Source organism: Thermobia domestica, chromosome 13 (genome assembly GCF_964235325.1).
Source record: "Thermobia domestica chromosome 13, izTheDome1.hap1.1, whole genome shotgun sequence".
Lineage (NCBI taxonomy): Eukaryota > Metazoa > Arthropoda > Insecta > Zygentoma > Lepismatidae > Thermobia > Thermobia domestica.
In genome coordinates this window covers 141,405,940-141,536,077 of record NC_137466.1, presented here as the reverse complement: position 1 = coordinate 141,536,077, position 130,138 = coordinate 141,405,940, and the positions used below count along the sequence as shown (strand labels likewise).

Genomic DNA, 130,138 nt, shown 5'->3' with positions numbered 1-130,138 from the left:
TCTCCACTCTAATATCCTTACTAAATTTGAAAGTGGTAGAAATCTGCTAACGCTTGCGGTGTCAATATTAATTGCGAAAATACACGGTAATACTTTAGAAACTATTTTCGAATTTTTGCTTTGATGAAATTTTTACTTTCGTAATAGTCATTAATTTTGAAATTATATATTCATTTTGGAAATAATAACACAATTATATAATCTGCCATCCGATTTGTTTTAATTTTACAAATATAACACAAACAACAATGTTACAAAATAGTCACATAAAAGAAAAAAACTTAAATTTTAAAATTACTACCAACACTTCAAAATCCAACACCAAGCAGAAAAGAGATTTCTGCATATTCCGTGTCTATATCATAAACTAAATGTTAACTTTCTTGGTTAGTATATGTATAGTCATGTGCATTTAACGCTAATGCTTTTACGTACATGATTTTAGGTTCAGTTTCAAGAGATGGCACAAAATGTTTGGATTTTACTCTGTATTTGTAATTCAATTGAAAAACTACGTAAATCAATAAAGTAACAAATTTCGCTCTTAAAGAAAGAAAATTGTGTTTCCCAGGAGGCGAGAAGTGCGTTTACAAATTCAAGTCGAGACATGAAACATAACAATTTTTGTTTCGTTTTTGAGACGAGAAATTTCTAGAGCTTTGTGGGCAAAACTAGTTTACCTGAAACACTGTATTAGTATTTCATGACGCATAGTAAACGAAGAAAAGATAACTTTAAATTGATAAAGTGACTACGCGAACACAATCCGGAGTATTTATCAACGTTCAAAGATACGTAAAGTCATTATACATTTTAATCTCCAATTATACGTGGTTTAAATGTTTTTATTTCACACCTTTCGTGCACCTCTCGTGACATGGACGGATTCTAGTAACTTCAAGACGAAATTAAGAAGAAAATCAGGGCAAACGTTTTCTACATAAATTTACAATATCTTATTTTCCTGCCAAACATTAGTAAAAAAACAAGACAATAATTATCTATGATTTGACCACACATTCCAAATCAAGTTCGCTTATTTGATCATGTTCTTCAATGAATACAATTGTAGGGAGATATTATTATTTGTAATAATAATAATAATAATAATAATAATAATAATAATAATAATAATAATAATAATATAACTGTTATAGTAGTATTTACAATATACCTTATCTAATAATGATATTTTTAGGTTAGATAAATATATCTACTTACAAGCACTTATTATTTTGAAAAACAAAAAACAAACATAATTAATTTCTTTCTCGATTTCGCTTTCCGTGTCCTTTCGTGTATATTGAAAGAACATTATGTATATATATATAGGGTGAATTTTGTAAGAGTGGCACTCTTAATTAAATCTAAAACTTTATAATGTCTTGTGTAACATAACACATAGTAATTAGCTTGTCAGTATTTCCAACTCAACAGAAAATTATATACAGAACTAACAGAAAACAGTCAAATAACTCGAAAAAGTCTCTTATGTCAACCTTTTCATAGATCATGTCATGAAGATCATTTTCTAATTTGTTCGAAGTCGATATCTCAAGTAGTTTCCGAGATACAGAAAAATGTCGGAAGAGTTGGCAATACTGCTTTCCTTCAGTTGTTAGCATCATCACGTATCATGCGTTCGTGGAAGTTCCTTTTTGTTTGCACTGTGTTCGTTTGGAAGGCAATAAGGACATTATCTGAACCCACAGGATAAGTAAATGAAGCTATTGTCTTTTACACTAACGTGTCGATACCCAACCACCATTTCAAATATGCCTCCATTCACTATACTCTTACAAAATTTATCCACCTCCTGCCCCGCCCTCCCCTACCCACCCCCTCTATTAATGGCAATGTTGCATTTTCATTTAACGTTGAGCGCATTAAGAGTGTACAGCCCAAACGGCTCGTCTGATTTAAAAAATTCCTACCCTTTAGATTGGAAACATCATATTTAGAAAATGGTTTCCTCTCTTACATTTTCTTGTAATTCTGATAATAACAGAGTTACCCTATGTTAGGGGACTTTAGAGACACCCTGTATATAACAAAAGGTGACTGGGTGCAACCTTGTGTTAGCAGAGTACCGTATGGATCCATATCTCCACCGTACTTGACCAGCAATACGCACATACATAGCACCTTTTACGTTTATTTCATATTCGACATATGCGATTTTTTATCCGAGAAAGTACCCGGTGGGTTATAATGCCACACGGAGACCCCTAACTTGCGTACAAGTGTCCACTCGAACTAAAATCGTTCTTAATACATATATCTTCAAATAAAAAGAAAGTATAAAACTTTTACATGAAGTTGAAATTAAACATGTATTCCTTATGAAGCCTGTCCCCCACTAATATGGCTGGCTACAAAATATCTTACTGATAGGCTGTTATAAATTGAAACTGCCAAATCACTGAAGTAATTGTCTATATTTTGGCAATGACGTCCTCAATGGTTTGCAAGTTTCTTATTTGTTTGTGATAGTCTATTCATAGAATAGTTGGTGGCCAGCCGTATGTATTAACTACATCTGATATCGTCAGTGTTGCCATATTACGACAAAGTAATTGAAAACAAGTCTTTTTTTCTTTTGCGGTACGCCACTATCATCGATGTGGGATGTCTGCATTTCGTGTCAATGTGTCGTTCTTATTTCAAAATGACACATTCTCATGCAGTTTCCGTATTAACATTCCTATTGATCCACAAACAGTGCCACATCTGCACCAAATTCGTAATTTTACATGTTTCGTTAATTAAAGAAAAAAAACACTTTTGTACGTTTCTGGCATTCTATTCGTGTAGACAAATTTCGAATTCCTTCAGTAAGGGGGGCGCGGTGGCTCAGTGGTGGAGCGTTCACCTCCGGTGCTTGAGGCCCCTGGTTCGATCCCAGCGTGTGAACTTTGTGGTGGACAAAGACCGTGCTCGTGGGTTTTCTCGGGGTTCTCCCGTTTCCACTCACTTTCTTTATTCCACCATTTCACTTATCTCTCATCATCACTATCTCTTTTAGCCTAACCGGCAAAACCGTGGGACGTAAAGCTCAAAGCTTTCATTTTATGTTTTCCTTCAGTAAGGTTTATATCAGAGAAATATCTACAAAGGTCTTCCTTAGGTGGTAGTTTCATTTCATTTACACTAATGATTCAGAAGTTCTGATGCCTCAAAGTTTGGGTTGTATGACTTTCCTGACACTCTGTATAACAAACGATGAAGACGAGTTCTAGTCCTGGAACCTGCTTTTTAAGGACGCTTATGGTTTTCTTCAATGTTTCTACGGAAGAAGTTGAAGTAATGGTTGTCATCAACACCCACAATAAAAACGAAGGAGAAATTGCGAAATATGGAAAAAAAAACAAATGAAATGAAGTAACTTGAACTTGTGTAATTCACCTGTATCACATCATTACACAAGGGATATTACACTACAAACAAACGCACAATAAATAAATAAATAAATAAATAAATAAACTGCACAATGAAAATGCTCATTTCCCTGTGAACTTTTCATGTTGATGTCTTAATTTTCATTTTATTGTCATGTATTTTTAAATGTCACCTCCGCACTTTTATATGGCATCACTTATGTAATCCAGAATCAAGCTCTGACCTTCAAAATTCTATTATACGTATTTTTTCTGTCCTTTTTTCTTTTCTTCCTTTTTTTTATCCTGTGAATGAGAAACGGAATAGAAAGTACTGTGGAAGGTAGAAGAGGAATGCAGCAAGACAGGCACGTATACAGAACCTAATTTCGGAAAAAGGTCCAAGACTTTTGAAGATCCAAATTCAATATATAGATAAATTATATTAAAATTTGTAAATCACTTCTAAAATTAGACTAAATTTACAGAAAAGTTGTTTTTTGGGGGTGCCCAAACCTCCATGACCTACCCCCTTGCGTACGTCCCTGACTTTTGAAGGGAAATTTGAATTAAGTTGCTACAAATTAAGGAAAGAAAGCTTCATAAACCTTCAAAAAGTTGTAAACAAGTATTTAGGTGAGGCTGTCCCCTTATTCTGCGCGATAAATTTATTTTTTTTTTTTTTTACCGATGAATTCAATAGCGTCATTTCAGATTTTTCTTGGGTGTGTGTGGAGAGGGGGGCGTAAGGGTTTTACGATTTTAATTAGTATACAATTTAAGGTATGTTCCGGAAACATTGTAGTATGCATATGGAAAGAACTGAAACGAAAAATAGTAAATGAAAGCCAAAATAAATATTTCCTAACATTAGAATTATCCTTTAAGAATAGGATAACTATTTTAGTGGACTATAAACGCCTTCTTTTCCCACTTTCAGAAGTTTATTACATCCACCATAAGAGTCTTGCCATTCTGCTGAACCACTTTCTTGGAGATTCACGTCCAAATATTCTTGAAGGAAGTTAGAGGTTTTGCTGCTTCTGGTCTTTTCCTGTACTCAGTTTTGCAGAGGGCCCAATATTTTTTCGAATCGGGCTCGTTTGGGGAACGTTAGGAGCGTTGTCTTTCTTTTCTTTTCTTTCTTTTTTTTTTTCAACGAAGCCAATGTTTTTTGCTTTCAGGTAGTCGGCGACTTTAGTAGCATAATGACATGTTGCCATGTCAGGCCAGAAAAGGACCTTGCCACCGTTGATAAAAGAAAGCAATCTCTTCTTAATACATTCATTAAGGTAAATGTTTGCGGTCATTGTGATCGTAGAAATGTAAGGTACCGAAACCATTCCCTCAGCGTCCCTTCCTTGCCATATCAGGTATTGCTTGGAAAAATTGGCCTTGACCTTGAATTTGAATTTGTCGCTAACTTGTGTTTTATCTCGACATGAACAGTACTTACGTACCGTAACATCATTAGGGTCGACAGGACAGTACGTCTCGTCATTAATCACCAGGATTTTCAATGACGCTGAATCCAATTTTTTTCAATAATTTTGCGACAGTTTCTTTGTGCATGTATCTTTTGTTCTTCCATATTCTTTGCAGCCACTTTTGCTTTGTACGTTTTGAAGCCCAATTTATCTTGTTTGATTCTGTGTATGGTAGAGGCAGTAGATTCAATTTTCGGGCCAATTCGTGGCTGGGCACACTGGGTCTCTTCCAAAGTTTCAATATTTGTTGGTTCATCATCCGCGCCAGACTACCTGATGGCTTCTTATATTCGGCACTGCCGGTGTCCTTAAACCTTCGTAGAATACAGTAAATAGTATTTCGGGCAATCCCTTCACTGATGAAATGGCTATACGCCACTTGCCGATCTCTCTTACCCACATTTTGAAAGAAATGGCAGATTCTTTCTGCGTCCTTCTACTTACTTCGCTTACCTATTCCCACACCTTAAGCACTACACAAATACGACTTCATTCTCTGCAAACGAGATTTAACTAGGGATGGGCAAAACCGGTTTTTATAAAACCGAAAACCGGTTTCTATAAAAACCGAAACCCGAAAAACCGACATTTCGGTTTTCTCCAAAACCGGTTTGATTTTTCACCGAAACCGGTTTCGGTTTTCTCCAAAACCGGTTCGGTTTTCACCGAAACTGGTTTCGGTGAAAACTTTTCGAAAACACATAGAACTATTTCTGTGGAAATGGATTCGGTTTCCGGAGAACAACGAAACACCATTCTGGCCAGAAATAGAACAAATTTTGAAAAAAAACGGAATTGGTTTTGAAGAAAACCGAAACCGGATCAGCTAAAGTACTGAACCGGTTTTGAAGAAAAGCGAAACCGGTTTTGAAGAAAAGCGAAACCGGTTTTGAAGAAAACCGAAACCGGTTTTGAAGAAAACCGAAACCGGTTTCGGTGAAAAACCGAAACCGGTTTTTCAAAATTTTGAAAAACCAGTTTCGGTTTTTCTAAAAACCGAAAACCGAAAAACGGGTTTTTGTGCCCACCACTAGATTTAACCTACCATCCATTTGCACATTCAAACTGGTTTCACTTCGCTTTATCACATGTCACGCGCTGAGTCCAATCATGCTACAATGTTTCCGGAACAGATCTTATATTTAAAAAAATGTGTTTCTCAAACTCAGTTAATAAAAAGAATGTGTTGCTGAATTATTCTCCTCATATGATTCCAATGTGTGTCTTCCCTGAAGAGCTGCCACGATGATAAATGGTCTTCTTCTAAGTCTTCTTTCCAAATTAACATGGGTCGTCTTTTCGAATCACTGTCATCCACCTGTTTCTACCTTGTGTCATATCCACTGTGACACCACACTGTACCATATCGATCGCAAATGGCAGTTATCAAACAGTTCCAGTTCTAATGTTAATCATTATAAGTTCAAAACAGTAACTGATAGCGAGAAGCGATTTCTTGAAATCAGTTGAGGGACTAAACAATATGCTCCATCTGAATTATAATATTTTAACTATTGTATTGATGTGACGGGGACAAATAGCCTCAGTACTGACGTCCTCATTAAACCTCAATCAATCAATCAATCCATTCTAATATCTGTATTAAAACTGAAAGTGGCAGGAATGGGCCACTTCCGGTTTTAACGGTTATCACCATAGAACAAAACCTTTGATAGATAATGAGAAGCGGTTTTCTATAACCGATTCTGGGGCAGAGAAGTAAAGTAGTATAAATCATAAAATATTAATTTTGATAGGAGAAGCGAAAAAGTGTTTTCAAGACCATATTTTGTAGAATTGCGTCAATTGTTTATTGACGGAAAAAATCTTCACTTTCTGCGTTCCAGTTGTTCACATCTCAAAACTTTCCTATTGTCCCTATGTACAAATGTAAGAAAAAATATGGTAACACGATTTCGGCCAAAAAGTGACTTGGCATAGTTTATCTCTCAGCCCCAGAATTAAGCGTCCCAAAAATATATGACAATTACACTTGTTTCTCTGCACTAAAGCTGGATGTGGTAGAAATCGAGCCTTCCAGTTTTAATTTCTAACATTATAGATTTAATTTGATTTAATTTTGAGTGTGGCGTCCTGTTCAGCAACGAGGCTATATGAGTCGTGGACTTACAGTTTAACGTAGGATTCGAGGCACATGAGCTCCAGCTGGGAATCGAACTCGAGTCTCCCATGCCGATGGCGTGTATACTAACCGTTTAGCCACGAGAGAGTTCTCGATCATAATAGAGTGAAAGAGGTAACAGAGAACGAGAAGTAGTTTCGTGCAATCGATTAAGCGTCTGAAGAATAAACTCCACCTCCACTCTAATCTCACTATTAATACCACAAGTGGAAGAAATCGACTATTTCTGGTTTTAACTTTGGTCGCAACATTGTATAATCTGTATCAGATAGAGAAAAGAAGATTCTTGCAATCGATTAAGCGTCCCAAGAATACATTTCATTTCTACCCTTAAGCCTTTACTAAAAACAGAAATGGTAGAAATCCATTTCGACTTCCGGTTTCGATTTTGATCTACATACTGATTATAACAGACTTCAACCAAAGGAGGAAGTTTTTAATTTGTCTGCGGTGTATGTACCCACGCATAACTTCGAACAGAAGTGCATCGATTTTGATTGTTCTCTCTTTGTTTGAACGAGTGTACTTCCTATGTCAATTTTGTAAGGATCTGATTATAGCCTTTATAACTAAAACATGAAACACCTCAACGGATGCAGTATTAACACCGTAACGAACGGAACGTGGCATGTTCGCGCATAACTTCGACAGAGAAGAACCGATTTTAGTAGTGTTTCTTTCTCTGAAACAGTATATTTCCATGCAGATTCCAGATAAATTTCATCAGGATCTCACTAGAGTATTTGGAGCTCCTCAGTGGCTGATAGTATTAATATCGTAATTGTGTATATATTCATGCATACTTCGGTAAAGCATAGGTGGCTTTCTTTTAAAAAAATATTTGTTCATACATGTTTCATTGGTTAACCAATCTCATACAAAGTTAGTGTCTTACCTCTGGTTGAATTGAAGTTTAGCGTTCTTTTAAGTACTAAGGCTATATGAGGAGTGGACCTTCACCGTAACGTGGGATCCGAATCACATGAGCATCCGCGAGGTTTTCTGCGTTGAAGACTCGTTATCCTACCTTTAGTTTACGTATCTATTTATATCAGTGGTTCTCAGTATTTTTTTGACTGACGGCATACTTTACTGAACTGAACGTCCGGGACTTCGCGACACAACGCGGCAATAATAATAATAATTATATATATATATATATATATATATATATATATATATATATATATATATATATATATATATATATATATATATATATATATATGGTCCAGCGGGGTAATTTGAATAATTTCAGACATTTTCTCATATATCTCGGAAACTGTAATTGGTATTCAAATATAAAATTGTGAACAAAAACTTTGAACCTTACTATTACTTAACAATTTTTCTTAAGATAGTATCTAAGATACATCATTATTAAATTTGGGTATTCAATTTCCCCGCCGAAATTTCGAAAAACGTAAATGCGAGGGGCAATTTGAATAACGAGTGGGGTAATATGAATAACAAAAAAATAAGCAAGCCATATAGAAATAATGTATATTGTACTTAATTGTTATATTGCAAAATCTACGGTAGTTGAAATATGCTAATTTTGAATGAAAAGAAGTACATAAATTGTAAATATGCGTCGCCTGTAGCTATGTTTTTGAATGTAGGCCTACACTAAAGAAATTTGTTAGGAACACTACCTAAGGCAAAGATCCGTAATAGGTTATTCATCTTCCATCGTTCTTATTTAACGACAACGACAACAGGTAAACTGTTTTAGACCTTCTTCACCGACACAGACTTCGTGCAACCATGTCTTACAACGCTGGCAACGAATCCAGTCTCCCTTTCTGCAGAACGTTCTGAATATGAATCAAGAAGGCAAAAACAGCAATTCCATGTTTGACTTTCATTGCCTGCAGCCATCTTTAGACTTAGGCCTACATCTTCGTCACTGGAAGTGGTAGAGAATATCAGTTTCTTTTAAGCTTTCACTTGTTTTTTTCTTGGCAGGTTCTGTATTAACACTCTTCTTTCTTGTAGTGTCCTTGGATTTTGTTGTGCCCGATGCTTGCGTCTTCCCTCGGAGTTGTTTTATTCTCATTATCCGAATATTTGGAGAAATTGAGTGGCATGGTTTTCCTGTGACATGACGTCTCTTCTGAACACAAACTTTTTCTGGGCTGGGAAGCACTTGTTGCATGGGTTCATCTATAGGCTTCGTTGGAACAAAGTTTTGAGGGCCATGACCGGAAGAAGAAGGCACGTTGTTAAGATCTTCCCGAGAAGACTGCTCCTCAAAATGTGTAACAAGGCCATATGTTTCCGAAGGGGCGAATCGAAATTCTTCAATAGCTTGTGGACTAAAGGGGTATATACCGGTATATGAAAACCTATTAACTGCCAGTCCAACAGAAGCTGTCCGCTTCCAGGCTTCAATGAACAAAATGCAGAACTGAGATTTACTAATCACTGAGCTCGAGTTTTGGTGAATCCAGATAGTTGCCTCTTGATGGTAATTAGCTTTAAGCGCCTTAAATCAGAGCGATAGAGTGGTTGTAATACGTGCGTTGTGTGTCGAGGAAGGTAAAGCATTTCGATGTCATGACTTTGGCAGAACTTTAAGGACAGAAGTTGTGAGTGAGATTTTGGGTTTTAAAGTCCGGATTTTGGCGTACGCCTTTGAATATTACTACAAGACGTATAAAGGACCCTTTGGCATTGCAGCATGTTATCACCGTTACATTTTCCACGCCTATAGTTTTAATTCCACTGGTATTCAAATTGCCCCGGTTTGAATTATCCAAATTGCCCCGCAGTCGACGAATATACCATTTACAACCTGGTATGAAAACTGCTCATTAGTTGACGCCAGCGTACAGTATATCAATGCCCCACAGGCTACTGATACGATTATAATCCAGAGTGGTTTTATTTTATCCAGTTAATAATAAGGAAAGCTTAAGGAAACAGCGTTGAAAATTATAACGACCTAAACATAGACATATTTGTATTTACCTTGCAGCAAGCAAAAAATCGTGTTAAGCCTTCATAACCACATGAATAGTTTGTATTTCTGAGAGCGACTTCTGCAAACCACCCCCTACAAATCCACTACAGGTTCACTAACATGGCGAGCTGCGTTTCCACTCCAGCTAGCAAAATGCTTAACATTATTCAAATTCCCCGCCTATTCGAATTACCCCGCTGTACCCTATATATATATATATATATATATATATATATATATATATATATATATATATATATATATATATATATATATATATAATGAAACCAATTAGTTTTTATAATGACTATAGCACTGAGTATTATTGCAATTGCTGGAAGTGTTGACTGGTACAGTCTGTCTCGATTTTAACTAATTGTTATTAAATTCTTCATGTCATCACACATCGGTTGAAAACAACTGATCTCTACTACTGGGGTAACGAAAAAGTGAAGATATTAAAGAATCTTAAAAGAAAAATAACTGACTTCAAAAATGCAATAAAAAGGATAAAATAAAAACCTTTTTTAAAATATTAACTGATTTAAAAAAAAATATGTAAAACTCCGAAATAATTCATGATTTTTATTATCATTTAAAAAATTTTGAAGTAGGTTGTAAGCAAAGCAATTAATGCTTCATGAAACTTCAATTAAAACTATGTTTCATACTAGAGTTTGCTTTGTTTGCTTCGGTACCGACTTCATTTTTTAAAGAGAATAATAATGATGTTTTTTGTTTAATGTTTTATCGATAATTAAATGAGGGAATTAAAAGGGGATGAGGGAAAGTCTCAAAAACTGATAGTATCAGGTTAAAAAGGACAATCTTGTAGTTCTAGCCTATGCTTTATTGAATTTTCACGATAATGCGATTACAAGATATGATTGGAAAAGTAAATTGCCTATCGCACGATTGATATTGAATATGCAAAGCCGCCACCACGTTGTAACTTACATCTTTGAAAGATGTTGCTTACAATACTTCAAATTATAAGTGGAATGCGCGTTACTAAATATGTTTTAACTGACGGAGACAAAATGTACGACTTATCCAAGCACTGAACATCATAGTCTAAATTATCAAGAAGTTTCTGCACTCTTTATGTATATTTTAGTGCAAAATCCCTGCAAGATATATCATGTATTTAGTTGCTGTTATAGAGTGTTAAGAAATCATAGTTATTCATTCTCATAATTAAATATAACGAAAGAAATCTTAACAGACTAAAGAGTGGCCTAAACCACGGACATGAGGAAGATTTGTTATCCCATTATTGTTAAGAGGGAGATAACTTCACTCTTACTAAAAGCAGTATTAGTGATGCGATATTTCAAGGTAGTTTGTTATGTATACTTGGAGATCCTATACGGGTATTTCTAAACAATAAAACCGGAGACATCATCTAAAAATTTACAGTATATTCATAAGTATGCACTTTGATCTTGCTGGAATGTTAAAGTTAAATAAAAGTCAACGCTCACCAATGGTAAGTGACAGAGAGTAAATTATTTCTTTAGTTTAGTGCCGATAACTTATAAACCATATTTCTTTCAAATATCACACGAATGGTATACTCAACTTCTACTGCATTCAAATATATTTGAGTAACGCAACAAGCAGAGGAAATGAAATAGCATATTATCTTATGTTTTAGAGGTAGATGGGAATATTTGAAACCCCAAACAAGTCTTGAGGGACAGATGAAGTAAATCTGGAAAAGTTCCGGCTAAACCGGAAGATCTAGGAGCCTTATGAATGTAGCATGCAATTAAAAATATGGAATACTTACCGTGTAAATATAGTATGCTTGACAGTGCTTTTGGAACTGTACATACTTCACACAAATTATGTAATACTTAGAATGGAAGTAATGTCATCAACGGTATTTCCCCAGTGACGTAAAGATAGTTCCCATGGGTACTATTTTTTACAATATATTCCTGTGAATCTTTTCACGCGATTACAAAGGAAATACTTGTCTAAGTCTTAAAGTTCTGAAAATTTACGCAAGAATATATATATATATATATATATATATATATATATATATATATATATATATATATATATATATATATATATATATATATATATATATATATATATAAAATTAATTATGTAGCTAAACAGTTTTATGATGTATTCGATCATTATTACACTTTCGCTTTTTTCTAACTCACTTTTTGCTTCGTAGGCCCTAAATGTTTATAGAAATTACACAATCATATTCAATGAGAAACATGTATTTTGAAAATGACAAAACTTTTTTTTAGGAGTTGGTAAGGATGGCTACATCCACGTAATGATCATATATTACGTAAAACTCAGGTGTCAAACAAAGGATGTAGTTAGATAAAATTTAATATAACTTTCCTCTTACACAATTCACGGGTATCGTATTTTAAATATTTCCTTCCTCAATTTTAGGATATTACCAAATTTTAGATAACTTTTCTAGGTATCTCATGGATTCATATGTTTAAAATAGTTCAATTAGATTTTCAAAATAATCATCAAATTAGTATCAGAAGTAGAATTAAAAATGTATCTTTGGAAGCATGAGCACTTTTACTATTGACATTAAGCAACACTTCAAAGGTCCCAATATTGATGTCATTTTCTCCTGCCCAAATGAACGGATGCACTTTAAAATACATAGTTTCGTGCATTCAGTGCCTCAAAATAGTGTAAAAACTGCACTTGAACATTTATCCATGCCTATACATTTTACTTATTGGCATACGAGATGCTTCAAACATTAAAATTTTGAGGTAATTTTTCTTATGATCCCAGGAATGAATGCGTTTAAAAGGGGTTTCCTGGATTCAGAGCGAAATTAGAAATTTATCTCAGCATGGACAGTTTTTACTAGCGATTGTTTATTATTATTATTATTATTATTATTATTATTATTATTATTATTATTATTATTATTATTATTATTTAAGGAAAGATGTCCAAAAATCGTTTCTAAATTTTAGTAGTCAACATATATAGCATTAAGAATCTATAAAAGAGAGGATGGGCTGTAAGCAATACGCCTGTTTGCACCCCGAAATCACTCCACTCCTTCCCATTATTGGCCAAATCAGTGGGGGTTTCTGATTATGGTATATCGCTATAAGCATAGTTAAAAGATTATGGTTTATCGCTATAAGCTGTGGAAAGAAAGCTGTATATAAAAATTGCACCTCAGAAATATTCCTCAACTTAGCTTGTATTGATAAAGCTTTTTTTTCCTTTTTTTTTTTTTTTTTGCCTATGTGATTTCCCCAAAAGTCGTCATTGATTCAGATGAAAAATTGTATAATTGACAGGATTTGATAAACTAATTATAGACTTGTCTTATTATCTGTTTGCGTCTGTTTCTTTCATATACAAGTTTGAAGAAGAAATGGATGTAGACCTATATTACAATGGATTCCATGTCAGAAGGGCCCGGACAAAAGGGCGAGGACAGAAAGGCCCGAGTCAAAACGGCCCCGCGTCAAAAGGGCCCCGGTCAAAAGGGCCCTGCGTCAAAAGGGCCCCGGTCAAAACGGCCCCACGTCAAAAGGGCCCGAGTCAAAAGGGCCCCGCGTCAAAAGGGCCCGGGTCAAAAGGGCCCCGCGTCAAAAGGGCCCGAGTCAAAAGGGCCCCGCGTCAAAAGGGCCCGGGTCAAAAGGGCCCCACGTCAAAAGGGCCCCGGTCAAAAGGGCCCCGCGTCAAAAGGGCCCGAGTCAAAAGGGCCCCGCGTCAAATGGGCCCGGGTCAAAAGGGCCTCACGTCAAAAGGGCCCGGTCAAAAGAGCCCCGCGTCAAAAGGACCCGCGTCAAAAGGGCCCGGGTCAAAAGGGCCCCACGTCAAAAGGCCCCGGTCAAAAGGGCCCCGCGTCAAAAGGGCCCGAGTCAAATGGGCCCCGCGTCAAATAGGCCCGGGTCAAAAGGACTTCACGTCAAAAGGGCCCCGCGTCAAAAGGACCCCGGTCAAAAGGGCCCCGCGACAAAAGGGCCCGGGTCAAAAGGGCATGAGTCTAAAGGGCCTGAGTCTAAAAGGCCCTGCTTCAAAACGGCCCCGCGAGAAAAGGGCCCGAGTCAAAGGAGCCTCACATCAAAAGGGCCCCGCGAGAAAGGCCTTGAGTCGAAAGAGCCCGGGTAGAAATAGTCCCACGGCCAGAAAGCCTGAAATCAAAACAGAAGTGGAAATCAAAGGTGCACGAGGGGATAGTGCCACCTTAATAAGAAGAAGTGATTGTCCAATAGAAGAAAGAATATCAGTGGTTATTACAGACAAAAAGGAAACTTGAATGGTGTTCTTAATTTTATTTGGTTGCTGTTTGTTCTGCAACAATCCCTATTGCTTAAGTCGGTTCTCGATGAAAGTTTGCTTTCAACCGCGTCTCTCTGAGTTTGTAGACGTGGAAGACCCGTGTTCGATTCCCGGCGGGATCTCATGTGGTTCGAATTCCACGTAATCAGTAGGTCCACATCTCATAAGCCTCGCTGCTGAAAGGGATGCTAAAGTGAAAATCATATCATATCATATTGCTGAGTTTGTATTCTCGAGACCTAGCCTAATCAGACTATCTATTAATGACTGTTTCCTTAGTTCTAAAATTAAATTTCTGCCCCTGAATCAAAGTAGAAAAATACGTATTATATGAATAATATTATCTTGAAAACGTTTCTTTAATTTTGGTGTAAGAACATACATGTGGATCTCCATACAGGGTTAGTCAAAAGTATTGGGACAGAACAATCATAACGACACTCGTGGACGGAGGAAAATCAAATGTTGCAATTGGTGTTATTGCAAAAATTGCATTGGCTTAGAGTGTGGTTACCGTGGAAGCCATTTTGAATTACACTATATTGCGGATCGTACATTTTTAATGGAAAAGGATATGATCTTACACTTCAGTTTAGGCTTATATTTCCACAAATGTGAATGTGAACTCATTTTTGACACATTACCATTTGTTTATGAGACAGGGTGTTTGACATATGTATCTAATAGAAAAAAGTATCATGACAGGGCAGTAACAAAGAGACAAATGGACAAAGGAAAAGCAAATGTTACAGGTTGGTATTGGTGTTAAAATTGCGTTAAATGATCATGGCACCCAACTTGAATTCCGCATATTATATACCATAAAATATTTCCAAATAGACAGGGGTACTTGTGTCACATAAATTTAGGCTAGAATCTTGCTACAAACGATAATCTGAATTAGGGATGCGCACGAGACAAGATTTGAGGCTGTCTCGTCTCAAAAATGTACTGTAAATGTGATGTCTCGACTCGAAAAATGTGCATTTTTCTATTGGAAGAGCTGTGTCTCGACTCGGGTATTATCAGGAAAATTCTGTCTCGACTCGTCTCGTGCGCATCCCTTACTGAGTCGACTTTTGACCGATCTCTATTCATTTACGCGATAATGTGTGCTAAGTTTGACATTTGTTTCTAGTAGAAGAAAGTATTTAGACAGGTAACTAATAAATAGTACTTCATTGTGTTCTTAACGATTCTGTTCGTTTGCTTGCGTTTTTAAAATATTCAGAAGTTACCACATATGTATAACATATTTTAATAGTAAGTATATTTGTGATTAATTGTTACTTTACGACTATAAAGCAATAGAATGCTTTTAATGTGCAGTTTCGAATATTTGGCAGAGCTCAACAACGTCGTTCAAATAGTAGTGGATGATAACGATGTTTCTTCTGGTCAGTGTATTGTACCATGTAGAGTTAATACGGGAAGGATATAATGGTAGAATTGCTAGAAAGAAACCATGTATTACCCAAATTAAGAAATATAAGATACTTAAATTTTCTAGAGATTTTGAAAATAAACCCAAAAACTGGTGGGAATGTTTTTTATCGACGAATTTAAGTTAAACCTGCATGAATATGACGGTAGAATAATAGTGTTTCGACAAGTAAATACAGAAATAAATGTCAGGAACTTCCAGCCTATTTTAAAATACAGAAGAAATATATCTTAACGTTCTTAGAAGGATTTCTAATTTGATCAAGATATTGATCCCAAACCAAGTATATGTTGTAAAGAAAAGATTGCTTTAAAACTGCCCAAAATTGCGCTAAACTCCACCACACAGTACCGGCTTTAATCCCATTGAGAATCTTTGGAACGAATTGCAACGTAAGGTCAATATATATGAGTTATGGTGAAAGAAGGTTTGAGAAAAGCATTACGTACAGATTGGAACAATATTTCTCCACACTACACCAGGAAAATTGTAACAACGATGCCGAAATGCTTAAAGAAAGTTATAAATCGTTGTGTGTTTGCTATTAAATACTAACTGTATTAACTTGGAGGGATAAACTAATTTTGGAGGACATTTTATAGTAGTTTGTTTAATAATATCTGAATATTTATGTGATCAACAGTGCCCACATTCCCATTCAATGTAGTTTTTGCAACAACACACACTTGCAACATTTGCTTTTCCTCTGTCACATTATTATTTTATTGTCCTGATACTTTTGTCTACTACACACTAATGTCAAACATAGCACACTTTCCTCGTAAAAGGATGAGGATTGGTAAAGAATGAATCATATTCTCGTTTGTAGGAAAATTCAATCCTAAATTGATGTGCTAAACATACTCCTTTCCATTTAAAAATATTATGCAATATCCAATATGGCGGAATCTAGGATGGCTGTCATTATGTCCATTCGCTCACTCAGTGCAGTTTTCGCATCAACACACCTGCAACCTTTTACTTTTCTACGTCTACGTGTCTCTTTGCCTGTCCAGATACTTTGGTCTACTAGATACAAATGTCAAACGTAGCACCCTATCTCGCAAACGAATGAAGATAGATTTTTTTAAAAAAATGAGTTCTTCTTCTCATCTGTGGGAACATTCTAGCCTAAATTGATGTGTCAAACCAACTTCTTTCAATTCAAAACATATTGTGTGATATCAAGTATCGCAGAATCCATTATCTGCAATATTTACTTTACCTCCGTCTACGCGTATCGTTATTACTGCTCTGTCGTTACATTTTAACTAACTATATTTTTCCACATGTATGTTCTTTCAACACAAATAAACACGTATGTCCACGTAATATTTTTCATCTAATAAGTATTTTTATACTTTTGAAGTTTTGCAGGCTATATCTCAGATTTCTTGACGTGGGGCCTTTTTGTCAGGGGGCCCTTATGACTAAGGCCTTTCTGTCCTCGCCCTTTTGTTCGGGCCCTTCTGACGTGACACCGGTTATAGGATAAAAAGAGATCATATACAGAGGTACAACAGTTATTTAATGCTACATTTTCCGAACGTAACCCAATTTCGAAGTAAACTGCCTAAGAGACCATTGAATGGTTTGCAGAAAGGTACCGCATGCGATCACGAAGGCCGAAACAATGTAGCAATTTGGCAGTTTCTTTGAATTTACAATCTTTTGTGGAAATTCCGCATTCATTGATAACCAGTTGCTAACAAGCTAGGTGTTTCCCAGAGTTTAGCGCAATATATTTTTGTACGCTATGCTCTTTATGTAAAGTCATTCTGAAGTATGATTAGTACCATACTAAAGAGTTCGATTAACATATGTTAATTGCAGTAGTCAAACCTTTATTCACTAATTGTACGTCAATTATACGCTAATCTTAAATCAAAACGACTCTGCATAAGGCGGTATAAGTTTAAACCCTATGAGAATGCGTTTAGTGCATGAAATAACGGAAGACGACTTTGATCACCGCATTGAGTTTTGCGAAGTAATGATATGAAATATCGATGACAGCAATATTGTCGTAAATGACATGGTATTCTCTAGTAACTTTCAGACTGTCAGTTTAACGCCCCACATTATGCCGTTTAGGATGACGATGATTAAAGCAAGTGAATGATTATGAAAGAACGGGTGAAATCAAAAGGAAACGAGGGTACCCCGGGAAAACTCACGTATACAATATTGTGGAAGTACTCGATTTTCGAGGATAATAAGTTGTATATTTTGATTTTATTTTTATGTTTATGTCGCGGAATTGTTAATAAGGTTATGGGAATTTAATGTTGTAAATGTGAAGTAAATGCAAGCTGCACAGTCTGGTTAACGTTTGTGTCAGCAATTTATTGTAAACACTTGTGTATAAGAATGTCATCGTTAAGAGTCTGGCAATGTAGGAAGGAAATGTTGACAATGTGTCTTTCCTCACATTAGCCAGATTCTAGAAATTGTATAAACTGAATCTGTAGGATTTTATGAATTTCATGAGATTACGGATGTACGGAGAATTGCTTAGAACCGGGAAATCAGAGCGTGTCGAGGGTTGCAATTTTGAGTTTTGACACATGGAAGGAATTTGTCTCTCCATGTGAAAACGGTGTTACACGTGCCGCAGCAGACGAAAAAGCAGACGATGGTAGTTGGACCCCGCCAAACAAAACCGGAGGACGAGAAGGTTTTGGAATCAGTTCTTGACAGTTGACAGAGAGTTCTTGGATGAGTTCTTGGAGAGTTTGCCGAGTTACGACAGCGAATAATTCTTAGAAGTCCATGATCAATTTACCGTGATCATTCTTGGGTTCGATTTTGGAGAATCGAGTTTCATTTGAATATCAGCCAGATGATAAGAGAAGACAGTACGTTGTACTTCAACATATTCTAACGACGCAGAACTTAGGCAGAGATTTGCATTGAGAGGAGCCATTCCTCAATGCCCATTTTCGTCGTCCACCAACAAGGAATTTCAGCTTAAGGAGCAGAGTTCAACACCAGAACGACGAGGGAATACACCAGTTTAATCCAGGTATGTGTGGCACCGAGTCAGAATTCAAAGCTCAATACTTGATCGTTCTGTACCTGTCTGGCAAATGAATCCGAATATCCGTTATAGCTAACATTCATAGATCTTACAGTTCATTCATAAGATTACCGTAATACAGTGTTTTATTTTAAATGAAGTGGACGTATCTTTATTTGTCTAATCCCCACATGAGAAACCTCTCACAAGTTAATTTTATAGTTTGTCCCACTCATTCTAGATGGTGAGTGGTAGGCGCCTAGTAGCACTCAATTTGCATCCCCAATTAGGCACTGAGTGGCTAGGTTGTCATAGTGGAGATGCTGTGAGGCTTAGGCCATTTTGTAGCGTTCCCAGTAGACATACTAAGTCCCTAACTTCATGGTCGAGATGCTTTGGGTTTCAATCTCAGTAGTAATTTAGTCATGGTTGTAGATGCTGGTTTGCTTTTGCAATTGTAGCGTTCCCAGTAGATATGATTAGAATTTTTCTCATGATGGAGATACTGTTAGACGTAAAAGTCATGGTAGCGATTTCAGTGAATTATGCGCGTTAAGTAAATTTAAAACATTAGTAAATTTAAAAACCCTCCCTACCCACCCATTCATGGTAAAGTTTGTTAAATTAGTAACTTATATATTTGTGAATGAAACCCACCCATCCCACCCTCGCTTCGATTCAGCATGATAGTAAAACAAGTGCGACGACTGAGTTCGATTCTCGATGGAATAACAGAAATGTGCATTAGTGATATTTTTAAAGTAAATAACGGATTACGTTCATCAAACCTAGTAATTATATGGTAGTTTGTGTTAGAATATTAAGGTTAATAACAATAACACATAAAGTGATAATATTACAAGTTTACAATAAAAATAATAAGAGAAAAAAAGTGAAATAATTTTTGTTGTTGTTCTGGATACACAGAACGGATGCATGAATCAGGCAGGTTATGCTGAGTGGAAGACGATTGTCGCTCAAGCGTTTAAGCACGAGTGGAGCCGAGTAGACACGAAGGCACACGATTACGTCGAGAGCCGCACGAAAAATTTGCTCCGTATCGTAGTTACGAGTAGAGTAGGCGGAATAACAAAGACAGACCAGTTGTTATATAATACATTAAATATAACTTACATTAATCCTAGAAGTGAACTATTTAGTATTTATTTTGAAGTAAATAGTAATAAGTGTCACAATGTTGTCTCTAAAGAACAATCACAGGGTGCACTATCCTGTTCTTAAAGACAATGGAAAACCTGCGACGATGTTCAGTAAATCTAGGTACTATTCATTAGATTTAGGAGTTTTAAAATATTTTGCGGAATATTATCCGACATATGATGAAACAAAGGAACAGACGTTTAGAGATAACGTTCTGGGTCGCAGATACAAAAACTATTACATAATTGAATTCTCAGAGAAGAATTTCAGCGTTGATGATTTGGTAGAATTAGGATTCAGGAGACATTTCTTGTCTATAATTACTGGTATTTCAGAGACAAATACGTTAATACGCAACGCTATATTGTTCGCAATCAAAGAAGATCAACTAAAATACAAAGTATGTGCGTTATTCACTAGTGGTGCTAGTCAAGAACTAGTGAACCAATGGCTTGATCGTTTTAGGAATAGATTTGTCTGCACTCAGGCAGTAAAAATTTCAGAGTTTATTGGTACAGTAGCGTTATATGAGAAACAAGCAAAAATCGTAGTGGCAAGCGATAAATCGTTGCTAGATTTAGTAGCTTTTGCGTTGTTCTTTAAACAACGGACGCCTTGGTTATTAGCCTAGAGATGACCAAGAAAGTAGAAGAGTTTTGTGTATAGATATTAGTATTATTATTATTAGTTAGATATATGTATAGGATAAGGATATATTATTAGTAATTATTAATGTTTTAAATATTTAAGTAAGGATAATAACTTGATTATAAGATATTTTGTTTAGTAATAGAGGACATAAATATATGGGTAGTTATAGTAGTATTATTAATATTGGAAGAGGAAAATCTGACTATCAATTGGTTTTATTGCAGTATGTCTTTATGGCATATAATTTTAATGTAATTTTAATAGTGACGTAATAAAAAGAATAAAAGTAGGAAAAGACTATGGAGAAGAAAAGCGAAACTAAGAAAATGAAACATGAATGATTTTGTGATTAGTTTTGTATTAGGATCTTAGATGTAAGAGAAGGCAAGAAAGGAAAAAAAAAACAAAAATGAATGATGCAATTGAATTAGATTTAATCTAGACATAAGTTAAAATTAAGAAACCCTGATAATTAGGCCAAACCTTTCATTAGGGGAAACTCTAATCAGGAAGGAAATCCCATTCTCTTCGAGTTGAAGTGGGCGATTACCACACTTCGATGAGAATATTTTATTTATTATGCAACATAAGTCTTCCGTGATTGTTGAAAAGAGACACAGGAGTTGACTCGTACATCACGTGAAAGCCGTGCAAATTTTTTTTGGTGGAGATATCCTTCATTTTTAGCCAGTCCCTTAGCGTAAGATTAAAATTAAGATAGAAATAATTAGTTAGTAAATTATTCGACATTCTTGGGAATTCTAGGATAGTCAGAAGAGAGATAGATGTTAGTAGAGCATCTAAAATATAGTAGAAATAGAAGAGAGTTATATTCTTCTAGTATAATGAAAAATAGTCTAGATTAATCGATTCAGTCGTATTAGTTAGGAAGAAAGAGGAAAAGAGTTGGATTTAGGAATGTGAGTATTGAGAAGAAGGAAATTTTAGTAGAAGATAGAGTTAGAAAGTAAATAATTAAAGACGTAAGACGTAAAAGAAGTAACCATCAGTAGATTTATAACATAGGTTAAAATTAATAATAAAATGTGGATAGAGAGAAGAAGAGAGAAATAATAAATAATGAATAATATTTAATAAGTAAATAAGAGTAATAAGATAGAAGTAAATAATGAGTTTATAGATTTAAGCATGCATCGACGAATAGATATATAGATAAATATGTATGCATATATTAGCGCTAGGAGTACTCCATGAGAATATAAGAAGTAGTTATAAGATATAGATATATATATATGAATAAAGCGCAAGAAAAGAAGTAAATGGAGAAATGTTATCGGGGACATGCAGAGGATTTTTCCTGCAGAAGAGAAGCCCTGAACAGATATAGAACTTATTCGAGTTGGAAATATGAAGTAGTTTTAGACTTTCTTCGATAGTAGTCCTTCTCACACGCTATAGGCCCTGTCGGCAATTGTTAAAATAATGTAATAATTTAATAATTTAATGTAGAGATAAGTATAGTGTAATAACTTAATAAATATGATAAGAAGTTTAATAGTAATAAATAATAATATAAATTGTTGACTTAGTGAAATTGTTATGGAAAGGCCATCCTAGACAACGTAACTAGGCAAATAAGTAAATAATAATAAATAAATATAATAGTCTATGGTTATGATCTAAGAGAATAAATAGTCACGTCTTCGATATTGATGAAAAAAAAAAGAGATTCACGTCACGAAAGTTGATCAAAATTTACGTATGGAGAAGAATTAAGTTTTAAATTTTTGAAAACCCGTCAGATTTTGTAAAACCATGTATATAGATAGTTATAAATATGCTAACTGTAGCCAATTGTTGATTGAGATGATACGGCAAGTCAGGCTGCCGTATTTAACAACCAAAGCCTTCAGGATTTTTAGGAAATGGAAAATCCATCATTTCTCTGAATCACAATCAATTTTTGTATGCAGTTAACAAGTGTTAGGGATAATAATAATTATAGGTTAAAAACAAGTAAATAGTCATAGTATTTAAATAAATATATATATTCGCGTGTAAAAAAAATTTTTTTTGGTACTTACCCATATAGATAATCCAGTAAATAGTCCATTGTGTAATCCTGTGTAATGTCCATAAAGTAATTATATCCATTGAAGTATATATTACATATTAATTAATAACATTTTCACTTTTAAACATTTTATCACTTTATAATATTTTAATTTTAATATATCACATTTTGAATATTTTAATCACGAACGGATATGCCAGATTGGTAGAGTAATGGTCGAGTACTAGTATGAATTTTGGATATCGGTAACACTACTGAAGTGCAAGAGATCCCGCACGCAATCCCACGAATAGAGGTCACGAATTGGAACATTTTAGTGAATTCCAATAAACATTCGACGTAGATAAAAACATTCACGTACATCATGTGACATAGTGGTTTTGTAAAATAAAGTGTTTTAAAACTAATAATGTAATAAGTGCGACGGAATATTAGCACTCGATGTTATCCAGTCAACGGTGACGCGTGAATAGAAGGCAGGAAGTTGAATTAACCTTGACAAAGCTTGATTGAAAAACTGTTGAGCTTGCAGTAACTATGCTGGAGGTACATTCAGGATTTCCAATGCCCTGCGTTAGGATTTTCTTTCTGTTCAGATTAAAATCTCAGTGAATAAAATTTTCATGAAAATAAAACATTAATATGTTCAAGTTTTACAGTGCGGTTGTGAATATGTTAATTAACTATGTTCTAAAAACTATGTTACAAGTTTTTGTTCTAGATTTCCATTCACAGAGAGGTCTAAATAAATGAAGTTAAAACATTACTGATACGGCCAATAAATTTATTGGTTGGCACGTATGGACAGTCAGAGTAATGGAAGTTTTTGGTAATACGACACTATAAAAGCGTTGTCGCTAAGAGGAGATAACTCAAGAGTACTTGCAAACTAATATATATGTATTCATGCACAATCACTCTTGACAAAACGTGATGTGAAAGTATTTCAGCAAAAACTCGCTAGATGTCGCGAGGATATACTTTGCTACATTACATTTCAAATATTGTATTTTATAATTTTAGGAAGTAAGAAAAATTAAATTAAAAATTCAAAGATATATATATTATGAATACATGTTAGGTGAAGGAATATCGATTACTATTTATATAATTTATTTTGCATAATAATACATATTTTATTTCATTTCAAGTTTATATTTATCTTTAATATGGTGTTAGTATATATCATGTACAGGGTGTTTATAGAAAATCGCCCTCTTACGATGTCGAATTTGGTTTGCGGAGCAACCAAGTTTTTAAGGGGGGACATGTGGAAGTACTCGATTTTCGAGGATAATAAGTTGTATATTTTGATTTTATTTTTATGTTTATGTCGCGGAATTGTTAATAAGGTTATGGGAATTTAATGTTGTAAATGTGAAGTAAATGCAAGCTGCACAGTCTGGTTAACGTTTGTGTCAGCAATTTATTGTAAACACTTGTGTATAAGAATGTCATCGTTAAGAGTCTGGCAATGTAGGAAGGAAATGTTGACAATGTGTCTTTCCTCACATTAGCCAGATTCTAGAAATTGTATAAACTGAATCTGTAGGATTTTATGAATTTCATGAGATTACGGATGTACGGAGAATTGCTTAGAACCGGGAAATCAGAGCGTGTCGAGGGTTGCAATTTTGAGTTTTGACACATGGAAGGAATTTGTCTCTCCATGTGAAAACGGTGTTACACGTGCCGCAGCAGACGAAAAAGCAGACGATGGTAGTTGGACCCCGCCAAACAAAACCGGAGGACGAGAAGGTTTTGGAATCAGTTCTTGACAGTTGACAGAGAGTTCTTGGATGAGTTCTTGGAGAGTTTGCCGAGTTACGACAGCGAATAATTCTTAGAAGTCCATGATCAATTTACCGTGATCATTCTTGGGTTCGATTTTGGAGAATCGAGTTTCATTTGAATATCAGCCAGATGATAAGAGAAGACAGTACGTTGTACTTCAACATATTCTAACGACGCAGAACTTAGGCAGAGATTTGCATTGAGAGGAGCCATTCCTCAATGCCCATTTTCGTCGTCCACCAACAAGGAATTTCAGCTTAAGGAGCAGAGTTCAACACCAGAACGACGAGGGAATACACCAGTTTAATCCAGGTATGTGTGGCACCGAGTCAGAATTCAAAGCTCAATACTTGATCGTTCTGTACCTGTCTGGCAAATGAATCCGAATATCCGTTATAGCTAACATTCATAGATCTTACAGTTCATTCATAAGATTACCGTAATACAGTGTTTTATTTTAAATGAAGTGGACGTATCTTTATTTGTCTAATCCCCACATGAGAAACCTCTCACAAGTTAATTTTATAGTTTGTCCCACTCATTCTAGATGGTGAGTGGTAGGCGCCTAGTAGCACTCAATTTGCATCCCCAATTAGGCACTGAGTGGCTAGGTTGTCAATATTGTCCACCACAACCTTACTTGGCCGGGAATCGAACCAGTAGTCCTACACACCAGAGCTAAGCGTTCTAATACTGAACCACCGTGCCCCTCCCTCTGGTATTCTTTGATGAAGTGATATTTACCTTATATGGTCTGGTGAACCGAAAAAATTATCACTATTGGAGTGATGAAAACCCACATTGATGGGATGTTATTTCCAAGAACAAAAGTGCAGAAGCTACTGACAGAAATAAACTACATTCTTAATTAGAAATATTACAAATGATATAAGAGAGATCTTAAATTAAAAGTAGGAATGCAAAATATTTTTTGAATACGAACTGTGGTTTAATTAGGAATACACCTGGTAAATAATAATATTGGACTACAAAGAAAGGTATTCAGAAGTCTTGCTAGAGGAAATATAAATATATTGAGATTATTATTATTATTATTATTATTATTATTATTATTATTATTATTATCGAATTGAAAATTCAATGGTGCATCTGAAATCAGGTAAAAGATCAGAAAAAAGTACGTGTAGCCAACAAGCGGTAAGAAATGTGTGAAGTATTAAGGGCTTGCATTGAGGGTGCAGGTAAACATGATTGGGAGCCACTGATATACGATATTGCATTGAGGACAACCCCTTCGGTACACGTCGTTCTTTGTCCAGGCCTTACTGACATGGAATCAAATAAAAAATAATGAAACAAGAAGTATATTATAAACAAAAAATTCTTACTAAAAACTATTATATATATTTTCTTCACTAAATCTCATCAAATTATATATATAGATATATATAATATTAACAACTTGCCTTCGGTGAACATTACATTATTCTTGTTATATATTAACGGTGCTAACCTAACACGAAGCCTTATAATAAGGATTTAAAAACGCAGTCCCAAGTCGCAGATATATAAAGTATGTGAACTTACATTGAAAAATTCTGGCTACTTTAATCTGTTTTGAAATTCTTCCAACTTATATTGGAATAAGTTTATTATCATTTTTCCTTAACTTTACAAATGCCAAATACGATTGACATTTGTCTCAAACTGCTTACGTGGATTGCAAATTAAAATTGTGAGCCAAGCCACGAAGATACAAATGGTGATCAGAAAAATGGAAACACCTGAACGAAATTGCAACTTACCACATTTCGCCTTCAGAACAGCCTTGATGCGACGTGGGATGGAGGCATAGAGGTCGTGAATGGTAGCAAGTGGAATTTTACACCATTCCTCGTGCAGGGCAACGGCCAGTTCTGTGAGAGAGGATGGAGCTGGAAATCGTCACCGGAGTCGGGTTTCCAAGACGGACCACAGATGTTCAATTGTGTTGAGATCTGGGGATTGGGAAGGCCAAGGGAGGTGTTGAACTTCATCCCGATGTTCCTCAAACCACGCTGCAACAACGCCAGCTGTATGAATGGGTGTTTTATCATCCTGGAAGATGGTGTCATTGTCCGGGAACAACATCCGGACCATAGGATGCAAGTGGTCTCCTAAAATTGCGACAAAATCGTTGGCAGTGATTCGTCCGCTAAGTGTGACCACAGGACCCAATGAAAACCATGATATTGCGGCCCACAGCATCACCGAGCCGCCGCCATGTTTCACAGTTGGGCGGAGACACTGCAGATCATAAGCTTCTTTGGGCGTTCTCCACACATAAACACGGTCCGTGGTTGGGAATAGGGTGAAGGATGACTCACGACCATATCACACGTTTCCAGTCCTCAACGGTCCAAATTGCATGGTCGCGGCACCATTTGCGGCATGCGAAAGCGTTATGGTCCCTGATGACCGTTTTGGCCCGTGCAACACGACCCCGTAAGTTCATGTTATGTAACTCGCGGCGGACTGTGATTGTCGAAAAAGGGTGGGGGAGGTGATGATTGAGCTCCTCCGTCACTTACTCCGCAGTGGCACGATGGTTCTGCGTGCCAATGCGCTTTAATACCCGGCGTGACCTGTCACTCATGATTTTCTACCGCCCACTGTTCCGCTTCCCCGATGTGGTTTTCCCGTGTGTTGTGTAGGCCGTTATCACCTTCCACCTATCACCTCACACTGTCCCACGCGGCACACTTAACACAGTAGCCACTGCCGTCACACTCACTCCATATAACCGCGCACCAACAATTTGCCCTCTTTGAAAATCTGAGGGGTCTCCATTTTACACTACCTCCGTCTGCTGCAGTCACTGGACACTGCTATTCCACTGCGCCTGACGTAGTATGGAGACCGACCTAACACACCACTACCAGCGGTCCGGCTCTGCGGGCGCCACGACACCACTGCCAACCCATAGAACTGACGTGTTGCCAACTACAGGTGTTTCCATTTTTCTGATCACCATCTGTAGTTCTCTAAAGGTCTTTGAGCATATTCCTGTACAATAGTACGTACTCGACTTCCAGTTACTCTGTATTTTTTTCTGCCGGTGGCCAATACTTGTCTAGCAACTTCTATTAATTTGATCAACAGAGTGCTCGTTTAACCGTGTATATTCGACGATAACCGTTTGCGATAAGATAAAATTCGTTGCGCCATATAATTTTATGATAAAATTACGCGCATCTCTTTACTTTATTTCATAGTTCTACCATATTCACTTTTTAATATTCGGCGATAGTTGCCATCGAAATTCATACAGTTATACGCATAATAATAATAATAATAATAATAATAATAATAATAATAATAATAATAATAATAATAATAATAATAATAATAATAATCAATTACGTGAACAATACCTTCGAATAAAGAAAAAAATAACTGTCACGCTGGGATTCGAACCCGGGTCACTGAAATGGCAGTTCTCTGCTTTCACTTGATACAAAGATAAGAAAATAAACTAGTAGTTATGTTACATAAACATAGCACACACTATTTTTACACGTGTTGATGCAATTCAAAGAATGCGAAAATAATCTCTGCCGGCTTTTCTTCTTTAGAAATTAGAAGTTACGGTCAGGAAGAATTGCAATAATATAAATCGGGACCAGTTAAAAACAATGAGGTAGCCTCATCTTGAAGAACGCTTCGCGATATTTTCCTCATTGACGAAGGTCTATATCACTTGTTTTCGAGCTAAAGAAGAAAACCTCGAGTAAGTCATTGTGATACTCATAAGGAACGTCTCCTTATATGAGTTTTAGTACGAGTATTTTGTGTATCGTCTTACATGCAATGCTTTTAACTAGCTAATAGTTTAGGCGGAAGATGAAGTGACGAGGAGGGTAAGTGTTTAGCACATTGAACTTATATTCGGCGGACCCACGTTCAAATCACGGTTAGGTTCTAACTTTTTCAAATGTTTCAATTTCAATTTCAATACATACCCCCTTGGGGATCCTGGCTTTTTGCGCTATTTTTTAGACTTTCAGTCAAGCAGCTTCTGCATCGTCACTGTTTATCCTAGGATAATGGTTCATATCTCATTCTCTTCAGAATAGAGATGGCTTTCAAATGGTATCACTTGCATGCTCATACCATATATCAGAAGAGGGAAGTGATGTCAAAGGGAAAATTTCAGGGGGGAATTTTTCAAATTTTGGGCCCCTCTGGAGCGGCCCTGTGTGAACATAGAGATCTCAAAAAAATCTGATAAATAGTACTAGATAGACTAAATGGGTGTACCAAATTTCAAGTTTCTATCTTGAATAGTAAGGGAGGGAGAAATTTTATCAAGAATCCCCACAATGCTCCAAATTACCGCAAAACACCATGATCTCAGGGAAAAATTTCCTGAGACATCCCTAATTACCCAAGGGTAATAATTCGACCGTCATTCTCTTCAGAATAGAACTGCCTTTCGGACGGTATGACTCACGTGTCTCCATCATGTATCTAAGGCGGGAAAATCACGAATTACGGAATTTTTTGGGTCTAAATTTCCCTTTTTTAAATTCTCCCCCCTGAATCCCCCGTTTTAACGCAGAAATCGGGGGGAAAATCTGGTAAATACTACTCGGTGGAGTGAATATTTGTGCAAAATTTCAATCATCTACGTGCAAAAATAAGCCCGCAAAAAATATACCGACAATACCCCATATTCCCCTATACAGAAGTATATTTTGATAAAAATTCCCTGAGACATCCCTAATTACCCTAGAATAATAATTCGACCGTCATTCTCTTCAAAATGGAACTGCCTTTCAGACGGTATGACTCGCGTGTCTCCATCATGTATGTGAGGCGGGAAAATCACGAATTACGGGAAGTTTTTGGTCTAAATATCCCTTTTTTCAAGTTTTCCCCTCTGGACCCCCCTGTTTTAACGTAGAGATCTGAAAAAATCTGATAAATACTACTAGGTAGGCTGAATGTTTGTGCACAATTTCAATTTTCTAGGAACAAAAGTAAGCCCGCCAAAAATATATATACCGACAATGTACCATATTCCCGTATACAGAGGGATATTTTGTAAAAATTCCCTGAGACATCCCTAATTATCCTAGGATTATGGTTTGCACATCATTTTCTTCAGAATAGAACAGCCTTTCAGACGTTATGACTCACCTGTCTCCATCATGTATCTAAGACGGGAAAATGACGAAAAACGGGATTTTGGGAGTAAAAATATCCTTTTTTCAACACTTTGCCCCTCTGGATCCCCCCTGTTTTAACGCAGAAATCTGAGAAAAATCTGGTAAATACTACTCGGTAGATTGAATGTTTGTGCAAAATTTCAATCTTCTACGTTCAAAAATAAGCCCGCTAAAAAATAATGAACATAGGCTTCATAAGAGAAAATATATATTTCAAAATTATGACGTCATCACCTCCTACGTCTGGACGCAGGACGGTCTGAAACCGTACGTAATGTCTTCTACAATGCCTCTGGACTTGATAAAGAAAAAAAAACGGACGAAAAAGCTCAAATAGATGAGAAATAACGTAATGTACCATGAAACACCCGTATGGTACAAATTATACTATAAGGAGCCCAAAGGGATACTCAGTGTGACAAGCAACATTTTCTCTCCTCCAGAAAGAAAAAATGTTGGAATGAGGAGAATTGGAGAAGGTCTCTCAATGAAGGCAATCATTTACTAACTTATTTCCAGCAGTTGTTCTAGATTTGATATTTTCGTCTACTTTCAAGCATTTTCTGATTCATGTGTGATCAGTGTTTTTATTTCTTTGAATATACAGTATATAGTGAAATAATACATTACATACACAACAATATTGAGATGTTCATTGGAAAACACGCTCTGAACCAGAGAGGTTCATCTCAGAATGGACAAATGTTTCGTGCGTCATCTACTCACAATTTTACTTGCATAAAGACTGGATTCAGTGCTACCAACTGTTGTCAGTGCCGAGAAAAGTTACGTGTAAATTGGGTTGCATCTGTCCAGGCGTTCTCACAACTGCAAATTACCTGGACCCCAAGATATGGAATTAGAGTACTTAGGGGGGAGAGACTTTTGTGGTTGGGTGTACATAGATTTTCCTAACACGAGTAACACTATCTGCTATTGATCTAAAATATTCCAAGTAATTTTTCCTCTTTCTTTTTCTTTCCTTCTTTCCTTTTATTTCATACTCCCGAATTTTGCGCCACCTTACTTCGGCAGCCAGGCCCGTTGCCCCGCTCACCCGCACCATGACACGGCACTGATCAATACCTACCTGCAACACTTTTCTCTATTCACATGAATCGTAACTGGGCTGTCGTAATAACTTTGATTAACACTGTATACAGATATACATGTACGTTCTTTCAACACAAATCAGGTGGTGTCCACTGAATACTTTTAATCTAATAAGCATTTTTACATTTCTCATGCTTTTCAGGCTATATCTCAGGCTTTTTTGACGTGAGGCCCTTTCATCGCGGGGTCCTTTTCACTCGGGGCCCCTTTTGGCGCAGGGCCTTTTTGACTCACGCCCTTATGACCGGTGCCCTTTTGACGTGGGGCCCTTTTGATTCGGGCTTTTTGTCGCGGGGCCCTTATGACCGGCGCCCTTTTGACGCGGGCCCTTTTGCCGAGGGCCCTTTTGACCCGGCATCTTTTGACGCGGGGCCCATTTGACTCGGGCCCTTATGACCGGTGCCCTTTTGACGTGGGGCCCTTTTGATTCGGGCTTTTTGTCGCGGGGCCCTTATGACCGGCGCCCTTTTGACGCGGGCCTTTTTGTTGCAGGGCCCTTTTGACCCGGGCCCTTTTGACGCGGGGCCCTTTTGACGTGGGGCCCTTTTGACTCGGGCCCTTATGACCGGGGCCCTTTTGACGCGGGGCCCTTTTGACTCGGGCCTTTTTGTCGCGGGGCCCTTTTGACCCGGGCCCTTTTGACGCGGGGCCCTTTTGACGTGGGGCTCTTTTGACTGGGGCCCTTATGACCGGGGCCCTTTTGACGCGGGGCCCTTTTGACGTGGGGCCCTTTTGACTCGGGCCCTTATGACCGGGGCCCTTTTGACGCGGGGCCGTTTTGACTCGGGCCTTTTTGTCCTCGCCCTTTTGTCCGGGCCCTTCTGACGTGACACCATTACAATGTGCTGCTTCCTATTTAAATAATCTGTATTTTTATTCTTTTATGAAATACCGTGATGAAGAATAAAATCAAAAGCTCATTTTAGATTTGATGAATATTCAATCTAGTGCTGTACTTGAGGTTAACAAAGCAAGATCTCTCATTTACACGAATAATTAGATATATTAATTAAATGTTTTACGTGTGTGTGAGTGAGGTGAGGTGATTTTGAGTTTAACGTCTCGTTCGGCAGCGAGGCTATATGAGACGTGGACCTACTGATTAACGTGAAATCCGAACCACATGAGCTCCCGCCGGGAATCGAATCCGGGACTCCTGCGCCAAAGGCGCGTACGCTGACCGCTTAGCCACAAAGGAGCTCGTGTGTATGAGTGTGAGTGGTTGTAGGAATATGAAACTTCATTATACATTTTGTGATTATTTGGTGTATGTTGTGTTTACACAAGAAAGATACAGTAAATATAACGACTGAAAGTCCTAGAACGAATAAGACAAGTGGTTTAACATACAGAACTCAGTCACAGGAAATGACAAATAACGCAGAATGTTATTTCGAAGGCGAGAAAGGAAATAAAGACCTCCCTATAACAGGTGTTCAATGCACTTCGAATTTTTTGAAAGTCACTGAATAAACTATTATTCGCGTCATTGTAGAAAATTCGAAGACACTAACGATACTTTTTCAGTATCGCGGAAAATACCTGGTTAAAAAAAAGTTACGAACAAGTGCAAAATGAACCGTAGATGATTTCACGAAGGATTCGATTCAAACTCACATTTAAAGACAGTATCAAAAAGAAAAAAAAAAGTATCCAACTTTAAATTCTCCACTAGATTCGTTGTGGAAAGATAGTTTGTTCACGAGTGGGAACACAACTCTTTTCAAATTACTTTTAAAATGATAGAGTTTCGACATAAGAAAATTTTTGGACGGAAAATTTTACAAGAGAGGGAGAATATCGTTGTTATACAGTTTTTTTTTTTCTTTTTTTCTTTTTTTTTTTTTTTTTTTTGAGAAAATGGCCAATATTGAACGTGGCGTGGAAGGATATTATGGCATGACGAAGTATTGTAAATGTTAATCACTCAAATAGTAAATGCTAGACAAGTAAAACTACAAAACCTGTCTCAATTGATAAAAGATAGAGATTTTGTTACGTGCAGGCAGGTATGAGTATTTCCTATCTAATAATCTCTTGTTTTATGTCACGTAAGACTACAGAAATTACGAATTTTGTGTAAACTCAATGCAAAACCAATTTTGTTAATCTATTCTTTACATAATATATAATAATAATTTAGTAAACGTTTATTTTCCATAATATCGTACTGAAAGAAGGATAAATCCTGCACACCACTGTTCCTATTATTATTATTATTATTATTATTATTATTATTATTATTAGTAGTAGTAGTAGTAGTAGTAGTAGTAGTAGTAGTAGTAGTAGTAGTAGTAGTAGTGGTGGTGGTGGTAGTAGTAGTAGTAGTAGTAGTTGTAGTAGTAGTAGTAGTAGTAGTAGTAGTAGTAGTAGTAGTAGTTGTTGTTGTTGTTGTAGTAGTAGTAGTAGTAGTAGTAGTAGTAGTAGTATTTAAAATCATACCTTCCTGTCATACTCTTAGGCCTACCGCTCACTGGCGACAAAACAGTTGCGCAACTATCTCGTCGTTGTCGCCTGCAGTCAGCAACTTCACGGAGACAAAACAGTTTTGTTGCCATACCCTCGCTCACTGGCGACGGCAACAGAAAAGTTGCCGAGCATTTGATATCACAATTTACATAATCGGCAACCGGAACAGTTCACATAATCGCTGGTTTTGGACATAAAAAAAAAACTACCGCCCATTCCAATGGTTAAATAAATAAATTTAAATAAACTTTCGAAGGTAGCTCAACAGGGGCGTTATTTCAGACTTCACTTGAGGGGGGCAAGAGCACCACCGACATAAGACTTTCATGTTTTGTACTAGTATATTAGCAGACAATTGAGTAAAGTATATGTATTCCTCAAACTCTTGGGGAGCAATTGCACCTCCTGTCCCCCCTAAATGACGTCCCTGAACGTCAATGAGTGACACAAATAACAGCATTGTGTAAGCTAATACGAACGGAATCAATTATTCGAATCAAAAGATAACAAGAATAACGAAAATATAAAACGACTGGAAATAACTAACAGAAGGAGACTATCAAAAGCGGCAATCCGACAACACTGTACAGTAATTGTACTCTCAATGTTCTACGTATAGCCATAAAATAAAAATTGGCTTTCTTCATTCTTCCCGCGTATTCTTCACGTTTTAAAATCGGCTGTACAGTTTTTTCTTTTTTATATTTGAAATGGAAACAAACTTGAAAATGATAATTTTATCTGTATTTTTTTCTAGTTGTGGGAAATTAATGAAAGTAGTAGTGTATAGTATGACAGCGATATGTCATTATCGAAAAATGTACCTACCTGTTTTGTTTTTTCTTGGCTGAAAGCTCATTCTAGTTTCTTATGACAGCGAAACACACTTCCTTCCATAATTTCTTCTTTATATATATTTCTTCTTTAACGCTGAGCGTTTCTCTATATCCTCAATTAATTTTTCATAGTCTTTATCACTAAAAACATGCTAGTCACTAATCAAAGAATGTATTAGTTTCCATTGCGAACACTTCCTGTCACGCGCTACACACGGAACGAACTGTTACGTGAAAAAACTTGTAGAAAACATTTATTTTTTACCTTTCTATTTGGAGGTACCTCGGCAACTTTTCTGTCGCCGTCGCCTCAGTGAGAAGACTCCCACAAGACTCAATGCATTTTTAGATGTTGCGCAACTGTTCCGTCGCCGAGCTGTTGCCCTGCTGTCGCCCTTAGGCCTACCGCTCACTGGCAACATTTTGTCGGGCAACTATCTTGTTGTTCTGGCTAAATGCATTGAGTCTTATGGGAGTCCGCTCACTGAGGCGACGGCGACAAAAAAGTTGCCGAGATGTCGCCAAGCAGGGCGACAGCAGGGCAACAGCTCGGCGACGGAACAGTTGCGCAACATCTAAAAAAGCATTGAGTCTTATGGGAGTCCGCTCACTGAGGCGACGGCGACAGAAAAGTTGCCGAGATGTCGCCAAGCAGGGCGACAGCAGGGCAACAGCTCGGCGACGGAACAGTTGCGCAACATCTAAAAAAGCATTGAGTCTTATGGGAGTCCGCTCACTGAGGCGACGGCGACAGAAAAGTTGCCGAGGTACCGCCAAGTAGAAAGGTAAAAAAATAAATGTTTTCTACAAGTTTTTTCACGTGACAGTTCGTTCCGTGTGTAGCGCGTGAAAAAGAAGTGTTCGCAAAGGAAACTAACACATTCTTTGATTAGTAACTAGCATGTCTTTAATTAGTGATAAAGACTATGAAAAATTAATTGAGGAAATAGAGAAACGCCCAGCTTTAAAGAAGAAATATATATAAAGAAGAAATTGTTGAAGGAAGTGTGTTTTACTGTTGTGAGAAACTAGAATGGCCTCTCCAGCCAAGAAAAAACACAGGTAGGTACACTCATGTCCAAAAATTATTGTCGCATGTCTATAAATATGTTTTTTGTAGGAATATAATTTGATAACGAATTCGCCCGGTATTTCTTATAATGTTAGTATGTGTATAATCAGCAAAGACATATATGTGCAAAATTTCATGTGAAAAGAGTGAGAACAATAAAACGAAAATAAAACTTTCTTGTCCATTTAGCAGCCCTACTCATTCTAATTTTCGTATTTATTATTCCTTTCCTATGAAATTTACCACAAATATACATTTCCCGATTATACAAGTAGTATCAGTATTAAAAGTACCCTGCAAAATCATTATCAAATTATATTCTTACAAGAAGACAGTTATAGATATGCGACAATCATTTTCGACATGAGTGTACATTATTTGATAATGACATATCCCTGTCATTATCGTTACACACTACTACTTCCGTTAATTTCCCACACCTAGAAGAAATAAAGTTACCATTTCAAATATAAAAATGAAAAAAAAAACTGTATAGTATAAAAATGGCCGGTTTTAAAACGTGAAGAATACGCGGGAAGAACAAAGAAAGTAAATTTTTATTTTATGGCTATACGTAGAACATCTGAGAGTACAGTTACGGTACAGTGTTGTCGGATTGCCGCTTTTGTTAGTTTCGTTCTGTTAGTTATTTCCAGTCGTTTTATATTTTCTTTATTATTATTATATCTTTTGATTCGAATAATTGTTCCCGCTCGTATTAGCTTACATAATGCTGTTATTTTTGTCACTCATTGACGCTCAGGGATGTCATTTAGGGGGAAGGAGGGGGCAATTTCCCCCAAGAATTTTATATATATATATATATATATATATATATATATATATATATATATATATATATATATATATATATATATATACTCTAATCTATTGTCTATTAATATATTAGTACAAAACGTGAAAGTCTTATGTCGGTAGTACTCTTGTCCCCCTCAAGCGAAGTTTGAAATGACGCCCCTGTTGACGCTACCTTCCAAAATTTGATAGCATTGGTGTAATTAGGACAATTTGCTAGAGAGACATGGCCCCTTACTTCTAAACATTGCAAGAACATTTTAGAAGATCTTGTTATAATAATGTTATGTCGTCTGAGTCCATCCCCCGTCCTCATTGTTATTTGTTTCAAATTACTTAGTTCCGCATTGTTAGTTCTACTCATGACTTTTTTGAACTTATACACCTTTAACACGCCCGAAAACCTGTGCACGCTAATTCCGAGTGTGAATTGATTAGAAAAAAAAAAAAAAAAAAAAAAACTCATGTAAATGGTAAGGATGCCCACGATAGGGTACATGTCTAATAGACCTTTCGTACTAATTTAAGGACGCTCAATCCACCCAATTTTGAGATTATTTTTCTCGAGACCCCAGAGAGGGACATGTTAAGAATATAGTTCTATTGGATTGAACGTCTTGAAATTAGTAGAAAAGGAAGATTTTGAAATTTATCCAAGCAGGTCTTATTTCATTTGTTTAAATTTGTTTATTTAACCATTCTAATGGGCTGTAGTTTTTTTAAATGCTCAAAACCAGCGATTATATGAACTGTTCCAGTTGCCGATTATGTAAATTGTGATAGCAAATGCTCGGCAACTTTTCTGTTGCCGTCGCCAGTGAGCGAGGGTATGGCAACAAAACTGTTTTGTCTCCGTAAAGTTGCTCACTGCAGGCGACAGCGACGAGATAGTTGCGCAGCTGTTTTGTCGCCAGTGAGCGGTAGGCCTTATGATTATAGAGTACTGTAGAATTATCACTTGTTAAACGCCCTAAGTGTGTCGTGAGAGCTACTGCCTCTGAGATTGCAGAGCCTTTGGCAACAGCGCCATCACTACATCACGTGCTCTGTGGAACTGTGAGACGCCAGCTTTCGTTAACTGCGCTGTAACTCGTGCACGTTCATTTGTTCTAGGGTAAGTGGAAAAGCTATACTAGTGTAAGTTGAAAAGCAAAACACAGAAAAATTTAAAGCGAAAAAAAACACAGTACAGTCTTGTTCAAAATTATATCATAATAGTCCTGAAATTTCGAATATGGTTACTGATTAGGATTGCCAGACGTCCCGATTTTCCGGGACAGTTCCGGTTTTCAATAAAAGAATTAACTGTCCCGGAAAAGGCTTTCGGGACGCATTTTTGTCCCAGTTCAACCTGCAAGAACTAGTATGTCTCATCTAAACACAGAAAACATTCGGAAGATTTGTGTAGGTAATTAGTTTTACTAAACAAACAGGAAGATTGAAAATCTCATCCATTTTTCGTCCTATGGGTTGTTTAGCTTCCAGAGAGAAAAAAGGTGGGATTTAGAAAAATATTCAAGAGGAAATCCCCGTGTTATTTAAATGGGTGCTTTTTTGAGATACAAAATCTTATCTTTTAGATATTTGAAATAGGAAAAGAAACTTGAAATTGGGTAGAATTGTGGGTTTAAGAGATGCGAGGTCATAGACCGAGTAAACGTGATGGTCAGGAGGCGAAGAACCCAGCTGGGCCAAATTCAGAAGATGTAATTAAAGAGGAAATACACGAAATTCACTCTTGATACTAAGGCTAACCCTTTCAGTCACGAATTTTTGTTACATGGTAAAAAAAAATATAAGCTTGTTATATTAGGTTATTTGGACGTATTAAACATAAAATACACGAAAGTTTTAAATTTTACTTTGTAGTTTGCGAAATTCGGACCGTGCAATATATAGGACATCGTGACTACAATTACCTCGGGTAGTCCCATATATAGGACATCGTGACTAGTAGTAACAGTAAAATCTAATATTACAGAATGGTATCAAATGAGAATGAAGTTGATTTGTATCTCATATTATGCTTTTTTTATTCCGTAATGCGTTACAAATATATAATTAAACATAAACTAAAGCACAAAACTTTATATCATATTCATATTATGAATTAGAAATTCTCTTTATTCCATTACTTTGTATGGAAAGAACTGAAACAGTTTTTGCCTTTAGCTATGCACAGCGCTACTTTGCACTTGGAACACACAATGTATGTTTTACCTTTGCAACCCTCTCTTTTACATCTTGATTGGCTTTCCTGCTCAATGTACTCTGGAAAATGGTTGAAGCCATCAAAACGAACGTCTTCTACTGGACGAGTAGCGGGTACTCTCTTTGGGTACCCGATATGACTTCTTCGTGCGAAAGCCTACCCCTCTTCCTACAATCCTGTCTTTTAGATAGAATGAAAGCTTCTCCAACATACTGGTGAAAGTGAATGAGATCCATCAATCATCAATATTCGTGAAAAGAAAGTTCGCAACTTTTTTTGTACTGCGTACAAATTCGTTGCATAAACCATATTTTCAGGAAGATCTGCAGTGAAATATCTTTAAAAAATTTGGGTTGGATTTCGTAACTCCACGGTATCATCCGGTGTATTTACAAAAGATTCCATAGGCGTTGTCTCAAAGTTGGATCCTTGAATCCAAGTTATATCCTTTTTCGCGGTTAGTTCTTTGTCATAAAAATACTGTTTCTGAAATTCCTTTTCAGTTAGGCACGTATGGATGGTAACACTCTCGCTAACAGATTGGTTACTATTTACGTTCACACAAGCAAGGTAATTATTAGACTGCAAATAGAAACTCGGATCATTGTCTCGAACAGGATTTGATTCCAATTCTTCGAATAAAGGCGGCAACTCACTGTCGTCCAATAGCAATTCAGATCCTTCACCTGTAGAATCATCTCTAAAATCCTGGAGCTCGTCACTTTCTTCGTCACATAAATCTTCTAAATCTGATACATTGCCATTTTCGATCAAAGACAGAATCTCATCACAACTGAGTTTCTTTCTGTTTGCTCTAACTCCTGGTTTACCTTTTCCACAACACCTGATGTATTCTTCTTCCATTTTTAAACGAGCGAAGATAAAACGCGTCAAACGTGTAGCATCAAGCTTAGCAAACTGCGTACACAATGCTTTATTCACGTGTGAATCATTTTCTGATTCCGAACCGATCAGGGTAGTAACAGTCACATTGTCCTATATCTAGCACGATTTTTTAAAAGCACGTGGAATGAAACCTTTAGAGTATAAAGTTCTCAAAACTAATTAATTGATATATTTTGTATCTAATTTATCAGGAAAAAAATAAAATTTGCGAATTTTCTTTTGTTTTAAAGCTCTCGACCTGTTTTTAGGTGAGCACTTCTTCAACTTCGTTGTTTAATGAAACCCGCCTTCTAAATATTCATGACAAGAATTACAATTTTGTATAATTGTTGTCGGAACTTCTCGATACTAAAACAAAGACCTTTTAAATATACAACGGGATAAAAAATAGCATGTGAAACGAAAATATAAAAGAATAAAGCAGGTTTAAATCCACTGTCCTATTTATAGGACGAGGTGACTGAAAGGGTTAATATATGAGATACAAGGCCGTAGGCCGTGAAAACGCGGGGGCAAAGCTAGTTTTTATATACATATCTCCCCTTCCCCTCTCCTACGTTGAACCGTCAAAGTGAAATAATAATAATAATAATAATAATAATAAAAACTCATGTCCGGACCTCATCTATGTTGAAAGTTTGATCGAGATTCAACGGGTGGTTCAAAGGTTATGAAGTCACAAACATAGTCACTTTCATGTTTTGGTCCATTTATAATGATAATAATAAATATTTCAAAAATTGTAAAAGGGAGAGAAGCGAAATTTTGCACCAAGAACCTATAGGGAGGGGGACATCTTTGCATATATTAAACATAAACTCCCAAAGAACAGTGTTACCAATCCACTATAAAGTTATATATATATATATATATATATATATATTTAAATTGCACTGTGTGAGATTGTTACTTCAAATCAACATGTGAAATGAAAACTTAAAGTGTCATGTTTATTATTCAGTGTTGCAAACTAAGGATGTTATAGTATCATAAACATTCAAAGTTTGGAAGCCTCTAACAGACATACAGTACAATAGAGATGCATTGGACAATGTACATCGAAAGTACCTTAACACTGGATACTATGGTATGACTTGTTTCGAATGAATAGGAACCAAGTTACTAACCAGGGCTTTAAAAATTTGAATTTGTTTGAAATGCTTTATTTCGAAAAAAATTTGACATAAGTATTATATCTAGCTACCTGTATGGTTTGCAATGGATGTGTAAATTATCTTACCGGTTACAGCACTTCGGTGTCTCAAACCATTCCGGAGTTGTGACAAACATTGCTGAATTCTGCAGCACTGCTTTAATCATGTAATTTCGACTTGCTGTAATAACAGGTACACTGAGAAAAATCCGTTATCCGGACAGCGGTTTATTGTAAAAATATACGGTATCCTTATGTTTACTACAGAAATCAGTACGGAGCATACATTATCCATATGCTACATATGTACTGCCCTTAGATGTTACATCATGCCGTTGCCGTGGAAGACCAGGGTTCGATTCCCGGCCGGAGCTCATGTGGTTCGGATTCCACGTTAATCACTAGGTCCACGTTTCATATAGCCTCGCTGTTGAACGGGACGTTAAACTCAAAACCAACTCAACTCAATTACATCATGCCGTTGCAGGATGTCTGACGTCTAACAGTCTTCCGGATATTAAATACGTATAAGTATGTTTTATACGTCAGCTATATGTTACATACGTCCATCTGTATGTCAGATCGTATACAAATTTCTCCTTCTTACGGAAAGTACGCTTATTAGGAACACTTATAAGGAAAGTACGCAACTTTTTCAGTTATACATTTGCTGTACGTCAAGTCCAAAAACTACAGGATTTACACATGTAGCCTACGTTCTTACGAAAGGCACATACGATTGTTTCTCTGAGTGTACTAAAAGCCATTGCAATAATGCTATAACAGAAAAGGAAAAGAACAATCATTTAAAATATTTTTCATTTTCAGCCTCAAATACGGCATTTTCAGCCTCTAGTGGTTATAACTCATTGTTTTCAACCAAGTAAGTTATAAAATCCTATCTCGAGAGCCAAAAAGTCAAATTTCGCTTTTCAAATTTCCATGTTATATTAATTGCAAGATGATGATATTTGTAATAATAATACAGAAGTAAACTATGTAAATGAAACAATTTGATCTTCCACATATATAAAACAGTCTTTGAATAAGTATTTTCGTAATCGAAAACACGTATGTCCTTTTCAGATATGCAGAGTCTCCTGCCTGCAACCCGCCTTTGAGCCATTGTCACTTTGTTACAAAACTTCTTGCTGCACACATTTTCTGAAGAATGTTTTGGAATTTGTTTCTCGTTTGATATTTATTTTTCATTCATTCATTCATACCTTTTATCATTTTATTTTCTTCTTTCTTTAAACAACAGAGCACAATTTTCATTCTTTGGCGTCTGATTTTTGAGTATCATACGCTGCACAAACTACTTCCTTCGTAGCTGAAATTTTCATTTAGAAAAATGCAAGTTGGCAATTAACACTGATATCACGCTTACCATTTTTCACTCGTAGATAATTCTTTTGGCGTGGATTTTATAAAGAAAAATCCCACAAAAATTTGGAATTTCAGTGAAAATTCCCTTTATCTCTTTCCGAAAAATTAGTATTAGAACTTCCCACGAAAAGAGATTTTTTTCTACGGTTTGGCATCATTGCTAGAACGTTTACTTTTATTGCAAAGAATCCTGGGTTCTATTCTCGGTTTGAAGAGACTTAGAATTTGAATGTATTATTACTGTTGTTCGGATCCATCTTAAACTGTAAGTCCGCATCTTTTATAGTCTCGATCTTATAAAGGGAGACTAAACTCCAAGTAACCAAAAAAGATTGTTCATAGTTGATACTGTACTAAATGAATGGAATAGAACTTAATAAACAATATTTACACGAACATCTAAGTTTGACGAGTTTGTTTTCGGTTTTAGTATAGCTATACCGATATTAATTTATTTAGATCTAGACTATTAATTCTATATGATATTGAATTCACTTCTACCAGATGCAGGCACTCGCCTATACGTGCGGATGGAACTTATTACTAGTAGTATATGGGGCACTGTTAAGATAAATCAAACAACAATATTTAGGCTACAATCTGATAGTTAATAGTGTATATTTTTATATATAATATGTAAATAAATAGATAAATAATAATCTATCTGGGCGGATTAAAAGTTTATCAACCAATTTCATCAAATTGGTAATAAATTACGTACACGTTAGCTTCATAAAAATAGGTCTACTTTTTTCTCGATTTTCTCTAAACTTACACATCAGAGTTGATTCTCAAGTAGAGGTGCATCCCCGGGGGTCCACTAGATCCATACCCCCCCCCCCCTTCCAAAAACTTCCTAACTCAACATACATTTTTACAGTTTCACAATAAAACTATACTTGTTTAACAGGGAAATAAATGATGTAGCATGAAAATTAGATCTTACGGTTCATCTATACACTTTCTCTTTTAAAACCAATCTACATCTATCACTTTTTTTTTCTGAAAATATAGGGAAGTCGTCTTTTCGGGTGCAAAATAATATCCATTTAATATTACATACATGTAGTGACTTGTCATATTGGACCATCCACCTACGAGTCTTGGAACGCTCGCAACAAAAAAAAAAAAAAAAAAAAAAAAAAAAATTCTGTGTGAGCACCTGTCCTTAAGTAAATCACTGTGCGCTCCTGTACTGGATGTTTATCATGTTCGAATAAAATTATGCTTCAACACCAATGAAAATTTAAGTGTTAATAATAATTTTGGACTTTCTTTCATTAACCTTGTTATGTAATGTAGTCTTGCTAGCGTCATAGGGAAAAAGGTTGGTAACAGCACATGTATTTCTGTGTCAGTTTCACCGTAATAGGTGGCATGGCTTTTGTATAGCATTAATTTTTATATTTACAAAAAAAAAAAAAAAAAAAAAAAAAAATTCTCGAAAGTTACATAAGCTTTTGTTCAGCCAATTGCTATATCTATGTCTCTCAATTGGTACGTACATGTCTCAGCTTTTAACTTTTTTCCTCTGTTAAATTCTAATAATTTTCTAGAATTAACAGTCTGTTGGTTGGTAAAACGATGTCAATCCGACTAGTGGTCTGGATCCTACTTACACCAGGGGCGGATCCAGGGGGGGGGCGATCGGGGCGATCGCCCACCCCCAGAAGAGGAAACTTTCTTATTTTATATATATAAATAAAACCCATCAAAAAGTTTGAAGCCCTTAAAAGTAGCAGTATGACAACCCACCGCCCTTCCAGAAGTCGGTCCTGGATCCGCCCCTGACTTACACTATAAGTTTCGATCATTCCTTTACAACCACGTATTCACTTATTGCATTTGAACTTTCAATTAGAAATAACCAGGACGCAATTGTTACACGGTGGCACATTTACTATTGCTAGAACTCTCCACAAGATGGCATTCCCTACAAAGCAGCTGAGGGTGACATCTATGGGCAGTTAGAATAACTGTTTAGCGACTGATTATTGTTTATGTCGCGTCCTTGACCGACTGCACATAGGTATTTGTTTCTATTCAATCGACCTTGTTTTTACTGTGTGTGATACGCAACCAAAACAGACTTTCATGTATGTTCTTCCTCTTTACCACTGACCCGGTTCAGAAAGGGAAATGTTCGTGTTACATAACATTGTTAAAAATCTTAGCTTTTCCAGATCGTTACCTTGCACGTGGTTGCGTTGAGAACACATTTATTCTTCTTGAACTGAATTAAATCCTCATTATCAAGCCAGTAGCCAGTAGTGAGTAATTGAGGCAATATCTACCCTGTCAGAATAAGAAAATATATGCACTTTTTTTTTTTAATCTAGGTAAATACAAAACCTAAGTTTTAATATTTAATATTTACGACAGACGCTTATTGAACCAAAGAGATAAGGTCAAGAATTACCGCAGTCAAAGAGACCTTCAACAAGAAAAGATCATTCCTAAGAGATTTAATATTAGACTAAGGAAAAAGTTGATCAAGCACTATTTAGTGAATATTAGATTGTATGGTTCAGAGACTTAGACATTACATAAGTGAGAGAAGAAATATTTAGAGAGCTTTGAAATGAAGTGTTGAAGGAAGATAGAAAAGATAAAATGGACGGAGAGAGTAACAAGTGAAGATGTTTTGAAACGAGTAAGAAAGAAGACGCTTTTAGCCAGCATTCTTCGTATGAAGAGGAATTGGTTTGAGCACATCTTACCAACAAATTGTCTTCTTCATACCATCATAGAGAAGAACATGGAAGGAAAGCGAGGAATAGGAAGAAGAAGAACACAACTGATCGATGATTTCAAACATAGACGAAAATATTGGGAGTTAAAAAATAGAAATCAGAAGATCGAGAAACGTGGAAGAAACCTTTTCAGGCCCGAGCCTAAGAAAAAAAACAGTCCTAAAACCTACCAACAGAGAGAATACTTTATAATAATAATAATACAGTATTTAATAATAATAATTTGTAGTTGATATAATTTCCTTAGAATTGATGAAGAGAAAGCGCACTTCGATAACCAGAATAACGTACTACAAGTAATAAAGATGCTGTGGTAATTAAAATTATATTTTAGGCTTCCAAATGGTTTACTACATATACGTAACCGCTTCATTGCTAACTTGAACGAGGAATATCACGGCTAAGATGCAAGATCACATAAATACACAACTGCTTTTTTCAAAATACACACACAGTCGTTATTATTAGAATATTATATTATTGGAATGTCAACTACGCGCGGATTAATTATTTTGATCATCTCAAGTTCTTCCTCTGATCACATTAGTACTCTAATCTTCTATGTTAAATGATTGCTTTTGCTGCTGGGTTCGCATAAGATGAAATTATCGTCTGAATACACAAAGTAGAATTGCAGTTTTCCATTAATGGGAACTGCATTTGGTAGCATCATTGCAAATGCAGTTGCCACTCATCAAGGTAGGTTTGTACGCTTTCCCAGTTCAATGTTATGTCACAATTTCGGATTATCATATGCAACGATAGATCATTATGTCTTGCAAAATTCTGTTATACAACGTACCTGTTCTTATTAAAGTACAATCAAACCTAGTTAACATTTAAAATATGACTCCTTGCGTTGGATTTTCTGCCAGTTCCTCGATTCCAGTCGATACCATGTCTTGTTCTTAGAGGGAAATAAAGCTGCTACTACTGTTTTCATCTCCTGTTGGTTGTAACGCATTGTGATTTCAAAAAGTGCACCATTTAACGAAACAGGTTCCGTTCCGAAGGGGCTAGGTCAGGACTATCAGGACTATAATATCGGGTGTGGCATCAATTGGAAGTGATCAGGTTCCATATTTTCTTGCGTTTTATAAGCCGAATGTGATTTTGCCGTATCCTGTTATAGCATAGGAAGCTTTCAGTTAACTAATGTGAAATATTTTTGACATATAAATATTTTGGATTAATCCCACAGTGTTATGCCCGAGTTTGAACTCATACAATAACAATTCACCTATCAGACGTTGTCGAGCACTCATCGCCACTGCCACTAAGAAGCTAACTGATGATGCTGACAGAATAGCAACGATCATGTGAAATAGTGTACTTACCGCCGTACATCGTGAACCAGTTTGACTTTGTAATTACGGTCGATCACAGGGTATACACGCACTTGAGTTGTGGAAACATATTTGATTAATTTTGTAATTATACTATAGATATGTGTTACTTAATTCCCAACTCAATTAAATATAATGAACTATTTTTTTTTTAAATGTGGAACTGTTATTATTATGGTCATCCGCATCGGAAGGCAAGGGGGTACTTCCCTCCCCCCTGCATTTTCAAAAGGTCTAGTTTTTGGAAATGCATGTCAAGAAATTCTAATTTCCTTACTCACATACTTAATGTTAGATTAAATTATAAATAATATAAGTAAATACTATAGTACTGTAGTTTATTTACTGCAGTTAATAAGAGTATGTGCTTAAATGAGAGTTGTGTTATATAATATAAACTAGCAGCGTTCACCCCGCTTCGCTGCGGTCACCCCGGAACGCAATAAACTTTGTTACTTAGATAATTTTTACTTTTTCGCTTTCAAGTGATATGATAAAAACCATAGAAGATTGCAGTAAATGTTAACATTATATCGCCTGTCATTTATGTTAACCCGCCCCGCTTCGCTGCGGTCACCCCCGAACGCAATAAACTTTGTTACTTAGATAATTTTTACTTTTTCGCTTTCAAGTGATATGATAAAAACCATTATAACGCCTGTCATGTATGTTAACCCGCCGAGTGACACGGTCATGCGGGTTGCATATAAATACGTTTATTTTTATACCTATGATGAACTAACAAAGGATTTGTACGTAATGGACACCTGAATGGTCAATTATCTCAAGACACTGGTAATTGAAAATTAAAGTGATATGATAAAAACCATCTAGGGTCCAAATCCTAATAACCCCCCAAAAATAAAAGAAATTGGTTCAGCCGTATTAGCGTGATGAGCGGACAAAGGATTTGTACGTTCTCTTTTATATATATAGATTGTGGCCCAAAAATAGGTATACAGTACCAAAGTGATTAGTTCATTGCATTTTATATCGTTTCTAATTGTTATCCATCAGATAGAGTTAGTTTCTTTATTATATGCTTTTACTTATATCTTAAGCTCGGAAGAGGCGAAGCAAATAAACCCATAAACTAGAATGTTATACTTGATCAATGCAAAGGTACACACCTACTTTGGGGCCACCCTGTATTAAATACACGTTTGCCTCAAAGTGTGGATTTATCCGCGACTGTGCTTTTGAGCCGGTCTTTCGCCCCTCCCCTGGAATCAGTCCTTTGCCCCACCTGGAATTCTGCAAGTCTCTCTGATGATCATGAAAGTCGTAATTAAACATTTACACGAGCTTCGATGCAAATTTGTTAGTGGTGTTAAGAATAATGGAAATATTTGTTAAATAACAAACAATAGATTAGTGTGGTGGGTAAAAAGTAGTGGTGGGCACAAAAACCGGTTTTCGGTTTAAGGTTTTTAGAAAAACCGAAACCGGTTATTGAACATTTTCAAAAAACGGTTTCCGATTTCTCCAAAACCGGTTTCGGTTTTCGTCGAAACCGGTTCGGTTTTCGTCGAAACCGGTTTGGTTTTCTTCGAAACTGGTTTTCTCAAAAACCGGTTCTTTTTTTTTTAATTTGTTCTATTTCTGACCAGAATTGTGTTTCGTTGTTCTCCGGAAACCGAATCCGTTTCCACAGAAATAGTTTTATATTTTCCAAAACGTTTTACCGAAACCAGTTTCGGTGAAAACCGAACCGGTTTTGAAGAAAACCGAAACAGATTTCGGTGAAAAACCGAACCGGTTTTGGAGAAAACCGAAATGTTGGTTTTTAAGGTTTTGGTTTTGCTAGAAACCGGTTTCCGGTTTTTATAAGAACCGGTATTTCCTATCCCTAGTAAAATGTTAGTAAGTAGTATGGGTGTCATCGTTACGAAAAGTTAAACAATAATCTGCCAGATAACAGTGTATTTTGCTACATATACCGTGCATAGCAGCAAATTAAAAGTTGTTAATTATTATTCTCAACAAACGATACATTTTTTAGCGTCAAAGTTCACTTTTTTGATCTTCTCGACTACTACACATGAGAGTTTACACTCAAATATGTTACACACAGAAAAATGCATGTGTGGCGTGTGTAAAAACGTAGGTTACATGTATAAATGCTGTAGTTTTTGGACTTAAAGTACGATTATATTTAACATCCTGCAGCAAACGTATAACTGCGTACTTCCGTACGACTGTATAGGCCTACAGGCGGTAAGGATCTCATATACAGATAGACGTATACAACATATAGATAACGTATGTAACATCTAAACGGGGAAAAGACAGTACGTGTCTAGCATCTGGATAACGTATACTCCGTACAGATTTCCGTAGTAAACATATGGATTCCGTATATTTGTACAACATACCGCTGTCCGGATAACGGATTTTTCTCGGTGTATTTTGTTTAGTTCCATGTAATCTACCAACTAATATATATATATGTATGTAGGTACTATTGTATATTTGCACAACGTTTTAGTAAAACATAATTTAAAATTTAAAACTTAAAAACTTTTACTACATCATTGTAACCATAATATGTACTGTCGTCTTGCTAGTATAATAATAAAGAGATTCATGATGATTTGTTTCAATGTTAGTTTCACCTCAATAAGTCGCACGGTTCGCAATTTTTAGGTTTACAAATTAACTTTATAATATACATTTTTCTGAAAGCTACCCATTAGCTTTTACATTCATCATTTTGTTCATGTTAGTGAGATCAATCGATTGGTATATGTCTCACCTTAAACTCTTTTTGTTTTGTTTATGGCTGATTTAGAATTTGTGAACACTTTGACTGCCGTATTAACCACCCCGTAGGCTACCAAGGGCGCCGATCCTGGGGGGTGAGGAGGCCCGGGTTCCCAAAAGTTCATGTGAGCCCCTTAATGTATTTATGAGTGTACAATATTTGGCATAATTTGAGTGCAATTTGGCTTACAATCTTCATAATTTATATATACCTTCTGCATCTGAGGTATATATAAATAATTTATATATACCTTCCCCAAATTTACAGAGAAATCGGCGCCCTTGTGGGCTAGCACTGTATTATACCTGGGCGCCAGGCATCTCACCATGTGGGCACACAGAGATGTTGCTCCTCAGTCCGAGCTGCCCATTGTGTGTTTTTCTGATCACCAGTTTCTTATAGTAGCTTCATTTACCCGGCCTGGTGGTATAATAGGCTAAACATTTGCGGCCTGAGGAAAAATGGGTTTACAAGGAAAATATATAACTTTTTTAGGTCAATATTTATTATACAACTTATCGTGATAAATGCTGCCTGTTCACGGCCTGCCTGTAAATGGCCTGTACATGTCCACAGTATGGAAGGGTCAAAAGTTTTTCTTATGTCGGTAGTCTAACTTTTAAGCATGACGCATTTCTTCCGTTACTTCCCATATTGCTTCTTTCCAGTGAGTTACAAAGATATGAGCTACATGTAACTTACAATGAGCAATGATAATGCTTTCACATTGGCTTATAAATGTTATAATGAAAGTGAGATTTGCAATTTTTATTTAAAGTTTTGAAAGAAGTGTCTCTTAAAAAAGAAGAAACGGATAAAAGTCTAGGAAGGTAAGGAAACGTACTTATATGAAAATAAAGTGAAACACAGAACCAACAATGCGAGTTTTTGGAACCTTGGACTCGGGTTGAGAGCGAAAATGACAAAGCTTCTTCACTCATCCATAATACAGGACTTAGGATACGAGCTTCTATGCACATCTATCGGTGTTGATAAGATTATCAGACATATTATTACACAAACCCTAATTAGAGCAACGAAGTGGGGAGAAAATGTATTTTGATCTTCTATCAAGTTAGTGGAAATGAAGAATAATGCACTAAAGATTAATGGAGTTGCTATGACCTATCATCAATAGTGTAACGATATTTACGCTAGTCCGCCTGCAGAATTAAGTATCGGTTTCTCTAAATGTATAATAAAATATTATAAGGAATTTAAATAATTTACAATTAGTTATGGGATATTGCAGCAGACAATAATACAAGTTAATGCATCGTTTACAGCTACTACGGTAGTTTATGTTTTCTGTAGCAGTTACTCAAATTATTTATCAGGTAAATTATCCATACTATTATATTAACATACAAGACAGAAAATCAATTCTAAGAGGTTGTATACCGTGTATCTGCTATATTCTGCACCCACATTGCTCACTCAGGCCCGTACAAAGCTCAAAAATGTAAGGGTGCCCGGTAGAAGTTAGGGGGCCGATCTAACCATATTATAGTTCATTTGCAAGCTTACCGTGAAAAGTTTAGGGGGCCAGTAAAAATTTAGGGGGCCCCGGCCTCCCTAAACACCCGGTGGATACGGGCCTGTGGCCACTAATTAAACTCGCCTGGCGTGCTTCCAGGTTGGAAGGAAAACGTGTAACGACATTCCAAGTATTATTAACGAACGACATTTTTGTTATCAACAATATTTATTTGTTGCTTATTGCGAGTTCCTCATTTCGGTGCTATTATGCAACAATTTATTTTTTTTTAATTAAGGAATTTGATGAACACAAAATTAAGAAATTGATTAAGTATAAAATTTGTACACTTCTGTACACGATAAGATTAGTATTAAGATCTCAGTTATCAATCTCTTACACTTAACAAACTTATCAGGTTGCAGATTAAAAGTTAGTTATGCAGCAGTGTAAAATCTTAGACTTATCCTCAGTTTCTTAACTGAGTAAAGGGAGAAGTAGAATCACAAATGTTAAATCTCATAGCTTTCCACATCGTTAACTGTAATTATATTTCAGTTTTCCATAATAGACATATCTTCTACGTTTCCATGTTGGAATATCCTGACATTATGGCTCGTACTAATCACTATACTGGAACAAATAAAGCATTATATGCACGAGAGAGCCGATGCATTAGGTTTCGAGACCATGAGCATTGTTAAAAGCTGGATCGATCTTAACACGAAATTAAAACATGGAATATTTCATATTTTGATAATTCCAGTTTCACCCATAAAAAAAGTAGAGTTTAATACTATTAGATGCAATAATAATAATAACATGTTCACGGTGGGTCAGTGGTAAACCGCTCACCTCCGGTGCTAGGGTTACGTGGCTCGATACCAGTCCAACTAAATATGTGGTGGACAATATCGTATGTGCTATTTTCCTCGGTGTTCTTCTCTCGTTTCCTTCCGCACTGTTTTTCCAATATTTTTTTTTTTCATTACAGTGCACATCATTAAGCATCCGTCCCCTTCATCCTAAAATGCATAAGCTTGAGACAAAACTAGAAATTTTATTTCATTTCATGACTTTATTTAACTACAATCGTAGGCTCAAACCTAAACTAGAAAAGCTGTTTCAATGTCCTTGTTCGCTCTTAACTCTCTAAATTCTCTAGGCTAATTTAAGCTGCCATATGATAAATTTTGCTGTTCCCAGCAACACATTTCCATATACACTAGTGGGAGCTTTTACATCTAATATGAACTGATAAATCTCGTTCAAGATTGATACATAAGTGAAGCTGACAAAGAGTGTAAGTTACTGAACATGCTATACAACGTGTTCAAAAACATGTTATATAATAGTATTAGTAGTACATGAAACCTCACAGAGACATCACACAGGCATTTGTTCGACTAGGTTCTTAGTCGCATATATGCTAAATATCTTATAGAAACCAGAGTATGGTATCTTACGATTTATTGTAAGATACCATACTCGGTAGACATAACATGACGGACGTCTGCAGAGATAACATGGCGGACCAAAAAGCCTGTACTAAGTGCAACACATTGGGTTGTATTGGCAATATGGGCAGACATGTTATCCTGCTGGCAAACTGATAGTCCATAAAGCGTGCACATAAGGTTGGAAAAGTGTCTTACCACGGAAGTGTCTTATTATACTAATTATACTCCCCTGAATGAGGATTATAATTGAGTTGAATGTCTAGTTTATTATCCTCATAGCAGAATACCAAGTGCTTTTCCCTATGAAGAATGCGAACACGCGCTGGACGCAAACGACCGTCAGTGTTGTAAAAGAAACAACTCGCTAAAACCCACATCACTCCAATCACCTTGCCACAGCAGTCTCTTTTGACAGCACAGGAGCCGTTCTCGTCGATGAGCGAATGTTAAATGTAATCTTGAGAGAGGAACGCGAGAAATTAGCTCCATAGAATCTGACTCCAACAATTGGTTGTCTACTGTTCATGCGCTCATATTAAGGGTTGCGGTGTAAGGTTGCATTGGTGTTCATCATCCCGTTGGCGGGCCGAATGACTTCTAACTGTCCAGACATTCCCCAATGGACCACAAAATGGAATGTCTTCTCCGGTGGACAAGTGGTATCTCACAGGCCATGTGAAGCAGACAACCATTCTGCGAGATGACTGTCCATCCTTCTGTAGTTCCACTAACCGGACTCTCTAGCCGTAATTTAATTGGACAATAGATATTTGCTAACATCGTCCTAATGTTGTAGGTACAGTCTGATCCACATACAACTACGGTACTGTATTGTTCCTAACTACCAGTAATACACCCTTTATAGACACTGCGATCATCTCGCCTTCTACGGTGACTGTAAGGTTGTAACAGCCAAGGTGAGTAATGTTATCATTACCGTCCCTTCCCAGAAAAACTAAATCTTTGAAAATCAGGAAAGAAAGTTTTACGTTCCCTTCCCTCTACTCAAACAAGTAGCTCCTCCGAGAAGAGTTTCCCGGACAGGTATGTGGTTCACAACGCCGCTTAGCGCACGTACAAATGTAGTCTACTGAAAAATAATGATATGCTAAAGCTCAACAAATAATAGTATGTCTTCAAAGGTTGCAGGAACATAATAACACTACTTGATAAACAACACACAAAAAAAAAAATCAGATAACATTAACAAATTTTATTTTTAACAAAACAACAAAAAAATATACGTAATGTTGAATAGAACAATGAATTTGTGTAGTTCGAAAAAGTTTTGTCCGATTTTGAAAAATATTTTCAAACACTAGTAGATTTAAATAAATTCGATTCATGCAAAAACTATAAGAAATTTATAATTACTGAAAAATTCATCAGGCATATATTGTATGAAGTGAAATTCTAAGATGGCTCCAGCCTTACAACAAGTCATATTCATCGCGAACCATATTTGAAATATAATTATTTATATCACAGGAATTCAATAACAATATTTGAACTGATGGTTCAATTAGAATATTTAACAATTTTCTATCTACATGTTTATATATATATACACTCACGGAAAACCCAGAATATGATTTGAAATTCACAAATAAAATATACTACACACAATATTAAATATGGTACACATACCTCGCGAAGAGAACAAGTGATGGGCCCAATCACTTATTTTCAAGGCTCCTTCATCGGAAGGATAAGCAACCAATCAAATTCAAGTATAGCAATCACATGACATATTGACAAAAGATTCTAACCATAATACCAGATCACTTAAATTAAGAAAACACCAAACTCTATATCCCAATAAGTATATTGTAGTGGAATACAGGGAGGAAAAAGGAAGGTGAATAGGTTACCGGAAAAAAATCTCTAGAAGGAAACAGCGCTGTTTCTAATTTTAAATTAGATCCCTTTTGCATTCATTTTACTCTATAATACCAATAAACACGCAAAAGTAAAGATCACTACGGCACAAGGTAAGACCTTCACAACATGCCTACTGTATTCTGTGAGGTATTCAAAACCCTATATACTGAATCAGTTCAGAATTATAGGAAGAATCATTACCCTATTCATGTTAAAGTGAATTAAAGTACAACGTAAGCGAATTAATGTTGAAAAAGTTCGAAGAAACATGGTAAAAATGTTCTGAAAATAAGTTATTATGAGTTTCAAGTTTGATTTTGAAATTAAACGTCACACTTTGACTTAACTAAAGACTTGGTACTGGGAGTTTCACGGTCTGGTGATCTTCTAAGGTACTAAATCCTTTAAGAAACTTAGTATAATTCCTAAAATTAGTATAATATCTTGTCAAACTAGTTTCATAAGATTAAATAATAATAATAAGCTATTTCTTATGATTACTCTTCTCCTATACATATAATATTCTTAATATATATAAACAAAGCTGGTTGGGTGATCTGTAATCAGGTCTCTTGAAGACGAGGTAGATGGGGTGGAACTGCTTCTTATGAGAGTCGATCTTGCAATATGGCTTGTGCTACTCGCTAAACTACCCGGATTCAAGTGTCCGTCATAGTTCGGAGCCTATATCTACAATAAGCTCCGTCATTTTCAACCACCCTGTTGCATTAAGGACGTGCAACATACACACATAAAGAAGCTTAATATATATCATTCGCTCGTGACACATACACGACAAAGAAACCTTCTTTCCTAAAGATTGTTCTTTTAAAATAGCATGAGTAGGCTATACAAATTTGTACTTTTACGTAACATATAGCAGCAGGTTACATACTCCATGCGATTTAATATTTTTTTCTGGTTAATGGTTTATTTATGTTCGACAAAACTACATAGTATTATAATGCTTATATAGTTTGATATACGAAACCAGAAATATTCTTGAATTCACATGCAGATTATACATAGCAGGATTCATTGCTTTTAATACTTCAAGGAGTATTTAGCAACATATTTCTTTTTAAATGCAAATTTCAATCTACAAGATGTGATGCCATCGATAGAACTAAGAAGAACGCGGATAAGAATTACACGTCCTTCACATTTCAATTAAATGAGAGTTGGACTTCCGCCTAAAGCGGAATACTAGTACGTAGTGTATTAAAATCCAGTAATCTTAGAAGACAAAACCGTAGCTCGAATTTTAAAACTTGTGGCATTTTATCCTCTACTATATTGAATCAATTTAGAATTAGAAGAGGAAGCATCTTCAATACATGTTAAAGTGGATTGAAATATAACGTAAGTTTTAACCAAAGCTAATTAATTGCTGGACAAAGTAGAAAAAAGATAGTAGAAATGCTTTAGCCCTAACTTAAAGTTAATGATAATAGACAGTATTATGATTTAACTTCGCTTTTAACTTTTCTATTCTGTAAATAAACTTTATATATGCTTATATGCACGATAATTTTAAGTTTTATTATTTTGCTCTAATATCTTCCTCTAAAACAAGTTTTATTTTGTTCTACCATAAACGTTTTAACTTATCTCAATTTGGAATGTCGAAATCATTCATAATGTTAGGAAGAAGAAAGTTAGGATATTATATGTAATGCTTTATAATGGAGTAGTATAAGGAAAATGAACCTTACGTAAAGTAGAGTCCTACCTGAGACTTGAAGTGTGAACCTATGCGATTGTAAAAGTAACCGGGTAGCACTCTCACCAAAGACGAATAATGAAGCTATTATATTATGAAGAGCTAATATGTCTTAAATGTGCAAGAAATGAATGAAGATATAAAAGATTCAGTTAGGATGAATGTTTCAACTACCATATTTTCGAGGTTCAAGAGTATAATAGTAATTTGAAACAAACCACATCGTTTATATGGTGTTTCTGTGTTTCTTTGCCGTCTCGTCTGAGGAAGGAGCCACTTTTGGACAGGGTGTTGACATGTGATGGGAAGTGGGTCCTGTACGAAGCTCCACGGCACCGTCAGCATTGGTTAGCACCCCATGAACCAGTTCCAAAACAACTGAAACCTGCACCAGAACAAGGTCCTCCTATGTGTTTGGTGGACTGTTCGCGGTATCGTGCATCGAGAACTGCTACCACCTGGTCAGAGCATCAAAGCAACTGTGTATTGTCAGTAGTTGAGCCATGTTCGAGAAAAACTCAAGACTCTGGAATCAGCACTTCTGAGTCGCAAAGAGGTCCTCCCGTTACAGGATAACGCTAAGCCCCGTGTGGCTAAGATGACGTGGGACACCATTCTACGCCTTGGATGGGATGCATCCTTCACACTCCCCGGACATTGAACCGTCCGATTATCACCTGTTCTATTCTTTGGACAATCACCTTAGAGGACTCCAGTTCAAATCCCTAGTAGAAGTGCAAACTGTACTTGATACCTTCTTCGCTTTACGGCCCACCAAGTTCTACCGCGATGGAATTCATGGCCTTCCAGAACATTTGCAGAAGGTCGTCAATGCTGATGGGGACTTTTTTGATCTTCCAGGTACATCTCATGTGAAACATCGATGTTCGAAGTTTGTGGATGAAAAAGCGACAGAACTTTCTTGGTTACCTTTTCATATATATATATATATATATATATATATATATATATATATATATATATATATATATATATATATATATATATATATATATATATTAAGAAGAGATATAAACATGTTGTAAGTCTAATTACAGCCTAAAGTTTCCCTAGACAAATAAAATCATCTGCCAAAAAGTACATATGTTTTGGAACGCATCGTCTCAGTTATTCTATTGCTTGCAGAACGAAAGCATTCAGTTCCACGAGCACAGAAAATATCTACCTGAAAATCAGAATCTGGAAACTTTATAGATGTAATGAGGTTTCTGTCGAAATTTGATACGATTATAAAAGAAATCGATATCGATTAAATAACCACGAAGAAGGCAGGACAAAGAACATTCTCTTATTTTTCTCATTACGTTCAAAATGAACTGATTAACCATCATATAGATGTTTGTCAGTACATATTGTAGCTGTTAAAAGTACGAAATGAGTTATATTTGATTCAACTCCTGGTCGCTTTCACAGAGAACAGTTGTTCCAAATTATTCGATTCGTAGAGTTCCAGCCAAACTCAGTTTAAATTCGTGAAGCATTTGCTGGTTTCATTGCTATTGAAGACAATATTAGTGATGACAGTCATGCTGACATATTGAATTAACTTCAATGAGATGAGCTTGACATTCACTATTGCAGAGATCAAGGCGTGTGGTAACCAGCGTACGATGGGCGATCAATGTTCTGAAGTTCACACTTTGATACGGAATCCAAATCTTCTTGCCGTATTCATTACCTGTAACCCTCAATTCTTGAATCTTGATGGGGTACAGGCTTAGTCCGACCTACAAAAGTGATATTCGATAGAGTTCAGAAGCTGAAGCTATGAAGGTACTTTCTAGTTAACTGGATAAGGTTATTTATGTACGGTTAGAATTGTGTGACATCTCAACTAAAACACTTGATACCCGAGGAGATGCAGTTCTTCTTCTTTCAAATATCCATTCCATTAACTTCATTGCCTTGCTTTATTTCTGATATGAAGTTTTCTAATGTATCAATCGGATACAAAAATCTCCACAGTCTAAGGATTTCCACAGTCTTCCTATCACGTTCTTGTTCAGTTGGAGAGCATAGTGAGTATAATCTATAGTTGGAGACTAACTAGTAAGACGGTCGGAGCACGTCATATATACAGCCTAAAAAAAGTACAGAGAAAAGAACGTGTCAGTGGGAGCTATAGAAGATGTGAGCCCGAAGAAGAAGTGAAGTGATAAACCTTCAACTGAAAAGTCGAAATGAACTACTTCATCAATGGAGTTTTAGCTTAAACGAGACAACAAATGTGTGACTGTTTTCTTCACATGCAAGACCTAAATAATAGATTTGGATTCCTCTGATCTTCTGCCGACTTTGTTCAACAACAATCACACGAAAGTGGAGAAAGGCTGAAAGCATGTTGTTCTGATTTAGCGTTATTGTATCCCAATGACTTCAACGTTCTGGAATTATAGCAGGAATATAAAGACCTTATACATTCACTAAGGTGTGCAAAGAAACTAAGATGTTTGCGAAACATGGTCACTTACTCTGAGGGAAGAACATAGGCTGAAAGTATTTGAGAACAAGATCCTGAGACGAATATTCGGACCCAAGAGGAACGGGAACGGGGAATGCCGGAAACTTCATAACGAGGTGCTACATAATTTATATGGTTTACCCAACATTGTTAGGGTCGTTAAGTCTAGGAGGCTTAGGTGAGCGGGTCATGTAGCTAGAATGGAAGAAAGTAGAAACGCTTTCTAAGTCTTGACTGGAAGACCAATCGGAAAACGACCATTAGGAAGACCTAGGCGCAGATAGGAGGACAATATTAAGATGGATCTCGCAGAGATTGGAATACAAAGTAGAAACTGGATGCAGTTAGCTAAGGATAGAAGTCAGTGGAGAGCTTTTGTGAACGCGGCCTTGAACCTCCGAGTTCCATAGGCCATAAAGTTAGTTAGTTAGTTTAGTTAGTTAGTGCAAAGAAAGCTACAAATAAAAGAAAAAAACACCAGCTGGACATTGCCCCTAAGGCATCCTGAAATACATATTTTCCATGGCAATAGCATTTCAAATTTTGATTACATTGCCTACATCTATCGTTTCGTATGAATAGTCCTTCAGTAAAATAAGGGTGATAGAAACTTAATTGCTTTTGACTATGAGACAAAAAAGACTTACAGATCTACCTATTCTTTCCATTGATCATGAAACAACATCTACTTCGAATTTTAAGAACTCAATAAAAACTTTTGCAGCTGACAAAGCACGAAAGGTTTCATTCCGAATGTTAACGCAATAAGACTAGCAAGGTAATAGTATGGTACATAGAAATATCATACCAGGTACTGACCAGTCATTTATGCAGATTATAATGCATACGAGTATAAACCCCATAAAAATCAAAAAAACTATATAAAATGTTAAAAAATTACATGTACAAACAAATGCATACAAATAAATACCTGTCAAAATCTGACCAGTTACTAACCTCCACGCGATGATGGGTAGTAAAGAAATATAAGAATTCCGGAAGATAGTAACAGTGTGCGCTCAAATTGGTTGTAAGCTGATCTCGATGAATTTCAATTGTCCTAGCTCCCAATTGGGCTTACGCTCCCTCTGCTAGTTACGGAAATATCAAGTATCTATTTTTGAAGCTTGCAGCTGGATGTGTCGTATTTTCTTGGGGAGTTCTGTGACTTGTTTTAGAAAGACTTTTAGACACACAAGTAAATTATGAGTCTTAATATATGTTGGTGCAGTTTTTATGAATATTTACAGTATGTTTGAAATGTGCATATTGTTTCAAACAAAAATATTTTTCAAAAAAAGCAAAATTTTGCACTTTGTAGAACTAAACTTTTGCAACCAAAATTTCACTTGAAAGTCTTATTTATGACTAAGATTGAAAACATTTAATTTCCGAAAATTATTGCAAGATTATCGAATCTTAGTCTTACACACATAGACCAGAGAAGTCAAGAACAGTAGTGCCATTTCAGGGTTTCCTTCGGGACATAAGCAGTTTCACGTTTTTCACTAATATATATTAAACTATTGATCAAAATGTGTATCAAATTTGTATGAGCAATTACCCCCGACCATCTAAATTAGTCCTCTGGACAGAAATCATGCGTTGTAGCTAATCTGCTTCTTTGTATTACTCTAGCGCCTGCTCTACCAATTTAAATTCTCAGAACAGACACAGAAGCAAATAAGGAAGTTGAGATTAGAAATAAGTTTAAATAACTTTTATGTTCTTGTAATTACACTTACTAATATAATAGTTTTTTCACTTTATTGCCTCAAATAGCTTGGAGCAAAATTACAGCATTTGCTATGGAATTATGATATAAAACATTTACAAGAACACTGTAAGAAAAGAAAAATCAAAGTAGAAAATAAAGATCGCACATAACGAAAAACGAAAGTAAAATAAACCCGGAAAATTCTTTGTAGCGTAATTAACATACATAAACATTTTAGATTAAATCCAATTAAAACGAACATACAAAATATGAAATACAAGGATTGCCCAAGAGAAAAGGAAACTGATTAAAGCCGCGTTGTATTTATCTAATCCATTTTCTGCCAATAAATTGTCCAGTTTGCACTTACTTGCTGCGAATGGCGTCGCCTTCTGTCACCTCAGTTGGGAAAATTTGTTTAGCGCGGTCTTGTCATAGTTTTCCCTATAAATCTTTGAATTTGCTATATAGAATCCTGTGTCCCAATATAAACATTAACTAATTGTTGAACATAGTGAACAAATTAGAATCTTGTTATTTAATGATAATTTACATGTTTTTGTTTTTTTTGGATGATTTTGCAACAGTGGCGGATCTAAGCCGGGCTGGGAGGGTCTAGACCTCCTAATTTTTTGAGTGATAAACATAATTTAAGTTATTACTTATATATTTCTGGAAGTTTATAGTAAACTTATGGTATACCTATCATAGTCTGGGCTCTGGCTGCCCTCAGGTTTTACCTTCTAGATCCGACAACTGTTTTGCAACTTAAAATTCTGTCCTTAATTGTTCATTATGTCACAATACAAGACAAAACAAATTATGGGATGTAGTGAACAAATTGGAACAATTTGTAAGTTAATTATTGGTGATGATTTGAACTTATCCGGTGGTATTGAATGTGCTAATGTGAAGTAGATCCTAGCAACTCATGTTGGACGTCTTCTATATGTCCCAATAAAAGGATGAACAAATTATGGGACGTAGTGAACACATTCGAACATATTATGACCTAATTATTATAGATTGTTTGAATATAGAATTTTTGTGACATTGAGTATGGAAGTGTGTATTTGACCCCCCCAACACACACACTTTGTTTGGATCCCTCCCTCTCTCCATAACAAATTATGGACATTGTGAACAAATTGGAACAAATTTTGATCTAATTATTGTTAGCATCTATCTTTTAAATTTCCAGTGGGAGGAAAAGGAGGAGGGCACCTTCACATATCGGCTGTAATACTATCATACATGCTATAACTGAAGAAGTCAAAATGGAATGAGGAGAACGCCTTTTGTAAATCACCTTGAGACATTTTTGGTATAAAGGGAAATGATTACAGAAAATCTACCACTTATTATTAAGAAACCAATCTGTCCTGAAAGTCAATTACTGTTCTCAGTTTCTTGATCTTAATAATAATTTAGAAAAAGGAAATCATAATAAGAATTAAATAAAAGAACGAATAAGAGAGGTGCTAAACGTGAAAAATTAATCAGGAACTGTTTTTATTAGTTACATAACTCCAGAAATACTCGTAGTATTCTTTAAAATAAAAGTCACTTTCTAACCTTGTAAATATGCTCCTGGTTACATTTCTCTGTTACGTATAATAATACTACTCCCTCCATAGATAAAATCACGTGTCAAGAAGTTATTTTCCCATACAAGTGATATTAACCCAAAACACATGGAAACGAAAGACGACGACAAGGAAATTACAAAGACCTTGTATTTTTTTAAGTATCGGAAGAATTATCTTTACAATCATTCTGTTTTCAGTTTCATTTTTCTCTCTGGCAATATTTCCATTTTCCTTAACTCAGGTTCTCTCCCCACCCCCTTTTATAATTGTTTAATATGATGTCAAATGCACATGCACGTTATAACGACCACTAAATATGTATTACTAAGGAAACCACCAGTTTGTAATGAGCTTAATGCTTGTTCTGCATATTTTATATATCGTTATAGCCCACAGTCCGTATATTTATATAAATCTAGGTTACTGTTTTATCAAAATCCATCTTAAATACTTCATTTCGATATTACCCTTTTTTATTTTAGTGCGTAATAAGTTAAACATTTACACACTTTTAAAAATTGTACATGTAGTTTTCACAAGATGGATTCTTTTTATGTTTTCCGTTGCTATGACGACTTACAAACATGTCATATCACTATCACAAACTAATAGCTCTGGGATGGGTTTTATTTATATATAAAATAAGTGAGTTTCCTCTTCTGGGAGGGGCAATCGCCCCAATCCCCCCCTGGCAGGAGCAAAGTGCTAACTATATATGTTCAAGAACACATTTCAAATGGATTAACCCATTCACTCAAATTACTAGAAAAATTTACGAATGTAAAATCGAAATACAGAATATTATGCAAATTCCGTTCTCCTTACCCCCTCCTCCTGGTTTGAAGTGGAATATTCGACAGTGCTCAAACACATTTTCACTTATTTTTTATTATGAGTTTATATGCCAAGTATTCTCCCTAACTTCATGGACACGTGAGATACTGGTGAAAAAACTCGTGAGATACTCATAGTATAATGAGCATAAAACGAATTGTGTCATTTTCTAGTGTTATACGAAACGGGACTCATTAAAAACGTAAGTTTTCAGAACAATAGACCTATCGAAAGTTGTTTCATAAAGTATAGATAAACTATCATCATAATCATTATCACTATCGGTTCATTTTCCACAAATTCAGATTCGTTATGCAATATTATTACTCTTCTTGTTGTGTAGAATAAAGGAAAAAAGCACTAAATTTCTTCGGTTTCTAGTCCTTTAATTAATTGCTATTAGGACGTTTTATTAAGAGAAGATATTCAGCAATAGTTGCAATCTGATAGTCAACAGTGTCCTTCTATATAAAGTACTTACTTAAATACGATAAACTATCTTAACCCAAGTGAGTAACGTTTAACAGTGTGAAACTAAGGCTTCCAAGCTATGCGAATTCAATACTCAAATTTGAAGTAGTGCATCTGTAAGCAGTGGTTGCAATAAAAATGAAATGAAATCTTTGAGTTTTACGTCGCATGGTTATGCCGGTTAGGCTAAAGGAGACGGTGATGATGAGAAACGAATGAAATGGTGGAATGAAGAAAGTGGGAAGAAACGGGAGAACCCCGAGGAAACCCACGCACACGGTGTTTGGTTGCAATAGAGTAATAAGATCAAACACATGAAATGTTTCTCGGAACCTGAATCCATATCAAAAACAAACTACTCGATATCCCTTACTGCTTTTGTTCTGTGGTAATAAAGGTTGAAACCAAACATCGTTTAATTTAACCACTTCCGGCTTGAATAGAAGGCTAAGGGAGGAGATAGAACCTATTCTTGGGACGCTGAATCGATTGCAAGAGACCAGTTGTTGATATATCTGACATGTTTTGCTGTATGAAAATCTGAAATCAGAAATACCAGCAAATTCAATCCGAATTCGATATAGTGTTGCGGGTTGCGAAGATATACGGTCGTATATATACTTGAGATGTTGTATCAATTGCATAAACCATTTGTCGGTATTTATTACAATTTCTTATCTATGGTGATAAATTTTGAAACCGGAAATGATTAATTTGAAATGGAAATGGTCACTCTCGGCTTGATTGGATGTTTAACGGAGGAGATGGAATCTATCCTTGGCAAGCTGAATCGTTTATTGAAAACCGCATTTACAACTTACCCTCCATACAAATCAGTATTCAAATCTGAAGTATATAGTGAATTTGAACCAAATCCTGTTTTGGTAGAGTGTTGTCGATAAGTCATGATATGTTACCTTCAGGTGCTGAATCGTTTATGAAAGCCGTTTCTCGCTATCTATTATAGTTTGCGCTCTATGACGATAAACGTGGATACTGAAAGTGGCTAATTTTAACTTCTGGTTTAGAGAGAGCTTCAACGAAAAAAATAACTTCTTCTTCGAGTACTGAATCAATTACAAAAAGCGACTTTTTGATATCTTCTACCGTTTTCCTCTACGGAAACCAGTGTTGAAATCGGAAATAATAATAACTGTGAATCACATAAGGTTTAGGTAGAGTTTGTGGATAGCCGTGATATGTAGTGTTGAGACACCGAATTGTTTTTTAAAAAATGTTGATGCTATATACAAGGTGTGTGAGAAAATGGTTAATGAGACTGGCAACACTGCGGGTGATCTGGCAACATTGTGTCTACCGGTCTGTGCTAGACCAGTTTGTTTATCCCTTCCACTTCCTCAGTCCGAGTTACAACTCCGTACAGCTAACACATTATTTTTAACAGCGCCATGAGTGAAGTTGTGTGTTACAGAAATGAAGCATCTGAATTTACAGCAACGTTGTGCAATAAAGTTTTGTGTTAAACTTGGTGAATCCGCAAGTGTGACTTTTGAAAAGTTGGAACAGGCCTATGGGGAGCATTGCTTATCAAGAGCACAGGCTTTCCGCTGGCACAAATGATTTTTAGAAGGCCAAGAACACGTTGAAGATGAACCTGGCTCAGGGAGACCTTCAACTTCAAAAACTGACGAAAACGTTGAACGTGTGAGGGCTTTTGTGAGATCAGACTGTCGTTTAACAATAAGGATGATAAGTTAAATTTAAACACTTTCACCGTAGCTACATCAAATTTTGGCAGACGATTTGAACATGCGAAAGATTTATGCCAAAATGGTGCCAAAAAACCTCACAACTGAACAGGACAATCTAAAAAATATGTGCCTTGATCTTCTTGAGAGTATTGCTAATGACCAAGAATTCAATTGTTTGATCACAGCTGATGAATCCTGGGTATTTGAATACGATCCTGAAACAAAGCGGCATAGCAAAGAGTGGCACATTCCGTCATCTCCTCGGCCGAAGAAATGTCGAATGAGCAAATCAAAGATCAAGACGATGATGATTTGTTTTCTTGACAGTAAGGGTATCGAGCACAAATAATTTGTTCCACCAGGACAAACTGTCAACCAAGTGTTTTACAAAAGTGTCCTTGAAAAGCTCAGGAAAAAAGTGATTCGTGTGAGACCATAATACATTGCAGACAAGTGGATGGTTCATCATGACAATGCCCCGTGTCACACGGCCATTTCCATCAGTGAATTTTTGACCTCAAAACGCATGACTGTTGTTCCTCAATCCCAGTATACCCTATTCGCCTTATTTGAGTCATTGTGACTTTTTCCTTTTCCTGCAATTGAAACATGTCCTAAAAGGACGTCATTTTGGAACTCTGGAAAACATTCAAAAGACTGACCAACCAGTTAAATCCACACAAGTTGAAGACTTCCAGTGCTGCTTCCAAGAGTGGGAAGAACGACTTCGTCGGTGAATAGCTCCCCAAGAAAACTACTTTGGAGGGGATAACATTGTTGTTTGAAAAACATTAAAACTTTAGTTAGTACAAAATCAGTCTCATTACTTTTCTAACACACCTCGTATTACCATGTTTGTTATGTGGTGATAACATTAAAACTGGAAATGGCCAATTTTAACAACTTCCGTTTGAATAAATCTTCAACGGAGGATATGAAATCTATTGTTAGGGCACTGAATCGATTGCAAAAAACAACACCTTTATAGCATTTACAATTTTTTTTGTCTACGGAAATCTGTAATTAAACCGGAAGTAATAGTGAATTTGAACCATTTCCTGTTTGTAGAGTGCTGTGGATACTCATGACATGTTGATTTGAGACGCTGAATTGCGTACAAAAAACCAACTTCTAGCTATGAGTTACCATTTTCGTTCTAGGGCAATGAATGCTCAAAACAGTATTGAAACCGGAAGTAATAATAAATTTGTACCACTTTCGGTTAGAGTATTGTGAATAGGCACGATATGTCATAAGACATTGAACCGTTTGCAAAAACTGCTTCATGCTATTTTTTTAAAACCATTTTTGTTCTATGGCGATTACGTTGAAACCGATAATAGCTAATTTAACAGGTTAAGTACCGCGTGAGACCACGTTGATCTCACATAAAATATTTCCTTATGGCCACGTGGTGCCAGGTTGGTCTCACACAACTTCTTGTTAGCTTGTGACCTGTGGTGATTCCTTTATCTCACTTTTCACCTTCAAACCTATTGCAGTGCATAGTAGTCAGTCTGGTAGTATACGAGAAATAGCCTTGGCGTGTGGAATTGTGAGTCCAACATCGTTTCACATAGCTCTAGCCAAAATGACAAAAATATATCGTGCTTTCCTAACCCAAAGATCTACCATATTATTCAAGACACTGAAAACTGAAGCGAGACAACAATCACGTGGAGTAGAAGTACAACAAAGCGTGCAGAGCTTGCCGCTATACTAAACTCGTTACTAACTTATGCGTTCTCATTTTTTCGGAAAAATCCGGACACAATCGGCTATAATTTGCGTGATGACATGTTGGTCTCACGCGGCCATTAAGCCTTTTCCGGGCGTCAGTCTATCTGGGGCCACGTGAGACTCACGTACCATTACAAAAAAAAAAAAAAAGTGTCAATATTACCTAGTACCGATACGCGTACTACAGAATTGTCTAAAATGATTAAATTACTACTTAGGACACACAGAAACCAGAAATTAAAAAATACATTTTGGCCATAGGGGATGTTTTTGTTGTGATATAGGTGGCACCTAACTTATTAAACTAGTTACGATTTGAATAGAGCATTAACGGAGCAAGTGAAAAATATTCTGGGATGTTGTATCGATTACAAGAAACCGCATTTTGGTAGTACTTACCGTTTTTGCTCTACGGAATTCAACATTGAAACCGGAGGTAACAACAAATTTGAACCACCTTCGGATTTGGTAGAGTATTATGGATAGTCATGATATGTTGCCTTGAGACGCTTAATCGTTTACATCATCACTTTTCGCTATTCGTTACCATTTCATTTCTACGGCGATAAACGTCGAATCCGATATCGGAACCGGAAGTAATAGAAAATTTGAAGCATTTTCGTTTTTGGAAGTGTTGTGGATAGTCATAGTATGTTGTCTTGAGACGCTGAATCATCTGCGAAAAAAAAACAACCTTGCTATCTGTTACCGTTTTCTGTTCTATGGAGATAAACTTTCAAACCGAAAGCGACTAATCTCAACCACTTCCGGTTTGAATAGAGAGTTAACGGAGGAAATGAAACGTATTCTTTGGAAGCTAAATCGATTGCTAGAAATCGCATCTCGATATATTTTACCATTTTTGCTCTGATAGCTATCGACAGACTAACGGAAGGATGGACAAAACCGTTCTATAAGACTTTCGACACTCATGCACGGCATAGTTTGGAAGTCTAAAAATATTGTGACCTTTTATTATTAGCAACTAAAGATATATTTTTAATACCATAAATCTATACTTTTCACTGCAGATTTCCTCGAAAACTAATCATCAGAATTCACCTTCAAGCGTGTCAATTCGTTTCATTCGACGGCATAATCAATTAGGCTACTATACGTATTTTTTTTTGCTTAATAATGTAGGTAAACAAATATTATTTTTTAAAGATAATCATAGTTTTGAGCTGTATCTAATTTCCTATCCTGTGAATTTTCATTTTGCTAGTGTCGTAGTGAAAGTCTTGGTAAGTGTAAGTGTATATTTAGATTTATCTTAATAGGTAGTGCGGTTATTATTAGTTTCAATTTGCATATTTTTCTCAATTTTCTCGAAAACTACGCATGAGGATTTATATTTGAACATATTTTGTTCAGCTTAATGAGATCTATCAATTAGTGCATTAACTCCGGTAATTTTCATTTTATTTCTTTATTATGAATCTAAATGAAACACACCACTGTAAACTTAAACTTTAGCACATGCAGAAATTGTGAATAATGTGTTCGGAAGCTGAAAATAGACGCCGAATTTACATTGTGTCATTCATCGGTGTGATACAGTCCGCAGCAAAAAACCTGCAACATGAGCATGTAAGTTTATTGTAAAACTACACCTAACAGCCCAGGGAATCAACATAACGTCTAAGTGTCACGAATCACGCCAGGAGAAACCTTGGCGTTCTCCCCTGCACACTTATTTTGGAGCAAAAGACTTCGTCGTTTCACAATAAACTTACATGTTCATGTTGCGTTTTTTTTTTTTTTTTTTTTTTTTTTGCTGTGGACTGTACAATTAATTAACGATGTATTTGCGGGGTTCATATACCGGGAGCGGCAGAAGGTGTAAGGAAGGGCTACCTTCAAAATAAGATAGTAAATTGTATTCGAAGAGTTTTCTATATACGAACGCTACGGTAAATGGGAATTTAACCCACAAACGCCCAAGACCAGTTTTATTCGTTAGCAACTGCCTTGAACAATACCGTGTTACATCGAAAACCTGAGAAGAAAACTAAACGAAATTCGTACAACAAGAGAACGGGTAGTGTGCCTGAAGTGGAACAACGGGGGTTTGGCTAAATGAATGATAAAGCCCGTGTAACGTAGTGAAAAATAAAGTGGGTCACTGGTGGCACAAGGGGCGTTTGTGGGTAAACACTCATTCCAGGTTGTATGAACTGTTGGCTCAGAACAATTTTTACTTTACTTTGGAGTGATGATAGGAGAGAACAAAATACGGTAATCATGAAAAAAGTTGGATTTGAGATTTCAACTGACTTAAACGTTTTATAGCATCTACATACTGGAACAATGATTTCTGAACATCTGTTCCTCCGTTCGTGTGATTGTCCGTTTCCTTGTCCCTTGTAAATGTATTCACTTGCCAAGAGGCGATACCGCACCAAATTTTAAACTTGTCCTTTATAACATTACCTACAGGACGGGAGTTCGAATTTTTTTCTAAACTCAAAATTAAGGGTAGTTTACACAAAGGTGAAATCAACTAAATACTGTTTTCTCGGAAACGGCTCTAACGATTTTTTAAATACATTTCGTATATCAATATTTTATTAACAAGAGCGTACTGTGATATATATATATATATTAAGGAAAATCTACGAGGGTTAGTTTAGTCTTCGAGATGCGATCTTTCCGATTTTCTCACAAACGTTACAAATGATTTTATTCTTATTTCACTACTAAATATTTCATTAATATCCTAATAATATGCAAACTTATTTGTGCTGAAAAAAATCTACGGGTGGCAGTTTTTTTTTTCTTGGAGAAGTTATTTGAGAAGTCGACTTTCTCAAAACTGTCGCAGGCGATGTTGTCCATATTTCATAAACAAACATACATAAACACATAAACATAAACAATGAATAATTTACAAGGTGGTTTACTTTTGGTGGTGAGTACTTTTGAACGATTTTCACAAAACTGACTCTTACAATTTTGTTCATGTTTCACAAATAAACGTTTCATCAATAAAACACAGCACAGGATGATAAGTCTCCTCTTCTGAAAAGTCCGCATAGGTTATTTTACTCTTGGGGATGAGTTTCTTTCACTTAATTTTCTCAAAATAAGATTCACGCGATTTAGTTCTTATTTCAGAAATGATCTCACTGTGTTGCGTAAATCACATTCATGAAAATATCTATAAGAAGAAATTTTGTTTTGAGGTAGAGTTTTGTTTTTGACAATTTTGTGAAATACTATTCATGTAATTTTGTTGATATTTTATAAACAAATATTTCATCAATAACCTTAATGTATAGCATAATTTGCTTTCTGAGTAAATCAAGTGGGGGTAGTTTATTTTCCGGAGTGAGGTTTCTTCGAGCGAAGTTTTCCCTAAACGCCTTAAAATTTTGTCCATATATTTCACTAAAAAATATTTCATTAATAAGCACAGGAAAACACGATTTAGTGAAAGGAATTGGTGCGAGAAAATTTAGTGTAGTAGCCCGTACCTTATTATTATTATTATTATTATTATTATTATTATTATTATTATTATTATTATTATTATTATTATTATTATTATTATTATTATTATTATTATTATTATTATTAAATTTATTTATTTTGTAGCGGACAACATCGTGTCCGTTGCTTTTCCCGTTTCCTCCCACATTATCATTTCGCCAATTTTTCCATCATCATTCACTTGCCTAAATCATATGTCTCCCTCCTAAATCATCTGTGCATAGGCACCTAGGACATTAAACAGAAATACTTTATCTCTCTCTCTCTCTCTCTTTCTCTCCTCAAATCATAAATCTTATGATTTACGTACATAAGCATAGTAAATCAGTGAAATGTTATGAATTACAAAATTAGACCGTATATCACTACATCTGCAAGAATTACAACTACTTATTGATAGGCAAATACTTTACATGCATCCAATATATTTTACTTCAGATTCTAAATACTCGTATGTTGCATGTAATCGTGTATCTTTATTCAAATTCTCTCTGCTTTCCTTTACTAGATTAAGCAAGTTTAATTAACTAAGGAAAAATGATAAAAAAAATATATCTACTTACCTGCATTTCAGATATCGTTAAGTTGAAATCACTATCGCTGATCATAATTCTAGTGAAATTTGTTGTTGACCTAGTAAAATTTTGAATGTCAGGGTTGTATGTATAAACAAAAACAAGAGTGTTCTAACTTTACAAACTAACATGAGTACAGTTAGCATTTTCTATCTTGAAGTTATCTAAACCTCTTTACGGGTAACGAGAAAAATTTACGAAAACAGACCAATGACTTTATTCTGCACATAATGTTTTTATTAAAATTTTCAAGGGTATACGGAAAACTTCGTGTCGTAAAACCAGATTTACTTGTTTAAAAAAAAACAAACAGCCTTTCTCTCTCTTTTTTTTTCAATTTTCCTTTTTTTAATTTTTAGAGAAAAGAAAATCACAAATAAACAAGTTGTCCTACCTTGACACTTAATCATATTATTATTTTTTCCTTTTTTTTTTCAAACAAAAAATTACTTAGATAATAGCACGTGTTCCATGTAGTTGAACATATTTTGGCAGCTTCATAACAACTTTATATTAATAGGTACAACTTGCCTTTAAGTGTTGTCGAAGGGCAAGAATATTTTATATGTCTGGCTGCTAGTGTCTTTTTCTTCTCCTTTAATATGATGATATACTAATTATTTCCTACAGAAAAGTCTTACTACCAACGTTATTACGGAAATAATAAAGAACACAACACCTGTTATGATTTCCAATAAAATTTTTACCAACGTCACAATCTTTTGACCTTGTACTTCTCTCTATTTAAGACATATTAGACACATTGGTTTTATAGTAGTAGTGTTTGGATATCGAACTATACACAAGTCGTAAGTATCGTTTTGTCTATTTAGTAAAAGGAAAAAGTTGAGTGTTAGTGGTGTCTAATACAATATGGTGAACATGATTTTCTTGTAACAAATTTTAACTTGTTTAGTGGTTCTTCCAGTTAGTTGCGTTCAGGATCATTCAATGAAGAAATCTGGATTTTAATTGTGAGTTTGATTATTTGGAATAAGGTTTGTCACTATATTATCTTAGTTACATGAAGTAAAACAGAAACTGGAAGTGAAGTCACTTGATGAAGTCACTCACAAATGACGGTACTCCATTTACTTACTTTAGTTTTTTATGGGTCTAAACTTTTATAAACAAAGTAATGGTACTGATATATTTTTAATTAGTTAAAGTCCCACGTTTATGCTCCAAGATTACGGGAGACAGTGATCATGATAATGATCAAAACAATGGAATGAAGAAAGTGGAATAAAACAGAACAATCGCCCCCTCCCATATACACATTATTTGTCTACAAGGAACTCCATGCACCAAAGATGAGACTACTCCTACCATAGAGTCACCGTAGCCGGGAGTAAACTACGGATGGTCTACTATAAACAGGATTTTGTGATTTGTCCAAAAATGAAAATTAAATTAAATTTTAGTTTAACATCCCACGTATATGCCATTTACAAAGTAAATGATTGTAAAATTAATCTTTTGTGCTCTCCATGTGCTTGAGACCATGTGCACCAAAGACACACATGCTGTCCACTAAGGTTGTCCAAAATTGCTAAATAACTCTATAAGATAGACAAGAGCTGAAATTAGCTGAAGCCCTCCCCTTCTCTCTAGTGTTTAGCATGGATGCACGTGTTCTCCGGTTCGATTCCCTATGGTAAAACATTTAACGTATTAAGATAGCTCGGATTTCCCCCTCGGTGCTGAAAGGAACGCAAAACAATAAACAAAAACAACAACTGTTGGTACTTGAGACAACAAAACCACCATTCAGTCATTGACCAGCGATCCAAAGGCTATCTTTGTAATTTCTTATACCGGTATTAAGCCTGAGAACAAAAGAAAAATCTTTTCATGAAACGTTTGTTAATTAATGCTACATATTGCCATTACCTTGCGGGTAATTTTCCTTTTTAATGTCCAAGAACAATAACAACGAAATTAGCTGTCCAACCTTCCTCTTTTAAAAATTTACTCTTTTCTATTGGAATTACTGTTCAGTTATTGTTCAAGACTACTGTCCACCGTTTGCATGAGTTTTACGTATTTTATTTTATTTTCAATTTTTGTCAATAACTTTTAAAAAGTTATAAAGATACACAACTTCGAAATGTAGGCTTCTTGCCGTCTACAAAATGTAATGATTTTGTGGTAATTAGCAAAGAACTATTCTTCAGGAACTCTCAACATATAGTGTAACTCTAACTTAGTTATTTTTTGCCGTCTTCTTTAAGTTACCTGTAGCAATAAACTTAATTATGTAACCTTCGTGCACAGTTTTCTTTCCTTCTTTTCTTTTCACTTTTTAAGTGTCATTTTTACTGTAAAATTATCACTGTGTACATTTGTAATATACATAAAGCTGTTGTTTTTAATACATGAAAATCACACAAATTTTGTTAGTTTATGTATTTAAAAAATGTATTAGTAGGTAAAAAGAACAAGGAAACAAATTCTCTTGAAGAAGCTTGTAATTCGTAAAATGGAAACACACAACTAACTCAACTAAGAGTAAGAGAGAACGTAGTATACTCAGGACCACTCATTGTCACGATTTAGAGTTTAGCTGCTCAATTGAGCGTATGTCATTTTATTAAAGTGAGATATGTGAGGAAACGCTTCACTAAAACAGTTCATCATTGGAATCCAGTATTTACATTGGTTTGCGTATGTCCACAAAATATTAATAGACATTTCATCTAGGAAGTAATTACAAAGATTTGCGAGATTTCGCGACATGAAATAATTTACGATATTTAAGTTAAACCTATAATGACCTGGTTACAAAACCATTAGATATGGTAGAAGAATATATAATAGCTCCAATACGGACACTCTTTTGGTTCTTCCCGAAACGTGTACAGTATAACAACTTCACCTGTGCAAATCAGCGTGTTTTGAGTCGTGGTCGCCATTTTATAATAAAACCAACCATAGTGAATGGAAGTCACATTTTGAGGGTAAAAATGCATCATGTGGAGCGTCAGTAGACAAAGAATAGTCTATAAAATAAATGTACAGCTCTAATTCAGCTTTTGATAGTAGTAATTGGTCAAAAGCTAAATAGAGTTAATAGTTTACACGCTGCGCTCAGATGCCCCCCCCCCCCCCAAGAAAAAAATATTCTAGAGAATGAGCTCCATAACTATTGAGTGCAAAATGGTGTGTTGATTGATGTATGGATCATATTTTGACAGTGTTTTTCTTTTTAGTAATCGCTAATAAGATTTTTTTTTTTTTTTTTTTTACTAAAATGCAAAAATATTGTAGAAAGCATAGGGGAAGCCCTTAAGTCTCCTAAAGGTGTTCTTATCAATAGATAATACTCATTTAAATACGTAATCTAAGACGAAGTAGAAATTGTTTTCAAATTATGACACGTCTAAGTTATTTCTCAGTATAAAACATATCAGTATTTTAGATATTCCTTTTACAACACATCTAAGTATGCTTAAATAAATAAAATCTGATCTTGAATACCATAACAAAAGTGATTGCGTGAATTAAGAACAGGATGGTCTTCTATGTAACACTTTGTTGCAATTATTTTTGTAGATTGCTTATCTTAGCTTCCTTTTAGCACTAAATCACATCTTATCTCAACATTACTTTAGATAATTGCCTTTCGAACAAAATGTTCACATACACATTTTGCAAGGATTAAGAAAAAAAAAACAGCACTGGTCAACGACAGAGAAAGAGCGTAGACGTTGTCATCAAACTACAATCATTGTCTCAGAAAATACACAGCTTCCGGTAACATTCTGGATTATTCGCTCAAAGAAAAGGAAAAGCTATTGAAAGTTTATGACCTTTGAACTTCTAAACATTTGTATGAAGACAACATAATTTTCGTTTTCAGGGTTTGTCATTGGTGGAGTTTGCGTTTGAGAATCCCGTGACGTACTTTCATGTCTTGAAGTAACTTCATTTTGTAAATAAACTTGAAGAGAAAGAAATAGGAGAAAAAGATTATATATATAGCCTATATGTATTGTGGCACTGGAAGGATATAGCATCAAATAGATAGTTGCAGTTATCTCTGTAGATATACCTAAGGTAAGGAGTGACTTTGATTTCTCAAACATGAAACAGATTTACTATGATATGGTTAATTGGTCTAATATTCTTAGGAATTATTTTAATTCTACGTTCAAGGATATACTTGATGAACACCTTGTTGTTCTATTTTATACAGGGGGCGCGGTGGCTCAGTGGTAGAGCGTTCATCTCTGGTGCTTGGGGTCCCTGGTTCGATCCCAGCTCGCGCCGTGTGGACTTTGTGGTGGGCAAACACCGTGCGCGTGGGTTTGCTCGGGATTCTCCAGTTTTCTCCCACTTTCTTCATTCCACCATTTCATTCATTTCTCACAATCACCATCTCCTTTATCCTAACCGGCATAATCGTGGGACATAAAACTCAAAGATTTCGTTTCATTTTTCTATTTTATGCAGGCAGTGGCGGATTTAGAAGGTTAAAACTAGGGGGGTTGCAAAACACAGATTATGATAAGTATATCACGAGTTCACAATTTTTCATGGGTCCAGCTTAACTCTCTTTCAAATGGCTAATATGGCTAGATTGGATGTTCACATTGTGGACCTCAAGTATTGTCTTATGCATTGCATACTAGAAAAAATGCAACTGAAACTGTATCTAATGTTTCAAAAAAATTCTAATAAAGAATAAAAGGCAACGCTTAGCATAAACTTACAAAAATATATACATTATAGTTTCAATTATTTTTGTCACTCCAAAAACTGGGGGCTAGGCCCATCTGGATCCGCCACTGTGTGCAGGGCTGTAGCTAGAAAAGGTCATAATAAACATAATTTTGTAATAAACTAAACCAAAATACTTATATCACCTTAAGTAGCACTATTGGTGCAAATTACGTCCTGGTACTTTCCACATTGCCCACTTGCATTTGCTACTTACTACGTTTTCCGTGAGGTAGAATATCCTTTCTTTGTTTTAGAATTTAACTTTCATTTTCAAAAACGCAAGATTGGTATCGCTTGAGCCCATTCTAGGAAGCGAACACAGCTCTTCAGCACCGAAGGCGACAACGCCACTATGATGTAATTTTAAGTTACCGTCCCTTTCAGCAGCGAGGCTATATGAGATGTGGTCCTACAGTTTAACGTGCGATACTAACCACATGAGTTCCCGCCGGCAGTCGAACCCATGTCTTCCATGCCAAAGGTGCTTAAGCTAACTGTTTAGCCACGAGGAAGCTCAATGCAGTTATTAAATTACAAAGGAGATCTATGACACGAAAGCTAAACTTTTTTTTTGTTTGTTTTTTCTGGAATGAAGCTCCCAAGAACTTCGGAAATTTGTGGTCAGGACATCGTGGGTCCTATTGTCGTAGATAATGACGGCTTTCTTGTCTGGAGTCTGTTAAACTTTGAATAAACACCCCACCATTACTTCTCACCAACGGTCAACCTTCAATGGTCCTTTAGAGAGACACTATTCATAAAGCAAAAAGTGTAAGGTAGTTTCAGCAGAGGATCTGCTCTTGAAACAATGGCTAACAACAATACTTTTGCACCTCTTGATTTTGATTTGTGAGTGAATTCGAAATAAATTGACCAGTTTAAATCGTATTTTTGATCATGTGCTCAAAATTCTGTTCTGAGAATTGTAGTATACATATTATATTTTTGAATACACACACACACACACACACACACACATGGTATTTACGCTAGTTAGGCATACAAAAAGATATGCTTCTGAAGGGACCCTAATCTTATTCTAAGTATACAGCTAGAATTAAAAATTAGGCAAATATGTGAATTCATCATAACTCTTTATGGTTCGGGTTTCTTAGTTTCTTTCTTTTTTAATATTAAAATTCAGTTGCAAACAAGATCTTAAAACAGAATATATATATTTTCAGAAAGAAGAAAAATATAAACAGAATACGCAGATTGAATACGTGAGGCGAATAGCGAGAGAATGATTTATTGACTAGTTACACAAATTATTATTGTTACTTAAGGGGGCAGACTACTAAATATTTTTCAAAAGCTAACAATTTTTCTTTTCCCCGTTTTTCGTAAGTGAAAAGAGAAAATGAAATGCAACTTACCACAATAATAGATAATGTTATTCTACACCCGAAAATACGAATCGGAAGAATTTTCAGTGTTGCCATCCATAGAAATTACAATGTGACCAGAATTTGAATTACCCAAAAAATCTAGGTTAAAGCAGCGACTAGAAAAATAAACTCAACGGTAATTCATGACTTATTATGCTGTCTATGTTTCTAGTTAACTACTTTTAAAATAATTTTTATATTTATTTTTAATAACTTACATACGTTATTACAAAGTAAATAAGTTATTACAAAATTTTATTCAGCTATAATGGTTTATGTGACCTTAGTCATAAGTAACGAAAACCCAAAGTTAGTCGTCTCTCATTCATTTAATAAGAACATTCTTGGACACTTTCGTGCGCCTTTTGAAGTCCGTGCTTCAATATATTTTTTTTAGCTCCTTAATTCATATACATTTTTATGACCTACGTAATAGAACAATTACAACAATATGTAAATCACAATTACTGAACAATATTATAAAGAAACACAGTAGTGTCATTTTAGTATTTGCTTCACGTCGAGGTCAAAACTGTTTCATAAAGTTTCACGTTTTTCATTAATATGTTAAAATGAGATCAATTTTTTAAATATTGAACATTGACAGGTATTTAACATCCCAAAACTAGTGTATATCAAATTAAATATCTCAATTGAATATATATATATATAAAATGAAAATGAAATGAAAACTTTAAATTTTACGTCCTACGGTTATGCCGGCTAAAGAAGACGGTGATGATGAGTAATGAATGAATGGTGGAATGAAGAAAGTGGGAGGAAACCCAAGCACATGGTGTTTGTCCACCACAAAGTTCACTTGGGCGGGAGCAGGGTTGAAATAGTGTTTCATGCAGTAAGAACTCTAAGGATAGACAACAACGAACATATTTAATAAGACAACCCAGTAAAAAAAAAAAAAAATCCAAACAGAAACACTTAATATTATTGTTTCTTTTCCTCTTGAAAGAAATAAATCAGCTGGACTTGGGACTTTTTTCAATTCAGGTCTTCGTATTTAATGACCTATAACTCAGGAGCTAAAAGCTTACACACCATAATATTTAACACGTTTGCACTTGGGTAAGCAGTTCAAGGTCTAACACCGCACCAAGCAATATTCATTTCGATGAGTACGGTCGAACTCCTACGGTATAAAATATCCTTGATTTTTCACGAAAATCAATGGACGGAAATTAAAATAATAATGATAATGATAATGATAATGATTGAGGAGTAAGAGATTTTTCCGTCCTTCCCTCTCTTGAAATTATTGTCTTCCTTTAACATGTCAAGGGTTTTATTTGTCCTAAATCAAGTACTTACATTAGTTTATCATTTCATAATTTACGTTGAGAAATTCATACAATGCACAGTCACAAAGTTACACTGAGGACAATAACTTTACCATGAGAACTCTGAAGGTAGTAAATGACCAAAGTTGGAATTTACGTCATTTTCTTCCCAAAAGAAATTACCGATTACTATCTGAATCACGAAGCTGAATGATATGTTACTTTAACACACAAAACATAAATAAATCACACACACACACACACACACACACACACACACACACACACATATATATATATATATATATATATATATATATATATATATATATATATATATATATATATATATATATATATATATATATCCTTTATGACCTTTTTCAAGGTTGTTCTTTGTTTTATTCACATAATTATGTACTGCACGGATTTATATGCTTCATAAATAGGAAACTGGGAAATTTGATTGTAATCAAGCAAGTACCTTGCTTTCAATCTATGACTTTCATCTTTATGTATAGACCCCCTACTTTAGGTTTCCAAATTATGTTAGGCCGTTCATTTGTGCGTCTGTTTGTCGACAGCTATCAAAGCAAAAAACCGTAAGAGAAAGGAGTGGCTTTCGGAATCAATTCAGCGTCCCAATAATAGCTTCTATCTTCTTCATAAACTCTATGTTCAAAACTGCAAATAGATAAGTAAAACATGTTTCTATAATTCATCACCATAGATCGAAAACATTAATAGAAAGCTAGAAGCGATTTTATAAGAGGACCAAGAATAGATTGGATTGGATTGATCCGGGTCTCCCACGCCAAAGGCGCGTACACTAACCCCTTAACCACGAAGGGGCTCAATGTTGCATTTTGATATACTAGGATGGTTCAGCTTGCTCTGACATAGAAGGAACCCACACAGCAAAATTAAACTAAGTGTTACTTTTCGTATAATCCCCTTCAACATTAATACATTTTTCCAATCGCCTCTCCAGTGTTTCAGTCTCAGTCTCAATATATGAGCGTCATGTCTAGTGTGTGACATTATAAATATTTACCTAATTAGAAATATTTGCATTATATCCATAATATTGGCTATTTTACATGTAGTATTTCGCGTTTAGAGATTCAAGATAGCGTACATTTGTTCCATCGTTCATTTTCATTTTTTACTTCTATTGTTACGTGAACAATTTTTGTAGAAGTTTCCAATTATTAAAACATGTAACAAGACGCAACAAGATCTATTACGTTGGTACTTGTGCGTATAACCTCAAGGTTAAATTACACGGAAGTGTAAAATTCCTATACTGAATGTAAATAGAATTTCCGTTCACATCAACATCTTTTCTTTTTTCCTTTCTTTTTCTTTATTGCAATACACAATATGTTAGCAACACACATGTTTTTTCCTACCTTTTGGTTAAGAATAAATATATTCATATACAGCTTTTGAATCCTGTCAAGAACATTGATGCAATAGGTGAATTAAGTTATGGGACAAAACCCATCTCTCATGAAACAATATTAATATATTCTACAGTGGCATAAATTGAGTAACTGAACGGCTCAATACTGCATCCATGTCAGTTAACCTATGATCAATATATTTTTTTTCTCTTCTTGGAGCGTATTAGGTGAAAACTCCATGTAGACATAATGTATTGCCTCTAGGGTTGATTTACCTTCAATCTCTCTAGATCTTCACACGATATATATATATATATATATATATATATATATATATATATATATATACGGATACTGGTACATAGTACACCTCTTTTGTCTAACAGGCAGCTAAGAGGTGAAGAACCACGTTACAAGGTCAAATAGAATTACTTGATCCACAGATGAGTTCTGAAGGAAAACTTAAAAAAAAAAAAAAAAAAACTCACAAGTAGCCATGTTTTAAAAATTTTCCACGATTTATATTCGACCTTAATTCGGCTGTTTCTTTGTTTCTTTCTTTCTTTTCTTTTTCTTTTTTTTTTTTACATTCTCGATTAGAAACACGCACGCCCACTGCACGTGGTACTGAGTTCAATTTCGGACATTTAGCTTGCCTCAGGACACAACACCATGTGATAATTCAGACTCCACTTTAAACTGTGTGTCGGAGCTCCTTCTTGACTAAGCGGTTAGCGTACGCGCCTTTCATGTGGAAGATCCGGGCTCGATTCCTGGCGGTAGCTCAGGTGTTTCGGATCCTTGTAAGTTGTGTGTCGATGTCTCATACAGCGTCGCTGCTGAGAGGGCTGCTAAACTCAAAGTCAAATCAAATCGACTGTATGTCGTTCCTCACTTATTTTCTTATCTGATAAATGACATTAAACTCCATAGAATCAACAAGACTTGATTAAACGTTATGTAAAATTAACCAAATGACATATTGGCAAGTTTAGCCAACTCACTCAGTTGACCAGAATCCTAGTATCCAGTGATACTAGTAACAGTAAAAACTTGACATAAAATTGACGTTGAACACAGGAAACTAAATATATATTACAGAAACGAACTGCGTTTGCACATGGTCAAAATTGCATTTCTATTGATGAGATGCTGTAGAAAATTAAAGTGGCCATGTCTGAACTGCAGAATGTCTTGTCTCTTGAAAACCCAGAACGGAAATATGTATATAATGCTAAATTTTATTAATCGATCTATGCGTTACGGAATTATACGTGAACATAAGCACTTAATACTATCATCTGTTGAAGAGTTTCATGACCTAGCTTCAAGAAGTGTAACCAGATCCTGATAAAATTTATTGGAACCTGTATACTCTCAGAAGTAAAGAAGAAGCACTGTTATATGTACACCACGTAAGGGAGTTTAGTTTTTATGGTGTCATATTTTATCAATTATCATCGAAATCGAAAGTGATAGTATATTGATAGCACTTCTGGTTTTATTAGAGACTAGAGTGGATATGAAATATATTCTTAGGATGCTTAATTGATTGCAGAAAAAAGCTTCACGCAATCTGGCACCATTTTCACTCCACAATGATCAATGTTAAAACTGAAAGTGGTTGATTTCTGCCATTTCTGGTTTCAACGCAAGGATTAGATTGGAGAAGGAATATATTTTTGGCACGCTTAATTGATTACAGAAGACCACTTCTTTGCAATCTATTACAGTTTTTGTTTTCCTAATCGGCATAACCGTGGGACGTAAAACTCAAAAGATTTCATTTCATTTTCAGTTTTTGTTTTATGATGATCAATGTTAAAACCGAAAATGGTTGATTTCTTACAGTTCTGGTTTGAATAGATGGTTAACAGAGAAAATTGTATCTATTGTAGAATGTTAAATCGATTTTTTTTTTTTAAAAAAAAAACTGTGTTTTACTTTCTGTTATTGTTTTTCTTCTGTTTAGATTAATATTGAAACAAGAAGTTGTAGTGGAATTAAGGAAGGAGACATAATGTATTTTTGGGACGCTTAATCCATTGCAGTAAATATCATCTATCTATTACCGTTTTTACTCGACAGCGATTAACATTAAAGCCCTAAATAAGTAATTTCTACCATTTCCGGTTTAAATATCAGGATCGGAAACGAGCTCAGTTCCTAACTTTTAACCTCCTACATTCTGACCAAATTTAGTGATGATTGGTCAAGTAACTCTCGAGATTCTTTGTATTTGTTACAGACGGATATAGTAAAGATATATAAAGGAATTCTGATAAACCAAACTCCTTATAAATAATAATCAAAATCGATACATCTATGTTGAAGTTATGCGTGAGCATACATACGACAAAGTCGGTTAATTACGACATTAACATTTCCAGTAATTGAAGAGTTTTATAGTCTACTTCTGAAGAATATTGTTAGAACCATATGACGTAAATTTACATGGGACAACAAGGAAAGAATAGTCTTTGAAACAAAAAGAGCATCAATATCGGTCCACATTTGTCGAAGTTATAAGTGATCATACACAAAATTAATGATGAACACATGACTGTCATCCATTGAGAAGCTTCACTATCTATCTCAGAAGACTTTTGTTAGATCATTATAAAGTTTACGTGGGACCACAAGGAGAGAGCACCTTTGTCGTAGTTATGAGTGATCATACACAAAATTAATGATGAACACATGACTGTCATCCATTGAAGAGCTTCATTATCTATCTCAGAAGACTTTTGTTAGATCCTTATGAAGTTTGTGTGGGGCCACAAGGAAAGAATATTCTTTCAAACAAACAAACAAGAATAGGAAACATCAAAATTGGTGCTACAATATAGAAGTTATGCGTGAACACAAACACATAGACACTCCTCCTTTTTTCGAAGTCGATTAATAATACGGGTTATTGTTCAGGAAAAATATCAGACATTTCTGTTCAAATCAAATTTCCTTTAATAATATAGATAAATATATGGACATATTAATGCCTCCTGAACTAATAAGCATTTTTTTCCTACATCTCAGTGTCCAGCAATTGCATATCGTATATTCTGTTGTACTTTTATGCTAGAATGAATAATCATTAAGCTATTGGAATGACTTTCAAGTTTGCCTAAGAAAGTGATTTAAACGTCCAGTCTTATCGTGTCATATTTCAGTGATCTCTTCAAAGCGAGGTTCCAATCCATTTTTTCTTTCTTTCTTTTTTTTTTAGTTATTTATACAGAGACAGATCTAGAAGGCAAAAACTGGGGGAAGGGGGCAGCCAGAACCCAGTGAAAATTATGTTTTTAACGTACCTATGTATATTATTTTTTCGATCATCTGTTAGTTACACGACAAATGCACTTTTTAAAGAAATATATACATACACAAAAACGTTCTTGTAGAATATCCTCTTCACATGGTTTTCGAGAAAGAAAAAAATAACGATTAGTTTTTGATTCCTTACGAATATTTTTTTAATGATTATCAATTAAAAGTTAACTTATGTAAAATTTATTTCATTAAATTAAACATTAACAAATTTTTAAATTGATTTATTTAATTAATAATCTTTCAAAATGGATTAGGTATAAGCGTGATTAAAGGAAATAAAGAAGAAATGGGACGAACATATAGTAGAACATAAAAAAAATATTAAACTACAATATTACATGTGGTTGGTACTTCGTGTTTAACCGTGAACTTAACCTTGTTTATTTACACATCAAGGAAAACACATTGTGGCGAAAGTATGCGGTTGAATATGCTATATGAAGTTGATGACCTGCAGCTACTGTACCGCATGAACTCTACACTTAAGTAACTATTAATTTGACAAGTAATACTTCTTTGACTCAAGGTCAATTTTATTATTATAGTACGTTAAGTAACCTGTCAATAATAGTTTATTCCTTCTCTTCAACTGCGCACAGCAGAAATATTTACTTAATTGTAAAATGTAGTCAAAAGAATATGAATGTGTTCTATAACTCAGCTACTTTTACAATATTTGGGATGTTAAGTTTATTAATGAAAACAAGGTAGTTGATATACCATGAAGAAACTCCGAAATTGAATTTCTTCTGATTTACAAGTCTCAATAGATGAGAATAAATACTGAAAACATCCATAGCACAAGCAGAAATTGCCTTAACAGAAATGGACATCCTAACATGATCGAACATTCTGGGAAAGCACGGCTTTTAAAAGAGGTTTCATCATCAAAAATTTAATCTCAAATTCCAAACTTTTATAATTTTCTAGAGAAGATTAATGGTATAGGTGCATTATTGTAAATCGTTGTCACGATCCTTTGATATTAGATTGAAAGTTTTAGAGAAAACTGTAAGAATTGTCAAAAAGTTGTCGCAAAATTGATACCTTGTATCTATTTGAACAAAGTTTTGTCTCCTCCCATATTTCGTCTCGAAAATACTGTGTTCATGTTCCTTTGCAACCCTACATTCTTGGCCAAGCAACCAGCATCAATTTGAGAGCAAGGAGAAAATTGCTAAAGAATTTTTTTTTTTAAAGATTATTCAAAACTTCCATATTCATAGGAGACTTCTTGGTTAGCATTTCCAAACTTTTGAGTCGTATATGGACTCATACTTCAAATACAAAAATATCCTTTTCCAAAGTTGTCCTCACCATGTTCTCAGTGGGTCGTGTATTATTATTTTACACATTGATAAATTCGTAACTAAAGAAATTAAGTCAATTCTATTTCTAATTCGCAGTTTCCTTTGTTAATTGGAATTTTAGTTTCCTATTCTACGAGACCGAAGCAGTATGAGACGTGCACCTACAAATCCCGGATCGAACCACATGAGCTTCTACCAAGAATCGAATCTGACTTTCCCGTACTGAAGGCACGTACGTGAACCAAATAGCCATAAGGGAGCTAGTTTCTTTTATTAGCATCCATACCAAATGCACTACGAATTTAAAAGCAAGCTATTTTTTTTTTTTTTTGTTTTTAACAGTAATTAATAGTGGAGTGAAAAAGACAGATTGGTGAATCGAAAATTATTTAGTGAAATCGGATTTCAATAATAAGTTAGTATCACTTCACATTATGAAGTTTCTTCGAACCTTCAAAAAACTATTTCTACATTATTATTATTACTATTATTATTATTATTATTATTATTATTATTATTATTATTATTATTATTATTTTAATGCTTCAAAAATCGAAATAGCCTTGATTAGAGGATCAGCTTTAAGAATCAGTAGCGTACGTATAGACTTCAATTCACACTGAGAGAAGAAAAACTAATTTCTAGTCTAGAAAATCCTGAGAGGTGAAATTTAACTGGATTCTGTATCGCACACAATTTTTTTTTTTAACAGACTATGTATAGGTTAGCCGGGATCATCTGTACAGCCACAAATAGATATATGTTATGTATGTTCTCAGGGGCGGACTGGCAACCATAGGGCCCACCCTGCTAAACTGAAATGAGGGCCCACTGTATAAAAATGTAAAAAATGTACTTGGCATTCTTCATATGTATTACAGTGGACTCTTCGAATTATCCAAAATTCGATTTATCCAACAACATTCATTTTCACATATGTAACAACAAACAAACCAAAGTACTGTGCATCAAAAATATATTCATATGGTGTAGACTTTACCCTTAAAGCAGATTATTATTTACGTGATCGAATACCTCAAACTAACAAACGACATTGACTCCACATAATTCAAACTACGTGTACAATGAAAAATATATTTACGTACAACACTACAACATACATTGAATATAGCCCAAACAATTAAACACCAGAAACAATTTGAATATTCTATTCTCACTTTTAAGAAGTCGTAAACCTAATTTCCTTAAATTTGATTGTTTTTGTAAAGTCAATAAATCTTGAATTTCATGTATTGTGTGGAATACGATATTAATAACATTTGGTTGACTTTATCAATAATTCATCTTAAATTTTCAACCAATTCTGAAACAAGATGAGATTAGCACACGTTCTCTATCTTTACTTCTTCCTCAACTCACCTTCATCTTTATAATTACGTAGATTTTCTATTTATCTTTTGTATTACTCTTCCCTATGGCTGCATCCGAATAACAGAAAACACGCTAAAACTGTATTTCTCTCTTTACATCTGTCCAATTTTAAAAATTTTAAACTGTATTTACTTCGAATTATCCAAAACATAGGTTCAAAAGTTCGATTTATCCACGATTTTTTACTATTGTTTTCAATACAGTTTTCAAGGGGAATGGACTTCTGTTCGAATTATTCAATATTTCGAATTATCCAAGTTTGAATTAACGAGACTCCACTGTACATATAAAAGTCCTTCTTCGAACCCACAAATAGTATCCCATATATTCATACAAAAGCAAAACATTAATTACAAAAAATCTGAAGTAGGAACATTTTAATAGTAACTCATACAGTGTGTAATTGGTATTATTATCTTTTATTGGCATTATCATATCAAGCCTGATCAGACCCGTTTGAAAGTACTACGCGGCAGCAAACAATTCAGTTAATTTCGTATTCGCCTGTTAAAGTTGTGTAATTTCAAGTAAAATTAGCCATAAAAGATAAGCTACAATTGACTGAAATCATCCAAAGACATGGTGTATACATTATAATTTATGAACATCTTAGACAGAAAAACAAAAAAATACCTGGCAACTGTCCTGCAGTACTCGAATGGGTTACATCACGGTCATTTGTTTCTTGGGACTTAACAGATTCAAATAGCCTACGTTGTTTTGGGTCAGATGTAGCTTTTGTAAATCACATCTTCGTTTGTGTTCTCGCTTTTTAGCACCACTTTTATATTTTTTTCTTTACAGTAATCTTACAATCACTCCTACCATCCATACTGACAACCACATCTGTCTTCTACGACAAACGACAGATTGAATTGCTGCTATCGTATTTGCTCTTCGATGTAATATACAAATAAAACACTAGCCGAGGGCAGCAACTTTATAGTAATTGTTTGAGGTTTGTATAAAACAATCGTTGATAGTGGCGACTAATTTCTTTTCGCTTTATCGCACTGAAAAAAAAAAAAAAACGAAGCCTGATCCAATTTCTTTCTTCGAAGCTTGGTCTGAGGGCAATGCAGTTCAAAAGCGTTCCGGCTCCACCTCCACTTTCCACAATAACAATATCTACGAAACTATTGTTTCTTTAAAATATCGCCACTCGCCGGTTTGTAAAGGGACCGGAGTAGGCAATGGTATCCAAATCCAATAACAGTCTGAAATCTACTGTGTTTCTTATATTAAAAAAAGTAGTAGTTAACGTGCTCGTTTTTAACAGCTGCTGTATCACAAACCCCGCAATGTTTTAAGGGCCTGATTGTTTCATAGAGGAACCTTTTCAAGTCGATAAACGTGAAGAAGAATAAGGTCTGTTCATAAAAGTTTAACTTTACGTCTTTTTATGCAAAACACAAGTTTACGGGAGTTACCCTGCCATATTTTTGATGCTGGTAGGTTTAATTGAGCACATCTTTTTAAAATTGGTGGAGGGGGCCCACCTGTTTGGGGGGCCCACCCTGCATTTGCAGGGTAGCAGGGTGGGCCAGTCCGCCCCTGATGTTCTCTATCAGCATGTGCAGCATACGGAAAATCATAGTTATGTGCTTTGAAATACATTAGCTGCTTGTGTACGGAAATTACGCTTATAGGTACAATCCCAATCTTCATACGGGAAAAAGAATAGAATCAATATCAGCATCAGAGAACCTATACAAAACATAGTACAAAGTTAGTGAATACGTATGCGCCATTTAAACTGATCTAGCTGTAAAGCAGTACAGAAAATCTGCACTATAATACAGATTGCGGTTCTTCTGCCGTGGCAGGTGAAACACCAGAAAAGCTGCCTCTAACCGAAATTTACGTATTTTTCTTATAAGTGCGCTCATTGTTTCTCTCCATGAACATTTTCCAACACAAATGTAACCAGAAACCTCTTACGAGTGTGTAAATTCTCACTTACGCAATATCAATCATCTTTCGGGGCCCTCTCATTAACGAATCGTTATCACAGCATTTCATTGTTTTCTTCACATCTTGGAAGCCCTCTCCGGTTATCTAGTTGGTAGCAGGTTGGATTGATTTAAATCAGTCTGATTTAAATCACGATTTAAATCACTTGATTTTTTAAATAAAAATCGTTGATTTAAATCGAATTCCGAAATAAATTAATTTAAAGTGAAAATAAGTAAAATCCCGTTTCTGTTCTGTTATTTCGATTATGGAAATTAATAATAATAATACATTGAGACTGAAATGTACAGTATAGTGTGAAAACAAGTGTCATGCAGAGGATGATTAGGGAAAATCCCGTTTTGAACAGGAAACGGAGCAATTCTGCTTCTTCTTTTTGTAACATTGGGTTTGGGTTTTAAAATCGTTAACTATTCCAACGGGGAAATCACAATCGACATTTAAGACGAAAATTCTTTTTTGTGTGTGTCTGATTGTTCCCAGATAATAGAGCGCATTTAGAGTGGTCCCCTCCATTTTTTTGGTTAATTTTATAACTTTAGGCAAAATTTATGTATTTCATGTCGCAAGCTAGTTCTGAGTTTTTTTTTAAAATAGGCCCCTGCCAAATATCAGTAACTTTTGTGAAAAAAAGTGTCATTTTGATAAACGTTGCTGTACTTTTTCCTGACCTAATTTAGGTGATAGGGTAGAATCTTCATTATTCGATTAAAAAGTACCATTAAGGCTTTTTACTTCATTTCTTCAGACTGGAGGCACTTTAGAACACGTTACATATGCTTTTGCGCCTTTCTGCGTTGAGGCATAGTGTGTGATGAAGTCATAAATTTAAAAAGATACTTTTTGTTATGCGTATTATTATTATTTTTTGGCGAGTTACATTTTGCATTCAGAAGACTGAAATTTTGCACACTCGTTCAGTGCACCCCTTAATAATTTTCAGATGTTTTTAGATCTCTGCGTGGAAACAGCGGGTCCCGAGAGGCAAAAATGTTTTAAAAAAGGATAATTTTAACAAAATCTTTTTTCGTGATTTTTCCGCCTCAGATGGAGACATATGAATGGTGCCGTTGGAAAGGCTGTTCTATTCTGAAGAAAATGATGTACGTACTATGCTCCTAGGATAAATAGGGATATCTCAGGAAACTGTTACCTGAGATCCTATTTTATACGAGAATCGGGGGTATTTGGGGAATATTATTTTTCGCGGGCTTACTTTTGCACCTACAAGATTGAAATTTTGCACATTTACTCATTGCACCCCTCAATATTTTTCAGATTTGTTTCAGATCTCTGCCTTAAAACAGGGGGAGGGGCCCACAGAGGTAAATTTTACACACACACACACACACACACACACACACATATATATATATATATATATATATATATATATATATATATATATATATATATATATATATATATATATATATAACAGAAAATTCCTTTTCTCGTGATTTACCCTACCCAGATACATGATGGAATCTTTTGAAGGGTACCGTTTGAAAATTTGTTTTATTCTGTAGAGAATAATGTACAAATCATGATTCTATGATAAATAGGGATGTCAGGAAATTTTTATATTACATCCGGGCAGGGTGGATTGATTTAAATCAGTCTGATTTAAATCACGATTTTAATCAAGATTTAAATCGATTGATTTTTTAAAATAAAAATCGTTGATTTAAATCAAATTCCGAAATGAATTAATTTAAAGTGAAAGTAAGTAAAATCCCGTTTATCTTCTGTTATTTCAATTATGGATGATAATAATCATAATACAATGAGACTCAAATGTATGTAAGTACAGTATGAAAACGAGTATCATATAGAGAACGATCAGGGAAAATCCCATTTGAACGGGTAACGGGTGAACCCTGCTTTCTTCTCTTTGTAACAAAGGGTTTTAATATTTCTATTCCAACGGGGAAATCACCATGGACATTAAAGATGAAAACTCTTTTGTGTCCACGTCTATTTGTTTGTTTCCAGATAATAGGGGCGTATTAAGAGGGATCCGATCCCCTCTGCGAAACAAAACAAAAAAAAATTAGATTTTAAAATTTTGGGCGAAATTTATGTACTAAATACATAGAAGTTCCTCGGGATCGTAATACGACAAATTTTGGATGCGTTAAAATATTGAATAATACCTTTGATGAAGTGGATACTTGACCCCATTGCAGAACATGCCGCGATCTGCGATGTGATCGCAGAAAATTTGCCACGCCTTTGCAGGAAAAATTGTTAGAGGAAGTAAAATAGCCAACAGAAAAGTATAAAAACGTGCCTGCTATGTATAGATGTCTTAAATGCACGGACAACTCGCATTTGGACTGTTTTTCACGTCACATAAAGCATATTTTTAACAATCACAAGTGTTTCTTCTGCTGGAACTGATCATCTTGATTTTTTTTTTTTTTTAATTTTGGAATTCCTGCAGAAAATTTTTGAATTCCAAAAGCTCATCGCATAAAGACAAAGAAAGTTCTGCCATCGACTAATATATAGGATCAGAAAACGATATTCACAAAGAAATTAAATATCGACTAAAAGCAAGGAATTCGTGTTATTATTCAGTTCAAAATCTCTTATCGTCGCGAATTCTGTCGAGGAATTTGAAGCTTTAAAAATATATAAAACGATAATTATGCCTGTTGTGCTGTATGGTTGTGAAACATGGTCGCTTACGCTGGGGGAAGAACGCAGACTGAAAGTATTTGAGAATAAAATCCTGAAACGAATATTCGAAACCAAACCAAACGGAAATGAGGAATGGCGAAAACTTCATGATGAGGAACTGCATAATTTATATCGTTCTTCAAACATTGTTAGGGTCATCAAATCTTGGAGGCTTAGGTGGGCAGGACATGTAGCGAGAATGGAAGAAAGTAGGAACGCTTTCAAAGTTTTAACTGAAAGTCCAATTGGAAAACGACCATTAGGAAGACCTAGGCACAGATGGGAGGACAATATTAAGATGGATCTCGCAGAAATAAGAATACAAAATAGAAACTGGATTCAGTTGACTAAGGATAGAAGTCAGGAAGCTTTTGTGAACATGGCATTGAACCTCCGGGTTCCATAGGTCTTCGTGCCGCTAGCTAGTTCCAATTGTTTAAAAATATGCCCCTGCCAAGTATCAGTAACTTTCGTGAAAAGAAAAGTGTCATGTTGATATACATTGCTGTACTTTTTCCTTAATGCTTAAGAAACCTTGTTTGGGATTGAAATAGGTTAACGATTGGGAATTAATTCAAAATTAAAACCCAATACTTTCACTTAAATGGCATAATTAACATTTAATACTAATTCGTAATGTTTTTCTTCAGTTCGCGACTTGTATTATACGAAGAAGAAGATTTGATTTAAATCAGAAAAGTCGATTTAAATCAAAAAAATCAACAAAAATGATTTTTTTTGAAAAATATCATGATTTTTTTTCCACTTTGCATCCGGGGCATTGTGGGAATGTTCTTAGCTCATTGTTAAATAGTTTTCTCACCCTTACTACTCAAGATAGAAGCTTGAAATTTTGTACACACATTTAGTACACCCATTAGTATTTCTCAGTTGATTTTGAGATGTGTGCGTTAACACAGTAGTATCCAGAGGGGGTCAAAATTAAAAAAAAAAGTAAAAAATGCCGACTACCCTCAAAATTTCCCGCTTCAGGGACATGATAGATAAATTTGAATGTTACCGTTTCAAAAGCTGCTCTATTCTAAAGACAGTGATGTATGTACTATGGTCCTAGGATAAATAGGGATGATGCTGTAGCTGCTTGACTGAAAGTCTATAATTTATCTTTAAAAAGAGCCATAACTTAAAAGGGTTAAGAAACATTGTTTGGGATTGATATAGGTTAACGATTGGGGATAATTCAAAATTCAACCCCAATACTTTCACTTAAATGGCATAATTAGCATTTAATACTAATTCTTAATGCCTTTTCTTCAGTTCGCGACTTGTATTATACGAGGAGAAAGATTTGATTTAAATAAAAAGAAGGATTTAAATCAAAAAAAAAAAAATAAAATAAAATAAAATAAAATAAAATAAAACAAAAATGATTTTTTTTAAAAAATCATGATTTTTTCCACCCTGGTTGATAGAGCGCGCCCCTTTAATTTACGTGGCTCCGGATTCGATTCCAGGTGGCAGAGTATTCACCACATTACGGTATCTTGGACTTCACATTAAACTGTAGATTCATGTGTCATTCAGCGTCGGTGCTGCAACATTATTAATTTCCATCTTGAAAATTTTACTACTTCAATGATGATTCATATCTAGAGTTGATTTTGAGATATAGGCAACTAGATGTTGGAAAGACTTCCAAATTCGTACATAGAAGCAAGGAGTTCTAGTAGAGTAGATTGGATTGGATTGGACTTTAAATTTTGCGTCCCGTTCAGTAGCGAGACTATATGAGGTGTGGACTCACAGCTTAACGTGGGATCCGAACCATTTGCGCTCCTGCCGAGGTCTCCAATGTCAAAGGCGCGTACTCTGTTAGTAAAGTCGATGTAGACTGGCAAGTTCTAATACTTTGTGGTCCAAAGAGTATATTGAAAGCTTGAAATTAAGGCATTACAATGAAGTGATAAGTTGGGAAGTAAAATTATGAATGCACCAACTGAGTAATCGTTGATTCGTCACGATACAACTTCTCTGTTAATTTCTTGCAGCACTCTTAATCCCTTACTTCAATTTAAATATTCAGCAATAAAAGAAAACACTTAGAATAATAATAGACAAGGAACTTAACTAAAATTAACTTACTTAAAGATGTATACGGTATGTTCTTAGCTGTTCCTCACAGATTGTACTTAATTCTCCAGTTGGCGAAAAGACACAAAGAACTTCTTCCTTTGTGAGACACTACTCGAGTTGTTCAAGGCTGTAGGAAATATTGGCGTGAAGGCAGTAATGTTACATGCGAAACGTCTTAGTCTAGAAGGTTAAAAGAGAGAGAGAATCAAGAAGGAAGTAAAGTGGTATATGGCCATATATACTATACTACACGTGCTGTCTACCCACCATGTATCTTCGAAGTAAAGTCCATGTTAGACATTGTGTGTGTGTATATATATATGCTAACTAACTATTAGTTATATTCAAAGAAAGGTATTTTTTCTTGCTGGCACGGTTGAGTGGTCTTTGGTATTAGTCTAACAATCCCAAGCTCTGTCGGTCACAGATTCGAATCCACTCAAGGTATGGATGTGCTCCCAATTAACTCGACTCCTTTAACAATTAACTTCGTTATCATCATTAATTTCCTATCGTCATCTTTAGCTTAAAAGACAGAAACGTGGGAGCATAAAGTTTTAAAAAAAATACTAGGCAATACCAGTATTTTACCGTAGAGATTCCGTAGTATCTAACTGGAAGGTATATTCACCTGATTTCTGTGTCCATTTCAATGGTTTGAGTCACGTTAGAACCTTGTTGCTGAAAGGGAAAAAAAATGAAATGAAATCTGTGAGTTTTACGTCCCACGGTTATACCGGTTAGGCTAAAGGAGACGGTGATTATGAGAAATGAATGAAATGGTGGAATGAAGAAAGTGGGAGGAAACGGGAGAACCCCGAGAAAACCCACGCACACGGTGTTTGTCCACCACAAAGTTCACTTGGCGGGAGCAGGGTTTGAACCCGGGACCCCATGCACCAGAGGTGAACGCTCTACCACTGAGCCATTGCTGAAAGGGGAATATCAAGTCTCAATAAAATGAAATGAAATGAAATAAGTTTTAAGTCTCGTAGTTATGCCGGATAGGCTAAAGGGGGCGGTGATGATGAGAAATAAATGAAATAGTAGAATGAAGGAAGTGGATGGAAACGGAAGAATCCCGAGAAAACCCACATACGGTGTTTGTCCACCACGAAGTTTACTTGGTGTGAGCAGGGATGGAACAAAGGATCTCATGCGTCAGAGGTGAACGGTCTACCACTGAGCCACCGCGGCCCCATCAAGTCCCAAGAAAGACTTATTCCATAAACGTACTCAACTTCCGTTCAATTGTTTCTTTCCTTCCTCCTTTATCTTGTTCTTTTGACATCTTCACTCTCTTTGTAAATGTTGCAAACTTTATGTTCCTCTCATCGGTCTAGTACATTTTAACTTGTTTTGGCTCCCCACTCTAATGCTACATAACGATTATCTTTCTTCTTACCATCTGCGTTTGTTCTTATCATCTGCGAAACTTCTAAAATATTGACAAGAGCTCTCCCCAGACCACAAACCTCCTCCCTTGTAGGCATAACGCCTATTTCAAAATAAACTAAATATGAAGCTGTTCAATTTAGGAGGGAGTAAAGTTGTGTTGTTTAAATACGTAATTTGAAACAAAAGATTACGATTTATCGATTCGTAATTGTGATTAATCTTAGCATCTCTCGTGCAGATTTATTACTTGTTAGTAGAAGATGGTGACTATAAGATTTTCCTTGTCTCTTTTCTGGACAAATGTATCAGTAGCACATCATAAAACAATCATATTAGCTTAGCGACCTTCAAATCCTTTGCTTATTTAACATAAAATTGAAATTATGCGTACACAAAGAAAATAATTGTCGATAGAATATTTAGCCAGTCTCCTAAAAAATACTAACCCAGACTTAACTCAGCGACATAAGCAGACCTAAACATACAAAATCCATGCATCAATGTCAACAAATAACTTAAACTTAATTTGCCTAGCAGAAGGTTGTCGTAACAAAATCTGAACATACATAAACCAAACTACTTCTTTTAAACTAACCTAACCAAATTCAAATCTAAGCTAAGCTAGCCGTGTCTAGGATAAACTAAACTTAATGGGCCGTAGGCCAGATAGTCCATGGTCAGTAGCTCCATAAGCATAGGAGGCCTCACGAGCAGAATTTATCACAGTGCAGATTTTTTCTTTCTTTCTGAGCACTCTGTAGAAAGAAGGCATTTTTAATTAATAATAATAATAATAATAATAATAATAATAATAATAATAATAATAACAAATAACTCTTTATTACTAACTTTGGTGCCCTTCTTCTAATATTGGCTCAAATTTACACATGAAGTATCCATCGGATTAATATTAAATCAGTTATTCTAAGAAAATAATAAATTGAGGCTACTAATATTTATATTGGTGAACTTCTGAGATTTCACATTGCTACATCAAAGCATTCTTCGTTGGGATACAATATAATGATTCGATATAATATTCGTAGTCCGTGGCTAACAAGAACTATTTTAATATTTCTCTTTTACATATGCCCACGAACATTGAGAGAGTACAATCAAAAACAAATTTATGTAAAACAGAAATATGTGTTTAAAAATTGTTGATATAAAAATCTTACATGTGCAATAATGATACAAATTCATTCATGGGTATTTTTTATATCTATATTGATAACAAAAGATTTAATTTAAAAATAAAAAAAGCAGCCACTACAAAGATCTAACTCAAAGTTTCTAACTTTTTTTTTTTTTGAATGATAAAAGTTTTCTTTCTGTCATGGCAGTCTTATAAATAATAATAATAATGCCATGGAGAGGGTATGCAACTTGTCAAAACCACTTACAAGTTAGCCTCGTAAAATTAAAAGAAATGAAACCATAAATTTTTACGTCCCACGGTTATGCCGGCTAAATTAAAGAAGACGGTGATGATGAGAAACGAATGAGATGGTGACATGAAGAAACAGGGAGGAAACGGAGAACCCCGAGAAAACCCAATCACATGGTGTTTGTCCACCACAAAGCTCACTTGGCGCGAGCTGGGATCGAACCAGGGGTCCAAAGCACTATAGAGGTGAACGCTCGAGCACTGGGCCACCGCAGTCTTCACTTAGTCTCGCAGTAAAAAACAGAGAATAAAATAAAAGTCTCATTTTTACCTTTTTCTAGTCACTGTTACCGTCTTCTGTCTATTGTATTTCTTAAGGAAGAAAATTCGCTGGCTTCTTACAATTCTTACAATTTGCTTCCTCCCGTGAAGTTCCAGAATAGGCTTCTTCCTGTGAACTTTGCTGGCTTGAGGTTCCGTTCCCAGGTGAAGTCCTTGGACTGCTAGAAACTACAGACTTTGGCTTCTAATTTCTTGATGAATCTCCTCATATGATAGCTCTTGAGACATCGTAAATTGCGTTTCTCTAATCCCGATTATGGTAATTTCTTTGGATGATGGGATCATATACTCCCGTACTCAAATTGTAATCGTCTTCTGCATTTTCACAACACTGTGCGCTGTCACTAATTAACAAAGTCTAGCACTGTGTTTTTTTTTTGTTTTTGTTCTATTTATTGCTTTGTTCGTCCCCATTAAAAAATTACATATTTAAATTAATAATAAAAATATATGTATATATTAGTTATCTTCATAACAAGCACTCCAAAAAATACAGAAACTACTTTTAGACACAGCAGGATACTGTACACTCTTTGAACACCTCCAGATGACACATAGTCACCCCTTCTAAATACTGTATTGTCCAAGTATTTCCCAGATGTATGTACAAAATGTGCAAAATGTAGATCATCATTTTGTTTTCGAACTGTTTGCCGAGAAGAAGTGTTTTAAATGTCATATTAGATAGAGTTTTTAGAGAATTAATACTTTTGGGCACGTGAAGCATACTTTATAAACCCTATTTCATCAATTTTCTCCTCAATACCTCTACCAAAAGTATTTCAATTGTGTTTTATTTTTTTACTGTGAGAGCAAAGAAAAATTTTACGTTAAACACAGGAATTTTCGATTCGTAACAGTAAATACTCCAGAGCAGTTCATGGCTACGATACTATTTTAGATTTAGGTTTTCTTGTTATTCTTGTTTTTGGGTGTTCTTGTTATTAGCTATTCTTCTCCATTCTTTAGAAAAATCTAACGTCGGTAGTATATGAAGAGTCCAGGGGAGAAAGGGAGGGTTTTTATTAAATTTTCAGGATACAATTTTTAAAGTTCAAAACATTTTATTTCCTAAACTAATCATGGAAAATGTTTCAAATTTGGTTTACAAGTTTGTTATTATATTGGAAACCAACTTACAAAATCATATGCTCAACGTATATTACTGTAAGTAAAAGAATACAAAAAAAAAAAAAAAAAAAAAAAACTGACATGAAATTGGTTTGTGCTGGTGAGAAAGGGGCCTACTGCAGCAAAACAATGGAAAAAAAGAAGCGATTGTTTTTCAAACAATAAACAATATTATTAAAAATAGATTGTTTTCTTCTTATGGCGTTTTTATTCTCCTTTCCCCCGCTAATTATTTTTTTATGGTTCCATATAGAAGGTTTGAGCATCTCGGATGCATAACACCTTCAAAGCTTACAGATCCTGTCATTTTTCCTTGGAGAGAGGCAACTTCCCTTTAAAATAAAGGAAAAGATCTTGTAAATCACACGAATAACTATCGTGTTGATCATAGCATACTATTCAAACTGTTCACAACCGATTAAACCTAGTACTTAAATCACTGGCGTCTCTGGCATGTAAAATTTATGGGGGGGGGGACATCAAAGAAAGTGATTTAAATGGTACTACAAAGCCCAACCTGTTTATTAACTTCGATTCTGTTTGTTACCTTTCTGCTTACCTTCACGGACTCCCTAAGGTATATCAAGAACTCAATTACAATCGTTTCACAGCCTGAATATTATATTCCAAATAAATATAATTATTATTATTTATATGATATTCTGTCGTTAGTAAATAAATTATATTAGAATAAAATATTGAATATTTTGTACTTCAAAATATTGGGGGGGGACGCGTCCCTTCGTTCCTCCCGCCAGAGACGTCCTAGACTTTAATGTACAACGAAAATTTTGAAAATGTACTTTTATCCCCGAATCAGTATCAAGTATGGAATAGTGGAACAAGGAGAACAAGTGGAGTACAAATGTTCATTAGCTTTGTTGACCTGATAGTCAACGTCATATAAAAGACTATCTGACATTGCTTACATGAAAATCTAAAGTTTGCCCCAAAAATGGACATACCCCCTTTTTCCACTGTAAGTCATGACGATTACCCCCTTCTTCCATTTTACAAGGATTTTCTAAACGGCTATAGCAGGCTAACCGTAAACCTTTTCTCCCCTTTTTGATATATTGAATGAAACTACTCAGTATGCTCTACAAGATGGCATAAAAATCTAAATTTCCCCCAAAAGTGGACATCCTCCCTTTTTCCCCTGGACTCTTCATATGTGTGTGTGTGTGTGTGTGTGTGTGTGTAGTAATATTGTAGTACTCCGATATGTTTTAGTTAAAAGCTGCAATACAACTAACTAACTATTTTTCAAAAAATTCCTATGACTACGATATACCTTTTCTTTATTTCGCTTCCGAATTTGAAAGCTTAACTTTGATTTGCTATTCAGTTATGAAATTTCTGATAGAGAAAAGAATTAATTATCGCGATGAATATGAATTTACATGTATATGTTTTACATTCTACGTTCATTTAATATAATTATTTTAGTCTTTTTTTCACTTTGTGAATATAGAAGATTAATTCTTACTGAAATATCAGCTGTATACATACAAGGTGGCCCAAAAGTGGGTATACACCCCTCCATTGAATAAGTATAACATTCTAGCTTATGGGTTTATTTGCTTCGACTGTTCCGAGATTAAGGTAAGAGTAAATGATTTTAAGAAAAAGTAATAAAGAAGCTAAGTAATAACATTAAGAAATGATATAAAATGCAATGAGCTGATCAGTGTGGTACTGTATACGTACGTTTGGGCCACCCTGTATGTATATGCACTAGAACAAGTACATAAATTATTCGACTTTTTTTTTTTTTTTTGCAACGACTTTTGGCCATTGTTTAACATGTCCAAAATTTTCCTGAAGTGATCAATCAGTGAACAAAAATGTCTAAAATCCATTGTAATGAAGCTATCTATAAATGTTCAAAATATACCTCAACTTCTGATGTGTCCAATGAGTATACGCATAGAAACGACTTGTACAGTCATGTCAAACATGATTATCGCATGTCTATAAATATGTAGCTGAAGGTATATAATTTGATAATGATTTCGTCCGGTAATCCTTACAATGTTAGTATGCGTATAATCGGCAAAGACATGTATGTGGCAAATTCCATGTCAAAAGAGCATTAAACACGAGCAATGAAACGAAAATAAAACTTTCATGTTCATTTAGCAATATTTTGTTTTACTCCTACTTTTCACACTTTTAATCCTTTTCTTATGAAATTTACCACAGAAATAATTTCTCGGTTATACACATAGTAACAATATTAAACGTACGGTACCCTGCAAAATCATTATTAAATTATATTCCCACAACAAGACAGTTATAGATATGCAACAACCATTTAAAGTACATGGGAATATTTTAAGTACTTTAACACTATTCAAAACTCGTTTTTGTACTTGTATACTCATTGGATACATCAGAAATTCAGGTATATTTTGAACACTCTTACGGCAGTTCTTATTAACAATTTTTAGTAGGAGGCATTCTAAACATTTTTTTATTCACTGGTGTTACACTTCAAGACTTTCTCAACATGTTAAACAATGATCAAAAATTCGTTTCTAGAAAATGTTCAAGTTAAGTTTCAACTATGATTTGTTTTTGCAGTGTAGGTACAGAGACATACATAAATAAGACATTGGTTACTTGAGTGATAAATTTATGTTATCAAGTAGTTTAAACCATTTTCTTTGAATATATTATTCATTTTACTTTCAGTTTTTTTCTTTGTCATTATTATTTATTTTTACTTCAGTTTCAGTGTCGATTCATTTTCTGTTATAGTTATTTTTCAAAACTATGAACTATATATAAAAAACGTAATAAATTATTTCTTCGGATAGCAACTGATTTTACATGATAAAGAAAAATAGTGTAAATGAATTAAATGTTCTTGAAGGAACTAGGTGTGCAAATATGCATTGAGTTAAGTACATATTCTTTAAACAATTTATTATACAGACTAGTAAATGATTCTGGGATTTGATTTTTAGCCTCAATAAAACAACCTTAAATGACAATTGTTTCTTTTATGTTACTTCATTAAATAATAATAATAATAATAATAATAATAATAATAATAATAATAATAATAATAATAATAATAATAATAATAATATAAATGTATCTACATAGCGCAACCAAATTAATAAACATGTTAGTTAGTAATTACAGAGCCAACACCCTCTTATAATAAGAGGGTGTTGACAGAGCTGTACTTTGCAAACACAACTTTTAGCAATTTAAATGTGTAATTGAATTATATTATTATTATTATTATTATTATTATTATTATTATTATTATTATTATTATTATTTACTATTTTGCAATAAGCAAAATTTCAAACGACTCAATTGTATTTTTTCTACACTTATATAGGTAAACCAGGACAACCTGAAAACCACGTGACAAAATGTTAAATCTATTCATTGCATGGGTAATCATCTTACTTCTTCTCGCAAGCCTATCCTGGAATAACTATTTTAAAAGGCATGGAATTCCACATCTTAGTCCTCTGCCGTTTCTTGGAAATGGTATAGGTATTGTGATCAAGAACATTTCTGTGGCAGAATACTTGCAACATGTGTATAACATGATGAAACCAGAACATCCATTACTTGGGTTTTACTTTGGTATGAAAGCTTCCATTTTGCTGAAAGATCTTGATCTAATTAAGCAAATTATGGTGAAGGACGCCGACTACTTTCCAGAAAGATCTTTCGATCCTGACGAAATTAACGACCCAATTCCAGCAAATTTGGTATTTTTCGCTAGAGGTGATAGATATAAAGTTGCAATTCGTCGATTTCGACCACTTTTCGCTCTGGCCAAAGTTAAAAATATGTTTCCTGCAATTAATGAAGGCTCACAAATTATGGTAAGAAAGATGGCTACTTTAGCTGATGAATCTCAACCTGTAAATCTTATGGATACGATTAACAAATTCTCAATTGATACGACTTTATTGGTCACCGCTAGCGATCGCTTTGACAGTTTTGACAACCCAGAAAACGAGATTCTTGTAAATATAAGAAGTCTTTGCGCCCGGTCATTTCGTCAGTACTGTGCCTTTGTGATGCTTGCTATGTACCCACGAGTTGCTAATTTTGTTGGACTAACTTTGGTGAAGAATAAATATATCAATTTCGCTAGGAAGACTATTGCTGGATTCTACTGGAGGCGACTGAAAAGTAAGATGCTTACAGGCGATATCCTAGACGCAATAATTGAGATGAAACGGAAAGAAGATCTTGAATTATATGGTCAAAGTGATGACGAACATATTAATGGCTATCATGAAACGAAGTTGAGCGGAAACAATTTGGCAAATATAACGTGTAAGTATATATAGCTCCTATTAATATACTACCTTAGATATAAGAAGGCTGTTTACAAGTGGAATGCAAATACTCATAAGAAATCATCCTTCATTTTATTATTTTCTGTCCGATCATGATCTTTAATAAACAGTGTTTGTTACGTTTTTATTATGCAAAGTAGATATTGATTTAGAGTTTCATACGTTAGGGACCACAGGTTTGCACACCCTATTCACATGACTACATAGCAAATCATGGCCATGCCAAGTTTGAATCAGATCGGTTGGGTTTGGTTTATGTCTTCTTTTTGTATTCGAAACTGGGCCCAAAATTTAATAGCCCGTAGCAAAGAATCGAACGCTTGCACACACATTTATATTGCAGGTCAAAGCTTACCATCAAGCCAAGTTTGTTATCAGTTGTATGATTTCGGATGTAACTTTTCGTTTTCACAAACATGACTTAAAATTTGACCACCCATAACTCGGGAATTAAAAGCTTGCAGAATAAAATATTTTACACCGTTATGTAGCGGATCAAAGTCTATCACCATGCCAAGTGTGAACTTAATCGGATGAATTCAGTTGAGCCCGTAGGAGTAAAATAACGGAACACATGCACACTTCCACAGTCCAGCCTAGATTAGGGATGGCCTTTTTCGAAAAATCTGTTTTTCGATTTTCGGAAATTTCCTTTTTTCGTTTTTTCGAAAAAATTTTCGTTTTTTGGTTTTCGAAAAAAAAATTGTTTTTCGAAAAATTTTTCGTTTCTCGTTTTTTCGAAAAATGTTTCGTTTTTCGTTTTCCGAAAAATTTTTGTTTTTCGTTTTTCGAAAAAAATTCGTTTTATGTTTTCGGAAAAATGTGGCCATCCCTAGCCTAGATAGGTGCAGCATGAGCTGATAGCTTTTAAATTTCCTTTCGTCTACATTTGCTTAGTAGTGCTTCTCCCGTTGTTTGATTACACGCCTCAAATTTTGTCCTCTAGATTTTAATTTTCTCAAGTTGTACACAATTTTATTCACTATATTTTTGCTGATTAAGACAAAATTGCTGGCTGATTTTGAGAACCGAAGGAAATACAAGTTCTGAAGAATGTATTTATTATGTATAAATTGTTAATCAGATTTTCGAAATGTAAGAATAATGTGCTAGTTTACGTTTAGCTTTCTTAGGAAGGGAGGAGACAGTATACAATATAATGAACATTCCTCGCACTTGTATCTATGAAGTACGTGATATTACAAAAATAAGATTCACATAATTATGTTCGAATGTGCCTAACGATAAGCCACAGAGAGCAGTATTTGCTACTGAAATTCTGGACAGGATTGATTATGACCATAATTTCCTATTGAAAGTTGTTTCCTCTGATGAGGCAACTTTTCACTTGTCTGGCTGTTAAAGGACACAATGTTAGGATATGGTGATCTGAGAATCCGCATGCGTACCTAAAAGATTCTAGAGACAGTCCTAAATTGAATGTTTGGTGTGCTTTAACACATAATGCAGTTATAGGCCCCTTCTTTTTCATAGACCAAACATAACAGCATGTTCTTAGACATGCTTCAACACTTTGCTGTTTCCCAGTTAGAACATTTGCTACCTCAAGTGACATTCCAATTGGATTTTACCCCGCCACATTGGAGCCTACAAGTGAGGGACTACCTTGATACTGAATTTCCTGGCCGTTGGATAGGCCGTGATGGAACTGTCAGGTGGCCTCCACGCTCTCCTGATGTCACCCCTGGACTTCTTCCTATGGGATTATGTGAAAGATCTTGTGTATTCTGGTGAAAAGGTGCGTAACCTTGATGAACTGAAGAACCGTATTAGGAATGCGATTGCTTCATTAACACCTCAGATGTTACAGAATACGTCTAGAGAGATTGAGTTCAAGCTAGATATTCTAAGAGTTACAAATGGAGCTCACATGAAGTTACACTGAGTTAGAATGACTTTTAAGTAAGACCAAATAAACTTTTGGAGTTCTACTTTAATGCATTTTTTTCTTCTGTATCTCTGACCATATTAAAACTATACACTTTTAAAAACCGTCAGTTCCATTCCGGACACCCTGTATTACATCAATATCAATTACGTTTCATTTATTCATTTATTTATTTTTAAATTGCTTCTATTTGCCTGATTCGATCATGAAACCATATGAACCAACTACATTTGGGTACATATTTATCTCCTAGTATATCACTGTTATTTCTTAGCAATTCAGACGATGTTCCTTCAAGATAATTTCAACAATTAATTTGGAAAAACGCTACAAATGATTGTCAAACACAAACAATCGTTACATCCAACTGAAAATGTCACTACTGATTTTGATTCAATAGGACCCTTATGACTGACATGCAAACTTTTGTGCTTTGATTCTGGAGAATTTTACTGGGAGCGCTTTTCTTTCATTTAATAGTTAAGAAGTGACAATTGCTGTATACACTTATAGAAATGCCTTGAAAATCACATAGTTAGATTCATAGCGAAATACACACCTGAAAACATGTCTCTCTAAAAGATGGGATACGAAAAGGGGTTAGCCCAGCAAGAAAAGCATAGGTACACCGTTTATCTAACATTGATAGGCTTAGATGGGCAGGAAATGTAAACAGAACAGAAGGAAATAAGATTACTTTCAAAAATTTTAACTGAAAATTGAAAAAACGATTTAGGAAGACCTAGGTGCAGATGAGATGGTAAGACAATATGAAGATGGATATCAAAGAAAAGAAATAGGAATACACAGTAGAGACTGAATCCACTTGGCTAAGGATAAAAATCATGGTGAACTTTTGTAAATGCGGCATTGAACCTTGGAGTTCCGCAGGCTATAAAGTTAGTTTTAAATCGCCATAGCAAAAATCATGGAGTAAAGGAAGATGAAAGATTTTTTCTTTTTTTTTTTCTTTTTTTTTAGTTGATAGAGAGCATGTATTATGTGACAGAGAGAAGACAGGAGTACTTTGCCTTATACAGTGAAAAATGGTTGTGTTAATTCAACTCAAATTTAACACAGGAAAGTGGTTCCAGCGTGACTACCACTATGCGGTATTAATTCAACACAGACACCGTTGTATTAGCGTTTAACACAGGTGGTGTGTTACGTTTTTAACACACAATCAATGTTGAGCGGTGTTAAATTCGGATCTGTGTTAGTATTTTCGGTGTTGATTCGAGACCATGTCAGGGTCGGTAGTGTGGGGAAAAGTGCGAGTGTTGCACGAACACGAAGTAAATAACACAGTGTGTAGTGTGTTAATTATTTTGTGTTAATATTACACTATGACAAGTATTAATATAACACAGTCCTTGTGTTATTTCAACATCATTTTCTTATTATTTCAACACACACATTCTGTGTCATAATTCAAATTCAAAGCCGTATAAGTAACACCGTTTTGGTGTTAATTCAACACTCCGTGTGTTAAAATTCAAGATTAGACCACCAGATTAACACCGTTTTTAGTGTTTGTTCGACTCCAGTTCTGTGTTACTACGACACCTATTTCGGTGTTGAAATAACTGCATGTGCAGTGTTGATAGAACTATATTTCTGTGTTGGAAAAACTTGTGGTGTGCATGCTTACGATTACCGAAGATTCAACTTTCAAAATAAGAATAGTAAACTACAGAACACTTCATTTAGAAAATCTTCATAGACTTTTTGTCGTCGTCTCCAACACTTATTCTGAAGTATTTCTTAATGGTCCGAACCACAACCTTCACCAACATCTTGTTCAAGAATGATAGGAAACTCTTACCTATATCCTTATAGTATGTTTGCCTCTTATTCGTGTTTCTACTGGTTTTCCGCCAGTTTTGAAACACAGTCCTCGATGTTAACTGGTGAGCTCTAGTGCAGTGTAGAAGTGACACAGTAATACGACGTTGTTTCTCGCTGTTGACATATTTCTTCAGAAACATTAGGTAAAACCATTGACAACTCATCGCGCGGTTGAAATTTTGTGAATACATGGATTTGTTTAAGTATTTCTTTCTACTGTGTTTGTCTGTAGCTTCAGTACATAAGCCTTTATAATTAGATGGCCAGCATATTTGACAATCACGCAGAAAACAACACCGAAGATTCTACAATTGTGTTAATTTAACACAGGGTGTGTGTCATTTCAACTACCAGCATTTGACACACAACTCCAAATGGAGAGTGAGTTGTTCTAACTACTTCTTTGTGTTAAATTTTAACACAATTGTGTTAACACATAGGCATGTCGTTGAAATAACAACGATTTTTTACTGTATAACTTCTCGTAAACCTTGGTTACATGACTATTCATATGTGGAATACCTTACCACGTAGAAGGTATTTCATGGATCGGGCTCATAACCGCCATAGAAGTAATCTGTGGTAGATCATAGACAGAGATAATATTTGACTCCCTAAAATGAACCCCCTATGAATGAGTGACAGATACATAAAATGGTAACAAAAACTGCCAGAATTTCGCAAATTTTCAAGCACTCGTCAGAATATCGCTATTGCTGAGAACAGTGCATGACATTTGTAACGAATTACATACAGTCTGTATACTTGAGGTATGCCCAAAAAAAGTCACTAACACTTTCGTACTAAATAATTATCCGAACTGAGTCATCACCTTTAGCTTTCGTAATACACAAGCTATTATGATGTTGGTGTCAATAGTATTTAATAAGACAGAATCAAAGTCGCGGCAACATTTCACTAATCATGTGAATAGTATACAAATAGTAAGTGTAGTTTCAATCCAGAGAACCTAGCAAATAACTAGCACCAAAGTTGGGAGTGATAACATGGGAACAAAGAATTAACATTTGGCAATCCAAAGATTTACGAGTAACCTGCTGACGGGCAATTTTCACCGCTTGATATAATTGTAAAATAAGCAGATTAGGCGAGAAACTGCTGTCATTGAAAACATTGTTTCCACAAGATCATTTGTAACACATACAAGAAATAAACAACATAACTTCTTCCTATAGTATCTGTTAAAATTCAAGTTCTATGAGCACCAGAACTATCAAACAATCAGATTCGGGTAAGGTCGAGATAGAATGGCAAAGATGTCTTTGTTTCTATTGATACCACAATCAGATGTGTTATAAAGCAGTTTTGTTTTCTTAAAGACTTAGCAGCTTTAGACGAGGGAACTAAAGTAAAAACTAGAAGAATATGGATGGGTTAAAGTGATGTAAAATACTTTTAAAAATTTTGACAGAAATCAGATCTAGTTAAAACAATCTGTTAACAGAAAGAGTTTCATTCAACTGACAACAAAGGCAGTGAAAATTCTAGAAATAAAGGAAATATATGTTTTGTTTATCACCAAAATGCTGTGGGACAGAATTACACCGTTGACTTCGAAAATGTGACTTACACCACCGTAATCTTGACGAATCTACATAATATGCACATTGAATTAAGTTTTTAAAAATTGTCATTCTACGAGTAAGCTATATCGGTTATTCGTAATTTGTTCTATAACATCATTTGAAACAATACTATACCACTTTCCCTTTTTGTACTTTGTATGTAATGCTAAAGCTTTCTTTACGTCAGTGGTTCCCAATCTTATTTAACTGGCGGTCCCTTCGTAAATCCTACATACTTCACGCTTCCCTCCTTCCCAGAACAAAGACAACACGTTAAACACCTAGCGCCTATGAAATTTTCTTAAGCTAAATTGCAAATGACCATTACAAGTGGTATCTTATTCACAAATTCAAAGTTTATTATCTCTTCATGCCTTTCTAAGAGGGCACGTCACCTAGGTTGGGAACCACTACTTTACTGCATGAGGATTCATTTTCGGCTGTCAGAACTGTGGAATCTTCTTCTTCCTCTAACAGTAAGTCGAGAACAAATCTACTAGTTCGGACCCTTGATTTCATGTTTTGATCACAGAATATTGACTGAAAATTCCTTATCTGTTTGTTTTTGTAATAGGTATAAATCGTACGTTCAAACCTATTCTCTCTTTTTCTCATTGTTATTTATTTTTTAGGGTTTCCAACCTCAAATCATACTCTTCCTGATGAATGGAGTTCCACTGCTCTCACGTTTATCATGTCGAGTGCAGAAACAAACGGACGTGCAGTTGGGTTTGCTCTTTACGAGATGGCGCTAAACCCAGGCGTGCAGAAAAAATTACAAGAAGAAATTGATTTGATATTTGAGAAATACGAAGGAAAGTTGTCATACGACATACTTCAAGAAATGACCTACTTAGATAAAGTTGTATCAGGTAAGGATTTTAAATTAGTGTGTTTAAATCAAAGAATTTACCAGTATTACAAATGACAATTTGCTTAGAAGTTACATGCTATAATAGTAGGGTGGGTTAGATAAACAACTCGTGCACTTTGACTAAAGCATGAAATTTTCAGAATATGATGTACATTCCACAAGGTTTATTTTAAGGTGTGGAAACATTTTGTGCTTGACCTTGAAAGGTCATTGACCTTGGCATACTACATAGTACTCCAAAAAGCATTGAAACTTCCTAATAAATGTCAAATGCTGCAAAATACAACCAAATAAGCAACGTATGTGGTTAACATGGGTGAGAAAAAGTTTTTTAGGATACATGACAATCACGTCCGCCATCTTGAAATCTTCCATCTTGAACCTTCGTCAACTTTCTTAAATGGAAAGCATAGCATGTGATATGTAATTTTAATAGCATATTTTCTCAAAACTTCAATACTGTGCTTATTTTTGCTCTATCAGTTACTGATACGAAGTTATGAGTGATTTTTGTCACATACCTACGCGAGTGTTCCACCAGTATCATTAAAGGTCAACCAATTCACAGTATCTCCCGTCTCCATGCACTTTAAATCAGAAAACCTTGTGTCTCTAGAGAGAGCTAAAGATGAAGAGTTTAAGTGGCTGAATCTTGTAATAAATGCTGAAGGTAAATGGATTTCATGGTTTGCTTATCATGCTAGGGAACAAGAACCTGTCCCCCCTTCTCCAGCACTCTATTGCCCCTTTTTGTTGAAAATGCGCATCCAGTGGCTATGATGTGTCATTGTATGGACGTTGTGAAAGCAGTTGTTCATTACCTAACCCCAGGACAAGTTCCTGTCCTGACAGTTGATGAACTCCTGTACGTCATTGCAAAGAAAATTCAGTGGATATAGCCAGATAATTATGGAGATCATCATTATGTAGCTGTGCTTGGCGGTCTCCACATTGAGATGGCCATTTTAAAGATACTTGGAGAATGTGTAAAGAATAGCGGATGGACTACAGCTCTAGTGGAAGCTAATATTGTAAGTTCGGGGAAACCTGATTCCTTAATTAAAGCTAGTCTTGTCATGTTGAGCCTATCAGGCCACAGTTGCTGTCTTGTATTACTTACTTCGTGACCTTTACAATGACCATAATGTGCAACAGGTAAACTTTGTGTTCTTTGATGAATAGTTGCAGCAAAGAAGTAAGGAAAGTGTGCATTTCGACTTCTGGTTCAAAACACTATCACTAGAAGTTGTCATGCTTTTCTATGTCAGGTCCTTGCGAGAAGGTAACTTTCAGCTGTATGTAGAGATACTTACTGAATTGCTTCTCTGGATGTTTGCCTTGGATCACACTCATTACTCCAGGCGGCTCTCGGTTCATGTGCGAGATATAATTATTCTTCGTGATAAGTACCCAAACACTCATACAGAATGTACAGCTGGAAATGTTGTCGCGCATTAAACAAGCAAGAAATTTTCATGAATGACTCTCGATCAGTTCCACGAACAGAAGAATGCTGGGATAAAAGGTTCCGGCTGAGCAGTTGGTCTCAATGAAGACCCTGGAGCATTACGTCGTTGGATGTTAGCTGGTTCTGAAATTGCTACAATGATTGAAGAATTCGAGAACCATTGTTCCCCAAAAGAGCAGTGCGTTTCGGTCAGTAATCAGCAACATCATGACCAATTACCTAGTGTGCAAGATGGTTTCTTGAAAGATGTCCAGTCCTTAACTAAGGTGATTAAGAATATGGGGAATCTATTCTCGGAACAAAGGGAAGATCTTTTGGTGCTCGATACGAAGAGAGTTATGGATGAATCTGTTGCAAACACGGTCAGAAAAGTTGTCTCAGTGTGCAGGAAACAATATGAGACTTTCGTGGAGGAACGGCTAATTAAACGCATAAAACCACTTACTGACACAATTTCTAAGAACAAATTACCACTCTTTAGCAGACCTCCACTGAAGACCAAATCTAAACATAAGTTAAAGCTTGAAGCACTCAAAAATGACTGCAGTCTCCTCTCGGTTGACAAATGAGGGCGATTTGGATGAATTCTTCAGGGATGAAAACCAGCCCGCACCACCCTCCCTATCATAAGGTGGAAATTTAAGAACCGGTACGAAGTCAGATCTGGTAAGCTGCATTGTACCAAAGGATACTGTTTCAGTTGACTCGCCACTTGTAAATACTGTGTTCCTAGACGAACAGCAGTTGTACAAATGCTGAATCCTTTCAGCGCAAAAGTTTTCAAATAGTATGCGATAATGTGTTCCTGCCTTACGTAAACACTTAATAAACTAACGCGAATCGTGTAGATGTAATTTTTGATGTGTACAGAACAAACAGATTGAAAGCTACAGTGAGAGATAACAGAAGAAGAGGTGTCAGAAGGAAAGTAGGACCAAATGCTCAACTACCAAGGAACTTGAAAGATTTTCTAACCGTAGATATAAATAAAACAATACTATTCAAGTATATGGCTCAACTAGTAATAAATATTTCAATACATGACGACAAGACAGTGCATGCAGCACTGTATGTAACGGAAGCCTTTGAGGAGTTGGTTCAAATGCAAGCAAGTATAAGTAAAGGCTCAATGGAAAAGTTAGAAAGCTTTGTGGTTGACGTGTATGACAGGGCAATGGACTGTATTAAAGTTAATGAAGCAAGGTAGCAGCTTTCTTCAAGCAAGTCTAGGACACTTGAAAATGCTCCGCCAACACAAGATGCTCTGAAGTTGCACTTGAAGCGTGTTTCATACTAGGTAAATATTTGGAATCAAGCCTATCTTCTGGATCTACATCTGCCAAGTCCTACGGACTGGAGATGGTTAAATGAAGAAACGGATTGGCATCCTCAGTGAAAGACTCTTCCAGAAGCTTCAAAATCTTGTTACAAACTGTGGCACTGCTCCTCCAGAAGTGGATGTATTGGACGCTGTAAATGTCTGGACAAAGTAAGGAAATGCACGGCATTATGTGCCTGTTCAGGAGTCTGTGATATGCTACTTAATAATATTTTTGTTTTTCTGGTATTATTTATTACACTTTAATATAACCTAAATTTGTTTTTTTCTAAATTTGTTATATCTGTAGTGTATTCGGTGGAAGTTATTGATGTTGTCCATCTGCAAACCAGATTTATGAATGTATGGTCCAACATTACAGTTGGCACTTTGCGTAACATTTTGCATTTATGGAAACTCAGAATAAATTAGAGTCAACAGAAGCGAAGAGCACATTGAATAAGTTCTTTAAGATTGCGTTGTCGGTGGGTTCTTCAGACTTTCTCTTTTTGTTGGTATTAGGTACACATTACAAATGACACATAACTTCGTACCAGTAACTGATAGAGCAAAAATAAACACAGTATTGATTTTTTAAGAAAATTTGCTATTAAAATGATATATCACATACTATACTTTCCATTTAAGAAAGTTGACGAAGGTTTAAGATGGCGGACGTGAATGTAATGTATCCCCAAAAACTTTCTCCACCCCTATTAAAAACTTGCTTATTTGGTTATATTGTGCAGCATTTGACATTTATTAGGAAGTTTCAATACTTTTTGGACTACTATACAGTGTGCCAAGGTCAATGACCTTTCAAGGTAAAGCACAAAATGTTTCCACATCTAAAAATAAACCTTGTGGCATATACATCATATTCTGAAATTTTCATGTTTTAGTCAAAGTGCACAATTCTTCTTATATTTCGAGTTAATACGCCTCACTATAGGATCGTAAATGATGACTACACGTGGATGCAAGTGCAGTTTACCCGTGAGGGTGAGTTTTCGTACAATATTCTTCTAATTGACTAAGCCAATTTTGTTCATATTTCGTAAATTTTATTGAAAAATCTACAATATGATCCAAGCCATTCCTAATGAAAAATTAAAATCAATAAGAAATGGTTTAAGGCTTGAGGATGAGTTTTTCTTCGACAATTTTCTCTAATGCAACTCGAGTAATTTTGTTCAAATCTCAGAAATAAATATTTCATCAAAGAATCTTCTCCTTGATACGAGTATTTTTTCGTATAAGTGCTCGCAAGTAGTTTCTTTTTGACGGTGAGTTTTCTTCGGATAAATTTCGTCCTTCATTCGATTATTCCCTGAAAAAAACAAGGATATTATTTGTTACATGAGTTCAACCGCATTCATTCGATTGGGATCAAACTTGGCATGGTAATAGACTATGATCTACAACATACGATTGTGAAATATCGTGTTATACAGGCTTACAGTTGTTCCCGAGTTACGGCCAAATTTTGCGTCATATTTTTGAAAACTAAAACATACGAACTCATCCGAACGCGATCAATCTTGGGGTCATGGTAGAGCTCGACTTGCAGGAGAAGTGTATGAAATATTGTGTCATATGTTGTGCAGGCTTCTGATTTCTCATGCACAATCGAAGTTCTGAATCAATTCATTGTAAATATTAAAAACTTAATAAATATTATCTGAATAGCAATTAAAGGTTAGTCTTGGACAGCAAAAATAAAATTCAAATGAAGGACGACTTTTTTTTACGATTTAGCTTGTCCCCCCAAAATTTCGGAGATAATTTGCAGATCATATAAAAAATATTAGGAATTGTACAACACGGCTTCAGTCATATGTTATGAAATAATACATAAGGAATAGATTACTCTTGGTTTGAGATTTGTACGAAAAATTATTTTTAAAAATGACTAGGGTAATTTTGTTTATATTTCATAAATACGTTTCAGTAACAATTATAATACAATTCACCATGCTTTAATTTAAGAAATAGGAGCAAGAAGTGTCCTTCTTCTTATCTACTTGCTAACGGTGTTACGTTAGAAAGACCTGGACAAAAGGGCGAGGACAGAAAGGCCCGAGTCTAAACGGTCCAGTGTAAAAAGGACCTGAGACAAAAGGACCCTGCGTCAAAAGGGCCCCGGTCAAAAGGGCTTGAGTCAAAAGAGCCTCATGTGACAAGGGCCCCTCGTCAAAAGTGGCCCTCGACAAAAGAGCCCAAGTTAAAAAAAAGCCTGTGATGACCTGAAAAGCCTCAGAAGTATAAAAACGATTATTAGATGAAAAATATTCTGTGAAGAGTACCTGATTTTTTGTGTTGAAAGAACACACATGTGGAAAAAATATAGGATTAGTAAAAATATCAAGACAAACCAGCAATAACAATGTCCGTGGACGGAAGGAAAGTAAAAGTTGCAGAAGGGCATTTATGCGAAAACTGCATTGAATTGTGTATGGACCTTAAGGTAGACACTTTGGATTCCGCGATATTTGATAATACACAATATGTTTTGAATGGAAAGGGGTAGGTTTGACACATTAATTTAGGCTAGAATCTACCCACAAATGAGAATAAGAACTCAATTTTTAAAATCTATCTTCATTCATTTGCGAGATAGGATGCTACGTTTGACATTTTGTATCTAGTAGACCAAAGTATCTTTACAGGCAATGAAACACGTAGACGGAGGAAAGAAAAAGGTTGCAGGTGTGTTTCGATGCGAAAATTGCATTGAGTGAGGGGCTGGTCATAATTTCAGCCACCTTGGATTGCGCCATTTTGGATATCATACAATATTTTTAAATGGAAAAGAGTATGATTGGCACATCAATTTAGGCTTGAATCTTCCCACAAACGAGAATCTGAATTTATTTTCTATCTATCTCCATTCTTCTACGAGGCAGGTGTGCTATGTTTAACATTTGTATGTAGTAGACAAAAGTATCAGGACAATCCAGTAATAATGTGGCGGAGGAAAAACAAATGTTATAAGTGTGTGTTACATACATATTAAGATATAATGAACCAAACTACTATAAAATGTCCTCAAAAGTTATTTTATCCCTCCAAGTTAATACAGTTAGTATTTAACAGCAAACATACTATTTATAACTTCCATCAAGCATTTCAACATGGTTGTTACAATTTTCCTTGTATAGTATGGGGAAAAATTGTTCCACGCTGTACGTAATGCTTTCCTCAAACCTTCTTTTACCGAAACTCGTACATATTGATCTTACGTTGCAACTCGTTCTAAAGATTCTCAATGGGGTTAAAGTCGGTACTGTGGGGTAAAGTTTCGCACACTTTTGGAAAGTTTTAAAACATTCATTTCCTTACAAAATACACTTTGTTTGACATCAATATCGTGATAAACTTAGAAGTCCTCCTCATTCTCAATTTTTCGTAGTTGGGTGAAGATGTGTCCTAAGAACGTTAAGATATATTTCTTTTATCAGAATCTTATCAACACACACACTAACTTTCCAACATCTGATGAACATATAAAACAAATCGTTAAACTTCCTCCTTCGTATTTTACAGTAGGCTGGAAGTTCTTGACAATTATCATTGTATTGAAATCTATTATTCAACCATTATATTCATGCAGGTTTATTTTATTTGTCGATATACAACACATATTCCCTCCAATTTCTGGACTTATCTTCGAAAACTCTAGAAAATTTTAGTATCTTATATTTCTTAATTCTTCTCTTGAATAATATATGGTTTCTTTCTAGCTAGTCTACCAAGTATCCTTCCCGCATTAAATACACATGGTACAATACGCTGACCAGACACAACATTGTTACTACCAGCTACTATTTGAAAGGAATCGTTAGCTGTACTGAATTCGGAACTGCACATTAAGAGCATCTCGTACTCCACAATATTTTACAAACGCAGGCAAACGAACAGAAATCTTAAGAACACAATGAACACCCACTTTATTACTTGCCTGTACCAATACTTTCCTCTGCTAGAAACAAATGTCAAACGTAGCACACGCTTTCTCGTAAACGAATGACGGTCGGTCAAAAATCAGTTCAGATTATCGTTTCTAGGAGGATGTAGCCTAAATTTGTGTGACACAAATCTCTTTCTATTTAAAAATATTATATACTATATATTATGTGGAATTCAAGATGGTTGCCATGATGTACATGGAATTTTAACACAGTTTCATCACGAATACCAACCTGTAACGTTTGCTTTTCCTTTGTCCAATCGTCTCTTTTTTACTGTCCTGTCATGATACTTTTTCTATTAGATACATACGTCAAACATAGCACACCCTGTCTCATAAACAGAGGGCGATGTATCAAAAATGAGTTCACATTCTCATTTGTGGGAATATTCAAGCCTAAATTGAAATGTAAAATCATAGCCTTTTCCGTTCAAAGAAAAAAGTACGATCTGTAACATAGCGGAATTCAAGATGGCTTCCACGTTGACCACACTCTAAATCAATGCAAGTTTTACAATAATGCCAATTGTAACATTTGATTTTATTCCGTCCATCTGTGTCGTTATTTTTGTTCTGTCCCAATACATTTGCTAACCCTGTATACATACCCACATACAGCAAAATTAAACAAATGTTTTCAATAGAATATTTTCCATACTAGTATGTGCTTTTATACTTCGATCCAGGGGCAGAAATAGAATTTTAGATGTAAGGGAACAGTCATTTATAGATAAAGTCTTGTCTCGTGAATAGAAGCTCAAAGAGATGCGGCTGAAAACAAACTTTCATGGAGAACCGACTTCAGCGGTAGCGATTGTTGCAGAACAAACAGCAACCAAACAAAATTAAAATCGTCTTCAAATTTCCTTTTTGTTACTAATAACTAGGACAACCCAAAAGCATAAAAAGCATAATATAAATTTACACATGTAGTTGGTACCTTGAATATGGTTGTGATTGTCTAAGGGTCCAGAAGAAACTAATTTTAAAAGCATAATAAAGCACAATTTTAGAAAATAAAGCATAAAGAATAATATAAAATATATAGCACAATTCTTGGAGAATTCTATTAGAACAATTCTTTAAAAATTCTGTTTAACTGCAAGTTTAACATACAGTATTAATATTTTAAACCAATATTTACAATGCAAAATCTTTGAGAACATAAAAATGCAACAATGAAAAGGTTATTTTTATTTCTGTAAACTTTTTGGAGTAATCCTTTAAAGTAGAGGAAAGAAACAAGAAAAAGAAGAAAACTTTCCGCCAACAATGAATAAACAATAGTTTTCTTGTAAGTGTAACTGCGCAGTTATGTAAGATGATTCAAAATGTACAAAAAGAGCACAAGAAGCCTACACTGTATTGTTATGTGTACCTCTTGAACTTGAGCACTTTCTGTACTTTTTGGTGGCATCTTTTACTTTCCCTATCTGTATATATGCATCTCTAAGGCTCACACAAGTGATGGAGAAAATTGACTCGAGTAAAGCATATCTCTTTACAATGGATTAAGTAGAAAGTTTATTAAATATAAAAGAAACTGATTGCATAAAATATTAATAAATGGATCAGGATAATAGGAATATTTATTGTATAGTAAATACTACACATTAATGTAAAACAATGATTGAAGTTAACAATAAAGCATAATAGGCATAGTTTTTTAAAAATTAAAGCATAATTAAACAAAAAAGCATGTGGGTTGCTTTATTAATAACCATTGGTGTTCTTCCTTCTGTTAGATAAAATTTTCAACTTACTAAGTGGACACTAGGCCCTATCTCCTCGTGCATTCCGGACTCCACTTCTGCATCCACTTCTGCTTTGATTTAAGGCTTTCCTGGCTGTGGGACCATTTCTAACCGGGCCCTTTTTACGCGGAGCCCTTTTGATGCGGGTCCCTTTTGACTCTGGACCCTTTTGGCTCGGGCCCTTTTGACCAATGCCCTTTTGTCGAGGGGCCGTTTTTAGCTCTGGCCTTTCTGTCCTCGCGCTTTTGTCCGGGCCCTTCTGACATGGAATCTTTGGTAACAGGTCTATGTATTGAAAGCGGAACTAGTTTAATACTGAATACTTGCGAGTTCAATGAGAAAGATAAAATTGTTTTTATTATTTGCAGAGAGTCTTCGCATGCACCCACCATTCCCTCAGACAAATCGAAAATGTGTGAAGGATTATTATATACCTGGAACAAAGCTTCTTATTAAGAAAGGAATGGCAGTGTATATTCCCATTTTGGGTTTGCATTACGATCCTGAATACTTCCCAGATCCATACAAGTTTGATCCAGAGAGATTTAGCGAAGAAGAAAAACGGAAACGTCCAAATTATTCTTATATTCCCTTCGGAGCGGGTCCAAGAATATGTACAGGTACGTAGTAGAATGTTTTATTTTATATCTTTATTATGCGTTGTTATTTTAGTGGATAAAAGTGTTTCAAGTTTAGTAACAATGTCTAGTGTCATTTAATATTAATTGCATCAGTTGTGCTTATCGTCGTTCTTTTCTTTTTCTATTCTGCAGATATTTTGTTGTTAGTCTATTCAGGATTACCATAAACATTTGATCTGAAACCGGACACCCTGTGAAAATATTTTCTTTTAAGCATATTTGATATTGCGATTGATAAGTGACTGATTTCTTTGAATAGAATTAACCACTATTAACAGCTTCTCGGCACCAGTATCATCAAATGTATATTCACATAATGGTGACTTAGTAAAAAACGATTTCTTGATTATCTGTACTACCACTCTCACTCAGTTTAGAACCAAAAAATTCTTTGAGGTGATAAAAAAAATAGTTCAATCACCAACCGGGTCTATCCGATTTGCCATAAGAGCCATATTATGTCACGTGATTAGGTTAAAAGTCACAATGAGTGCCAAATCGAGTCTGGAGATTCCATATCCAGATATGAGATACTTCAAGCAAGTAACCTCCGCGTGGGGAGCCCTGGGTAATTCGCAGAAGATGCATATACTTTATTATTATTAGTGATCTTACCGAAACAACTTGACTCTTGACAATGTTCTATCCATATTTACTTTACGTGCTATACATCGTTTTTAATCTCTTTATTATGTCTTTGCAATAAGCTTTCTATTAGATATCTCCTTATTACAGTTTTTGAGATATGTGGACTCCATTTTTTTCAATGATTTTCCATGTCCTTTTTTTCTTTTTTTTTCTTTTCTTTTTTTTTTACTATGTTCCATCCATTTTGGGACAATTTACTTAGAGTATAGAATCTACACAGTCTCTTCTACATTCCATCCATATCCTCCAAAGCCTGTTCACATCATTGCAATCGGATAAGCCCTTAATTTAAATAAACTAGTAGATATTTGCTAACATCAAGTAGTAACCTCAAAATGTATACACACAAACTAGAGAAATATATTCCTTAAAATCGGACTGGCAGTCCTGAACGAATCTGTCGGGACACAGGGATAGAGAACTCAATACCAGTGGCAAACCCAGAAAACCGGGTTGAAAAACGCGTTCCCCTAAATTTTAGTCAAATATATTAAAGAAACTATACTACTTTGTATATATAACTTTTGTCGGAAAGAGGATTTTGATTTTAAGTCGTCCGACCCCCCCACAGATTTAAAAAACTGACGACGCCATTGATCTCACTCGAACTTCCGCTTTCTCTTTTAGCAATGTCATATCTTCGGATGAGAACGAGAGGAACGTAACTCCATTTTCGTAGGTTTACAGGCGAGAGAAGAAAAACATTATTTTCTTGGAAAGAAGTGTTTTTAATAAATGATGGTAATTGAGCTACATTACAACAGACGATCAACAAGGATAACAGATGGCGTTACGTTCCATTTACACCAAGTGGAGCTTTCAAAATTATGTCCAAACACAAAGAAAACGAAAACCGCATTTTTGGAGATACGTTCCTCTGGTTCTAATGCGACGATATGGAAGTCACTCACAATAAGGTATTAAATAATCAGTAATGTTATAGTTGCCAAAATGCGTAGGCTTCTGATTTTTCCATTCAGCGTCTCTGTCACCCCTTCTTTATAGAAGCGGAATACTTATGTCCCTATTCCTAACCCAGAATGACCTGTCTCTACAATCAAATTCCTAATGGATCTTTCCTTGTAGTCAAGATAGTGTTAGATACAAGCCAAGCAACCAATATACTCTCGTTTCTGAAACATGTAAAAGAGAAAAGTAATAATAATAATAATAATAATAATAATAATAATAATAATAATAATAATAATAATAATAATAATAATAATTAAATAATAATAATAATAATTATTATTATTATTATTATATTTCAAACATCGAATAATTTGTAGAAAATGTTAAATAGGTAGTGGAAAGCAGCCAAAAATCTTAAACATAAAAATAAATAAATAAATAAAATGTATAAGGGGTTTAAGGAAATCGAGTTTCTTGTTTAAATAAAATGGAAATAGTTATAGTTTCGATGAAAATAGGGTGGATGGGAATAGCTTTGGTTGGTTGATTTCTAATCTAGCGTGCCTTTTTTGTCTCAATGTTATGTGAGACGAGAACGTAGAGAAATTTGTGGGTTGGTAAAGAAGCAGAGCAAATGGCATTATTACTATGGTGTGCCATCTTCCTCTCTAAAAGTGTTATCTCCGGAACATGTAGATTTTGAGTTTAACGTCCCTTTGAGCAGCGAGGCTATAGGGGAAGTGCGCACAGTACCGGACACCTAAGGTTTTTTCGAATTCACGAGATAAGTAAGAGGTACATCATGAAAGTAATGCAACCATATTAAAGTTGGACATGTATTATATGAGCTGACGTAAAAGAAACTACAACAATGGAGAGCATATATTTTTAAAATGAAAATGAAAATCAGGTTCAAATTCGCACATACACAAAAACGTTACCCAGTACCGGACACAACATAAAATACATTGTTTCCTTTTATATGCAATGAATAGAATGATATATGAACGTAAATAACGTCTGAAGGCACTTCTATAAATATTTAAGTAAATAAAACACATCTCGTTGCAGAAACAATAATAATACAAGCAAAGAAATGTCAAGCCAATATCCCAGTACTGAATAAGGAGTGTCAAAATGTGAATTAGTCCTATCTCACCTGAACATGAACAAGCACTAAACAAATTTGCACCGATCACATAAATAATAGTCAAGATTCTCCTGATTTGTGCATGCAACATGAGCCCATTTGTGACACAAAATACACTGCACTCACCCTTCGTCCACTGTTTCAGAACAAATGATGCATTCAGTGATGATGGCTTTTAATCCACTGCTGCACTTATCTGTGCTATCGGTGTCAAAATTCAGTTTTTTCTTATTGACTTCTTACTTTTCTTTACACCTGTCTGTTCGCTTTCATTAGCTACCTTTTCGTTATCTTCGTCTACTTGAAACTGCATGCTCTTCAGTTTAGTTTCTTCTATCACTTGTGCTTTGCTTCCTGTTACGTTTTTCTTTTGGCGTAGATGTTAGAATTTGGCTGGTTTCACTTTTGTTTCTTCTCATCGGTAACCTGCTGTTTGTTTCGCTTGTAACTAAGTAGATCTCTTGAGCTACTGTCTGAAATTGCTTTGAAGTTGACGGCATACTAGGGTCAAATGAAGACCTTTCTTGAGATGAGCGAGAAATCGTGCTAACAGAACTGTGTTTCACACCCTGTGAAGTGAAAAACTTCTTTTTGTTCATTGACAGCAATTGGTTGTCTAAGTCCTTTCCATTTCTTCTGAAAATGTATCAAAACGGCCCATTTGAGGAGTCATTTCTATTGTTTCCAATTTTGAAGTCTTTCACTCTATCCTCTAAAGTGCTCTTAGGTACCAGAAAGTTACGTGCTGCTACCCTCAGACTCATTTTCCCTTCCATGACTGCTTGCGTTGCCTTCCTCATATCCTCTTCCACCCATTTCCCCCCTTTCTTGCTTGCCATCTTGCCTGGAAAAACGACAACGAGAAACGCTACTATTATAAAATTTCCGTAAGGACGGCATTGTGTCCTTGTCCGATACTGGGAACATACATGCTGTCCGGTACTGGGAAATTAACATGTTAACATATAATGTTGGATCACATAGTAATACGTTCCGTAATTCAATATTTATTAACATTCTTGGGTACATCACACAATAAGAAAAGTCATATATGTAATAAAATGCTCACGTGCTTACCCGTACAGACGACACAGTAGACGAAACTTAACATACAGCATCAACGTACACAGCAATTTAGCTACAAACGCCAATATCTTTTTCCACACTGGCCTGATACAAGTCACAACTTGCTCACCTACACCTTGAACTTACACAATGGTGATGATAATCAATACACGTTTGTCATCTATCGGATACGGACTCTACAACTACTGTCCGGTACTGGGTAACGTCCGGTACTGTGCGCACTTCCCCTATGAGACGGGACCTACTGGTCAACGTGAAATCTGAATCACATGAGCTCCCGCCGAAAATCGAACCGGGATCTTTCACGCCAAGGGCGCGTTCGCTAACTGCTTAGCCACGAAGGAGCCCCATGCACATTTCGAGTCCTATAACTTCACAAATCTACAAGAAATCTTAATTGTAAGTAAAACTAAGATAGCTGTAGATTTTAGTTGGTTGTCACTTTGGTTGTTCGATGTACTTCTAATTCTTTTTCAGAAAGTGTTCTGTGAACGCGGCGTTTGGCTATAAAATAGAGACTATCAACTAGAGACTGTTTAGAGATTAATTAGTAATATTTTATTTGGAAATGACTTATCGCATTGTATTGATCTAATTACTGTAAACGTTACTCGTTGCAGATTAAACTGTCGTGATGGTAATGCAAACGTTTGGTTTTAAACTCTCTGTGAATCAATGTTTAGAAGTCTTCATTTTACTCAAACTGATTGTTTTACTTCATTGCAGCTCCCAAATACGGTCTAATGCTTATGAAGACTGTTTTGGTGAATGTTCTGAGAACTTATGATATCTACACCTGCAAAGAGACGCCATTAGAGCATCGTTACCACCCGAGAGTTCTTTTCCTGGAACCAAAGGAGAAACTAATCGTAAAAATTCGTAGGAGAGAAAATAATAATTAACTGTTGTGATAAACAATATTTATTGCGTAATAAAATAGTTTGTTCTCATTTTTTATTCCGGTGATTTAATACCCTTCTTTCCTCATAGTATTGTTGTTATAAAGCATCTCATCTTATAAGTATTCCTTTAAAAAACATTAATACATAAATAAATAGTAATATGCTTAGCAAAAATAAACAAACATCAAAATTAAGAATGGCGTAAGTAGAGATACAAGGGCTCGGAAAGAAACTGGCTTTAAAGAAAATCGAAGATTTTTTCCATGGCGTTTTTCCCTGGAAACTGTTCGACTTTTTTTTTTTTTAAGCTTTCGATTTTAATGAAGAAATAACAGTATGTTCTAGCTTTCTTTTCCCATTATATCATGAAATAACATTTAAGTACTTATTCTGAAGAGAAAACCATGAACAATTCAAGAATCGAAGACAAATTCAAGACTCAATAGGAAAGAAAAGACGCAAATTAGTGTGGATGAAGTGGGTTTTCTAGTTTCATCGAATTGCTTGTAGAACTTTAAACATAAATTTTCAACGACAAAAGTGTTTTAATATATTTTTTTTTTAAATACTGGTAACAGTAATTGTTCTGAAAATGTACTATAGGTAGTTAGATTTCTTGGCACAATATTGTTTACACTTTAACTATAAACTGAAACTTCAATTTTAGGAACTGTAAGACACATTCTAGGAGATTACAGAAACAAATCTATATATAGACATTGTACTTGTGGTCGTTGTGTGCATTGAGGTCGTTTGAGGTCGTTGAAAGGTGAACAAGCGAAATATTTTACCCAAAGCGAAATGGTATTATATCTATTTCTTCGTTTATGATGCCTTTTTCTTGCCTGTCAGTTTGAATTTAAGCAAACCCGTAAAACACGTGTGGCAAGATACATACTTACAGGCACTGGATTAGGTGCTTAGCCAATCAAACTGACACCATCGTTTGTTGGGTTGCATAACTTAAACTGTCCTTGTACTGCAGTATGATATAGTAAGCAATCTTTTCCAGTCTCTTCAATAAACTCGTAGAATTGACGATGACTGAGAGCATTTGATCTGATATAATCAACAGCTGACATTACTGGTTTTAACACTTCTGACACACCCAACATTTTCCACAAAAAGACTATTGATAAATGATGTGATATACGATTAATGTGTTGAACCACCGTCATTTTCTATAAGCAACGACATCTTTATTTTTTTCTATATGAGAGCTACAACATCTTTATTTTTTCGATACATGTTTTTGTCACCATCACTTAGTCATACACTTTAATGTTTTGCATTGGAGATTGTTTTTTAATCACCATTTTCAGCTCTTTAAAAATATCTTCTCCAGTGGTCGTTCCGTGAATACCATGAATGTCAAGAAGGTCTTTTACACTACATAATTTTAATCTGTTTTTCGAACAAGAAGTACCGGTAACATCTGAGCAGCACCTGAAACATCTGTTGACTCATTCAGGGTCAAAGAGAACCACTCTTAGTGTCTAATTTTCTCAGAGAATTGAGTTAATATATTTTTTGCAATACCATATACTCTTCGAGCCACAGTGTATGCTTAAAACCGATGTTTTAAAATAAATTGGCTTTCTCTGGACACATTTCTTCTGCTGCAATCATGCAATCCTTGATTAAGTCGCCGTCAGTAAATAGTTTCCCTTGTTTAGCTATTGAATGAGCTACGCAGAAACCAGCACAATATTGACATTCCCAATGTTCTTTAAATGTTCTGCACTCACTATCCTCCTTTCGTTTCGTTTCCTTATTTAAACTTAAATTCGCACGAAAGGCACAAAACTTCAAACCACAACAATGCTGATTAATACCCTTACAAGTCGAGATACTGAATAAATAGAATGCGCTGGTTTCATCTACTCACAATTAAACACACTCTATTATCACTAATGGCTCAGTGGTAGAGCGTTCACCTCTGGTGCGTGGGGTCCCGAGGACTCGAACCCAGCTCCCGCCAAGTGAACTTTGTGGTGAACAAACACCGTATGCGTGGGTTTTCTCGTCGTTTTCCGTTTCCTCTCACTCTTCATTCCACCATTTCATTCATTTCTTATAATCACCGTCTTCTTTAGCCTAGCCGGTATAACCATGGGACGTAAAGCTTAAGATTTCATTTCATTTTTCATTTTCTATTGTCACTAAGGAAATTATTGTCACAAAACATATTAGTTGCCTTATATTTCGCTTTTCAGATTGTGCTTGTGACTCGGAACTCAAAATTGGAAACTGTCCAACTCTCGGTTGTCTCCTGTAATTATACCACGCAAGATTATTCGCAACTTATTCGAGAACTTACTCGAAAATACTCGAAAGTACTCGAATATTCGAGACAAGCGATCACGCAGCATAACTTCTACAGAACATGCTCTAGTTCTGCTACTCGTTACAAGATGATGTTTCATAGTTCGACTAACTAAGCATAATTGACGTTTTGCGTAATTCCGCTGTTCCCTACAAAATGGCGCTGGCTCTACATTACACGCAAGAAGAAGAAAGTGCCAAAATTAACTTTCGTCCGGTATCTGAAATCCTCTAATTAATTAATTTCATAAAAAGACGCACGGCTTGTACGTTTTACTTCTGAACATCATATTTTTACCATTTTATGCACTATAAAAATTGAACTGAAATTGCATTAAAATTAACATTTCTTTTTAAAATTGATTTGATCTGTTGCATCAGAATATCCGATGTTCAACATATGGCATTTTGATGTTTTACTACCTTAAGTCAAAATGCCTTTATGTCCGGGGATATTAACTAACTTATAATGAATCCATAACTATTCTATTACGATATCTCTAAACCTACTTTTTAATATCTCTATCCATTTCGGCATCTTGGTTTCAAATTTTCCTTACACATTTTTTTTTTCTAAGCGGTCACCTTACGTGGTACTGGTGTACTGGTTTCACTTAACTATTTAAAAATAAGGGAGTTGGAGCATGACTTCGCACAAGGTACTCATATGCATACTCTGGCAAAGATCTGTGACATCACCGTTTATTGCTCCCCTTTTCAGTAACTCACACAAAAAGATGAAGGAACTGATAGATACAAGTGGTGCCAGGCAAGCAAGAATATCGACAGCATAATTAATGATTTTGGAGGTATATTAGTCGTCAGTCCATCATTACGCGTATATTGTTAATTGCTTTGTGCGTCTTTCTCTTTTTGTGCTTCTCTCTTTTTTTCCAGATTGTAGAAGCATGCTCTTACATCACACATCTGGCAATCGAAAGCCACTGGAATAGCATTTTAATACTTTAGGCTACTTAAGCGGAGGCTATCCTTATCCCATACAAGGAATATGTGCTGATGTTATATATATATGATTAAATCTAAAATATTTTTTGAGGTTAAGAAATTTTAAGTTAAACCTCAAAAATATTCGTTACCTTAAAGCTTCATATGCTTCGGGTATGCGAAAATATACTGTATACTCTCATACTTGGAATTTGAGAGGGAACATAATGCATAGAGTATTGCTGCTTGGCATCAGTTTAGTATCAAATGTAAGTTTTTCGATCAAAGCTCAAAAAACGTTGTTGAGATGAAAACTTCACTTAGTTGCCGTATGAGAGGCCATATAATACTAACTGTTTCAATCACCAGCTTAGATTAACTCGTAAATGTAAATTTTGTGTGATTTTTTTTTTTTTACTGTGTTTATCAGAGTTTATTCATATCTTAATTTTTCTGAAGGAAATAATTTAGTTCACATGTGATCTATGTAGAAGTAAATAACGCCTTCACATCAAGTGATTTTTTTTTTTAATATACGTAATACTGCTTCCTGACACAAATGTTATGTGACATTGACCACAACGTTTACTGTACAATCCGAACCACATGTCATACTATCGAAGGCCAAACAACATGTCAGTGGTCGTAGGATGAGACTTCTCCTTCGTAATTCTTTGGCAATATGTGAGGAAATTAAGACGAATTAAGACTTTAAGCTGTTCTAAATCCATATATTTTGGTTCTATTTGTTCATTTAATGATGAACAAATTCCATTTCGACATAAACACTGACATAAAACAGTGGTGCAACAACTCTAAGTCTCATAACTCTGTTGTGGCAGAAACTTCGGAGAAATAACATGAAATATCAGTACAGAAAAGATTGGTAGATATATAAGGGAATTACACAGCTTTACACTAAAGTTACTGAATTTTACATTTTCTATTATCTCTCAATGGTTAGATAAAATATTACTTTTGAAATTGGATGCCCGTAAAAGCTGATGAGGAAAAGTTTCGGACGGAAGCGAGAAAATAATTTTAAAAGATTAGAGATACTTATTATTCAATTTGGCTAACCATACAACATGAACCTTGTGATTCAACACAATGGGTTACAGTTACTGAATAAAATGCAGTAGTAAAATACATTTTATATGAGAAAGGTTCAAACTTCTACCTTTACTTTCAACAAAATTATATTTTGTTTTCAAATTACACAGATAATAAACTTTGTTTCTGGAAATGATTCTAAAACCATGCTTTTTCACTGACAAGCGGTAGTGATAGTGAATTTCAGAAGGCAAGATGAATGATGGGTCATAGTGAATCACTTTACTACGCTTTACGTTCCCCTGATCAATGATCAATAAATGAAATGCGCGATAATTGTCAACTCTAAAGAAAGAAGTCAGGAGAGAGACAAATGAATCAATAAATTGACGAAAGTATACTTGTTCAGTTCTAAACATTGTCATCTTTGAACTGCCTACTCTTTCCTCGTCTTTGACAGATAGTTACTATATTTCTTCATTAGCAAAATTTTTGTTCTGTAGTTTATACTTAGGAGAAGGTCTATACTGACGATAAGTGCCTTCCAGTTGACAAATATGAAGTCGATGCACGGTTTCTCGTTTGTAATAGGAGAGAAAAAATATAGAGAAAGGAGGAAATGATATAATTGCCTTCAAACTAGAAAATCTTTGAGTGTTATGTCCAACTAATATGCCGTGTGGGCTAAAGGAGACGGTGCTGATGAGAAATGAGTGGAATGAAGAAACTAGGAGGAAACGGGAGAACCTCGAGCAAACCCACGCACATGGTGTTTATCCACAATAAAACCCACTTGGCGCAAGGTGGGATCGAATCAGGGATCCCACGCACGAGGTAAATGTTCTACTACTGAGTCACCGTGGCCCCTGCCTTGAAACCATAAGGTTCTATTGACAAAGGAAGGCTTTAATTGAAACAGTTGATGTGTATGTATTGTAGAAGAGCGTTGTGATGTCATAAATACTACCTTCCCTTAGGGATGCCCACGAGACGAGTCGAGACAAGATTTTCCTGACAAAATTCGAGTCGAGACATCACTTTTACAGCACATTTTCGAGACGAGACAGCCACAAATCTTGTCTCGTGCGCATCCCTACCTTCCCTACCCCCCAAAAACGTTTAAGTGCTTCAACTGCAAGATCTAGCAGAGCTCGTACACCAAGCCGTCGAAATGCGTACCCAAACAAACACTTGTAAATCGTGGCAGTACTTGCTGGGTACTTCCTATGAAAAGGTGCCTCGGAAACTCATTGAGCTCGGGAAGAATAAAAGGCACTTCATCAGCTGACCCTAGCACAAGCTCAAAGACGGGTTGACGTGTGCCATAACTGGTCGATAAGAGTGTTAGTGACCGGAACATCGAACTAAGTGTTATGTGCCATTAAAATTTTATCTTCACCCGTAAACTAACCCATAGAAACCAGTGTTTCAACACCGGGGAGCGGGGACCCTCCGGAACCGACAGTCAAACAGGGAAGAATTGAGCACAAATTTATTTGCATGTAGTAGAAATATGAAAGTGTGGCCCATTTTCAACAATTTCAGATTATTGTATACTCAACAATGATCTCTATTTGCATCATCTCGAACAAACGTACGAACTCTGGCTCAAAAGTACTCGAATTTACTGAACCGGAGGCTTTCTGTTCATACATTCCCCAATAAATCCCGGAACTGGAAGGAATGGAACTCCTTCCAAATTATTCATCCAAACTTATACTTTGGGGTTACTATTTATTCCGGTTATATCATATTTTCTTCACAGCAGAGTCGATTGGAATCTAAACAAAGTGGAAATGAGAGCCGAAGAATGTTTTGCACCTCCGCCTTTTGAATATTAGAGGATTCGAATCAAAAAACTTGGCTCAAAGATAGATATTGAGATCCATTTGTATGAGATCCTGACCACCTATATTGTTTCATACGAAAAGTGCGTACAGATGGAACACTTATACAGAAAGTGTTATAAAATATGCGTTTTCAGTTATATGTTTGCTGTACGTTAAGCCCCAAACCTACAGTATTTACAAATGTAACATACAATTTTACGTACGCCAAATACATTTTTTCTCAGTGTAATTTTTGTTCACCATGAAATCACGAACATTGTAACACAGTGGTACACTTTTCTAAATAAGGGAAGCGTAGCAAGTTAGTAAAAAACTGTGTTTACCCTTAGAAATTTCATATACATTTGCATGTTTCTAAGTAGAAATAGGATGGTAATTTCCCTGTTCACATTTTAAAATGAAAGTACTTCCTCACATTATATTTATGACTAAGATTGCGTCCTTAACCTTTTGATGAGCATAAAAGTAATAAACAAAAACTGGTTCTCTGTACAGCCTTGAACTACAAACATATTTTTTTTAATGAAAGTTAATGTAAAAAAGTAGTTCAAGTAATAATAGTATATTAACCAACTATAATTACGCGTAAATTTAAAAAGGATAACTGATTTGTTACTCTGAGTAAAGTGAGAATAATAATAAAAAAATATATCAAGACATCTATGCATTTAAATCACCCATACCTTTAGTTTTTCAATATGTAAATTTTTGTTTCATTAGGAACTACTTTTGATATTAATATAATCTAACACATGCTCAGAGTTTTCTGTTGCATTAGGTATGTACAGGATTATTCCAGTACGTCTACAATACATTCCCCAGTCTAGATACGACATAAAGTGATTAACCGAATACCGAGTAAAGTTAGGAATGTTATCTAGAGGTTTTTGAGAGATCATTTCCCATTACATAATTTGTTCTTTCAATCGAAGTGTATAAGCGAACGAGATTTTTTTAAAGTTGGGTTTCTTTCAATACTTTATGCATATGTCGACATTTGTAGCTAATAAGCAGGAAGAACCAGATGCTTTCAATTTATTTTTTTGGCTACAGTTTTTAACATTAGATATACAGCACAGTTTGTAGAACAGTCCGAAAAGAAACACACTGATGTTTTGTGGTTATCCACTCGTAAAATAAGTACCAAATTATTTACAATTACCTTGTAAATATGTACAGATGATAATCATAATGGTGTAACTCACTTAAAGAAAATACACAGAAACCAGATCTAGATCAGCCTGTCTGTTTGTTAACGGAAAACGTAAATAAGAGTTTCATTCAATTACGAGCTGATGACAATGGAAATTCTAGTGATAGAGGAACCTATTGTTTTGTTCCCCAATTTAATACAATAGATTCTGCATTCAGCCCACTGTAACTTTAATCCGTCCATAAGATGAAAGGCAATTTCATTTGAAAAGACACAAGTGCAAGAGAAAGTGAAAAAAGGATGATCCTATTCATGGGGAACAAGGAGACCAACAAAACCAAAGATACATAGAAGAAGCTGAATGTTTGGAACACAAGAGGAAATATCTCGATATTGCTAGATTATTTGGATCAGAAGAAGAGAGACAGAAGAGGATACAAGAAAAGTTAATTGAGACATCACAAGAAAGAATATATATACTACAAAAAGAATAAGTTGACAGGAGAAAAGATGGATAAGAGTACATTAGGATTTTGAATTTGGTAGATATTCTTGAAAAGTAGAATAATGACTAGAAGAAGTGAATATAGCAGGAAATAGATATACATAATTTAAAAATTTGATTACAGAAATTGCTATTAAAAAACGGTAGGATGAATGGAGAAAATCGGTATGTGAGGAATTAGGAAAACGAGATACCAGAAGTTTGGATTTGTGTGATCTACTGAAGTATATTAGAACCGAAGCGTCCTCCACAAAAGGCTCCGGAGAATATTGAAGTGGTAAGATTTGCAATAAAAAGGAGTCGTAGCAAATAGACTAGAAAGGCAGCAGTATAACTTAGAATATCTAGGTGCTCTGTCCAACGAATTCTGAAAGATTGGCCTCCATTATGTATCCGTACAAGATCATTGTTGTGCAGGAACTTACACATGACCACAAGCGGCAGAGACTAATGTTGACTTGTTGGGCAGTGGATAAGCGACAAACTCTTAACAACGTTTGGTTTTCTGATGAGATTCAATTTCACTTGGATGGTGTGTATAACGAACAAAATGCGCGCTTTTGGGCTAATGAGGATCCGCGATTGCTTCATGGAAAACATTATGCATGGAAGGACTGCAGTATGGGTCGCAGTTTCCAGCAACGGATTTATTGAACGTTTCTTCTTCGAATAATCGTAAACAGTGAGCGATACTTGATCAATAATTTTATTGCACTGTTGCTTGCTACTGCTTTGCCTATCAGAACGCAGTTATTGCAGGATGATGCAAGACCGCACGCTGTAGTCATTTTAGGTTAGCTCCCAGTCCAGTTTACAGTCGAGTTCTAACTCATATGATTATTTTATATCGGGAGAGTTCCAGGAAAATATCTTTTGGAAGCATCTCTAAAATTTTATTGGGCCTAGAAGATTTGTTGTTCAGATGTGCAGTAAAATTACGGAAAACATGTATCATCAGGTAATCAATAACATCAGTCTTCGTTTAAATGAATTACAAAATAAAATTTGTGACCATGTTGAACTTATCCTTCATTAGAACAATTCTCTATAATATGTTTGTTTCTTTTAATACTAGATTCATTGGAATATTCTTACTAATAAAAGTTTTATAAAAAAGTGTTTCAGAACAAAACTAAGAAGTTCATTTCTATTCAAGTATTACTATTATTTGTTAATATTTTATCTTAATGTAAAATGTATTTACTGTTGAAATCAATCTAAAAATTCGAGTTTTTGATCCCCAGAAATTCAAGTTCCTAAGATATGGTCTATATTATTTTAGAACGGGGATAATTGTCTTATAACTCAAATGCAAGGAATTAAATTCATAATCTAAGTCTTCAGTGAAGTTCTATGGAACTAATTATTATAAAACTATAACATTCACTTCATGGAAACGGTTTTGTTACATATGATATGAATTTGCCATCCATATTATCGTATCTAAGACATGATGAACGAAGGAAGAAGGTGAGTTATGTTGATATGCAAAACTTAAAAATCAGATAAATAAAATAACATAAAATATTGTGTAGTCGATGGAAATGAATAAAAACCGAAAAGCATGTTGCCTGAGATCTCCCATATGTAAACAGGTAGTAGGACGTTGCATAGCGTGATTCAGGTAACTAATGGGTTAGCTTCCCCAACATGAAGCAGTTGAATGAAAGAGACGAGACAGTGTATGTCATCAGGAAGCATTGTGGTGGTGTTACTCACAACAACATGGCCCGGTCACAACATTTGAGTGACTTCACACGGGGAAAAATCGTCTAAGAAACTGGAAGAATTACGAAGTGTGACTAGTGCTCGCAAGTTTGGTATTGCTTACTGGATTATTATGGTGATGACCACGGTTAACTACAGCAGAGGATGATCACTACATTGTGAAACATGCAAGAAGGGACCGACATCAAAATGTGCGTGTAATTGCAAAAACATTTAAGAGGGTTGAAAGTCGCCTAATCGCACACTTCAGAGTAGCATATCGACTGGATGGAGGTCCCTTTGCCGGACGGTAATTGCATTTCGTTGGCAGCCGCACATCGGTGGCATCGTTTGCGGTTGTGCCAAGCACATCAGGACTGGAGCGAGTAGGAGATGGATCGCGTTCTCTTGTTCAGTGAAAGCAGGTTCAGTCTGAACAGTGATTCTGGATTTACACTCTTCGGGTAAAAGATGGGAAAATGGAATGAACCCAGGAACATTATCGAAAATGTTCATTTTGGAGGTTCGATGTTATGTTGGGAGGCATAATGTTGAATAGGAATATCAATCTCCAAACTTTTGATCACAGTGCGATCACCGTTCAACACTATTGTCACTCTGTAATCCTTCTCTGCGTATGTCGTTTCAGATGTGCAGTCAGTCCCCACTTCTTTTTTGTGGCCTAACCTCATCGAACAGCGCAGGTGTTGGAGCTCTTGGAAAGGGAGGATATTCGACGAAAGAACCGACCTGCCTATTTGCTCGACTTGAATATTATTGCGTACGTTTGTAATGTT

The 130,138-nt window shown here is 35.3% G+C and overlaps 1 protein-coding gene across 1 annotated transcript; it reads left to right on the top strand.

Moving 5' to 3' along the window:
- Positions 1–70,330: 70,330 nt before the first annotated feature.
- On the top strand, positions 70,331–119,803 carry LOC145667788 (cytochrome P450 6j1-like). Its single transcript, XM_081735226.1, has 5 exons — positions 70,331–70,349; positions 98,756–99,714; positions 105,713–105,952; positions 114,833–115,084; positions 119,628–119,803. The coding sequence occupies exons 2-5, from the start codon at positions 98,790–98,792 to the stop codon at positions 119,801–119,803; spliced, it is 1,593 nt and encodes a 530-aa protein (XP_081591352.1). The 5' UTR covers positions 70,331–70,349; positions 98,756–98,789.
- Positions 119,804–130,138: the final 10,335 nt, after the last annotated feature.

Excerpts from the sequence above, each read along its gene's own strand:
- LOC145667788 (XM_081735226.1), top strand. The coding sequence starts at position 98,790 with ATGTTAAATCTATTCATTGCATGGGTAATCATCTTACTTCTTCTCGCA. Across the intron at positions 99,715-105,712 it reads CAATTTGGCAAATATAACGT|GGTTTCCAACCTCAAATCAT; the intron begins GTAAGTATATAT and ends TTTATTTTTTAG. Across the intron at positions 105,953-114,832 it reads CTTAGATAAAGTTGTATCAG|AGAGTCTTCGCATGCACCCA; the intron begins GTAAGGATTTTA and ends TATTATTTGCAG.